The sequence below is a fragment of the Furipterus horrens genome, unplaced genomic scaffold (genome assembly GCF_987537825.1).
Source record: "Furipterus horrens unplaced genomic scaffold, mFurHor1.1.pri manual_scaffold_1, whole genome shotgun sequence".
Lineage (NCBI taxonomy): Eukaryota > Metazoa > Chordata > Mammalia > Chiroptera > Furipteridae > Furipterus > Furipterus horrens.
In genome coordinates this window covers 168,417,494-168,561,672 of record NW_028327171.1, presented here as the reverse complement: position 1 = coordinate 168,561,672, position 144,179 = coordinate 168,417,494, and the positions used below count along the sequence as shown (strand labels likewise).

Here is a 144,179-nt window from a genome sequence, read left to right as displayed (position 1 = left end):
CTGGTGGTGGTTTTGGGAGCCCCCCTCAAAACATGTACTTGGTGTAAAGACAGTCTTGGGAACGGTGACCTGAACCATTGCATTTGTCTGATTCCAGGCAAAAAGTATATACACATGCACTGTAGATAGATAGATAATGAAAATTTCTAAGTCAAGAAGGTATTAAGTAAAAAATGGAAATTTCTCCTTCCTTCTCTGGCTTCACCAGTCCCAATCATCTAGAGCAGCAGTTCTCAACCTGTGTGGGTCACGACCCCTTTGGGGGTCGAACGACCCTTTCACAGGGATTGCCTAAGACCATTGGAAAGCACATATATAATTACATATTGTTTTTGTGATTAATCACTATGTTTTAGTTATGATTGGGGGTCACCACAACATGAGGAACTGTATTAAAGGGTCGCAGCATTAGGAAGTTTGAGAACCACTGATCTAGAGCATCTCACTGTTAATTAACTATTTCTTTCTGGTTTGTCATCTAGACATTTTTTTTTTTTTTTAAGGTTTATTTTATTTTCATTCAAGAGGGAGAGGTAGGGGGAGAGAGAGAAACATTGATGTGAGAGAGAAATGCTGACGGCTGCTCCTATAGGGGATCGAGCCTGCAACCTGGGCGTGTGCCCTGACTGGGAATCAAACCGTGACCTTTTGGTTACTGGATGATGCTTCATGCAACTGAGCCATGACAGCCAGAGCTCATCTAGACATTTTCTGCACAAACATAAACATAGATAAACACATTTTTTAATCATAAATGAGATTGTCCTCTGTAGCCAGTTCTGAAACTTCCTTTGATCCCTTGTGGTTGATGAGCCGTCTGTGTCAGCACCGCGGGGCCAACCTCTGGGCTTTTAGATGGTCAGCTGTGCCATTGTAAGGAGAGAATCAAGTCTCAGGCTTCTTGTCGGATCACATAATCTCACATACACAGAGCTCTCAGGACAATGCTGACACAAAATAAACAAGCACTCTACAGTTACCATGTATTTGTTTGTTTATGTAGCCAGCCCTCTATTGTGTACATTGCTATTTCTAATTTTTCCATTATTTCTAGCAAGGTTAAAATAAATATCTAGGATAAATCCTGAGGAATGGAGCTGCTATGTCCAAGGGTCTGTGCATTTAGCATATTGCTAGGTGTCATTAAATTGCTTTGTAAAATTGCACCAATTTGCATTCCTTTGCCTAACCTGTGATATGCCTGACTCCCCTTACTCCCAGTTACTAAGCATTATCAACCTTCTTAGTCTTTGCCAATCTGATGGGGTTTTTTAAGTTACATCTCCTTGTAGTTCGGTTTGTATTTATTTAATTATTGTGCGGATGGGTATCTTTTTATATATTTACTCCCTGTCTTTACATTTATAGTACTTTTTATTTCCAGCTGCTTAATTCATATGCTTCTATTTTCTGTTGGATTTAAGCAAACTTTCTATGCCATTTGAAACTGAAATCTTGAATGTGAATCAGACAAAATGAAAAGATACCAGCATGCTTTTCCCAGCCAGCATTTTCACACCATCCTGCCTTCCACTATGGTTTCAAACTTCCTCTAAAATATTTTTTAAAAGGCAAAGCAAAATGAAAACAATAGGCTGGAAAGAGGTACTAATTTTCTCTGGTTGATTGAAGGGCTCTTGTATGTTTATTTCTTTCAACTAAATAGAAATCATTCCCTTTATTTTAGTTTATATGCATTTCTCCAGTATGGAAACCAGCCTGCCAAGAACTGATTCTTTTATATTTTAATTTAAGCCAATCTTGCTCTGGCTGATATGGCTCAATGGGTTGAGCACTCACCCACAACCCCAAAGGTCACCAGTTTGATTCCCAGTCAGGGCACATGCCTGGGTTGTGGGCCAGGTCACCAGTTGGGGATGTGTGAGAGGCAACCACACATCAATATTTCTCTCCATCTCTTTCTCCCTCCCTTACCCTCTCTCTCTAAAAATAAATAAAATCTTTAAAAAAAAATGCAGTTCCCTTAAAAAAATTTAAGCCAATCTAATAAGTAAATATTCTGTTATATCTCACCCAGAATAAGTGGTGGTTGATAGCAAACTGGTAACAACTTTTGTGTGTATTGGTAAGTTTTTGGATTACTTTACTGAAAGCAACTTGACTTAAATGTTGTTCCAAAGATATATTCTCACAGGCAATAGTGTGATTGCTAGAGGGAGAGGAGGTTCAGGAGGGCAAAGGGGGGATAAATGGTGACTGAAGGAGACTTGACATGGGGTGACGAGCACAATACAATACACAGTAGATGTATTATAGAATTGTATACCTGAAACCTGTCCACCACATCTGCTTGCTGTGGTCATGTCCTTTCACGACAACATGCACAGCACGGTGTCCTACAACGGCGCAACCTCTGAGGCCTTCCCAGTCAGCAGCGGAGTAAAGCAGGGCTGCGTCCTCGCGCCTACGCTGTTCGGAATCTTCTTCTCCATGCTCCTCCAATACGCCTTTAAGGACTGCAGCGAGGGTGTCTTCATTCACACCAGATCCGATGGCAAGCTCTACAACCTGGCCCGTCTACGAGCCAAGACCAAAGTCAAAGAGGTGCTCATCCGTGAGATGCTCTTCGCCGACGACGCAGCTTTGACATCACACTCCGAAGAGGGACTCCAGCAGCTAGTCACTTGCCTTTCCCACGCATGCAAGGAGTTCGGACTAGTCATCAGCCTGACGAAGACGAATGTTATGGCTCAAGGCACGGGGACTCCCCCATGCATCACCATCGACGGATACACCCTGGAGGTTGTCAACGACTTCACTTACCTCGGGTCCACCATCTCGAGCTCTCTGTCAGTCGACTTGGAGGTCAACCGGAGAATCGCCAGGGCAGCCACAGTTATGGCCAGACTGAACCGGCGAGCGTGGAACAATTCTAGCCTCACTGAGAAAACCAGACTGCGCATCTACCAAGCCTGCGTACTCAGCACTCTCCTCTATGGCAGCGAGACGTGGACCACCTACGCAAGGCACGAAAGGAAACTCAACAGCTTCCACATGAGGTGCCTGCGACGCGTCATGCATGTCGCCTGGCAGGATAAGGTCCCCAACACCGAGGTGCTGAAGCGAGCCAATATGAGCAGTTTGCATGCAGTTCTTAGCGAGAGACGCCTCAGGTGGCTCGGCCATGTCAAAAGAATGGATGCAGGCCGTATCCCCAAAGACCTCCTCTACGGCGAGCTAGCAGAAGGCAAGAGGATGACAGGGCGCCCAAAACTGCGGTTCAAAGACATCTGCAAAAAGGACATGACACAATGCTCCATCAATCTCAACACATGGGAAGTTCAAGCAGACGACCGCCTAGCCTGGAGGCTCGCGGTCAGGCAAGGTACGTCACGCGCGGAGGCTGCGCGCAACGAGGAGGCGGTCCAGAAAAGATCGAGGCGGAAGCAGCGTCAGCAGCAGCAACAACAGCCATCTGCCTTCACCTGTAACAAGTGCGGCAGGGATTGTCACTCCCGAATCGGACTGCACAGCCATTCTCGGCGGTGCAGATAGACTCTCAGGAAGCTACGCCATCGTCTCTCGAGACGGACGGCTGCCGACGACGACGATACCTGAAACCTATATAATTTTATTAACCAATGTCACCCCAATACATTCAATTTAAAAAAAAGATATATTCTTGATTTTCAAGTGAATTTTACATTTTGCAAAGAACACTTGGGTAAACTTCTCAGAAATTTGATTTCTCCAAAAAGGAGAGACTGTAAAACATGGTCTGCCTTTCTTTAAAACTCCTTTTCTTTCAAAATTGACCACTTGTAAGCATCCCAAATGGGGTTTCTTGTTTTCAGCTGTACAACCTCTTCCTTCCCTCCTTCCCATTTCTCAGACTTGCAACAGTCAGTATCTGATTATATGCGTAGTGACTTATTTCACATATTTGTATATATCTATAGCCATCTTTGTTCCCCTGCTAAGTCATAAAACTCCTAAAGATTAGGTGCTCTATTAGTTATGAATTTCTACATAACAAATTACCCCTGTATTTAGCAGCTTAAAACAACAACAAACATTTACTATCTAGTACAGTTTTTACAGATCAGAAATTTGGGGTCAGGTTCGCTGGGCTGCAGTCATGTAAATAAAGGATTAAGTGGAGCTGGAGGATGTGCCTCTAAAACAGGCTACTCTCATGGCTGGCAGGTCGATACCCTGTAGTTTCTCACCATTGGACTTCTCCATACACCTACTCAAGAATCTTCATGACAGGTCATCTGGCTTCCCCCAGGCTGAGCCATCCAAGAAAGGGCAAGGCGAAAGCCTAGATATTGCTTATGCACTAGCCTCGGAAGTCAGACATTTCCCCGTATATTTCCTATTGGTCAGCCCTCTGCAAGGGTGTCAACACCAGGAAGCAGGAATCGTGTGGCCATGCTGGAGGCTGCCTACCAAGGGAACCCTTGTCTTTCATTCATTCTTTACATTAATCATAGAGCGTAGCATGAGTATAACCACTTAAAAGATTCCAACTATGCAGAAATACTGCAATAAATCAGGAAACTGGTTGTTTTAATTATAATTGATGACATGTGTAAGCCGAAAAGAAGTTTCTTGTGGAGAGCCCTGTGAGTCACCCCGCTGTGGGTGTGAAGGCAGAAGGATGGGGTCAATGAGTTGGAGAGCTATGTACAGCAAAGGCCTCAGCTCAGGCCCAGAGGAGCTCTGGAGTCTGATGGCCCTTCACAGTGTTAACACCATGGAAATTAGTAAATGCAGCCAATCGTGGTTTTTTATTTTTATTTCTATTTTTTAAGCCTATTAGGATTTTCTTTTTAAAGATCTTATTTATTTATTTTTAGAGAGAGAGGAAGGGAGGAAGAGTCAGAGAGAAACATTGATGGGTTCCCTCTTGCATGCACCCCATCTGTGGACTGAACCACAACCCAGGCAGGTATGTGCCTGACTAGGAAACGAACCGGTGATCTTCCAGTTTACAGGACCAACCAACCAACCAACTGAGCCACACCAGCCAGGGCCCAATGACACTTTTGAAAATACTTCTGCCCTAGGTAGGTAGCTCAGTTGGTTAGAGCATTATCCCCATACTTCAAGGTTGTGAGTTCTATCCTTGGTCAGGGCACATACAAGACTCAACCAATGAAGGCATAAATAAGTGGAAAAACAAATCTATGTTTCTTTCTCTTTCTTTCCTGTCCTCTCTCTCTAAAATCAATAAGTAAAATTGAAAAGAATCCTTATCTCCATTGTGATAATGTTAGGCTCTGAAGCATGTTAAATCCCTTGGAAAATTAATATATTGATTTAGAAGTGACACCAGCCCTGGAATGCTGTGGCTCAGTGGATTGAGCGTCGGCCTGCGAGCCAAGTGTCGCTGGTTCGATTCCCAGGCAGGGCACATGACTAGGTTGCACGTCAAGTCCCCAGTTGGGGGCGCAAGTGAGAGGCAACCACACAGTGATGTTTCTCTCCCTCTCTTTCTCCTTTCCCCTCTCTCTAAAAAATAAAATAAATAAATTAACAAACAAAAAACAAAAAACAAAACAAAAAAAAAGAAGTGACACCAAAATGCAAAGACTCCACCAGACTAAAATAAATTCAAACCCAGTTAAATAAACATGATTTAAGAACAGGCCATTTCTAAATTGTTTATTTTACATAACCTTTATACTGGTGGCAACTAAGATAACTAATCCTAGGGCCTGATAAGATCAACAAATTATCAAGTGCTAATTGTTTCTGCCAGTTGTAAGGGAGGAGATAAATAGCTTATAAATTAAACAGCAGTGTCCGAGGGAGCCATTTCCAGATGCAAGACAGTTATTCACTCTCCCGCAAAATAATTTCTGCTTATCCCATAATTAGACACTTTTACCTTTAAAAAATGCACTCATTAATAAATGTCATTCTTCCATCGCCAAATTTAGAAGAGAAGAAAAAAGATAAGGGAGTTGGTGGTCTAATAAAGTAAGTGTTAATGACACTTCATCCTTTTGTCATCACTGGCATACAGACTATCTTGGAACATATTTGATCATCTATGTACTTTCCCAGAACTGCAGCATGTGATTGTCATACCTGGCCCTTCGTGGCCTGGTACCTTTTGATGACCGCTCACACACCCCAGCTGTTCATGTCATTTAGGAGCTTGCCTTGGATTCACTTATAGTGTTATAATATTATCAGATTTATTCAATGCCAGTTAATATGTCTTAACTTTATCATGAATGTTGGTTGTTTCCCTCTGAGCTCCCTGTCCCAAGTGAGAATTGGAGGGTCGAATATCAAGCACACTACTTGACTACAAATGCAGACATAGAGTGCAATGCAGGGTAAAGGGTTGTTTTCTTTCCTTTTTTCTTCAGCCTCTGAACATCTGGTTCGAAGAGTTATCTGGATAATGTTATTTTTCACTCTACTTGAGTCACAGTATGTCAAATGCATTTGAAATTTAAGGACATAAACATGTTCATTCCTTGTTATTCCATCCACCCATCCACTTATTGACCCATGCATATATTCACTTCATCATTGATACTTCTCATGTTTATCAAATGCTTGGTTCATACCCTGAGCTGGGTGGGAGCAGAAAGACAAATATGAGTCCAGCACATTTCTTTCTGTTTAGATCAGAGGGAGAGGCCAAAATTGTAAGTATGTACTGATTACAGTAAAAAGCTGTGGGTAAGCCTCACCCAGCTTCGGCTTGGAAAGGAAGAGTCCAGCAAAGAGGTGGTAAATCAAAGAGAAGCAGCAGAGAGCAGGGGCTTGCAGGTCCACATCTGAGCTCCCCTCAGAGGCAAATAAGTGCCCACCAGGTCCGGGGTGCTGAGTGCAGGCGTGGCCAGGAGTAGCCTGCAAAGATGAGGCGCAGCACTTGACTGAGGTTATCCCATTTTATTCTCCCAGTGACCCTGTAATGTGGGTACTTCCCTGGCTGCTCCATCTGGGGGAGCAGAGGGATAGAGGATAAACTCCTAGCTGCCCCTGTCCACTGTGACCTTTGGGAAGGAACTTAACCTCTCTGGGCCTCAGTTTTCCCCTATGTTAAATAAGGATCAAAACAGTTTTTATCTCTCAAGCTTGTGAGGATGAAATTAATTTATACATGTAAATATATACTTAGAATAATGCATGAATTCAATAAATAGTAGCTATTTCCCTGGCTGGGTGGTTCAGTTGTTTGAAGCATCATCCTTTCCACCAAAAGATTGCAGGTTCAGTTCCTGGTGGAGGTGTATACAGGAGGCGACCAATTGATGTTTCTCTTTCACATCAATATTTCTCTCTTTCTCTCTCTTCCCCTCTTCTCGTTCTCAAAAATAAATAAATATATCCTCATATGTAGATCTATCAAAAATAAAGAAAGAATGAAAGAAAGAAAAAAAGAAAGAAAAGAAAGAAAGAAGGAAAGAATAGCTATCATCATTAATCCCACTGATTAAACTTAGTGAGTATAATTACTGTATTTTTCCCTCCGTAAGATGCACTTTCTTTTCCCCAAAAGTGGGGGGAAAATGTCTATGGAGCGAATATTGCATCACAGACCATGATGTGTATTACCTGACCTGTCAGCGGTGGCGACAGCTGTTAGAAGAGGAAGCGGTGGGCCCATGTGAAACCCCCGGGAGGCTTAAATGTCCCACTTTACTGCTGAATCTCAGGGCGTCTGGTCAGTATGAAGATAGCGAAGAAAGTGATATCAGTGATTGTGAGCAACTGAGCTTCATAAATTCTGACATTAACGATGATGAGTTCTTGGGATTCCCAGAAAACTAGAAGAGTACTTGAAACTTAAAATCTCTCTTCATTTGTTAATGATAGTGATGATGGTTCTTAATACCGCTGTTGACTGCTGTTCACTTTACACGGTTGAAATATTATTCTGTTATATTTTATTAAATATTTTAGTACACCATTTGGTTCAGAGTTTTTTTCTTCTTCTTGTTTTCCTCCTCTAAACCTAGGTGTGTCTTAGGGTCAGGTGCATCTTATAGTGCGAAAAATACGGTAAGTGACATGAATCACCCAGCTAAAAGGAGCAGAGCAGGAATCAAAATGCTTCCTTCCCTGCAATAGTGTATATAGTGTGCCATTAGACCACACAGGATGACCACCTAATCGAGACTGGGAGCAACTGTTAGTGGCAAAATGACACCAGAATGTCACCAGTGATTGGACCGTGGTTCACAGCCAAGACTCAAATACAGGCAAAAGTTTATTTAGAAAGTCACAGAGGTAGAAGAAGTGAGCTGTGGAAGAAGTGAGCCAGCTGGGTACATGGGCTCAGGAAACAAGTTACAGAGGCAAAAGGAGGGTCCTTGGAACTGAGGCAAAAGAAAGCAAGGATAGACATGCCTGGAGGGAGGGGCATGTTCCAGGAGGAGCTTGCTAGGGACGGAGGAAGGTGGTGGGGAAAAGAACAGGTCGCTGGGAAATGTGAAGAGCCATGCATTTGGTTCTTCCTCTTGAAGGCTTTCATCTGCTTTCCAAAGGCAGGGATTTCAGGGGAGTTCCCAGGGGGGATCTCAATGGAATATTCATCAGCTTTTCAGCTCTGTCCCCTCAGGGTCAAGGTCTCCACTGATTGATCAGTGCCAGGACAGTGGGTCATTAGTCATTGAAGCTGGTCCTGACTTTAGTCATGGAGTCACCGGGCCTGACCTTGCTGGTCCTCTGGGCCTGGAGCTGAAACACAGCTGAGGCCTAGATGTTATCTTTAGTTTGATCAAAACGCCATCTCTGTGATCAACAGACCCCAGGCTTTGTTCCTAAGATTATTTGATGTGGGTCAGAACCTCATTGTCCCAAGGGCTTAATGTTTGAGGGAGTGGTTGTGCAAGGGCTTGTATGAAAGTCATATGAGACTTGTCTCCCACCCTCCTTGTTCCTCCTCTAAGGGGGCCTACCACATGGGGGAGAGGCTGAACCACATGACTAGCAACATACCGGGGAGAAGAGGCCAGGGGAGGGTCCAAACTACATCATGACCAGTGATATGCCAGAGGAGGAAAGGTCACCCTGGAGGTGAGGTCCCACCTTACAATTGTTCTTTCCTAGGAACTCAGTGGTTTCCTCCCTGGTGACCTTTAGTACCTGACCTATTATTCCTTGCTCTGCTCAAGCCAGTCTAACTGCTTACTATACAACTAGGAAAGCCTTCCTGGAGGAAGTGGCAGCTGAGCTGAATTTGGAAGAAGGGCCAGGGGAAAGAAGTGGGGAGAGGCATTTCAGGGAGATAGAGCAGACCCGATGAGGCGTGGCTTGGCAATGGAGAAGTGACTGGGCCAAAGACAGAGGAGTACCAGTTGAGGAATTTGGGCTGGATCCTGAAGGTCTTGTAGATTCTTCTTCTTCTTTTTAAAGATTTTATTTATTTAGTTTTAGAGAGAGGAGAAGGGAGGGAGAGAAACATGGATGCTAGATAGAAACACCAATCTGTTGCCTCTCATCTGTGCCCTGACTGGGGACTGAACGTGCAACCCAGCCACATGCCCTGACCGGGAATTGAACCCACAACCTTTTGGTGTACGGGATGACACTCCGGCCAACTGAGCCACACAGGTCAGGGCTCTTTGTTTTGTTTGTGGTGCTAGTTATGTGTTTATGTAAAGGGTGGGAAAAAGTGAAACAAAAAACTTAAAAATTAGGTCATCTTTACTTACAATTTACTTACTGTTTCTCTTTAAATGACTTGTTCTTCTTATGTAAATTTATTTTTAAAAGAAATTATATATCACCACCATAAATGGTAAGCTCACAGTATCAGATGTGTTTTGGAAATCAGTTTTTTTTCTTCTGATTTCGAAAGGTAATAAAACATATAACCAACATTAGTTAACACCTCTAGAGGGCAAAAGAATCAATGAATATTTCTGAAGAGAAATGTATGACCATTTACACAAAATAGGATAAAGACTATATATAGCTTGCCTCAAATCATCCTTGGCTCCAAACTTACAAAAAACTTCTTTTTTAGTGCTTTTTGGATTTTAGAATATGGATGAGTAGTACCACTTGCTTGAAATAGAAGGTAGTAGAAAACATATTCATTGCAAAAGAAGCAATGTGATTAAAGTGCTGCCCACCAACCTGCTGTGGCTACAGAAGGGCTCTTGCTGAAAAGGAGAGCCACCAGCTAGGTGGTCACAGCCTCATGGTGATGTTAAGGATGGGGAACTTGAGGCAAGGTATACAGAAACTCGATGGGATATTTTTGTACCCTTTCTATAAGTCTGAAACTATTCTAAAGTAAAAACTTCATTTAAAACAAAAAGTTGCCTAGCACCAAACTTTCTTCTCGACATTGAGAAGTCAAAGAGAGTAAAAAGCAGAATCATTTCCTCATTCCATTTTCTAATGCCTCTTCCTCATCTCACCTAAAATCATCACATGGACCCGCAACCCCTACCCCCAGGGCACGCTCGCAGGCTTCAGAAGCCCTGGCTGGAGCTGGGCTGAGCCATGCTTTCTCTGAATGTTAGGCCGAAGGCTTGGGCTTTTTCTGTGGACAATGAGGTTTCAGTAAAAGTGTTTAAGTGGGTTTGGGGACCACCTTTGAGAGTTTCATCTGGGGATAGGGGTGAGTAGTTTGATGGGGGTGGAAGAAGTTGGGTGGGGGTTGGGGGAGGGAAAGGTGGGTGGTCATAAAGGGACAGATGTGGGTGGACCAGAGGATTCAAAGCAGCAGGAATACAGGCCCACTGGAGGTGCTCAGGCAGGGCCGGGGGGTGTAGCAGTGTGTTAGGGGGCTGGCTGGGGCAGGATGCTGACTCTGAGGGGGTCAGGGCACCTTATGGAAAATGCCCCTCACAGAGGTGGAGCCCAGAACTCAGACCCACTGTTGCGGGTTTGAATGCCACCCTTTTGTAAATCACAGTGTTAGCGGCAGAAAAACAGCACCAGGTGTTAAAGACCTTGGTTCAGCAACCTCAGTTCTTGAGTTCTGGCTTAGAGACGAATTTAGAGCCAAGACTCAAATTATAAAGAAGAGTTTATTTAGAAAGTCATAGAGGTAGTAGGAGGGCCTTTGGAGCTTAGGGGAAAGAGGAGAGAGACATGTGCCTTGAGGCATGAAAGAGGGAGAGGCTCTGGAAAAATGGGAGCAGGCCCTGGGGAAGGAAGGGGCTGAGGAAAGGCTGGGGCAGGCTCCATAGAGAGCCTTACTGGGTCCTCCATCCAGAGAGCTTTCATGTGAGGTCCCAGGGAAGGATCTCAGTAGAATATTCATCAGCTTTCAAGGTGTGTCTTCTCAGGGTTCTGGTCTCCACTGATTGGTCAGCACCAAGGTAGGGGGTCATTAGTCATTGCAGCTGGTCCTGATGTCAGCCATGGACTTGGCTGTCTGATTTTCCTGCTTCTCTAGGCCTGGAGCTGAAACACAGCTGAGGCCTAGATGTCATCCCCAATGCTTTGGAGAGTGGTTGGGCAAAGGCTTGTAGTGTTGCCTGTTGCTGGGTGCCCAGGGCTCTCTGTCCTGCTGACCTCCTTCCTGTACCTGGCCCATCCTTCCTGCTCTGCTCTTGCCTGTCTGTCTGCTAAAATTGTGGGGCGCTGGAGCACACCTCCAGGTGAGAGAAAAATATTCCTCCTGTCCCCTAACCCCCTCCATCCCACACCCTTACCCCTTTTCGCTTTAAATTAAGGAGGAGGGAAGGAGACCCAGACTTGGTACAAACTGAGCAAGTGGAAAAGGAAGCTTAATTCCTCATAGTTAACCATGAAGCCCATGGAACTGGGATCTAATTGACAAAAGATGGAGACTGTCCCCGAGAGGACTCATGCCCAGGGCTTCTTAAGCAGGGATCTATTCTGACAAAAGCCGAACAACCAGTACAAAAAGAGAAAAATGAGAAAGGAAGAAAGAAAGAAAGGAAGGAAGGAAGGAAGGAAGGAAGGAAGGAAGGAAGGAAGGAAGGAAGGAAGGAAGATGCACATGGGGACATCCTGGCAAAAAGAAAGAAAGAAAGAAAGAAAGAAAGAAAGAAAGAAAGAAAGAAAGAAAGAAAGAAAGAAAGAAAGAAAGAAAGAAGAAGAAAGAAAGAAAGAAAGGAAGGAAGGAGGGAGGGAGGGAGGGAAGGAAGGAAGGAAGGAAGGAAGGAAGGAAGGAAGGAAGGAAGGAAGATGCACATGGGGACATCCTGGCAAAAGCAAAAAAGAGGATTTGCCCCTGGAGAGTCTGCAGGCCTCCTTGCGTGCAGAGGACATCATCCTGCCCACATACCTATTTTGCCCCCAAACTCTTTGCGGCCCAGCAGCCCCTCACCTGAGCCACAAACACCGGGGGTTCTGTGCCGTTCTGGGGTTTAACCCAGCTGCTGGGGACAGGAGAGAAACGGAGGTCCCTGGGCCCAGTGGCTCAACCTGGATCCCAGCAGAGGGGAGAGTAGCCTTGAACAGGGGCCGCCCTGGTCCTGGTCAGTGGGTAGGGCCCTGGCTCGCTAGGAGTCAGCCCCCTGCCCCCCAGGGCGGGAGGACTGGCAGCCGGCTGTGGGCCTGCCTGGGAAGCCCGTCGGCCTGACATCCCCAGCAGATGTCAGTCTGGGAACAGGAAGCAGCTTGTTTGGGGCTTCTAAAAATAAATAAATAAATAATAACCACAAGCACAAGAACAGTCTTTTATTCTAAAGTAAAAAATGCTTTAATAACTAGAGCGTTGAACACATTGGGGGTTGTCATTGTCTTCAATTATGTGCAATTCTGGAAGGAGAGCATACACTCTGAGCCTGAATGGAGAATTGTGGGGCTGCGGATTTGTGCTGTTTTAAACATTTGCTTTACTACTTTAAGAAGAGAACTGTAAAATAGAAATAATGATATATTATTACAAGTAAATTACACTGTGGAGTAGCATTAATATTGCAGTTGAAACCTAGAATTTGAAATAAAGATGGAAATATTCATTTGTACATAGTTTTTGTTCTTAGAAAAATGATTTGGAATTAGGCAAGAAGCTTCCTTCTGCGTGTGCACCCCGGCAGGGTGTTGAGTGCTCCTGGGTCTATTCTGCCGGGCAGAGGCAGGCTCCAGGCCCCCGCTGGGACGCAGGGGTTCTCCACCCCCAGGGGCAGGGGTGCTGGCAGGGGTGCTGGCAGGGGTGGAGCCCCCATGCTCCCCCAGCAAGAGGGGAAATGAATGCATTTACAGAAATGGGTAACTTAGAAATCGGAAGTCCCTGCAGTCTGGGGTGGTGGAAGGACCCAACAGTCTTCAGCGCTTGGGAACAAAGCCTGGATGAGGAGATGGTGGCCACAGGTGACAGACAAGCTTCACTCTCACTCTTCTCAGAAGCAAGCCCTATTGCCACGTCTGTTCCGCCATCTGCGCCTCTTCCTCCCTTCTGGGAAGAGTGCTGGGAGAAGGATGGAGGACAAAGTTTAAGGTCCATAACTTCCTTCTCTTTGCCAGTTCAAGGGTTTTTTAAACCAGTGTAATGTAGCCAAGCTCCACAAACTGTGTTCAAATCAAACACCAAGGTCTGGCCAGTAATAAGTGATCTTTGGAAATGCATCCTTTAGAGGCACCCCATCAGTCTAAACCAGAGCCCCCACCCATTTCCTGACCTGGCCCTGCCCGCTCTGCCAACTCCCTTCTCCCCTTCATGGCCTGTGCCCCTGGTGTCCCTCAGTGCAGCTCACTCCCCTTCGTCATTACCCGTGCAGGCCACCACGCTCACTGTTCCAGACTGCACGACTTGTGGCAGTCGTCTGGGGTGCCTGCTCACCCCACCCATGCCTGTGCTCCCAGGACACTCAGCACTGATCTTTTAGCACTTACCATAGTGTGTTCTCCCCATTGATCATGAGTTCCCTGGGTTCATATTGTATTTCTTCCCTTTTTGGAGGGAATAATAGGTGGTTATTGAGTGAATGATCTGGCAGTGGGAGGTAGGACTGGGAAGTATGACTTATCGAGCATATTTTGACAACCCTGCAGGATAGGCATGATCTCTCCTTACAAATGAGGAAATTGAGGGTCAGAGATATTTAGTAACTTACCCCAAGTCACACAGCCAGGAAGGGACAGAGCAAGGATTAGGATCCAAGTTTGTCTGATTTCCCCAAACACCTTTTTACCCTTCACAGTGGAGTGACCTGAAGCATCCCCAGCTTGTGCACTGGACACCAGCTTGTGCACAAGAACCCTTTATGTCATGCACTCATTCCTTGCAGCCTCAGGACAGCCTTACAATTACCAAGGGTCTTCCTCATGGAGGTTTGCATTGAGTTCCCAAGAACCACCGAGACTTCCCCTCTTCATAACCTTTTATTTGGAAAACCATACGCCTAGAGAAAAGTTGAAAGAGTGAAACAATGAACATGAGTATATCCTTCATATTTGCAAACATATATACCTACTTATGTATGTATTTATATGTTAAAGGTTTGCGGTTTTTTGTTTTTTAAATTTTTTGCTAAGCGATTTGAAAATAACTTGCAGATATCATGACAGTTGACTCCTTAATATTTCAGCATGTCTCTGTTAAGGAGAAAGATTCTCCTCTATAATCACGATACCATTTTCACACCCAAACAGTTAACATATACCTATTAGTTAATGTATAGTCTGTATTCAGATTTTCTAACTGATTCAGGAATGTTACTTTTGTTTTTTGATCCAGGATCCAATTAAGAATAACTAATTTCATTGAGTTATGTTTTCTCTTTAGTATCCTGTAGCTTCCAACACTTAGGCTCTTTTTTTTTTTTTTAAATAATATTGACATTTTTTAGTCCAGACTAGTTTTCCTGTAGAGTGTCCCACATTCTGGATGTCTCTGTTCCCTCATATTTTGCCCCCAAGAATACTACATAGGTGACATCGTGTATTTCCCGCTGCATTGTATCAGGAGGCACATAATGAAGGTTTGTCCCGTTATTGATGTTATAATGTTCAATTACTTGGCATGGTGGGCAACCCCTAAGACGGGACAGTTCGTACCTCCCAGTAGTCACATTCTGTGTGCTCCCTTCCCTTTGAGTGATGGCTGGACGTAGTGACTCACTTTGAAAGACCAAATATGACAGAAGATGTAATATGTCAATTCTGAAACTAGTTACAAAAAGACTGGTTCTCACCTGGGATCTCTCTCTCTCTCTTTCTCTCTCTCTCTCTCTCTATATATATATGTGTGTGTGTGTGTGTGTGTGTGTGTGTGTGTGTGTGTGTGTGTGTTTGCATCACCTGCCCTGTGGTGAGGCAGCCTTGCAGAGAGTGATCCTGGAAGAGAATATTCTGTGGCCGGCCAACAGCCACCTGAGTGATTGCATCCACTAGAATAGCTGATTTCTGATAGTTGAATTGTCCCAAACTTGGTTAGTAGAAGTTCCTTCAAGCTGAGATCTGTGTCCCTTTGTAACGTTTCCATCGGTTTTGTGTTCTTTCTTGCCTTCTGGCTCACCTTGCATGTTCCCTGCCCAGAGCTGGAATTGGCCACCTCTCCAAGCTCCAGTCACCAGGTTTGCTCATTGTTCCTGGGATAGCACCACTTATAGACCCTTCCAGTGGGCAGAGCTAGGAAATGCTTAAAAATTTTTTTCTTCAACTCGAAGTCGCCTCCATGGAGTTATCCCGCCCCTTCCCATTCCATATTTGTATCTATCTTCCTCTGCAGTGAGACCCGATTCTCAAAAACATCAATATATTTAATCATTTGCTTTATCCTACAACACATGCAAAATAGTTTCAGAATTACTACTCCCATACTATTTCAAACAAGAAGCCCTCAAAGAAAAATCCAAGACTTTATTATAGTTCTGTTTTTTTCAGTATGTATCCCACTAAATGTATACAGAGTACAATATTCACAAATCATGTAAATTAACTGTGTGTTTCCATTGTCAACTTGATATGCAGTTGGGTTTCTTTCTATTTGCTTTTAGTTTTAGGGTTTGCGTCTTTCAAATCTTTCAAAACTTAATTATTGTTTGTAATATATAACACTTTTACATGGTTCAGAAGTCAAAACTATATGTTAAAAAGTATACCTGGAAGTCTTACTCCCACCCTCATTCCTTCCACTCCACTCCCACCCATCCACTGTAGGCAAACATTTTTGTTGGTGTCTGATTTATTCTTCCTGTGTTTCTTTCTCTTACACAAAAAGTAGCATATTATATCTACTCTTTAGCACCTTGATTTTCTTCACGTAATACATCTTTGAAATCACCAAATGTTAATTCATAGGAATATTACTCCATCTTTTTGGCTTTATGTTACTTCATTGTGTGAACTCAGCATAGTTTAAATTAGTATCTTAATGGGTAAGCATATAAATTATTTATAATATTTTGTTATTGTAAATATCGTCTTAGAGAATAACCTTATAAATATGTTGTTTTATATTTGTGGAAGTGTACTTTCAGGGTGAATTTCTGGAATTAGAATAAATGCATATGTAGCCTTGCTAGATATTCCAAATTCCTCCCGTGGGAGTCCTACCATTTTGCACTCCCACCAATGAGATTATGGGGCTGCAATAAAGACCAGTATCCCAGTGTAATTCTTTTTTAAAACAACTTATTTATTTTAGAGAGAGGGAGAAAGAGAGGGAGAGAAACATCGCACCCTAATTGGAGACCAAACCTACAACCTAGGCATGTGCTCTGACCTGGAATCAAATTGGCAATATTTTGCTTTCTGGGACGATAGCCAACCAACTGGGCCACACAGTCAGGGCTCTCAGAGTAGTCCTACTATGCATCTCTATCATTCTGTGTGAAGCTGAACATCTTTTCATGTACTTAAGGTCTACCTACATATGTTGTGTGTGTGTGTGTGTGTGTGTGTGTGAACTGTTCATTCTTTTGTCCAACTTTGTATGAAATTTTGGCATTTTTCCTTAATATTTAAATGTCCCTTATAGTCCTAGTATTACAGATTAGCCTGTATCTGTGATATGACAAAAATTTTTCTCTGTTTAATTTTTAATGTTTTTGCCATGCAGCAGGACTTTTAAAAAATGTTGTTAAATTTATTAATATTCTCTTCTATTGCATCTGGATATTTTAGTTTTCATTAGAAAATATTTATTTGGGAGTTGGGCTGGGCTTGGACTGGATCTTTCTGCGTTTTGTGAGGCACAGTAGTGAGACCTCTTTTTTCCTTCTGCCAAGGAGGTGTTGGGGCACTGAACTGAGCCAGTCTGGTTTTCAATCTCTTTCTCTCTCAGGAGTTCTGCATCCCTGCCCTTGACCCAAGGAACCCTGGCTGGGGACAGTCACCTAGCTCTCATTAGGGAGAGTGGGTGCCGCATGGGGCGAGGAGCGGGGGAAGCTGCTCCACATCCTCTCTCTCAGCTGGAGTGGGAGGCAAGTACTGGCGCTGCCCTGGGCTGGCATGTGGTTTGAATCATAGAAAGACTTTTCCCACACCCAGGAAAACCTACCCATATTTTCATCTAATACTTGAGTGGTAGTTTCCTTTGTCACAGTTGGAGTTACCATCCATTTGGCATTTGTCCTGGTGAGTAAAATGTTTGGGTCTAATTTTCTGATAAGCAAGGTGGCCCCTTGGGGTGGAGTGGGTAGTGTGGGAAAATAACTACGATCCTTGTGGTTTGGACCACTAGGTGACACTCTGTTAGATTGATTTCTGCGGGACTGGCTGAGGAAATGCTATCAGTCCATCTTCAGAAGAAAAAGGAAATGACTTGTTAGATTTAATTGGCTAAGAGGAAACCCTAGTGGGAAGTGCCCTTCCTTCTGTACAACCTTGATGTCTATCTTGATGTCTATAGGCAGGCTTGGTGCCCCTCTCCCCATCTCAGAAACTATCACTTCCTCCATGTCTCCGTTTCCCACCAAAAGGGCATGTATGCCAAGAGCGTGTGTGCACAAGGATGGTGCTGTGGTGTCTCCAGGCCCTGAGGAAAGACAATGAACAGGGAGAGAAGTCAAAGAGAAGTCAAGATGGCCACTGCCCTGACATGTTTCTTGGAGAGTTTGGGCCTGGGAGAGACAAGACCTTTTCCCACACCCAGGAAAATCCACCCATGTTTTCTTCTAATACTGCCCCAGAGCTGCTGCTAAATGGCCATTATTGCAGACATGCCACTTAGCCTTCTATTCCTCTGTGTCCTCATCTGTAAAAGGCCAACAATGCCTTCCCAACCCACATACCAAGGATGTCAATGGGATAACATGATATAAGTGGAAATGTGTGTACAAGGTAAAAAACACTGTGCAAATGTGTTTTTACTATCATTATGGTTACATTTTGCCATATATGGATGTATCTCTCTAGAAATTTAATAATTATAAGAACTTGTATTTATAGGCTAATTTGCTACTTATAAAGTGATTTTCTCATGTATCCTCCTCCCTCTTGTGGAAGTGACATAGCCTTAGTGAGAAAATAGACTAGCTTCAAAAGGGCTGCCTAGCTAAAGACCCTAGAAGGGCGGTGATGATGGGCTTTCCTAAGAGTCGCCAAATGCTCTGAAATTGCGTGCAGAATTACATGGGTGTATTTGCCACAGCTCGTTACAGGGGCTTGTAGGTTAAGGGTGGTTAGCAACAGCAGTCCTACGAAAAGGAGCCATGCTGGCCCCCAGGGTTCTAGTTCCTCCCTGAGTCTCAGATTGAGTCTTATGGCTACTGATCTCACTTCTTAATCTAGCTGGTCTGGAGAGAGAAAAAAAGAGAAATGCAGGAAGGGTCTAAAAAGGGGTCTGTGGAGTCTAGAAACCAAAGATGAAACTCTAAGGCAGTATTTCTCCATCAGCAGCTCAGCAAATAGGTCTAAAAATAATTTCATCTTGCAAAACACTTTGCTATGCCACAGTGGTCTTCTTTCTGTTCCCCAAATTCTCCGGGAGGGTTCCTACCTCAGGGCCTTTTGCAGAGGTGTTTTTGATTTACGAAGAATATTCTTGCCCTGGCTCTTCCCCTGACTGGCTCCTTCTTATCATTGGGTCTCAGTTCAAATGTCACTTTTTCATATAATTCCCCAGGCCTGAATCATTTTCCAAGAGCACTTAGCACCATGGGAAATCATCTTTTTCATTTGCTTCCTAGTTTGTTTTCTGCACTGCCCTCCCCCTGCCCAGCAGAATGAAAGCTTCCATTGTACCATGTTATTCCCAGATTCTACGACAGTATCTAACACAAGGTAAGCATGCAGCACATACTTATTGAATGAATATGTGTGCACAAGAGAAACTGTTTTAATTCGAAAGTGCTGCATAAGCATCTTTGAATTTTCTCTCTCTCGGTGCAATGTCAAAGTCACCAGATGCCACCTGTGTGTGTGTTGTCAGCATAAGAAACGTCCAAACATATAGAGAGTTTTTATAAGAGTTTATTTGAACGAGAACTGATGACAAATGCCAGGAAGCAAGATCTCAAACACTCTGGAGAATGATAGTTTTGCAGTTTCTTTTATGCATTTGGAATTAAGGAGAAAACACCAGGTGGCAGAAAGCAAGGCGGGAACTGGATTGCAGGACAGTTAACATGACTACGTGCTCCCTTGAGGGTGGTTACTTATTTCAAAGGCGTGTTAAACAAGATGCTCAAGAACAATGGCCAGGGCTTATTTAAGGCAAAAATAAACCTTTTACTAAAGAAGTTACATGCTTGGGGCGTGACTATTGAGTGTGACCTGCTCAGTCAGGAATTTATGATCAGATCACCTGTGAGGTTGCTTTCCATCACAGACTTGTCGGTTCTATTACAGAATACCTTTTTTGTCTACAGTGTTCTACTTTTGAGAAATGTCTCATACCTGTGTATCTCTCCAGTCCTGCCCCCCTCCCCCACACAGTGGCCACTCAGTTGTCTGGGCACTATCAGCCCTGTGCCTGCCTTCCTGCTGCCAGACTTTCCTAAAACACAGGTCTCCCTGCACCAACTGTGTGTTCTCCACCTGTACTCCCATTCACTACCCCCCCCCCCATTTCTGGGACAGCTAAGCCCCTCAGGTGTCTTCTTGCCTTTCTTGGGGCTGAATTGAAGTATCTTCCTAATAACTTCAAGCCCAGCTGACAGACTTTGCCTCTCTTGTTAGTGGAGCCCAAGCACAGAGGGTAGGCAGCTCCTCAGGAATCCCTTGAGAAGACGTTAATGTCCACCCATGAAGTGCATAGGGTTTCTGAAGGCAGCAGGGTGGGTAGGACTATGAGGAGAGGCTGGGGTGATAACTAGGGAGCTTTCTGAGGATGACTCAGGAGCAGGCTGAAAAGGGCCCCCCACAGAGCAGACCTGAGGCCCCCAGACAGCTCATGGGGAACCTGTGGGCAAAGATGCTGTGACTGGCCTGCCACAAATCAGCCAAGCTTGGAAGGGCTGGAATGGAGCCATGCCCAGGTGGTGAGATAATCTTGCCCTGCCTGTTACACAGCTGGGAGTAGCCATCCACGGGTGAGCAGGTGGACTGTATAATCACTTAGGAGGGGAGAAAGCAAATGCAGCGGGATGGGAGATCTTGTCTTTGGTGAGGGCACAAATACTGACCACAGCTGATGATGTGGCCCTTCTCTTTCCATCAACAGCTGTTGCCAAGGGTTAGCAAGATACTGCTTGTACCTCAGAAAAACCTACATTAGAACTGAGTGGGAAAACTTTACATAGGCTCTTCAGGTAACACTGTTTAAAGACCTTTCTTACGAAAGATAGTATATTTCCTGTGAGTTATTACAATTAAGAATACTTATTTTTGATAACAAATGTCAATTCATCTGCCCTCTAGAGATCATGTCATCTTGTACTGTGTGCCATCTCAACATAAAAAATGTTTTCTCCAAATGTGTCAGTTCTATTTTTAAAAAGGTTTAGTGACCTATTTCTGTAATTCTCATAGACACTGAAAGAAGAGCAGAGTCTATTTAGGCTCAGTTCTGTCACCGAAAAGTTACCCCTGCTAGGTGTTGCCTAGAGAGGCGCCATCTTGCTTTGCAGTAAAGAAGCCTAAATAAGTTAGAGGGGAGCATTGTCAAACACACACACAGGCACAAACACACTTCTCCCTTTTTAAACCTTGTCGTGATGACTACAGTCCATCTTTAGCCAAACTCAACACTAGGAGACTGCTTACTAATTAACCATTTCCTGGACAAAGAACTTGAAAAGACACAGTTCACAAAGGAACTACAATTCATCACCTAATACGTGGAAAAATCATTAGCTCCTCTAGCAATCACGGTAATGAAAATTAACAACGCCACTTTCCAAAACTAACCTCTGGTGTAAAAAAATCAGGATAGTGATTATCCTTTGGTGGGGCGAAGGAGGGTGAAGGGGGGCATGTCAGGGACTTCTGGGGTTCTGGTAATATTCACTTTTGTGTTCTGGATGCTGGTTACTTACTTTGTGAAAACTCGCATATGATTTGCGTATTTCTCTAAATGTATGATAAACCTCACAATAAATGTTACATAAGAAAACAAATTTACTATCTACCTGTTAAGTTAGCAAGAAACTTTTTTTTTAGTAATAATACTCAGTGCAGTTGAAGCTGTGCTATCTAAATGGTTAGAGTACCTTTTGAGAAGAAATCAGTGGATAATGGCTGCACCCCATTAAAGAAGTTTTAAAGTCTGTACCAATCTTCTAAGTTTGAAAAGCAGCAGAAAAATAAGCCTCTATGAACATATAAGAAGTGTATTAAATTTTGAACTAGAATGTCTTCTTGCTATTGAAGAGAAAGTTTATCACAGGTTTTGTTTTTTTTTCCTGCTGACACACCAATGATGTAAAGGGGTATTTTCTTAGTTTTTCATTTCTTAAAGAAAATATACTCTATTTCTCCAACTATGATATTAAAGAAAGTAACTATTTTTTTACAACCCCCTTGAAAGTTTTTGGAAATGACACTTCTGATTTTCAGAAAATAATATAAAGTCAGAAAGCATAGGCTGAGGACTCTGGATGGCTGGTCAGTTTTACCTACAGTGTTTTGCCTTTAAGCAGAGTGTGGGACAGTACATTACCTCAGATACATACTTACGATTCTTTCTTGAACAATAAGATGTATGAAAGGAACAGAAATAAATAATTTTTCTAGTTAAGGAAAGGTTATCTTTGAACATAGCAATGAAAACCCAAGCACTGTTCCACTACTTGTCTAACTTTTTCTTTAGCGCAGAACTGGCTGTAACAAACGTGGGAGACCTTCCTGTTGGTTTTTCAACATTACTCTTGTTTTGTTTGTCCAGAGCTATGCTGTGTGCAGAGACCCTGGCAAAGGTGAGGAGGAAGGAGGGGTGCCCCATTCCTCCTGAAGACCAGGGCAGCTCTGTCTGGAGGCCTTTGTCCCAGACAGTCCCTTTGCCTAGAACGCTCTTCCCTCAGGTGTGTCCCCCTGACTAACTTCCTCAGCTCTGTCTGCTCTAGCAGAATCTCAATGAGACCTTCCGTGACTGTGTCTGTGATACCGCAGCCTGCCCCTGCCCCCAACTGCTGGAGCTCCGCTGTTTTTGTTGTTGTTGCTGTTACATAGCAATAGTCAGCTACTGAGTAATATTATTTATTCCTTATCTTTAGTGTTTACTGAACCCCTCCCCACCCCGCACTACTACAGTGTAAGCTCGTCTAGGCAGACATCTTTGTTTTGTTCTCTGACCTGTCGCAGGTTGCCTAGAGCTATTCTGGGCACTTAGTAGACTCTCCTTTCATATATTCTGATTTTAAAAAGTTATCCCAGAGGCCTGGGACTCCTTCAGCTATAGCCAACCCTTGCAAGATGGGTAGCCTTTCCATAAGAGAGAAGCTGGGAGGGCACTGGGACAGGGGAGCGACATGAGCAAATGCTGGGAGAGAAGAACAAGTCGGTCATTTGGGAGACATTGAGCAGACAAATTTCGCGGTGCCTAGAATGTGTGGCATCAATACCAGTATAGAGGGCGTGGATTTCTTTTCATAGACAGTGAGAGTGCAGGGCTAGGCTACGGAAGAGTTCTGAGTAGGAAAGAGCCTCTTAGGAAGGTTAACCTGGAGTTGGGGTGTGTCTGGGGTGAGAGTGGTCCCTTCCAGATGTTTTCCTTGATCCCCACCTGTCTTCCTTTTCCTCAGGAGCACTCCAGAGCGGCCTGGCTTTCCTGTGCCCTCTGCTCCTCCGTGCTTTCACGGTCAGGCTAAGCCAGAGTCAGAACGAAGGGGTGTCTCACATCTTAGGTTTGGAGGGAGGAGGCCTCACCTGTGCCTACTCTCCTTTCTCTAAGTGAAGTCAGGGGAGGCATTACCATGGCCTCTGGTTAGAAATGGCATGAATGCTTCCTACTGCTTCTTCAGTTTCAAATTCATGCCATGGTCCCCAAGAGAGACAAATGAATGCTTTGAGATTTCCCTAAGCAACCCTGAAATTCCAAAGAAAGAAAGGGCATGGAGAACTTTGCCCGCAGCATCAAGAACATGGACAAATTTAGAACTGGAGCCTTGTGTTGCAATTACTAGTCAAACTCCAAGAGGGGTAACCAGCCCATTAGTGCAGGCATCTGGAAACTGACTTTTCTGCCATCTCCCCAAACACATGCACACATACACATGTGCACACTCTCACATACAGATGTTCATTGGGCCCTGGGAAGATCAAGGCCAACTGCAAAGCACCCATTTCCCAAAACTCCTCATTTATAGTGGGAACTAGCTATAAAGCTCCCCCTGGCCCCCAATCTTCCCTTGCAATGATAAAGAGCATGTCACATCACACTAAATGTGACACTTAATCAAAACCCATCTTCTTTAATAAACCCTTAACCTCCAGCACATGAGCATCACCAGGGCCAAGGGACGAGACGGGGAGCCGACTCAGGTGGCACATGCTTTGATTAAGATGATACAGATTTCCTTTCATTTTACTTTCATCAGAGTGGTGAAATTCCAGATCTGTCCCCTTTTTGATTTGACAACAGCACATTTTAGTAAAGGTTGACACCAAAAAGAGACCGGGACTTGTTCTCTCCTCAACCAGGAGTAGGGGATAATTTCTCTGAATTCTCTTCTGTAAGGCTCATCAGAGCTTCTGATCTTCCCATAAACAAGTTTCACAGGGAACGTGGTTAAACTGAAGCACAAACCTGGCTGGCATCTGGTTCCTTTCCTAAGTGGTATCTAAATACCCTTAATCTATAGGCCCTGGAAGAGACCTCCCCTTCTCTGTCTCCTTCCTTGGGTCTTTTTTCCCTGAGACTTATATCTTCAAGTGAATTCTTTTACCAGATTTCTGGGGCAGGAAATTTACTTCCCTGCCACACAGTACTTCAGAAACTTCTGGAGGCTCCAGTGATTGTCCATTTCTACAGCACGGGCTATAGCTTTTCTCATGAGCTATGTAGGATTTTGTTTTAAAATTATTTAATCCCTAGCTAGTTCAATCTGTTCAATATGCACTTATTGAATCCCAATTACAGACAACAAAAATTTGCTTATGCTTTCAAGAAACTTTCAATCTCGAAATAAAATGCAATAATGGAAATACATGGTAGAATGTAACAAGAGGCTACAAGAATCCCAAGGCACAGGCAGTTCATGCACTCGGTGAGTATTAAGCCCCTACTCTGTGCTACACCCTGTTCTAGGCAGTGGGATGCAGCTGTGTACAAAATGGACAACATCCCTGCCTGCAAGGTGCTTTCATTCTAGTTGGGGCTGGGCAACATTTTTGACTTTTGGCTTTTAAACAACCCACACTTCCAAACTTTATACATCGACCTTCTTCAATCACTTTTGTAGACTGAATTAGGATTTCTCCATACCCGCTGATGCGTGAAACATCTGAGCCATCATATGAGGTCACAGCAGTGGAACTCCAGTTCACTCCTGCAGGGTTGGTGCCCTTCTCATTCACTAAAAAGGAGAAGAAATTACAAAAAAAAAAAAAAAAAAATGGTGTGTGCTATTGGTAAAATTTGTAGCTCTCATTAACTTATAATTGAGACGAAGGTGGAAACCATTTAGAAGGAAAAATATATAATTAGAGAATCTATTTAAAATACTGTAGAAATATCAAATATTGAGTCTGACAACATATAACTGGGCTTTTTGAAATTGATTTGTTTTTTCTGAGAGAGTGGTCTTTCTTACCACATGTGCTGGCAATGGCTCAGGCAGGCTTTTCAGCAGCAGCCTTTTTCCACCCCGGAGGGCTGGGGTCCATGGTGGGAATTTAAGGAAAAATCAGGCCTAGCCCAGCACAGTCAAAGACACTTACCTTTTACTCAAGGGCTTAAAGGAAAATAGAATAACTAGCATATCTCAAAGCAGAAGGAAAAGTACGGTTTTCTGGAAAGGCTTGTATTCCAGCCAGAAAGAGAAGATAAGAAAACAGCAAAGAATCTTCTCCTTCTCAAGACCAAGTTAAGGCTCAAGATTGTCGACTAACCTGGAATGAGAAGGTAGAGGGCCAGATCGAGGAGAGAGTCAGTGTCAGGCTTGCCTCACCTTTTCTAACGGGAGGCCTTCCCCATGTCCTCGAAGGCAGTCTGGATCCTGCCCTGTGCCTCACCAGGGGACTGGCCTGGGCTTATTCCTGAAGCCAAGCCTGTGGCTGAGTCAGTACAGCACGGCAGCTAGCACACTGATGGGACAGGGGGGTGAGGGCAGCAAGAGCAACCGAGGCTGTGATAACAGGAACTTTTACTTGGTGGTGACTCAGTGGCACATGGTCTGTGTCCTACTTTCCTCACACAGGCCCCTGACCTGCTCATGCAACGTGGCATGCACAGGAGAAAACCACAGCCCTAAAGCCAGGGAGAGCTGGGCCGAGGAAGGCTGCCTTTGCTCTGGGAGAGAAGCTACTTCCCCCTTCTTGCCATGAGAGGAGCTGAGGGTTGTACTGCCACCCCTGGTCAGAGCTTACAGGGGTCGTCTTCCACTGGCCGCCTCTGTTGTCACTTCCTTATTATACTGCAGAGCTGATCCCCGTGTCTAACCAGCAGGATTAAGAACCTCAGTACAGAATTCGGTCACCATCGAGGTGGGCCAACAGGTGGGTTTCGTCCCTCTCTATGAGTTTTTGTAATTAAAAAAGCCTCTATTTTTAACTTTCTATTGTACAAAGAAATTTCCACAGACATAAAAGTAGCAAGAATAGGATAAAGAATCCTGTGTTCTGTACTTAAATGTATACAATGTTATATGTCAATTATACCTCAATTTTAAAAATCAATTTTAAAAACTTTTGTTAAATCATATGATGAACTACAATGCAGTCATTAATAATTTTTAAGTCATCTTACTGAAAAAAAACCCCATATATGCATCATCTAGATGTAATCATTAACACTTTGCCATGGGCTGTAGATCGAACGTTTATGTTCCCCCAAATTCATATGTTGAAACCTAATCCCTACTGTGATGCTATTAGGGGGTGGGGCCTTTGGGATGTGATTAGGTCTTGAGGGTGGAGCCCTCATAAATAAGATTCATGCCCCAGAGAACTATTTCACCTCTTCTATCACACGAGGCCACAGTGAAAGGACAGTCATCTATGAACCAGGAAGATGGTTCTCATCGGACACTCAATTTGCCAGCACCTTTGATCTTGGACTTCCAGTTTCTAGAACTGCGAGAAATAAATGCTTGCTGTTTATAAGCCATCCCATCTGTAGCATTCTTTTATAGCCCCCAAGTGGACTAAGACGCCGTATTTACTTCAGCACCTTTCTACTTAAACATTTTAGAACAAATGCCAGTTGTTATATTTCACCCTTAAATATTTTAGTATACATTTTTTAAATTAAATAATTTTTTACTGTTATTCTATTACAGTTGTCCCGATTTTCCCCCCTTTGCCCTCCTCCACCCATCCCACCTCCCGCTCCCACAGTCAATTCCCACACTGTTGTCCGTGTCCGTAGGTCATTCACACATGTTCTTTGTCTAGTTCCTTCCCCTTATTTCCACCACTACCCCCCTCCCCCTTACCCCTTCCCCTCTGGTCACTTTCAGTCTGTTCCATGCCTGTGGTTCTATTTTGTTCATTAGTTTATTTTGTTCTTTAGATTCCTTCTAAATGCAAGATCATGTGGTATTTTTCTTTCACCTACTGGCTTATTTCACTTAGCATAATACTCTCCAGTTCCATCCATGTTGTCGCAAAAGGTAGGAGTTCCTTCTTTCTGCTGCATAGTACTCCATTGTGTAAACGTACCACAGTTTTTTAATCCACTCATTTACTGACAGATACTTAGGCTGTTTCCAGCACTTGGCTATTGTAAATAGCACCACTATGAACATTGGGGTGTATAAGTTCTTTTGAATTGGTAATTCAGGATTCTTAGTGTATATTCTGATCAGCAGAATCACTGGGTCATAACACAGTTCCATTTTTACTTTTCTGAGGAAATTCCTTATTGGGTTCACTGTGGTTGCACCAGTCTGCATTCCCACCAACAGTGCACTAGGGTTCCCTTTTCTCCACATCCTTGCCAGTGCTTGTTTGTTGATTTGCTAATAATGGCCATTCTGACCGGTATGAGGTGGTTCGTATCTCATTATAGTTTTAATTTGCATCTCTCTGATGGCTAGTGATGTTGAGTATCCTTTCATATGCCTATTGGACATCTGTATGTCCTCCTTGGAGAAGTGTCTATTCAGCTCCTTTGTCCATTTTTTGATTGGATTGTTTGTCTTCCTGGTGTTGAGTCATATGAGTTCTTTATATATTTTGGAGATCAACCCGTTGTCTGATGTATTATTGGCAAATATAATCTCCCATATAGTTGGTTCCCTTTTTGTTTTGATGATGGCTTCTTTAGCCACGCAGAAGCTTTTTAATTCGATGTAGTCCCATTTGTTTAATTTTTTCTTTATTTCCCTTGCCCTAGGAGATATATCAGCAAAAATATTGCTGCGTGGGATATCTGAAATTTTTCTGCCTATGTTTTCCTCTAGGACTTTTATGGTGTCATGGCTTACATTTAAGTCTTTGATCCATCTTGAGTTTGTTTTGATGCATGGTGTAAGTTGGTTGTCTAGTTTCATTTTTTTGCATGTACCATTCCAGTTCTCCCAACACCACTTATTAAAGCGGCTATCTTTACTCCATTGTATGTTTATGCCCTTTATGTTGAATATTAATTGACCGTAGAGACCTGGGTTTATTTCTGGGTTCTCTGTTCTATTTCATTGATCTAAGTGTCTGTCCTCATGCCAGTACCAGACTGTTTTGATTACAGTGGCCTTGTAGTACAGTTTGATACCAGGTATTGTGATCCCTTCTACTTTGTTCTTCTTTCTCCAGATTGCTGAGGCCATTCAGGGCCTTTTTTGGTTCCATATACATCTTTGAAATATTTATTCTAGGTCTGTGAAATATGCCATTGGTATTTTAATAGGAATTGCGTCAAACCCATAGATTGCTTTGGGTAGTATGGACATTTTAATGATGTTAATTCTTCTAACCCATGAACATGGTATATGCTTTCATTTATTTGTATCTTCCTTAATTTCTTTCTTTGGTGTTCTATAGTTTTCTGAGTATAGGTCTTTTACCTCCTTGGTTAAATTTATTCCTAGGTACTTTATATTTCTTGTTGCTATGGTAAATAGGATTTTTTTCCCTAGTTTCTCTTTCCAATATTTCACTCTTGGTGTACAAAATTGCCATTGATTTCTGAATATTGACTCTATTTTCAGTATACATGTTTTAAAACACAAGGGCAAACAGTGTGGTGATTGCCAGAGGGAAGGGCTTCAGGGACTACGTGGAGGTGGGCAAAGGCTGGAGGGAAATGGGAACATCTGTAATAGTGTCAACAATAAAAATAAAGGAAAAAACATAAGGACATTTTGTTATGCAACCACAATACTTTCATCACATATATCAAATTAACAATTCTTACATATTTTGTAATAGTCCAAATTCAAACTTTCTTGATTATCCCAAAATGTCTTCTTAAAATTAGTTTGTTTGAATCAGGATCCAAACAAGGTACACATACTGCATTTGGTTGTTATGTCTCTTCAGTTGCTTTAAACTAGAGGATCATTTTGCAGCACTAACCAATGTTCTCAGTTTCAGGGAGTCTCTAGGTGTACTCAGAGGCCGCCTCCTAGCAGTCCAGGTGACCAGACCAGAGTGACCAGGGTCTGAGGGATTCAGCCTTGATGTGAAACCAGAAAGACAGGTTTCCAAAATTCTGTATATGAGAAAGACCATAATACCTGGAAAAAAAGTATGATGCAGGTTCTGTCCCCTGACTCCAGACAAGATACAGTTTTCTCCTGGAGCAGTGTGAGGGAAGCCGGACCGCTATATAGAAGCAGAACCAAGAGGGAGAGCCCTCCACACAGCCTGGCCCAAGGAGAGAAGCTTGTGCTGCAGAGTGGGGCTGCCACCCTCCCCTGGTGAGCACAGGTCCCAGCAGTCTGCATTTGTCTGTGCAGTGGGAGGAACACCCATTTCTGCTGGGAGCACTTGGCAGTCAAAGGCTCACAATGCGGGGAAGCCCCTTCAGGAGGAGTGGGGCTTGGCTACCTGGAGAGTTGGTGATTCTTGGAAGGAAGTTCGTCCCACCCCGTCTTCCTCCCTGACCTGGCCAGTACCAAGTGTTGATGTCATCGACACAGCTGGGCTGGGTGACACATGCCTTTTCCTATATCTTCATAGGGCTGCCCGGTCACTGGCATGTTCTTGTGCTCCCTCTGAGGAGTCAACCATATAACCAGGCGTGTCTCCTCCAAATATGAAACTTGGACCAAAAAAATAACATTGCTTACGTGGGAGCAGGGAGTGCCTGAAGCCTGAGCTTTGTCCCCTAGTATCGTACTCCAGCTGAAACTGTGCCCTGGACCTCTTGGACCAGAGCCGACCATGTTGGTGATCAGAGTGCAGAGGGTGTGAGTCAACACCCAGAGACAGCTGTGCTCTCGGCCTCAGCCGTGCCAGAGCGCGGGCCGCTTTTTCCATGTGTGTCTGTGTGAAAACTTCCTGAGGAGCGTGTTTGGGGAACCTCCATTTTCTCTGATGACCCAATTAGTGCTCTTTGGGTTCTTGTTGTTTCTTTGTTGGCCATGTTGGCAGTGGCACAGGGCAGGCTTTGCTCTCGGAGAGGCTTCCCGTGGGCCCCCCTGAAGTCCTGCCTGTACCAGGATGGTGGGAACTCTGGGAAGATGCTGCTCTGCTGGCCTCCATATGTAGCACAGAGATCTGGGCAGCTGGCAATCTGCTCTGCATCTGGTCAATTTTATCTGCAAAGCATTCAGAAAATTTCTCCCCCAAAGAACATGTTGACCCTCGGAAGAAGGGATTGCAGTGTGGGTCGCTTGTTTAAAGACATTCTCAGTTTTGATGAGGCCTGTGCAGAGACCCAAGATAAGCCTCAGAACGTGAGCCAAGCGGGTGGGGGCGAGGCTCTCTGGTGACACTCTGCGTCTTCCCCTGCCTTCCATTTTACGTGTTTACCAATTGTGAAAGCAAATCCAGCTGTTGGAGGAATTGCTTCCAGATGACATTATGGGAAAGGAAAACACACTTTATTAAAAAGCTGCAGAATAAAAAGCAGAACATGTACGCTCCGTGGGCCAGAATTTCATATGGACTATTTCCTGATATTGTGCAATAAGCCAGCTCCTGGGGTAATAATAACAGAGCAAATGTTCGCTGTGCTAGAGTCAGGAGACCAGAGCTGGGACTGGACTTGGCAGAACTTGGGGAAAATCACTTGACCTTGCTGGCCACTGTATTTTCCTTCCTGTCAAGAATGGCTTTCACCTTTAAGGGGGATCCCTGTGAGAGCCTCAGAAAATACCTTCTATATGCTGAATTATGTGAAAGACACTGAAAAAGTGAGGACATTTTGCTTTTGAAAACGAGATATGTTACTTGGCCCCCTGGCACAGAAATTTGCTGTATGACTTTCTCAGAGATTCTAGAAGCTCTCTAGCAAGTGGGAATTAAAGTGTCCCTTTACTAATTTGGTTTTACAGGTCACCGGATAAAGCCTACTTAGAGAGGTTTGGAAAAGGATTAGGACATTTGCGTCTCTTCCAAGTTGACTTTCCAGGCAGGGTCAGTCAGCAGCTGGAGACTCCCCTGGCTCGGGACCAGAGCTCTTTTGTAAGCTGTGAGTTGGTTAGGGCCTAGTGAGCACACTGTAACTCCATCATCCAAGAAACAGAAAGTTTGCAGGGAAATGAACATGTAAACGTATAAAAGCAAGGCACACATTGCCAAGTTTGCCTGAAAAAGAGAATGACAGAGAGCAGCATTACAATCCCCCAGGGCAAGGAAAAGAACCAAGGCCCTGGCATTCCTCTCTTTAACCCCTGCTGGGGCCGAGTGGGCTTTGGGAGCTGGAGAATATGCCTTGCACTCAGGGAATCTCTTAGGTGGGCCCTGTAGCCTCTAGCCACATATACCGTGGGAGACAGTCCAGATAAACTGAGCATTCACTCATTTACTCAACAAATACTTACCAAGAGTCACCGCAGTGAAGGAAGCCTATGAGATCTCTGCTGCTTGGTGTTTATGTTCTAAAAGGAAAGGTAAACGATAGACAATAAACAGAATGAGTAACTTTTTCTATCAGTTGTGGCCCTGGCAGAAAACAGATGATACACTCCATTGGGCAATGGAGAGGAGTTTCATAATGAGGGGATTTACAGAGACCTAGGCAGACTTCAGGGAAGCCTACAAGGAATGGTGTAGCACCCAAGAATTACCCACTATGGGGAACCACTCCCCACACCTAGCCCTGCTGGGGCAAGAGGAGGGTGATCACCAGAACCCAGTGGGGGCACCTGTGGGGAGGGACCTGGCTAGCGGAGGCACACAGGTGGGGAAGGAGCTTAAGGGTTCCAACCCCACTCTCCTCTCTTCTCAGAGCTCCGCCCATGCCTCCCACTGACCAGCCCCAGGGAAGCCACTGGCAGGAGGTCCCCTGGGGCACACAGCAGGGTGGAAAAGAGAGGAGAGGGAATTCAGAGAGACAGACGGAATAGCTAGCATGATCTGCAGTCTGTTGGAAGGCAACTGGTGCAGGAGGAGGAGGAGAGGTGAGAAAGGTGGGGTCGTGGGGCAGAGCAGCCGAGGAAAACAGACTGCCTGAAGCGCAGGGTCTCCTTCATTTGCTCTGCCACCATCCTCCTTTTCTCTCATGACTAATTGTGTCCTCTCCTCCAGGTCCTTCTCTCATCTCCGTGCTTCTGCCACTCACTCACCCATCCTCTCTCAGGACACCCTCACAAGTCCCTTGGGGCCAAACCAGGGCAGCTCTGCTGACCCTTTGGTCAGTCTCTGTGCGCTGTTTACTTTAGGAGCCTAGGTAGAATGATATTTTAACTTTTATATAGACTTTATTTTTTAGAATAGTTCTAATTTTACAGAAGAATTGAGAAAGTAAGACAGAGTTTCCATATATTTCACACTCAACTTCCCTATTAGCATGGTACATTTGTTATAATTAATTAACAATGGCATACTATTAACTAAAGTCCATATTGTATTCTGATTTTCTCAGGTTGTCCATCACCTGGCGCTGTCTCCATGCCCAATCCGTGATCTGGTTACTTGTTTTCTCAAATCCCCTTCAAGACTTTCAAAGAAAAACCATAAGACTGAGGTGAGTTTGGATGAGAGAACACGGAAGCACCGGTCACAAAGCAATCTACACGTTGAAGGTATTAGCCATAGCCGCCATAGCCTCCTACCCAACGCCTCAGTTTTTTAGCACTCCTCTCTTCAAAGCCATCCCTTAGAGTTCCCTTAGACCCTTCACCCAGCTGCCCTTAATATTAATATCATACCATGGTACAGTTGTCCAAACTGAGACACCGACATTAATGTGATACTGTTAACTATGGACTTCATGCAGATGTCCCCACATTTCACCACGTTTCCCACTAATATCCTTTTTCTGTTCTAGAATCCAATCCAGAATTCCACATTGTAGTTACTTACTCATCATGTCTCCTTAGTGTTCTCCAGTCTCTGACAGTTTCTTGGGATTTCCTTGTTTTTCCTGACCTTGACACTTTTCAATAGTATTGGTCATGTGTTTTGTAGCATGTTCCTCAGTATGAGTTTGGGCCTGATATTTTTCTCAAGGTTAGACTGGTATTATGAATTTTAGGAAGAAGACCCCAGAGAGAAGTGTCTTTCTTTCTCAAAAACATCATATAAGGGGGTTCGTATATGAACATGGCATAACATTACGTTACAAATGAGGTTAATCTCTTTTTTTTTAATCCTCACCTGATCACATTTTTTCTTTCTTTCTTCCTTTCTTTTTTCTTTCTTTCTTTATTCTTTTTTTAAAGAGAGAGGAAGGGAGAAAGAGAAACATCAATGAGAGAGAGAAGCACCGGCCATTTGCCTCCCGCTACCTATGTATGTCCCCTGACCAGGAATTGAACCTGCAACCTTTTGGTTACTGGACAATGCTCCAACCAATGGAGCCACACCAGCCAGGGCAAATGCTGTTAATCTTATTCACTTAGTTCAGGTGCTTTCGGTCAGGTTTCACCACTGTAAAGTTGCTAATTTCTTCTTCCATACTCTATTTGTTACCAGTAAGTCACTACATCCAGCCCACACTCAGGGGATAAGGAAGGAGTATCAAAGAATTTGTGGACGTATGTTTAAAAACAAACAAACTCCAGAGTAATTAATTAATATTTTGTGGTAGGCGCTACAAAGCTCCTGTTTCTCCTCAATGCTTCACCCACTAACTCTCACAGACCTCGGGGAACTTGCCTGCAGCAGTTACTCCTGTGCTGCTTCCCTCGTTCCTTCTACTCTTATAATTTGGAATCCGTCTACTTATATATTTATGTATTCGATCATTTATTTGTATCACTATGGACTCATGGAGCTTTATTTTTTTCTTTGAGTTATAATCTAACACTATTGTTATTCATTTTGTTGCTCAGATTGTTCCAGTTTGGACATTTGGGAACTCTTTCAGGTTCTTCCTGTCCCTTTGACATGACCATCCTTTTCATGTTTTGCTTTGTTTGAGCACTATTTATTGTCACTATAAAATGCCCCTAGCTCATCTTGTATGATATTTTCAACCCAGCTGCCCCAGTCCTGGAGTCTGCCATTTCTCCAGAGGCCTCCCAGCGCATTTTACATTTCTCTGCTGATGACTTTATTTAGGGCCTGCTGCTCTGCAGGATCAGAATCCTTTCCTTATGGGCAACTTGCCCAGTGGTAGAGTCTGACAGATCCATGGCCCCTGTTCTGGCACTTAATGGTTATGTGACTCAGTGTTTTCTTCCATAAAATGGGACTAATCATACTTCCTTACGGGGTCCGTGTGAGAATTAAATGAGAGAACAACTGTGAAGCAGTTCACATGCCTGCTGTAAGTACTCAATAAATACTTTTTTATGATAATGAAATGCTGCTGCTTCAGGTGGGGGCAATTGGTTTTGAGGGCGTGGCCTCAAGGCAGACTGCCTGGCTATGTAACCTTAATAAACCTCTGTGCTTCAATTTCTCATCTATAAAATGGAAAAAATAACAGTAACCATCTCATAGTTTTTGTTAGATTACGTGAGTCAATACACACAAAGCACTATGAACAGGGCCTAGCATATAGTAGCATTTGTTAACTGTTAGATATTATTGTTTTTGTAATTATTATTGTGGACTGAATCTCGGACTCCTTTGTTGTTAACATAGGCCAAGAATTATGGTAGAAATATTAAACTATCTAGTTTTTTTTTTAATATGAAATTTCAAGGTAATAGATTGTTAACATCATATATAGTTAAAATCCTTAAAAGAGTACAGCCAGATTCAAATTCATAATGAATTTGATCACTGTCATGTGCTCCTGATGTTTTCTCCTCTAAGATGTCGACAAATGGCCGAGACAGAATTAGTTCACATTCGTCTCTCACTGATGCATGTGGCCCAAATGCCCAGCAGCTTTGGGGACATTCTTTGTAAAGCCATCACATTTGGTCATTAAAAAATGATAACTATGATCAGCAAATGCTGAGGGACCCATTTTGTAGAAAAAAGAAGTGGAACCAACACAGTGACATAATAATTAGGGTGCAGAGGAGATGGCTGGCAATTTGGAGATGTTTTCTTGGAGAAAATATCAAATAACTTACAGTTTGCAGGACATTAATAGATAATTAAATTGGCAATTTATTGCTGCAGAGGGACAGTTGTACCCTTCTCTGAGTACACAGAGTCAAGCATCCAAAGCAATTCCTGCCCTGTGTTAATTGTAGGACACAGTGTCATGAAAACGCCTTCCGTCTCGCTGAAAACCTCGGTGAGTTTTCTTGTCAAGAATGTTAGGGTTTTCTTACTATTATGTTAAAGTGCAGCCAAAGTTATACTCAAGAAAGATGGGGGGGGGTGATGTGAGGGAAGGCCCACCTGGCTCAGGCCAGTCCTTACAGTGTTCCCTTCCCCTTTCTCTCACTGACCTCAGACCCCAGCCTCCCTCAGCCCCTCAGCGCACTCCTGGACACAGGCCTAAGTTACTCACTGCATGGATGTTTCCCCAATACAAATTGGTTTTGCCTAATCCACAAACCATATGGGATATCATTTTAAAAAATAGTTTTTATTTTAATGAATTCACTTTTGAAAAAACATGGATGCTCAAGTTAGCCTCATTCTAACTGACAACATCCACACAAGGCTCTGGTGATGATGAGGTCAGCTGACCTCAGCTGTTGGCTAGGAAGGGTCTTCTTTTCTATGAGGAAAAGTCTGCTGTAACCTGTCTGGAAACAGGAGCAAAATGGACAAGAGCCTATAGGAAAGACCAGACTCTCTTCATGGAGGCACTTTTCTCCAAAATAAGGTGATAGTGGCTATAAGCCCTTTTAATACAAAGGCACACATATATTTTCACTAGTGGCAAGGTAGCCGGGAAAAATGAGGGTGAAGATTGTTAAATAATAAGGAGTCTGCAGGGTGGAGGCAGACAGTGGGGCCTACAAAGCCATCTGCAGGATACCGTGCTAAGTGGCTTACTGTATTAGGAGGCATCCCCCAGAGTAAGGAAGATAGGAGTCTTTCTAGGTAAAGGCTTAATGCTGACAAAGATGCTGAGTTGCAAACATGTGGATCCCACCAACATTTGTGCAACAGTAATAGTTTTTACTGGAGCATAACATGCAGAGGGAAGCAGTGAGAAGTAAGGCTGGAGAGGACTTTGCTTGCAACGCAAAGTATAATAGTTTTGACTTGATCCTAATGATGGTGGAAGCCCTGACAGATTTTAAGCAGGGAGTGACGTGAATAGTTGTGCCTTTAGTCATTCTGGTGGTACTGTTTTAGTTGTTAGAAGACTGGAGGTAGGAGCTAAATGATGGTAGGATGGTAAATGACGCTACTACTGAATGCATGGTCCAGATCAGAGATGAGCTAAATAAGCCAAGGCTGTCTATTGGAGGTGAAGAGGAGAGAAACCACCGAGAACAAGCTTGATGGCTGACCCAATGTGGGGGACGTAGGGAGAAGAGGAGCTCATGATGATGACTCCTGGGTTTCTAGCACAGGTAACAGACATCATACCCAAGGACAGGACTAGGTGAGGACATGCAGGATTTGGAGTAAAGGCGATTCATGCAGTTATTCACATGATGAGTTTGAGTACTCTGTGGAGTCCCTTTTGGAGATGTCTTGTCTTTGGATATATTGTGGATACACTGACCAAGATTTTAGGACAGAGGGATGGGCTTGAGAAGCAGATCTGAGAGTTCTAGTGTCCATGTGATGATAGAAACTGTGGGCATGGATAACTTGATCCAGGAAGAGTAGAGGAAAAGTAGGGGTGAGCTTTTAATAATACAAGGAAGGAAAGAGAGGACTCCAGAGGAGACTGAGAAAGGGCAGTCAGAAATAGGAGAGACACACAGAATCGAAGACAGGACAGCTGCAGAAAAGAAGGGATGCATATTTTTTATCTTAGGTCTGCGATAGCACTTTCTCACAGGTTGCTCATAGTAGGGGCTGTTAGTTCCCACTCTCCCTCCTTTTCTTACTTTCTCTTTTTGTTCCTCACAAATCCAGTACTCCTACCAATAATTTGAAAATGAAAATAATTTAATTTTGCTCTTGATGAAATTAATCAATTGCCTGTTTGTTTCTCATGGCTGGACAGTATTCGGGCCCCTCTTCAGTAACTCTTCAGCATCTTTGCTCAGAACTCTATTCCTTAAAAACAAAAAACCTATGGTTGGGTGGCATGTTTGGCAAAGCAAATGGAAACTGCATTGGGCAGCAGTGCTCAAAGAGAATGGGCAATTACATAAATATAGTATGTGTGCACAGCAGGATTCCTCCCCAAACTCAAGTATTCAGAGAACCTAAAGGGATGGAATCACACAAAAATATTTTGACTTCAGCAACCTTGTGAGTTCCCCTCATCGCTTCTATTCATTTTCTTTGCTTGGGAAAATTTGGCATTTTTTTGTTACTCAGGTGGAGCCAAGTTTTTTGTTTTCGTTTTTTGATGGATAAACTGAAGTACAGTATCCCAATGACTTATTCACATAGGTTTTTACAATCAAAACAATAAGGCCAGCACATGCTATGCCCATAATAAGTATTTATGGATAGTTATGAAGATTAAATAATCTTTACCTGGCACTTATGCTTGGTAGTAGCTATAAAGCAGTGTTTCTCACCCTTATTGTGTTATTGTCACACTTTTGAATAGTTTTTGTGACATGGTTAGTTAGTTGCAGGCCCATGGAATGAATTTTGATGGTCCCGTGTTTTTCTAAAAGTTTGAATTAGCTGACAATATTTAGAAATCGGGTGATTTCACATAAAATTCAGATTTCTGGCTTCTCTTGAAAGACTAGTAGTAACCTGTCCCTGCATATCCGTGACATGCTTCACAGTGGCTCCCCCTTCAGATCAGGCCTATCTTCCATGGTTCTGCAGGTCCTGCCTCTCACCTTTATACTACCTGTCTCTTCCCTGGTAGACATTTGAGTTGAAGATCCAACCGTGGTCTAAGCCAACTGACACATACTCAAAGTGACTAGCTGATCTCAGTGACATTGTCAATATTTGTGCTTGTCTTTTTCTGGGATTGGAAACTCCTTGAGAACTGAAGTATTACTTGTTTTATGTGCTTGTGTACCTGTAGCTTTGTGCTATGCCTGGCACATAGGCATGCGATAAGTTTGGTTAAGAATCTATGAGGTTTGCCCTGGCCAGTGTGGCTCAGTTGATTGGGCTTCATCCTGCAAAGTGAAAGGTTGCAGGTTCCATTCCCATGTTGCAGGCCCTTGGGGCATGTAGGTCAGGGTGAGATTAGGGCATAGAAGAGGCTGCAGATTGATGTTTCTCTTTCACATAGATGTTTCTCTCCCCCTCTCTCTCCCTCCCTTCCCTGCTCTCTTAAAAAAAATTTTTAATTGCAAACATTTGGCTACAGATGAGGAAGCTGAAATGCCCATGGCTTGCCTCAAGTTCAAAAGCTTAGAAATCTGAGGATGAGATTAGTCCAACAGGCCTGTGAAGATGTGAGTAAAGGATAAGCTTAGTGTTAAAAGTACATTTCTCAACAGATCCATCAGTCCTGAAATGCTGATTCCTGGGAATCTCTTTTGAGTCACAATACACATATCAAAGACTGAGGAATTCTGTAGTAAAGCAACAACCTGTTTTATCTGGTTTAACTGAATGCTTTCTAATCTTTATCTATCTTTTCACTATTTCAGCACAATCTTTAATTCATAACATTCCCTCTTCTCAGAGGTACTAAAATGGCAAGCTATTTTTTTTTTAATGATGGTGAAATACAAATACCCTGGTTAAGACAGTTTTGCAAGAATTTTGTGACAGTCACTCAAGTCCCTGGGGTCTCCTTCAGGGTATTGCTTAAACAGTGTTGGGAAATATGACTTTCACTGTGGTCTCCTTAGAAGTCAGGGTTAAGCTATTCTGTTTCTTTCCTTAGATGAGGCCATAAATCTGTGAAGATATAATAGTTTACATTTGTATGGCATTTTACAGTTTACATTTATCACATGCATCATTACAGTTTCTCCTCACAACAACCATTAGGGAATGGATTATTCTATTATATATTACAGATGAAGAAACGGTCTCAAAGAGCTTCAGTGACTTATTCCAGGCCTAAAAGTAGCTGGGGAGGTCCACGCCAAGATTTAAGACAATCAAGCTTTTTATTCTAGATCCCACCATTGTCCTGTGCTCCCAACTGATTTTTTCTGGAGCACAACATTTTGCTTTTTGGTCAAATCATAATGTTGACTCTACATTCCTAAGAGTCAGGGTTGTAATCCCCTCTCCCCAAACTAAAATACTGGCTCTAATCTAGTGAAGGCTTGAGAACACTAGGGGAAGGCACTAAAGATGTTTCTAGCCCCTCAAGGGCCTGGGGAACACATGCAGAGACTTCAAGGGGGCTCCAATCCCCTTGGAGAGGCCCAGCGCATAGGCAATCTGAGTCTGACCTGGGACTTTGCTACTTGACCTAAACTCTTGCCCACTTTCCACCGTGCCTCAGGGCCCCATCTGCGTCCAGACATTATCTCCATGGAGTTGCAGTCTTGCCTCTTAGTTTTCCCCGTCCAAAGGAAAGAGCCACTCGTGGGAAAAGCTTAATTTGCCCTAAGATCCTACTGGGTAACTTCAGTGCGCGCCCTTAACCCGCTTGGTGTCATTGGCTCAGTGGTTGCAGATTCTGGGTCCGGAGGTGCTGGCACACAGGCGGGCAGCGCTGGGGGGACCTAAGTTCCGTAGGTTCCAGCCCCCTGGGGAAGAAAGGGGTCTTCACCTCTGCCCGCTGCCCTCTTCCCTGTCGAGTGCACACAGGGGGAGGGAAGCAGGGAGGAAGAGGGGGAAGGGGAGGCGACCGGGACCCGGGCAAGGTAGAGAGAGGGTAGGAGGAGAAAGGAGAGGGGAAGGAAGAAGAGTGGGAAGAGGGTGGGAGGGCAGAGTGGGGAAAGAGAGAGGAAAATCGGGGAGAGGAGGGGGGTGGAGAGGAGGGTGGTGGAGGGGGGCGGAGGGGGGTGGAGGGGGACAGAGGAGGGCGGGGAAGAGGAAGAGGCGGGTGGAGAAGCCCGAGGAGATTGCGACCCCGAGGCCGCAGGAAGGGGTTAAGGGCCGGGGAGGGAGGGGCGCAGGGCAGCGAGTTCGGGTCCTGGCCCTGCCAGGGGCGCTGCCCAAAGCCTGGCCTGGCCCTCGGAAGCCCCAGGGGCGCGGCAGGGGAGCGAGCCTAACGTCGAAGGAGCGTCACCTTCCGTTTCCCCGCCCTGACTCTGCTCCTGCTCCTGAAGCCCGGGCTCCAGGCCGGTGTCCCCGGGGACGCACGGGGGCGTTGGCGGCGGGGGAAGTGAGCGGAAGTCGGGACAAACCGCGGAAGGAGGGGTGGCTGGCGGAGGGCGCTGCAGCCTCCCAGGCCAGTTCCCGTTTGCTCTTGCCTCGTGAACGTGGGTGGAAGACTGGCGTGTGGCCACGCTGTGCTTTCTGTAGAGAGGACTGACCATGCGTGCATCTTGCTTCTGGGACTCAGGCCTGAAGCGCGCGAGCTCGATGGTCAGGGCTGCAGTGCGACTCACATCCCAGCCCTCCACCAACCCCTCCGTGGGGCCCCTGGTTCTGAAAATGTGGTCTTCGTTTCCGTGTGCCCGTGTTAGAAACTTGAGGAGGGAGGCGGGGAGGGGTGTCACTCTTCCAGGCTGAAGGTGTTTGTCAGTGGGAGGTATGTGAGCAGGAAGGAGTGAGCCTCCGTGAAGGATGAAGGCCTTTGTTCCGGGAACCCCCACTTCGCTCCCCACCCCCCAATTCTAGTAAGTGGGGTGAAAAGGTTAGGGTTATCTGAAGGCCACGACACTTGTCCCAATTCAAAAGGGCAGTTGGTCCCCAGGGAAGCCAGGGCTTCCAATATGACCCCAGGGCTATGAATCTCAAATATGGTCCTGGAACTTCGCCTGCAGTCCTGTTCTGCTCGAGGTGATCTCCTGGGAAGCCTATGATTAAGAAGTGCCGTTTACTGCGTTTGTTCCCCGTTCTCGCCTGTCATTCTCTGCTTCCACTCCCAGAGTACATGGGAACATGCCAAGTGTTAGAGTTCATGCCCTGGTACAGTAGGATTATGGGTGTTTTTTTGTTTGTTTGTTTTGTTTTTGCTGCTGCTTTATAATTTTTAGTCTTTTCAACTTTTTCACAGTCAGTATGTATTACTCTGTAGGTCGGGAAAAGTAATTTAATTATGTATATAATATAGCTAATAAAAATGATCATATTTTGGGTACTTATAGATAGAAAAAAATCCTGAGAATAAAGCAATAGTTTTTCTCTATGTTTGTTTCCCCAGACCAGCCAATCTTTTCTCACTTGTGCTAGAAAATCAACTTATCAGTTTGAAGTGTATAGACATTTTCTTTAGTCTTATCTATTTAGGGGACTGCCTTTGAAGTGTCAAGATCCCAGGCAGGGAACCAAAATCATAGAAGGGTTCATCTTTAATCCAGAAAGGCAAATGAGTGGAATGGTCTTAATGGTTATATCAACCAAGCTGTAACAGTCTAGTGAACTTTGACCTTTCCAGTGCCCTCCCACCTCTATTACTAAACACCTTAAAATATTTTCCAAATTACTTCAAATAGTTACCATCCATTTTTTATTGAAAATTAGAACACCACTTTAATTTACCTGTGCACAGAGTTATTCATTTAAAAAATATTTAGTAAGTACTTACCTACCAAGTGCCAGACCCTGGGCTGAGGCTGAGAATACCAGGCAAGACCTGGTTCTTACCTTTTATGGGTTTTTGGGACATGTATATATAAACAGTGATGTATAGAGAATTATTTCTGGGGCTTTGGTAGGTCCCTCAGTAGATGGACTAACAGCAGCCAGTGGGATATGATGGAGTAGCCAGTTCTAGTGGGTCAACAAGACAGTGCGAAGGAGGAAAAACTTTGTAGAAAATTAGTTATCTGGGATGGTCACAAATCTTTAGCTTATTAAGTGGATAGTCCTTCCTGGTGTGAAACTTAAAAAAAAAAAAAAGATTGTATTTATTTATTTTTAGATAGAGCAGAGGGAGGGAGAAAGAAAGGGAGAGAAACATCAGTTGGTTGCCTCTCACATGCCCCCAACCAGAGACCTGGCCCAAAACCCAGGCATGTGCCCTGACTGGGAATTGAACCAGAGACCTTACTGTTTGGGGATGATGCCCAGTCCACTGAGCCACACCAGTCAGGACCTGGTATGAAACTTATTTTTTTCTGCCCTTTGCTCTAATCATGTCATTCTCTGACACATTAAGGGATTGCTTTGTGATTTTTATCTTCATTGATAAATGTAATGAGTTTATAACATTCAAATACTATTTCATCATATTTCAAGGACTAGCTAAAACTTAAAAATATGTCTTTTTATTAGATATCATTGAAATTATAAAACATATTAAACTTTAAACTTTTTATTTTTATTTAAAGCATATAATTGTATATTAATTCCCCAGTCTTTAGGTTGGACTCACTGTGTGGATGCTCTGATTGAAATCACTCATAGTTTTTCTTGCATTAGCCTGACTCTTGATATGTTGGGTTTAGGGTTTCCAGCCTTTGTTTTTCTACAGCGAGGAGGCAGTTAAAGACACATGTAGAACAGTATCAGTGTGGCGTTCTTTTAGGCCTTAAAATTTCTTCCTTTTCTTCTATAGTTTTCTAGCTTGCACTAATTTAACATCAGTTTTTATTATTTATTTTTAAGTAAGTGACTTGCCTTTATAGAGTCTTTTCAAAGCATTCAACTTCATTTGCATATTATGTTTCATGTCTTATTTGTTCAGGTTTTTCCCACTCGTATTTCATTGTTTAATGAGGCAATAAACACATTTTAGAAGAAATAATTCTAAACATACAATTCAACGATTTTGTACTGTTTTGTTTTAAAAATGGTAGTCATGACCCAGTGAATTTATTTTAACACAGTAAATTGATATGAAGGCTGACAGTTTGAAAAATACCATGTTAAAGAGTAGCCTCCTAGAATTCAGTACACAGGGCATTGGTGGGGGTTAGGAATAGAGAGTGGAGGTTAAACCAGTGAGTTGGCTAAGCAGTGTTCTGGTAAGAGGGCTTCTAACTGTATCAAAATTTTGTTGAATTAAATTCTGAGTCAACCACTAGGGTTTGGAAATCTCATTGTACTCAAGTTTTGGCTGTCATGGGTTGAGCTTTAAAGATACCTGTCCTGGATCTAAAACTCTCAAGCTTAGAATTATTTCTGAGGGCCCACAGAGTTCATGATACATATTTAACCAACCATAACTGAGCTGTTATAAGGCCATTTGAGTATATCCTTTTCTATGGGTAGAACAAGGAGATTAATTGACAAAAATGTTTAAGCTAATCTAAGACAACATTTTTCCTAGTTTACGACAATGTCTGGGGCTTCTAAGAACCTCCACTAAGTCTTAGTCCTGTATTCTTTTTAGGGGCACAAGACCTGAAGAACATCTGATGAAGCCAGAAAAGGATAGTGAAAAGCAGGAATATTTGTTTAAGTTGAAATCAAGAGCTTCCTTCTCGGTGGAGGCTCCCAGATACAAAAGGTATGTGGCTGTCTTGTTGGAGAGCTTAGTAAAGGCAGATGGATACTTTCCTGGGTTGACAGCTTTATTTACTCTGGTCTGTAGGATAAGCTCTCCAAAGTTTATCACTTTTCAAAATGCCTGTTGTCCAGGGAAGATGGACCAGTGAAAGGATGGACTGTCTGTGGCAAAATGTCTGAGAATCCCCACCTGCAACTCTGGTATCTCTGCCCGCTTTGTATGAGGGCGCACAGTATGACATCCATCATTTTTGAGGCTGTCAGACCTGGAGCCTGAGATGTAGGTTTTGTGTGGAGATTGTTGGGACACAGGGCTGGTGAAGGATGTGCGCTAGGTGCACCTGCTGGCTAAGCTAGCTGTTTTTATGAATCTTCTAAGATGGAGCTCCCTCTGTAGTTGTAGAGAGGACACAATAATGTCAGAGAGAGAAGCCAACCATTTCTGCAAACAGGCCTAATAAGAAGTCATCACAGTTGTGTAGTCCCTAAAACTCACATTGTCAATGCAGGTACAGCTACCAGGCTCTCAGGAACTGATTCATGCTAGCCACACTCCCTGAAAACTCTTACGTGAGCGAAATGCCCGTTCACAATGCGAACTGTCATCTCCAGTGTCCAAGACATACAAATATGTTCTCCAGGCCCTTTAGCAAAATCCTGTTGCAGGCAGAGGGGACAGCCGATGTAGAGTCCACAGTCATAAGCTGAGCATGCTTGGCATGTTAACAGAAACAGGAAGCCAGTGTGGCTGGAGTGGAGTGAGAGAGGGAGGGGGTGTCAGGAGCTGAGGTCAGAAAGGTTACAGGGGAACCAGATTGTGCCCTTATAGGTAGTTGGCTTTTACTCGGGGAGATGGGGAGCCACTGGGATTCTGAGCAGAGACATGACCTGGCCTTTATTTGTAAAATATCACTCAGGCTGCTGTATTGGGGACAGGAGACCCATTAGGAGATGACTCCAGTAATCCAAGTGAAATGCTAATAGGGGGCAGTAGGGTGGTAGCCACAGAGTGGTGAGAGGTAGTTGGGTGCAGAATTTATTTTGAAGGTAGACCCAATGATTCTCTGATAGATTGGACATGGAATGTTGGAGAAGAGAATGTCAAGGAGGACTCTGATCAGGGTAAATCTTGGAATTCTTGCTTGAAAACTGGAGCAGAAACATCCCTAGATGAGGAAGCACATAACCCACACATTGCCAGCAGCCATCCTATGCCCATGAGAGTGGGCCTGAGGGTGGAGTCAATGCTGTGCTTGGCAGGCAGAAGGGCAGGAAGAAATTGTCTTGAGGGCAGTGCAGAGCCACTGGGTCCACATCAAAGCCTGATCCGCTTCTGTACATCTAATTGCAACAGCCAGTGAGTCCTCTTGGTTACTTGGATCCAAAATATGCTTACTGCTACTCTGATCTAGACTCTAAGATGTCTGTCAGATGCACAGTTTGCTTAAAGAAACTTCTCACAGTTCCAGCAGAGCTAGTCTCCAGACTTCCCAAAATGTTGTTCTTTCTCATGCTCCTCTCACATCATTGGTATCTTGGCAAATTGTAAGCCCCTAGAATACTGTGTCAGGAGCGGGGCCAGACAGACTCAGCATGACCAAAAGCCAGACATCATTAGCACACAACATCCCTGCCGGTGGTGGCAGTGGTATTATTAGTAGTAGTAGTATCACCTATAGTTTACAAACTTGGGAGCAGAGATTAAAGGACTTAGGACCGAAAGTCTTTTCTTTCAAATCTAAGATTGGTTTGTCTAATTAACCAATCATAATCCATCTGTCACAAAAAAGAGAGCAGAACTTTTCAGGACATCTGGCTGGCTGCTTTACTGATGGACAATATATTGGTACAAACAGCACAGATCTGATCCTCAGCCTTACAGATTCAATAACTTCTGGGCCTCTTCACTCAGTGATTAAGCTGGAAAGGATCAATTCATCATAGCCAAACTTATAAGAAACAGATGTATAAACCAGCATGCTAGATTATTTATAATAGGAACTCTTTCTCAAAATGGAAAACTTGTAGACTCTGGACTATACCTCAGTTTGAAAATCATTAAATTCACACTTATACTACGAGACTAAAAACAGTAATAAGTTCAAATCCAGTCTGGGCATCGATATTATATGGCATTACTCTGTAAACAAAGGTGCTGATCCAAGTAGTGCTTGTGTTAAAATGTTTATAAATCTTTAAAGTGAAAACACTAAATTTAAAATGATTCTAAAGAATTCATGATCTCTGCAAATATGATTAAAGACTCCAAGCTGAAAAACAATGTAATAGGAGAAAGGCTTTGTTTGAAAACCGTGGCCAGTTATGTATCCAGGATGCCCTAAGCTAGTCCACTCAGGAAACTGGATTGCAGATCAGAAGGCAGATTAGAGCAGAGGGAGTGGGCTGTTCTCAGGGAACGCAGCCCTCAGACAAGGGTAGCTAGTTCTCCTATGTGCATTTTTTCTGCTTAGGACTCTACCGGTCATGCAGAACAGAGCATCATCTTTCTTGCATTATGGTAGAGAGGCACTGACAAGCTACTAGTCACTGATTTCCCTTTTCCTAGATGTCATCTTGACTCAATGCATTGTTTCTAGGGAAACAGGGATTGTGCACTCCTCCTGACAAGAAATGGACTTGGACCAGATTGGTGGATCTCCAGAGCCCATGCGCTTTCATTTAGCACATTGCTAGTGTCTGTCATTAAACTAAAATTATGAGGGACTCATATACTATAGAGGATGGTAAAACAACTTTTTAATCTCTCCCAATTTTGTCTACATCAGACTCTGAGAATCAATCATTCTTCCCAAAATGACTTCTCCCAGTGTTCTCTGCCTGCTCCTAGTTTCCATCTTTTACCAACCCTCCCCTTTCCCACCTCCAGCCTAAACTGAGTTTGTGCCAGGAACTAGGGAGCACCCACTGCCCATGGCCAGTACTCCCTTCTGGCTCCGGAACCAGATTGGATTAGAGCCAGGCTCAGCGCTGGGCTGCCTCCAAGCTGCTGAGAGAGTGCATCCTGTTCCCAGGCAGTGATTCCATTGCCAACACTCCCCTGGCTTTGTCAGAGCCAGGCAAGGGTATGTAGTCCCTTAGGCCAGTTGCCAAATGCCTACTTGTTCATTAGTATGGTCAGAACGGAGGGAGTGGGGTGTCTGGCCAATTTAGAAATGAGAGGACTCCCAGGGAGCCTGCCTTGAACTCCAGGGATCATTAGTCACCAGCAGGTGAGGGTTGCATGCCCCTCCCTTACCTGTCTGCCACCTTCACTGGGTGCTGATGCCTTCGCGTGTGCCCCTAGCCAGGCTGGACCACAGCTGCTGCCTTTACTTACATGACCATTTCTTACCCACATGCGCTGGTTCTCTTCTTTCTGCATCCTGGAATGCTAGCCCCTTTAGCTCTTCCTCATGAAATCTCCCCCACCCTTAAAAGCCACAGCTGAAATGAACCCTCCAGAAAGCCTCCTCTGAGCTACAACCAGAAAGGATTCCTCCTTTTTTTTGTCTGCCATGCCCATTTTCCTGGGCCTATCTTAAAACACAGACAACTTTTTGGTATTGAATGCAGCTACTGAGGTACATTTCCTATCTATCTTATCAGGAGATAAGGTAAGACTTGAGGGCATGTCTGACTGCCTTTGTTTTTCCATAAGGTTCTGTACATTGTAGGTGTCTAACATTTGTTGAGTGAATAATAAATTGAAAGCACTCTACTTGTGGTACAGAAATTACAGAAGACTGGATCCTTGACAAGTTTCCCTTTCCCCTAAGCAGAGCCCTCCTGGGATCCCTCTGAGTGCCCCCTCCCCCCAGCTAAAGTGGCCTACTGCAGGGGGATGGGAGCCCCCAGGTCCTTGACCCAGCAGTAGGTCATGTTTCTTCTGATTGTTCAGTGCCTAGATCATACCAGTTGTCAAATATTTTGATATCAGCCCTGCATCTAAGACAGACAGCACTCAATCAAAAGGCTCTTCTGACACTGGATACAAATGCATGTTTACAGAAGTAAGATGTTCCCATTGTGTGTGAGGCATAGACTAGGTGTGTTGAGGGTGTTGAGAGAGGATTGGAAGTGGGTGTTGCTGGAAGCTAGAAAGCAGGGACTCATTCCAACTTCCGTTAATGACATGTGTAACCTTGAGCCAAAGGGAACTGGCCTGGCAGTCAGGAGCCCTGGATTCTAGTGCTGGTGTTGTCACTGTGCTTGGATCTTGGGAGTGTTGCTTCACATTGTCACCGTTCATTCCTTGACACAATAGGGAGGTGGATGAGGTTACAGTGAGAGATACAAGTTTGCTCTGTGGATGTGGAAGGTCTTGAGTGGAGCCTCAAGAATGGATAGGTGGAAGGCAAGATGTTCATATGTTGAGCCATCCTGTGGAAGAAAACATCCATTTTATTCCTGTGCTCTAACAGGATATATTTATAGGTTGTACACCAAGCCTTGGAACTGAGTATTTGGCAAAAGATGGAGAAAATAAACAGGTGTATTCAACATCAGCCTGACAATGTGCCCAATCATCTGAAGTATTTTTTCTTGAAGCAGAAAGTGTTCCTTGTCAGGTCAAATCACCATTAAGCCGTGCTTTTTTCTTTTTGGTAAAAACAAAATGAACAAACAAACAAACAAAACCAACTTTCTCATTTAAGTTCTTTGTTATTTGCCCCTGAAAGGGCTCACAACACATTGCCAGATGTGCCCAGTGAGCATGGTAGGCTAGATAAATGTCTGGCATAGTTTAATTTCTTATCATTACTTTTAGTACTTGTTAAAAAAATCACTTGTTGGTTATATTTTTCTGTGCAAATAGAATTGCTTAATAGAAGAAAAAGAAATAGAGCAACTGTTACTAAATGACCCCAAAGCAGAAGTTGAGTTCCTTTCACATGAATATTCAACAGGGTTTCACTGTGTCTTGATAGCTCAGACGCAGCTGGGGAAGGCCTGAGCTATGTTGAGCAAAGTCAGAAGTGAAGGTATGTGAGTTGCCAGAGGAAGGCAGGTAGGAGGTAGACATGTGGAGGTGATGGTATGTGGGTTGAATCTATGAGCAGAGCCACTTAGTAGCCATGAACACCACTCATGAACCCAGTTATAATCATGTAACACACACGCATATTACAGACTTCCTAATTTCTCAGACATGCATCGTGTTTCAGCAATTGCGAAAGCCCCCCACAGGAACTTTCTCCGAATGGGTTCTCTTCAAGACCAAACCCCTGAGCAATAAGATAATTTTCTACATTTGGGAGCCATTTGGAATCTGAAAATCTTGAAAATAAGGATATTACAGTAGCTTACAATCTGGAACAGAAGTTTCAGTTTTAATAACATGCACTTTAACGTGAATTGTTATTTGTTAGGCAGATATCAGGTTTATCCAACACATAATTCCCAGCATCTTTTTTCCCCATGAAAGCCAGAAGTATAGTATAGTACCAAGTGGGAAATAAAGACAGTTTGGTGAGCAGTAAGACAGCTGATTGTTTCTTTGGCAAAAAGGACTTCCAAAACTTTTTCTTATACCACGGAATTAATGCTAAGACTTGCTGTTGGCTATTGATGATCTCCTACAAATTTTAGTTTCTGTTTTTAATGTTGATAAGAGGGTAGTCATTATTGTAGCCTTCAGAGAAAGAATAGACCCCCAGAGAGTAGCACTGACAGAGAGAACCAAGATTTTAACAAGGGGAGCTTTCTTACACAAAAGGGTTATGGAGAGGGCATTTTAACACATCATGCCTCTGAAAATTATGTTTTCTGATGATTTTGTTGTTAAAATAGAAGTGTATAAGATGTGTTTGCTAAATTTCAGAAAAAGAGAGCCAGTCCCCAATTTGGCATGCACTAGATATAGGCTGATGCTGTTATTTTTACCTTAAGTTTGATGTTTTAAGAAAGACTTTACATTGAAGTATTATAATTAAGGGACAATACAGTTATCTCCTTCTGGTCTCTGATCAATGTCACAGTCTCAATGAGTCCTACTCCATCTTAATTGAAATTGGGATAGTGCCCTCAGTCCTCACATGTTTTTTCTCTCCGTAATCACTTTCCAACCTACAAATTACTTATTTATTATATTTGTTGTTTATTATCTGTCTTCTTCCACTAGAAGGTAACCTTCACGAAGGCAGGATTGCCTGTGCTGTTCACTGATGCATTTTTAGTGCCATAAACAGTGCTTGTGTATAGTAGACACAGCAAATTTTTGTTGAAGGATTGGATGGGCATCTATGTATCTGCACTTTCAATCCTCTTCTGTTCATAGAATATGACCAACATCTAAGGGCCCTGAGTCGCATTTCTTAAAGGCAAAACCTCTGTAGGTGTATGTGATCAAAGTGTAGTCAGAGAACTGATGCTTGGAACTCCAGTAGCTCTCTGGGCATTTTCTAGAATCAGCTAAGTGCCAACTCTGTATAGAACTTAGAGGAAGCACCTCTGTTACTGGGAAGTCAAGGCAGCATATATTTGTGAAGCAAGTATTTTATATGTATCCTGTGCTGAAGCCACTGTGAGATTCCCTCAAAAGGAGTAAACCTGGCCTTGTTCTCCCACCTTGGCCCTCTGGCAGGGCAAGTTTCTATAATAATGGATACCTATGGTTCATAATTCTTATAAGCAAGAGTGTCGTCCTGAATTTGACCAAGTTAAAAAAAAGTAGATGAAGAAAAAGAAGAAGAAGAATCTATGCCCTGCCCAGGTAGCTCATTTGGTTAGAGCATCATCCTGATATGCCAACGTTGTGGGTTTGATCTCTAGTCAGGGCACATATAAGAATCAACCAAAGAATGCATAAATAAGGGGAATAACAAATCGATGTCTCTCTCTTTCTCTCACTAAAATTAATTTAAAAAAAGAATCTCAAGTTGCCCTGGCTGGTGTGGCTCAGTGGATTGAGTGCTGGCCTGAAAACCAAAGGATCGCTGATTTGATTCCCAGTCAGGGCACATGCCTGGGTTGCGGGCTAGATCCCTGGTTGGGGTCATGCAAGACGCAACCACACATTTTTTCTCTCCCTCTCTTAACAAATAAAATAGCAAAGTATGAAAAAAAAAAAAACCCAAAAAACTCAAGTCAGTGAAGATCATTAAAAGCACTTAAAACCATTTGCTCATACCAGTAGTCAATTCCTTTGACCTGGTGACCAAAGATTTTACAAAGTAATTCTTTGTGCAGTGAGGCTGTGCTGGATAGCTTCAAAATGTCTCCATATGTAAGGGTGCTATGGATGAAGAGAGTTTGTATGTTTCCTGACTGTCTTCTACTTGCTGTAAAGAATTTAGGTATGATAAGATGCCTAACTCTGTCTATTTAACTAAGACAAAGGTCTGTTCCTGTATCTTACCCTACCTCACTAGTCAGCGTCCCTGCCCTGCAGCTCCTCCACAGCTAGTTTCCTGGTGTGCTCACATGATTGATTGAAGTAGTCATTTGCTGGTTTCCCTATCTCTGGTCTCTCCACCTCCAGCCCCTTTTTCTCACTAGTTCAGATTTATCCTTCTAAATCATAGCATTCATCTTTTTGGGCCCTTCTTTATGAATTTATTTTACCACAAAGCATAGAACTAAAATAAAATTCAAATTCCTCACCCTAGGATATTAAGCCCTCCATCAAGTTGTTTCACATGGTTGAGATGAACTCAGGTCCAACCCTTTGTCAAAATGAACACTGTGTTCCAATCTGATCTCTTTGCTCTTTCCTCTTCCACTTTCTCATTTTTCCTTTCCCAGCTGTTGTTTTCCATCCTTATACCCATTTTCTTGCTTTTGTTTGTATGGTTTCTCATTCATTCATTTATTCATTCATTAAATAGGTATTGAGCTTAATTATACACAGTTGACCCTTGAACAATGCACTGATCCTCCATGCAGTCAAAAATCCATGTTTAACTTTTGACTCCCCCCAAACTTAACTACTAATAGCCTACTGTTGACCAGAAGACTTACTGATAACATAAACAGTTTATGAACACTTATTTTGTATGTTATATGTATTATTGTATTCTTACAATAAAGCTAGAGAAAAGAAAGTGTAATTTAAAAAATCAAGACTTCTGGCCAAGATGGAGGCGTAGACAGACACACTGCATGTCCCTCCACAACTAAGAAATAATACAACTACCTCAAAACTAGAGACAACCAGAAGTTCCAGAAAATCGAGCTGCATGGAAGTCCAACAAACAAAGATACAAAGAAGAAATACTCATCCAGACAGGTAGGAGGGGTGGAGCTGGGGTGGCAAGAAAGCAGTGCGATGGTGGCTGTGGCTGTGGTGGCAGCAGTGGCAGGCTGGCAGAAAGTAAAGTCACATGTTTTAAAAGGTAGGGAAGGACACCTGGGGAGTACTCCCAGCACCAGACCAGACTGTGCGGATCGCGGTCCCAGTGCTGGGGAAAATAAAGCCTGGTTGCTTCTGACTGTGCAAACCAGTGGGGGTTGGGGCGGAGGAAGAAACTGCTGGTCTCTCAGCAGAGTCCCCTTGTTTAAAGGACCCTCACGGTCCTAGAACATCTGCAGACCCACCCACTCTGGGAATGATGGCCAGGGCAACAGCTAGAGGGACTCCAGTCCCATATAGAAGTGGGAAAAGTGCCTGGAAAAGGGGTGAATGCTGAGCAAGTGGCATTGTTCCCTCTCAGACTCCTCCCACACACACAACGCCACAACGTGGTGAAACAGGTCGCTCTGTACTAACGAATAACTAAGGTTCCGCCCCTTATAATGTAACAGGTGCTACAGCTCTACCTAAGACACAGAAGCAAATAAACACAGGAACCTGTCAAGATGAGAAAGAGAAGTATGGTCCAAAAGAGGGTTGGATCAAGGTTCCAGTGGGAGAACTAAGTGACGAGGAGATAGCCAACCTAACAGATGAAGAGTTCAAAACACTCATTAAAGATGCTCACAGGCTTGACAGATATGCTTAAGTATGGCAAACACATAAGGGAAGAAGTGAAGGCTATGCTAAGTGAAATGAAGGAAAATCCACACAAAACCAATGGTGAAGGGAAAGAAACCAGGGTTCAAATCAACGATTTGTAATATAAGGAAGAAAAAAACAGTCAACCAGTACAAAATGAGGAAACAAGAATTGAAAAAAACGAGAGGCTTAGGAACCTCTGGGACAACTTTAAACACAGCAACATCCAAATCATAGGGGTGCCAAAAGAAGAAGTGGAAGAGCAAGAAATTGAAAGCTTATGTGAAAAAATAATGAAGGAAAAGTTCTCAAATTTGGTGAAGGAAATAGTCATACAAGTCCAGGGAGCACAGAGAGTCCCAAGCAAGCTAGACCCAGAGAGGACTATAGCAAGACATATCATAATTAAAATGCCGAAGGTTCAAGATAAAGAGAGAATCTGAAAAGCAGCAAGAGAAAAGCAGAGTTACCTACAAAGGGGTGCCTATAAGACTATCAGCTGAGTTCTCAAAAGAAGCTTTGCAGGCAAGAAGGGGCTGGCAAGAAGTATTCAATGTGATGAAAAGTGAGGACCTACAACCAAGATTACTCTATCCAGCAAAGCTATCATTTAGAATAGAAGGGCAGATAAAGTGCTTCCCAGACAAGGTAAAACTAAAGGAGTTCATATCACCAAGCCCTTATTGTATGAACTGTTAGAGGTACTTATTTAAGAAAAAGAAGATCAAAACTATGAACATTAAAATGACAACAAACTGAAAACTATTGACAACTGAATCTAAAAAATAAAAACAAAAACAAACTAAGCAAAGAACCAGAACAGGAATAGAATCATAAGTATGGGGATCATTTGGAGGATTATCAGCTGGGATGGGGGAGGGGGAGAAATGGGGAAATGGTGCAGGGACTAAGAAGCGTTATTGGTTGGTACAAAATAGACAGGGGGAAGTTAAGAATAATATAGGAAAGGGTGAAGCCACAGAACTTATATACACAACCGATGAACATGAATTAGGGGGGCGGGATTGTTGGAGGGAAGGGGGGTACTTGGCAGAGGGGAGCAAAGGGAAAATAAATTGGGACACCTGTAACAACATAAAATATGCTTTAAAAAAATCATATGGAAGAGAAAATACATTAACAGTATTGTACGTATTTATTGAAAAAATCCACATAGAAGTGGATCTGCGCAGTTCAAGCATGTGTTGTTTAAGGGCCAGCCGACTGTACTAGGCAATATTTTAAGCCCCAGGGATATAAACTCAGCAGTTTGGAACCTGCCCTAACACCTTCTCCTTCAACTCAAGTCAATCCAAACCATACATTGTCCACAAGACTAAGTCAAGCCTCATTTTCCCAAAGGTTTTCCAACTGATCTCTCCAGGACAATGGAAGGCAGCTGAGTGCAATGGTAAAAAGCAAAGGCTTGGGAATCTGATAAATCTGGGTTGAAATTTTTGCTATAAAGTATCTATGGACTATTAATCAAGTTACTCTAACTTTCTAAACCCCTTAATACCTCATCTATAAAATGAGGATCATAGTACCTCATGAGTTTACCGTGAGAATAAAGAAAGATAATAGTCAGTGGTGATGTTGCTATTATTATCTTTTTCTACTCTGAAACCATATAGCAGACAAATGATGCCTGGTCACTTAAGAATTTCAATGTTGCTTGCAATGATTAATGTGTTTCACGAAACTCCTTCATCAGTCAGCATGACTTAACAAATGTGTAGTGAGTGGGTGTGCAGTAAGAGGATATGTGGCTGTCTCATCACCTCTCTCCTACTGGATCCCCAGTTCCTCTGGGAGGTCGGCTTCTGGCCATTCTTCCTATCCCAAGTCCCTGTCAGAGTGAACCCTTTCTGTGGACTGAAAACCATCAAGATAGAAAGGGAGCTCCTGCTACCTGACCCGGGGGTTATGAATGAGGGAAACATCCACAAACTGGAGGATGCCTGAATTACCAACTAGTGTTAAGTGGCCATAGCAAAGTATAACCCATGGCTTCAATTTGGTCTGTCAAAGATGAAATTAAAAGTAAATTTGAAGTTTCACAACATAGTTCTCTCTATTACGGGTGCTGCTGTGCATTAAGACAGTCTCTGTGAGGCTCATTGGGATGGGCAGAGATTCAATCACTGCTAATGGCTTAAGGAAATGGGGTGGTGAGAATTAGGGTCATCCATCCCAATTGGGGCAAGAAAGAGAACCAGGAAATGTGTTTTTCAATCTTGACATCTTGCCAGCTGGACCTAGAAGGGAACTCATTGAGCAGCCTATTCACAAATCATAGAGATAGCTGCATTCAATGAGAATAGATATAATTTTTATGTAGTCTAGTTAAAGACTTGCACCACCCACTCAGAGTTGTGCAGAGTGTCCCTTTGGGACCCTTGACTCTATACCACATCACCAGGTAGAAGTGACTTTAGCAGATGCCATGAAATCTGGTTTTACACAATGAGGCTATTTATATGGCCCTGGTAACAACTGGGAATATTCTATGAAAAGTACAGTACAGCAGATATGCCCATCAAATCCTGCATATTTAGCCACCAATAGATAACTGAGATATTATTTGCTAGATATAATACTTAGGTGTGGTACCTGGTTTTGAATATCTTTTGACATTAAATAGCCTTAAAAAGAATGAACAATCTAAATAGGTTAAAAATCAACTTTATTGTTTTCAAAAAAACTTACACATAATCTCTTCAGGTTCTAATGACAACCCTGTGACCAGGGCAGGGTAGATAAATTAGCAACATTTTTCAAGTGAAGAAGGAGAGAGAATAAATGATTTGCCCAAGGTCACAAAACCTCTAGGCAGAACTAGATAAGAATAGTAGTAGCTATTAATATTTTTATCCTTATCATGATGATAAAAATCTCTGATTTCTGCTCTTCTGTCCTGTACACAAACATTTCTAGAATACATGTGTCCCTGAGTTGCTCCCCTGAGCTGGGGAGTCGGGTGTCCCTGACTTTCACAGGAGCAGAGCAGGGCTGGAAGCCTGGCCTGGCTTTCCTGGCCCATTTTCTGGTTTTGCCTGGAGCTGGTTAGAGTGGGATGGTTAGAACTGGAGCTGTTTTTACATTTCATGTTTTTCTGGTTTCTAAAAATGAAACAGGGCAAGAAACCCCTGCAAGCAGGAGTGTTTGCCTGAGGCAGGGCGTTCCCTGCCAGCCTCCTCTGGTTGGAGGATCTGCCTTCTGGGCGATCCTATTTCCCTGTGTTAGTATGTGACCACTCTGACAGGTTTTAAAGATAAATCACATTTGGTGTCCAGATATGACTACTGGATTAGAATGCAAGTATCGTAGGTTACCAGGTTTCATTTCATTCAGAAAACTGTGCTTGAAATTGGGAGGTGCACATACTTACTAATATTATGCTGACTCTTTAAGAAGGGACTTCCCCAGCCCCTTAGAAGTTGGTGTCAAGCTGGACGGCTTGAGTCTGGCTGACACATACTATTTGGTGGCGGGGCACAGCTCAAGCCAGGGCTCTAGTGGTTTACTATCTGAGAGACAGATCATTTACTCTCATTTGGTCTTTGCTTGAACTTCTTTTGAAAAAGAAAAAAAAGAAAAAGAAAAAAAGAAACACACCCCAAATTCCAAGTACTGAAACTTTCTAAGTTGGAAGCACCAACGTTGTGTGACTAGAGAGGGTTTTTGTTGAACCAGAAAATGTACACCCCTTGCTCCTTCATAGTTGGAGTTCATCCACATGGCACAAATGCGTGAGTCCTGCTGCCCGTGCTTCTCACGGATGTTTCTGAGGGCAAGGACCCGAGTTTTGGTTGCTCAAAACTCAGAACCGTGCCAGGGGAAACCCAGTTTAGCAACTCTGCCCAGAGAATGCAAAATAGTCACACGCTCTCATTGAGTCCCTTCACACACCGCCCAGAGACAGGGGACTTCGATGGCTGCAGGGGAAGGCATGACTTTGAGAGGCTCTTTAACAGGCTGTAAGGACATGCTTTCTCACATGAACTCTGAGACATCTGGGGAAAGAGAGATTGGTAGAAAGATGGGTGGAGGCAAGGAGACCTTCTCTGAATAAAATAAGCCAAGAGCGCAACAGCAGCCATGAACGTGCCAGAGGAAGGCAGGCAGATAGCCAAGAATCTCTAAGTGAGAACTAAGCAGCAGTGCAGGCCCCTCTCCCTGCAGAATCACTGGCCAAAAAGAGTTAGATGGTGACCACAAGTTGCCTAAACAACCAGAGAGTGTTTGAAACCGCTCTGGGTTGATTAGAACTCAAGGCTCCAAGGAGGGGCCTCCTCTTTCTTTCCAGTCTGTGGGTGAATAGCTGGAGGGTTTGAAGGGACCTTGGTGGGTTAGGGCTTCAGGAGCCACTTTCCCCTGGCCCAGCTGAGTCCCTGGCCTTCGTGGCACTAGGAGTGGGCTATGTCATGGCAGCTGCTATGAGTCTCTCCACTATGAGCTGCATGGGCAGTCATACTTGTTATTGTACCCTAACCCTTTCAGCCCAGATGTCACTTAATTTTTAAATTGTCCTTTGCTGGCTGACAATTGTCTTCATCTCCCCAGAGTCTCTATATCCCAGTTCCCAAGTCTCTAGTGTCCTCCACGACTTAGTTTTCCCCTCTCCCATCCCAGCAAGAAAAAAACTCAGCATCATGATGCTTCAAGTATCTCATCTGCCACGTCCTAGGAGGGTCAAGTCCTTAGGAGTGGAGGTGGCCTCGTGTGCACAAGCTGTATGCTGTCACCAGGGCAGGGTAGGGCTGACCAGCAAGACCAGCCTCCTCCATGCCTCAGTACCACCTCTCTTTTCTACCCTCTTCCCTTCGAAAACTAAACTGCATTCTCTAGGCTGCTGTACTCAGCTTTCTGGCTCCCAGAAATCTTTGGTGTGAGAACAGGCAGAGGAATCTCCTGGGGTGTATTTGGAAGGAAGGGAGTAAACTTGGGGTTGGAAAACATCCATGAGTGGAATCTAAATAAGTGGTTCTTAACCCTGCTGCACAATAGAATCATCTGGAAGCTATTAAAAAATAAAAAATTGTGACGCCCAGGCCCTGACGTTTGGTTTGATGGGCCTGGACAAGAGGTTTTTTTGTTTTCGTTTTTGACAAAGGTATAGTGTTTGGGAACCATTCCCAGGTGATCCTGAGATGCAACCAGGGTGGACAACAACTGCTGTAGAGGTGAGTTGCGGGGGACACAGACAAGGTCCCTGTGATATAGAGACACACAGGGACCTTGTCTGTGTCCCCCGCCCTATTTGTCTGTAGGAAGCCCCTCAATTTGGGTCTGTGGTGCAGCTGTGCTGGGTGCTGGAGACCTCTTTTCTCCTCTCTTTACCCACCAGATATGCCCTTTAACTCGTTCTAAACTTGAGAGAGGTGCCTTGGGTAAACAGAACCCAGTTCTGCGGCACCATTATAGTCAACAGAAGAGAAATACAACCTCAGAGCACTGGGAGAGAGGGAGCAGTTGGTTGGTTTTTTCTTTACATCTAAAATAAAACCCAGAAGAGGGGTGGAGCTGGCACAAAAGGAGGGAAGAAACAGAAGTGAAACAGCAGATCAAGTCATGAATGAAAATGAGAGAATCTGGGAACAAGGAAACCCTCTCGCACACCTGTTCTCTGAGACTCTCCGAAGGTGGGGCTTTTGAGTCAAATAATTCAGACTGCAAGTGGCCTTTCTTGGAAATCTGTCCCAAACCTGTGAATAGCTATAGGTCTAGCAGCTGCTTCGGGACAGTTATTTCAGTGTCCCAGAGGAAAGATATTTTGGGGTTTAGTCCTTGCCAGAAATAAGAAGCTAAGAGAAAAGCAGAAACATTACAGAATATCCAAAAATATTTTGATAGCAATGCAAAACTTTGTGGAGGCTTAGAGGAAAATTAGACTACACTCTTGTTTTAAGGATGCCTAGTGGTCTGGCTTTGTATTTGGTTAGTTGATTAATTATGTTATTCTGTGTTGTCACCTGTGGAAGGGCCTGTAAAGGTGACAGACATGCATGTGGAAGTGTATATGTGTGTATGTGCCTGCATGTGTACAAGTATTTATAAATTTTTACTTGGCATTATGATTTGTATATATGGAATATATAAGCATTCTTTAAGTTTAAAAATAACATAGAACTTTGCTTATTTGGGAAAATAAGGAAGATGACATCAAGTCTAAGTCTGATAGGAAAGTGAAGCAGGGAAGGCTTCAGTTTGTGGCTTAAAGTTGGACTGTACATCTCAAGAAAATGACCCTGCTTATGTGTGGTCATCAGCACAATACTGGCCCATTCCCATAACTCAGGGACCTTGTGTGGGCCTGCTGTGAACTAGTGCATTCCTAATCAATGAATAAAGCTTGTTTTCCTCCTTCAATTCTTCCTCTACCAACTCCTGCTTCCACTGCATTGCTGAGGAAAAGTCCCTTCTTTCTAAGTGTCCCAGTCTTAGTGGTTAAAGGACTTTGCTCCTCCCCAGTGGCCCAGCAAGAAGACTATTTTCTGAGGTCTTATTTTTAATTACTTAAAGCTATTAGTTGTTGTTCTGTAATATTTTATTTGTTATAATGTGCTTATTTTCTCTACAAGCACGCCAAGGGCTGTGCTGAACTGGGTGTGATTTTTAAAATAAAATAAGATGATTATGTCCTAGAGGTCAACAGATGTGGACTTAAGAATTATTACATTGTAAGAGTATCCTTTAGTTCTTTCTGCCTGTATTTTGTTAAGTGCCTGCCCATCAGCCAACTTGTCTAGGAGACCGAACCTGTAGAATTGGATTTGGACCAAAGGAGTGAAAGTGGCAAAGCTTTCCTTATCTCAGCAGAGTAGGTCTTCATGCAACTTGGGACCAAGTAACAAGCAATTCCATGGTGGAAAATGAAAGCAGAGGACTGAAAGAACAGATTTTCCCACCAGCCCGTGTAGAGGATGGGCAGCTGATACTGATTCTTGTTGTGTGCTCCGGCACTCAGCAGTTGAGGAAACAATGTCCATTTGCTCCATAAAGTGTGTATTAAAAAACTCAGCCTGGTGGCTCTTTCTTTGTAAACTTTTCCTTGATAAAGGAAAAGAATTTATTTATTTTTTAAAGGAAGCAGTATTTTTATTCATATGATTATACATGTAGGAATTTGTTTCTTTGAATTTTAAAAGATTGATGCTTAACGTGTAACCCCCCTAAAAACAGTTTCAAGTTTATATTGTTACTAAATTTAAAATTGAGTTTAATAAGAAAGTCTTCAGGTTGAATGTAATTGACAACAATAATTAAAATTTTACAGTTCCTTATAGTTTATAAAAAGTATTTACATGCTTACTCATTTAATTTTCACAATGCAGAGAGGCAGATGAGGCAGATTTTATCTTCATTTTATGGGTGGAGGGGTCATGGCTCAAAAAGTTAAGGATTTCACTCCAGTTCTTGAAACTGGTACATGAAGAATCTAAGTCTTCTGATCCCAAACCTATGTTCTTACTTGACTGCTAACTGATGAGATGGTAAGGATTGTTGAAAACTAATGAACTATGGATATGTGCCTGGGATCATAGGGTTTCTTATTAAAGCTTAAAATTTTGTGGGAGTTCTTTAAGATGCTAAGCAAGCTTAAGCTTCCTGTGGTTTCACTTTCTCTGTCGCATATCCATCAGCCTTGTTGGCTCAGGCAGCTGTGTTCCTAATCCCATTATTGAATAAGATCTAGAAGAATTCTGTTTCCTCTTCGCCTAGTCCAGCCCAGCTGTGACAACAGTGGACCCATTCAAAATTGGCTCATCTTAGTAAACAGAAAATAACTACTAAAAAACCATACAAATGGATTAGTTTACGAATCACAGATTTTTAAAATTCTAACTTTAGCCTGGCCTACAGCCACAATAGCTTTCAGGACAACCAACTCCAGTTCCTATGCCTTGCTTTAATCCTCTTTGGGGTGACAGAGAGGATGTGACCCCAAGGTAGTCAAACACCTGGCCCAGAGTGGATTTGAGGTCCAACAGGACATTCAGTACCCCCTAGTACTGTTCTCAAGTGGGAGGTCTCTCTGGCTGTGCGTCCTGCTGCACCGCTCCTCGTTGGCCACCCATAGCTCTTTTATCCTCTTGGATCCCGCAGGATGTGTCAGTCATATGAGGGAACAGCACTAGCCTGGGAGGACAAGCCCAGGCCCCCTGTGTGACACTGGCAAAGCACTGTGCTTTTCTGGGTCTCAGTCTCCACATCTGGGAAGTAAATGGGTTAAACCAGATAATCTCATGTGTTTTTTCCAACCTGTGTCCTAGAAGTCTCTCTCTCTAGTCACAGATTCCCAGTGGCCAGAACCTGAGAAGATATAGGCTGAAGGGCTGAGGAAAATGCTCTGTTTAACCAGTGCATATGCATATGGGAGCAGTTCAGATTTGACCTAGGACCCGGAAATGCAGAGACCCTGCTTCTCCAAAGATGTAGGCAGATGAAAATAAACTTATCTGGGCCCAGAGCTGCAAATAACTGAAACAAGCAGGATAATGACCCCCAGGAGTTCAGACCAAGAAAAGGTGCAAAAGGCCACAAGGACTGACAGATGATGCCTAGGTGGGACTCTTTCTTGCTAGAGTGTAAACTCTACCAGGGTAGGGATTTTTGTTCTGTTTTGTGAAGGGTCCTACACACTGGCACTCAATACATACTGTGGAATAGCCAATACTTTAAACTTGTGATATGCTAAATGAGCAATGTGAGATTACCTAATTTATCTAACTGCATTTACCTTCAAATTACCCCTGTGTCCTAGGGCTGGTCTCTAGATAGTAAGGGTTCATTTAGAGTCACTAGCCAAGCTACTAGCCACGTAGCCACTCATTGGCTTGGTCTTTCCTTCTACTACCTGCACTTTCCCTAGTTTGACCCTTGCCCATGAACTGTTTGGTCTGACATTTGTGATTCTGCACATTATTAGTTAATAAACATTCCTAGGATGTCATACAATAACCATTCAGTCATTAAGCTGAAATGGTCAGCAAGATAATGCAATCCTCTAGATGCTTTGATTGTGGAGAACTAAGGGTGTGTTAATGTGTAGGTGAGTATGTAAGTAAATATTAAACTGAGAAGAAAAAGAGGAGAAAGCTGCCAGATCTTTGTGCACAGCTCTCTCTGATAATCAGGGATATGCTCAAATTTGTTTAAAAATACTCTGCTTTGGCCTGTATGGCTCAGTTGGTTGGAGCATCGTCCAATAACCGAAGGGTTGCAGGTTCAATTCCCAGTCAGGGCACATACCTAGGTTGTGGGTACATTCCCTGGTCTGGGCGCATGCTGGAGGCAACCAATCAATGCTTCTCTTTCACACTAATGTTTTTCTCTGTCTCTAAAAGCAATAAAAAAAATGTCCTCCGGTGAGGATAAAAAGAAAATACTCTGCTTTGCCTGTGTTTTAATTCTGAAGAACAGACTTACTTTGTAAAATGATTCCATTAACATCATCTTACCTATAATAGTGCAGTCAGGGTTTTTTGAACACAAGAAAAGCCTGACACAAATAGGAAGCAAACCAAATATGGTACTAGATCTGGAAAAACCTGGCAGCTTGTGCAAAAGCTGCATGGGGCCAACGCCAAAGTTCCTTGCGGCTGTCCACCACACCCTCCTGCGGCTGCGCGCTTTCCTGTTGGACTGCTCCTTCTTTAGGCAGGTTCAGGCTGCTGTTTCTCTGCGTTACCTCCTCTTCAGAATTCTGTTCCAGAATCTGTTGATTTTGCTCTTCTACTTAGTTTCTAGTAACAGTTTTTTGTTTTTTTTTTTCTTTTCTACCAACCTCTGTTCATCCAGGTCTGTGTCTCCTTAAGGAAGATTTCCTCATGGGGGGGCCGGTCAGGGCACTGAACACATTGGTTAGAGCTGTGTGTTCCTCCCAAGAGGTATGTAGGCTTGCATGGATTGGATTACATGTGACCCTTGCCCTCTAAGTGGTTTATAGCCAAGTACACAGATAAGGCAGGTGAATACTGGATGATGAATAAAGAAGTAACTCAATCGACTACAACAGTACAAATGATAAGGAATACATTTAAAATGCATACTTTTTGAGGAAATAGGGCTAGTTCCTTTCAGTAGAGAGATAAAAAGCTCTGGCAGATAGTATGGAATTATGTTTTGTTCATACCCTCATCCAATGATAACTAAGTAAATATACTGTGCTGGACACGGCAACAGAGAACATGGGCAAGGCACGGTTCCTACTCTCAAAGCTTGTATTTCGTAGAAGAGATATGATGTATTTGCGTACATATCTAAAATACAAGGTATAAAGTGTGGTGTTATGAGAGGCACACAGACAAGGCTTAGGCAAGGGAGCAATAATTTTTGGCTGGGAAGGAGGTGGAAGCATTTGAGGTGGGCTTGAAGCATGGGTGGGATTTCATATTTTCACATAACCAGTGTTTTAACAGATCACAGATGCTGTGAGGTAAATATGTCACATTAACTGGAAAAACAGTAGTATTTTTCTGGCTTTGGCCCAAATCGACCATAGTGGCATTCTCAGAATTTTACAAAATGGACTTGCCCCAATATTTTTTTGGCAGTTGCCAGTTCTTAACCTTTGAGGATCACATCCTCTTTTCAGAATCTGACATATAGAACCTATTTCCAGAAATATAAACACATACAAAGTAAATTGCATGCAGTTTTTAGAAGTAGCTTATTCTTGGACTCCCAGGGGTCCATGGTACCTAGTTTAAGAATTCCTGATGCAGGCAGTCCCTGAAAGCGGAAGCCACTGGTGTTCAGAGCTACTTAGCAGGGCCACACTGCCAGAGAGAGGCTTGGGGACTCTCACATGCAGAAGCCGCCCTGTGTTCTCTGGAGTCTGCTGTATCCCTGGTGCAGGCTGAGTTGCATAACTCTGAGGGCCAGTTTTGATGCCAAAGCAGTGATCCTTGCTAGTGTGCACCCACGTACACACACATGCAATCAAAAAAGGGGATGCGTTTGTACAGCATATACATATTTTTAAAGTTTCACTGATGATTCTGATACCTGTGATGTGTCCCCTTCCACCCACTGCCTTAGGAGGTTATTTTCTATGTGCCTCCTAAATCCTTCATGCTGAGAGACTCCTGGCAAGCCCACCAGACTTGCCCAGACAAATCTGAAACCTGGCTCTGAGCCCAGCTTAGGCTCAAGCTGAGACATCTCTCCACTCCACTTCTGTGCTAAATTAATATTGAAACAGGATGGCAAAATAAGGTCACCAACAAGGAAACTTTACAAATCAGGTACTTTACAAGTATTTAAGAAAATATTTCTATACACGGCTTTATCAAGCAGTTTCTAGGCTGGAGCCTTTTAGAATCAGGGATGTGCCCTGGGGTTGCTGCCTGAAAGTTGAGTTGTTTTGATCTGCAGCTTCAGAATGGGACCAGCTTCTGGGAATAGTGACTGGGGGTGATACCCCACCCCTTTTCTCATTTTTTATACCATTTAACAGCAGTATGGTACTCCCTCAGACCAAGGTTGGATTAGCCGCTGGGCAGTGTAAGGACTTGCTTAAGACACCAATACACCCCCTCCCACTTCCTGCTCCCACCTTATCAAGGGCCTATGGGCTCTTGTCTCCATCTATCCCCCATCCTCAACAGAAAAAGGCAAATCAACCAAACTACAGGTACCTTTTTATTTCAAGGGGGCAATCTGCATCTTTGAAGACTTGAGGACACCTAGTTAATAGATCCCAGGACTTGCCAATAACTATTACATTTCTAACAGTTACTCACAAATTCCCACTGTATCTGGGGGTTGGGTCGGGCACTTCAGAAAGGAACCGTTTATGGTGAGGTTGTGGCAGGGAGTATTCTGGGGAATGTGTGCGGAGCAGCCTTCTGGAGGCCACTTGGTTCGCGACACAAAGCACCTGTGTTTGCTGTCTGTGAACGGGGCCTTCTGCTTGCCTTCAGTTTTCATTATTTTTCCCTGAACTGAAATTTAATGTAAAACTTTTGCTGTCTTAAATGTTTTCATTTAAAAAAGAGGGGGCGGGGAGAAGAAGGCTTTTAAATTTTTGTGGTTCTAGTGATATTCAGTTTTGGCCTTTGGCCTGAAATTGTCATGGCTTTAGAGTCATCAAATGGAGGAGAGGGGAAGGGGAAAGAGGCTTCACTGAGCCTGACTTTGAAACCCAGGCTCTCGTCTCTCTTCGGAGGGAGCCAGGAGCCCCGGGGGAGGACTTGGGCACAAGGGTGCTCACAAACAGTGGGCTGGGGATCCCTAATCTCTACAGTAGGAAAGCTATTAAAACAGATGAATTTGGGGTTTGGGAGCTGAATTGTCTTGAAGGATAGGCTTTTTTCTTTCTTTTTCTCCCTGAGAGTTATTACTATCTTCTGAATTTATTTCCTTGGAGGTCAGGTGGCAGCCTGAATTTGGCAGCTTTGAGGGCAGTGTGCTTTTCAATTTGCTTTCTTTTCTTTTTTCTCTCCTAAAGCTTGGGACTGCGAGGACTTGGGGCATTGCCTCATTAGGAAGGGAACAGTGAACCTGTGCTGAAACTGCTGGGCAACAGGATTGCTAGACTCAACTAGGAGCTGCCCCAAATAGAAACAATCAGGGTTCAGGACTTAGTTCAATATTCAAAGTAAATAAAAACCAAACAGAAAACCAAAAACAGCCATCAAAGACAGAAAACACATGAGAACAATTCATACCTCTGATTATCAAAATATCATTAAAAGGCAAATTAAAAACTGGGGAAAATATTTGAAGGATATATGAGAGAAAAAGTTGTTGTTAACGTGTACTTTCAAATCAACAAGAAAATGAAGAATGCCTTGATAGAAAACTAGATAAAAGGTATAAACAAGTAATGCACAATGTAAGAGAGACAAATGACACTAATCCACAAAAATGTTCACCCTCACTAGTAATAAAAATGCAACTTAAAACAAAAATGCTATATTTTTATTATCAAATTGGCAAATTAAAAAAAAGATAAGTGGGTGAATATGTGGAGAAATGCATACTTCTACAAATTGTTAGTGAGTGTATACATTGGTAGAACCCCTCTGGAGGGCGATTTCCATATCGAAGCCTTAAAATTGTGTATATATATTCTTTGATACAGCAAGTCCACTTAAAGAAATTTAAACTTGGGCATGTATTTGTGTGAACATTTAGCTACAGGATATTAAATAATACATCTACACTATGAAATATTAGGCAAGGTTTAAAATGATGACATAGATGTTTATCTAAAAGGGTATTCATGATATACCAAATTTTAAAAGTTAGTTAAAATTAGCATGTAACAGTATAATCCAATTTTCACATGAGAAAATGTGATGGACAAAAAAAAAAGAAAGAGTAAAAAGATGTAAAAAAAGGTTAATAGTTACGACCAGTGGGTTTTTTAGGGTGAAGGAATTACAAGTAATTTCATTTTCTCCCCTTTTATTATCTCTATTTTCTAAATTTTCTACAAAGAATATATTTTCTTTTCAAAACCAGAAAAATGAACCTTCAATAGCTTTATTTAGCCAAATGGTGGTATATGTTCACCCTTCGAGGATACCAGTGGACAAGACTTATGGCTTCAAAGGTAACCTGGGCAATGAACTCTATCATTTTTAATGTTTAAATAAGGAGGTTTTGAATTGGAAGCAATTTGATTTTGCCCTTTGTGGACTCTAATGTAAGAACTGTATCTAGAATCAAAAATCTACTGTGACTCTTGGACAAGTGATTTAATCTCCTTTAAAAATTAAAATGATATTCTGAGGAATTTAAAGTGTACAATGGCTAATGTAAATATGAAAATGAGCACTGACATTTGCAGTTTAAAAATAACTTAGGGCCCCCACACCCACAACACCAGTCAAAACATGAGAAAATCACCAAACACAAATTGAGGGACATTCTACAAAATACTTTATAATTACTCTTTAAAAAAATAATTTTATCCTCACCCAAGGACATTTTTTTTTTATTGCTTTTAGAGAGAGAGGATGGGAGAGAGAGAAACATTGAGTGTTTGCTTCCCGTATGCAACTTAGGGATTGGCCCCACAACTTAGGTATGTGCCCTGACCGGGAATCAAACTCTCAACCTTTCGGTTACAGGACAACGCTTGCTCCAACTGAGCCACACCAGCCAGAGCTGTAATTACTCTGTATAAGAGTCAAGGCCATGAGATGCAAGGAAAGACTATTCACGTAAGTCAGAGGACACTGAAACCTCACGACTCTGCACAACGTGGTGTCCTGAATTAGATCCTGGAACAAATGGACGCTAGTGAAAAAAGTGGTGAAATCCAAGTAAAGCCTGCAGTTTAGTTGGTAGTAATGCACCAATGTTGGTTGATTTCTTAGTTTTGATTAATGTACCATGGTAATGTAAGAAAGTTTGCCTGGGAGAGGGATTTCTTGGGATGTGGGACTAAAACCATGACAGTCCCTGGGAAACTGGAATGATTGGCTAACCCACCTTAGGGGAAACTAGGTTAGAGGTATATGGGAACCGTATCATCTTTGTAATATATTTTTCTAAGCCTAAAAGTATTCTAAAATAAAAAGTATATTACAAAATAACAAAATAAATTTAAAATAAAACACAAAATAAATTAGGGACAGCTGACTAATAATGGGTAATAGGCTAAATAAGTTAAATAGCCATTTATTCAATAAACTTATTGAAGTCCTACTATGTGGCCAGTTTTCTTCTGGTTCCCGCTTTCAAGTAGACAAAGCAGATACATCCAAATATACACTTCTCTTGCCCTGACCAGTGTGGCTTGGTTGGGTGTCATCCTGCAAAGCTAAAGTCCCCGCTTCGATTCCTGGTCAGGGCACATGTCTGGGTTGCAGCATCAGGGCTTATGGGAGAGGCAACTAATCAATATTTTTTTCTCACATCAATGTTTTTCTCCCTCTCTTTCTCCCTCCCTTCCCCTGTCTAAAAATAAATAAATAAAATCTTTTAAAAATATACACACTGCTCTTCTTTCTAGTATCTTGCTGTTATGTTTTAAGAGATATGTGTTTGTGGAGAACTCTGTGGGTTTATTAATTTGTCATCTTTATGTATTCACTTTTAACATACATTAAATACATTTTATAAAGTTTGTACTTCTCTCCATTCCATTGTTTTACCATGGATTTTACCTACTTTCAAAATATTCTTTTCTAAGCCTTCCTTTATATGCTCTGATATCCTTCCTCAAAAATTTCCATGGTCAAACTCTATTTAACCCTACTTTGTACAGACCTTACGTTATTCTCATAGTCTTTCACTATCTTATTCCACAATTTCACCTGTTTAAAAAGTGAATTATAATTTTCACATGGGAAAACTCACCCTTTTTAGTTTACATTCTATGAATTTTTGACTAGTCGTCGGCAGCCGTCCGTCTTGAGAGACGATGGTGTAGCTTCTTAAGAGTCTATCTGCACCGCCGAGAATGGTTGTGCAGTCCGACTCGGGAGTGACACGGTATCTGTCTCCTCCCGTGTTGAATCGACATCTTGCGATGACGCTGGAGTGTCCTCTCCAGTGAAGCTGAAGCTACAGAGTCTGGGCAGGGTGATATGGAGGGTCTGCTGTTGCCCATGCAGCAGACCCCCCCTCTCTTCGCAGCTGAAGGGTCCAAGGGAAAGACGGAGTCAATACAGCTTGGCTTCAGGTGCGCCGCAGGAGTTGCCGGTGTTGACTACGTCAAACCGCCTTAGGGACTCCGGCTCCGGATTTTCTGTCGGGGTTTACTCCCTTAGCCTTTCCCCTGAAGAGGTATGCCGCAAGGCAGCGGAGGTTTTTTGGAGTCAGAGTTTTCCTTCTCTGATGTGCCCTGACTGGAAGATCGAACCAGCGACACTTAGCTCGCAGGTCGACGCTCAATCCACTGAGCCAAACCAGCCAGGGCTAATTTTTTTTTTTTTGACTACTCTACTAGATTTTTACTATGTAATTCAAATATTTATTGTTCATTCTTAGTAGATGTTTGAATTCATCAATAAAGATAAAGGTGACTTGAAATACTTTATCTTTGACTATGTCTGTATCAGTTATAGTAAATAAAATCCATATTAAATTATTGTTAATTCCCTAAATATCCCTTTTGCCTGAGTACATGATTCAGGATTATCAAGTTTAACTTCAATGGATGACAGAACACTGATAAATTTTGTAGAAAATTAATTATTGGAAGTACCAGAAAGTTATGATTTAATGTAAAGAGCTGGCAAGGGCTGTGCACAAATTTTTTCTGCCTCAGTGATGTGAGATAACCTCTAGGTCTAATGACAAATATCAGTTGAGGAGAACCCTGAGCCAATTTCTTGGGATAAAGCACCATGAAAGGCATACTATACAGACAACTAATCTAGAAGTTAGAGAAGTATGGTATAGGGATGAATCACTTAAGTAGATTAAACATTGACTTTTATATCAAAGTATGGCATTATTTGAAATGGATGGCTTACAAAGCTCCAGGGATCAATATTAGGACCGATTTTATTCCATTTATATGTCAAGACTTAGACAAAAGAACATTCAGTTAGCTTGTTATACAAAACCAGAGGGAGGGACAGTCAATACAAGGAATGAAATGACTCAAGTAGAATTGGGAACAGGAGCACATAAGTGGTTTATTCAATTAAACGTGGAGGAAGTATGGAGTAGAAAGATTATCCCACAGTGATGTGAGATCAGAATGTTCAAAAGAGAGTAAAAACATAAAAACGCTGAGAATGAGTAAATAAACATGCTAAAAGTAAATTAAAATCAATGCTATGAGTAAGATAGGGATATTGAACTATAGAAGTTAAATATGAACTTAAATATTAATATTTTAAATTTAAAAATTAAGTATATTTTTAATACACTGGACTAAGAAAATAACTCACTGGAGTATATATATTTAGGGCAAAAATAATGACATACTGTCAAGGATGATAGAACCCTTAAATTATGGGTAGTTAAAAATTTAAAATAAATTATGGCTAGTTATCAGTGCCAGAAATATTTTAAATTAGGTAATAGGGTCACCTAATTTATTATTTATTAGGCTTTATAATTCACATACACTTTACATATATTTTATATGTATCAACTGGCTTATAATAAAAACATTTAAAGATTTCCTTATAAGTTTTTGATAATTTGTTCAGCTGGTGAATACTAGTTTTCTGGTCCCCTTACAATTAACAGGTCATATTACTAGCGGTTTCTCCGTTAAAATAAAAAGTCTGAAATGTCAATCATTAACAGAACCCAAATTTGTGGATTATTGAAATCAATGAGTCAGTCAATAGATATTTGTTGATTATCTTCTATTTGCTAGCCCTGGCTGGTTTGGCTCAGTGGATTGAGCGTCGGCCTGCGAGCTAAGTGTCGCTGGTTCGATCTTCCAGTCAGGGCACATCAGAGAAGGAAAACTCTGACCCCCAAAAACCTCCGCTGCCTTGCGGCATACCTCTTCAGGGGAAAGGCTAAGGGAGTAAACCCCGACAGAAAATCCGGAGCCGGAGTCCCTAAGGCGGTTTGACGTTGCAGTCAACACCGGCAACTCCTGCGGCGCACCTGAAGCCAAGCTGTATTGACTCCGTCTTTCCCTTGGATCCTTCAGCTGCGAAGAGAGGGGGGGTCTGCTGCATGGGCAACAGCAGACCCTCCATATCACCCTGCCCAGGCTCTGTAGCTTCAGCTTCACTGGAGAGGACACTCCAGCGTCATCATAAGATGTCGATTCAACACGGGAGGGGACAGATACCGTGTCACTCCCGAGTCGGACTGCACAGCCATTCCCAGCGGTGCAGATAGACTCTTAAGAAGCTACACCATCGTCTCTCGAGACGGACGGCTGCCGACGACGGATCTTCTATTTGCTCAACACTGTAGATACCATGTTTAATCTATTTAAGTGGTTCATCCCTATACCATACTTCTCTAACTTCTTGAACTCTTGATAAACAATACGTCTCCTTTGATAAAGCATAGAAATCTAACATTTTCCTTTAATATTTGAAATTTAAATAAGTTAATGTCATAACTTAAAAAAAAGAAAAAAGTCCCAGTGGGACAAATGAAGAGCTGTTTTGTTTGCAAGCCATACCACTCTCCTTCTTTTACAGTCATTGCTTGTGAGCCACAGACGGTGAGACTTGCCATGAACAAAATGCTAATGATGGAAACAGTGGTGACAACGTGGTCACTAATTAAGTGTAATATTAAGGGTACATACTCTAAGTGTAACGGAAAGTTAAAGGCAAGGGAGTTATTCATTGCTGGAAGCAATGGCTTTATGTAAAGAAGTTAAGACTTGAATTGAAGCTTAAAGGCTTAGAATTTGCATTAGCTCGGCAGTGTGGAGGGTGGGGCTCGGGAGAGGAAAGCACAATTCTGGTAGCCTAGTGAGTTAACTGCTCAAAGGTAAGAGTAATTAAATGCAGGGCAGTGAGGAGTTTGCCAGAGAGTCCCTTGCATGTGGTAGATCATGGGAATCACTAGCGGTTTTTGAGCAAGGTAGAGGAAGATTAATTTGGTGGCAGATGAAGAACAGAAAGGAACATGAAAGTCTGGGGTACCAAGTAGAGCTGCATAAGTCCAGCCAGGGCAAAGCAGGCTCTGATCTCTTTCAGAAGGAGCTGACTGATGCCCAGTGGTTCCTGAATTCCAGGGCACTTCTGAATGCATCTAGTGTAATTTAGACTTTATTATTTCTTTTTTGTATTATCCGAATTTGTGTATGTTTCCATTTTATCTCTTAAGTGGATTATTGGCTTCTTGTGGGTAGGGGCCATATAGTATCTTTCAGAGTAGGGTTCAATAAATTTTGTGATTTCAATGAATGGGTTGCTGAGAGAGATTCTGCAGGAAAACTTGTTAGCACCTGGTAACCCGCTGCCAATGGGAGAAGAAAAAGAGGAATGTGTGAAAAGTAATTTCAGGTCTGGGAGTCTGAGAAAACAATGAGGACATTGCTGTTAGAGACAAGAATGTCATAAGGTAGAGGGGAACTAGTTCTGTAGAAAAAGTCAGGGGTTCAACTTCGAACATTCTGAATTTGAAGTAAAAGTGAGACATTCAAGAAGCATTTACAGTGCTGGAGGATATGGAACTGGAACTCAGGTGACAACTAAAGATAAGATTTGGGATTAAATTTAGAGATAGGGCTGAAGTTGCAGGGCTGGTTGAGCTTTTAGGGGATGAACTTGTAAAGAAAACCTCAGGGGATCAAAAACTGAGTCTGGAGCAATGTTCATATTTAGGGGCTGGGAAGAGGAAAAGAATCCTTAAAGCTGCACTGTCCAATAAGGTAGTCACTAGTTATACGTGGCCCTTTACATTTAAATTAATTAAAATTAAGTAATTGAAAACTCATGGAGAAGGGGGGTATAAGGGGACTAAATGGTAATGGAAAAAATACAGTAAAGATTAAATTTTTAAAAGTTCAGTTCTTTGGTCACACTAGCCACATTTCAAGAGCTCAAGAGCCACTTTAACGGACAATGCAAACAAAATGTTCCCATCATCACAGATAATTTTATTGGAGAGCATTGCAAAGATACAGAGAAATACTCATTTGAGAAAAAAACAAAAAGCAAATGACCTTTCAAGGGAGGACAGAGTTTTAAAGAGGAAATGTTTAGTGACAAATGCTGAGAAAAGCTGAAAAGGAATGAAAATTAGGGTGGTGGATCTATGGATTTGGCAATAAGAAGTCATTGTGAAACTGAAAACTGTTGTCTGTGCTGCCTGTCACCTGCCAGACCCAAGAAGCAGAGACAGGGATCGAATCTTCATGGGAGCTTTATTCAGATGGTTGGCGATCTCAGAAGATGGCAGGTTTGTACCTTAACAGACTGTCTTAAATTCCATTATAAATGGACCCTTTTTATAAGGAGAAAAAAAAAAAAAAAGTGTAGGTAAGGGGTTTGGAATTCAGAAAAAAGTTAATCAGATAAAAACTGCAGCATTCTTTCATCTGTGTCCTGGGCAGTAGTCCTTGTGTTCTGGGCAGAGTCATCTCACCTTGGAGCACAGTGGCTCAGATACCATCTAGATTGTTTGCAGTCCTCTTGAGGCACACAGGTGGAACTACTTATGGTCTCCTGGAGTCAAGGTGGGTCATACCTCCAGTTCTTGAAACAATAGCTTTTTACATACATTTATTACTAAGCTTATTAGCTGTTACCTGAAACTAAAATTTTCCAACATTTGAGTCCCCCATCAATTGGAAACCATTAAGAGCAATTTTGAGTAGCTTGGTAGGGCAGAAGCTGGGTGTAGCATTAAATTAGGAAGGCACTAGGTAGCAAGTTATTGAAATCTTGGACAAGGAAAGGAAAGGAAGAAGACTGTAGAGAAAACTTCAGTCACATGAAGGGTTTTTAAAGATGGAAAGATTTTGCTGTTTGAAGAGAAATGGACAGAGGCCTGTGAAGATGGTAAAGGCTATGTCTAGGAAAAACTCCGTGTTTCTCTCTGTATTTGCACACTCACAATAATCAAAACACTTCACTTCTGATCAACAATTGTGTGCCCTTATTCCTACACCAAACAATTCTTTGACCCCAGCTGGGTGTCCTATAATTCAATTCCATTCTGATACTGTCTACCTGGAATTAGCATTAGCTCTCATAGGTAAGGGCTCAGTGCTAGAAGATGGTCTCCACTCCAGACACCAATCGCAAGTCCTAGGTTGTTGCCAGTACTTTTGATCTACCAGCTATAAATTGGGGTTCCCACAACCTGCTCCTTGGCTTGGATAATTTGCTAGAGTGGTTCACAGAACTCAGGGAAGCACATTTACCAGTTTACCATAAAGGATATAGATGAACAACCAGATGAAGAGATATATAGGGTGAGGTCTCAGGAAGGGGTGCAGAGTTTCCATGAGCTTCCTGGGTATGCCACCTTCCCAGCACCTTCATGTGTTCAATAACCTGGAAGCTTTCCAAACTCCATACTTTAGGGCTTTTTATTGGGACTCCATCATGTAGGTATGACTGATTATTAACTCACTTTCCAGCCCTCTCCATAGGATGTGGGGCGGGACTGAAAGTTCCAACTTTCTAATCCTGATTTGGTCTTTCTAGTGACCAGCACCCATTCAGGAACTCACTCAAAGTCATCTCATTGGAACAAAAGAAGCTCCTATCATCCAGGAAACTCCAGGGGAGTTAGGAGCTCTGTGTCAAGATCCAGGGTCAGAGACCAAACATTTGAACAAAAGCTGCACTAGTGCTCTTATCACTTAGGCAATCGCAAGAGTTTTAGGAGCTTTGTGCTAGACACCAGGGGCAGAGACGAATATATACTGTATTTCCTATGATTTCACAGGCTTCCAAATCCATGCTCTGCACTTGCTTTTCTTTGGAGATCTGGATTCAAATTTATAGTAGTGTGTTGGATATATCATGGATATCCTGCTAGTACCTCCAACTCACCACATCTAAAACCAAACTCATGATCGTCCATCCCATACCCATTCCCATTTTTCACAGTCTTTATTCCAATTCATCTTTCCAGTTACTAAAACTAGAAAACTTAGTCATGTGTGAATCATTCTTTTCTTCCCCTATACTCCATAGATCAATCAGTTTTCTGAGCATGCTTATTTTACTACTTCTGCCATGGACTCATTTATTAATTTATTCATTTTGTTCTTTAAAAGTGATGATTATGAAGTATTTCAGGTAAACAGAGTAGTAATATAGAACAATATCATAATAATATACTTAACCTAGGTTAGGGAAACCTTTCAAATACAAACAAAACCCTATGGGATACTCATTCAAATCTTATTCTCCTGTCCACACCAAGAGTAATCACCATTAAAAATTTAGCATTTATTATTTCCATTCAAGATTTTATAGTTTTAAAGGGGAAGGGCCTAGTCAAGGAACAAGTATAAAGGACCCATGGACATGAATAACAGCGTGGGGATTGACTGTGGGAGCAGGGAGGATGGCAGGGGCACAGAAGAGCAATGGGGGAAAAACTAGGACAACTGTAATTGAACAACAAAATAAAATAAATTTAAAGATTTTATAGTTTTACTCCACATATATATCCACATATAGTATAGGTTATAAATTTATATGTTTTAAAACTTTATATAAATTGCATTATATTGTTTATCCTGCTATAATAGCCTTTTAAACTCATTATTTATTTTAATTTTTCTATTAGTTGTCCCATTTTTTCCCCCATTGCTCTCCCCTAACCCCCCCCCCCCCACAGTCAATCCCCACCCTTTTGTCCATGTCCATGGGTCATTTATACTGTTCTTTGAGTAGAACTTTCCCCTTCTTTCCCTCATTTCTCCCTTCCCCTTCCCCCTGGTCACTGTCAGTCTGTTTCTTATTTATGTGCTTCTGGTTCTATCTTGAGTTTATTCTGGTGTATGGTATGAGTTGGTGGTCAAGTTTCACATTTTTATTTTTTTAAGTACATTTTATTGATTATGCTATTACAGTTGTCCCAGTTTTTCTCCCTTTGCCCCCCCCCCCAACTGCCTGATACCCCCCTTCGCTCCAGAAATTCCCCCACTTAGTTCATGTCCATGGGTCATGGCTGTAAATTCTTCAGCTTCTCCATTTTGTATACTATTCTAAACATCCCCCTGTCTATTTTGTTCCTACCAATTACGTTTCTTAATCCCTGCACCATTTCCCTCATTCTCTCCCTTCCTCCTCCCAGCTGATAACCCTCCAAATGATCTCCATACCTATGAATCTGTTTCTGTTCTTGTTGTTTGCTTAGTTTGTTGCTGTTTTTGTTCTTTTTTTAAGATTCAATTGTTGACAGTTCCGAATTTGTTGCCTTTTTAATGCTCATGGTTTTGATCTTCTTTTTCTTAAGTAAGTCCCTTTAACATTTCATGTAATAATGGCTTGGTGATGATGAACTCCTTTAGTTTTGCCTTGTTTGGGAAGCACTTTATCTGCCCTTCCATTCTAAATTATAGCTTTGCTGGATAGAGTAATCTTAGTTGTTAGTCCTTGCTTTTCATCACTTTGAGTACTTCTTGCCAATCCCTTCTTGCTTGCAAAGTTTCTTTTGAGAAATCTGCTAAATAGTCTTATGGGAACTCCTTTATAGGTAACTCTCTGATTTTTCTCCTGCTGCTTTTAAGATTCTCTCTTTATCTTTAACCTTTGGCATTTTAATTATGATGTGTGTTGGTGTGGTGCTCTTTGTGTCCAACTTGTTTGGGACTCTGTGCTTCCTGGACTTGTATGTCTATCTCCTTTGCCAAAAGGGATTTTTTTTTCATTATTTTTTCAAATAAGTTTTCAATATCTTGCTCTTCCTCTTCTCCTTCTGGCATTCCTATGATTTGGATGCTGGCACATTTGGAGATGTCCGAGAGGTTCCTAATCCTCTCCTACTTTTTTGGAATTCTTGTTTCTCCTTTTTGGTCAGATTGACTGTTTATTTCTTCCTTGTGTTCCAAATCATTGGTTTGAATCCCAACTTCCCCCCATTTTCTGTTGGTTTCCTGTGGATTATTCTTTATTTCACTTAGTGTAACCTTCATTTCTTCCTTTATTTTTTTCCCACAGTCAAGGAATTCTCTGAGCATCCTGATAACCAGTGTTTTGAACTCTGCATCTGATAGGCTAGCTCTCTCTGTTTTGTTTAGTTCTTTTTCTGGGCTTTTGTTCTGTTCTTTCATTTGGCCATATTTCTTTGTCTCCTCAATTTGGCACCCTCCCTGTGTTTGTTTCTGTGTATTAGGTAGAGCTACTTTTACTCCCTGTTTTAATAGCATGGCCTATGTATAAAAGGCACTTGTCTGGATGAATGTGTCTTCTTTAAGTTCTTGGTTGTCAGACTTCCATACAGCTTGATTTTCTGATGGTTCTGGGTGTTATAAGTTTTGAGATCTGGCTGTACTTCTTTTATGGTTATGCAAGGAGGCAAGGTGTGTCTACCTATACCTTCATCTTGACCAGAAGCCACATTCATTATTTTTGAGATTTATCCATGATGAATCATCTCTCTTTTCATTTATTTTAAATGTTATTTAATAAAGATAGTGTATGAAACATATATGATACATATAATATACATATATATCTATGCCTGTATGTATAATTGCATTTATTTTTTACTCTACCTCTTGGGTTGAAATGGAATGATGACATGGTACAGCATTTCAGCCATTTTAGGGGTAATTGGAAAAATTCTGTTCCTTCAAGGCAGATAAAAACAGTTTTCAATATTTTCTACAGTTCTATCCAAATTTTTCCCTGCCACCTTTTAATTTTTTTCCCCTTCCTCATACCTTCTCTAACTAGACCTTGGGTATGGTTGGCTTTTTGGAACTAGTTGATGGATATGTCTGATTTATAGGATTAAACGATAGAAAAAAATTCTATTATAAGATATTGACTCATGAAGTATAAATACACTTCATTCTGATAGTTATTTCTCATCATTTAAAGACACCACACCTTCATGGCATCTAAGTTTGCTTATTAAATAACCTTATGTCATTTATTAGTATTGTTAAGTAAAGCTCCTTGGTAAGTTTGCTAATTTACAATCAAGATGATTTCTAGCATTTTATATTATTCTAAGAAAGGTAGTTAACAAGACGTTTTCTAGCGTTCTATATCCTTCTAAGACAGATTATTAACAAGGTAGAGATAGGTAACCCATCTTTTCTCAGAAAATGGCACCAACTCTGAAATCTGTCAGTGGACTAAGCTTCATGGACTGACATGAAGATGACTTCATAAGTGTTATGGATAATTAGAAAATTTGGAATATCTAGGGATGGCAGTAGCCTGGAGAAAGAGAATGGGGTTTCTTGAACTATAGAAACATTAGCTCCTTTATACTATGATGTTATTGTTGGTGTTGAGTTTGAATGAAAATGAGGGTCTAACTCACTTGGGAAATGTGATCTTGAAAGAGGTGAACTATAATAAGGTTGAAGAAATTTTGTCATACAGTATTTATTGGTTAATTGTAATTTTTTAGTCATCCTTTATTTTCCCACAAGATAACTGTGTTGATAATCTTTCTGTTTAAATTAAACATCCTCAACATGTTAGGTATTGGTCAGAGTATTCAAAATATATGATCCCTAACACAAGGAGCTCAGATTCTAAAAGGCTTGCTTTAAAAATGACCTTCCTATGGTCAATTAGTATTTGACTAAGCGGGCAGGAGCATAAAATGGAGCAAAAATAGCCTCTTCAATAAATGGTGTTGGGAGATCTGGACAGGTACATGCAAAAAAAAAAAAAAAAAAAAGAAAGTAAGCCACCAACTTACACCATACACCAAAATAAACTCAAGGTGGATACAAGACATAAACATAAGTCGTGACACCATAAAAGTCCTAGAGGAAAACATAGGCAGAAAAATTTCAGATATCTGATGTAGCAATATTTTTGCCAAAGTATCTTCTAACCCAAGGAAATAAAGGAAAGAATAAATAAATGGGACTACATCAAATTAAAAAGCTTCTGCATGGCTAAAGAAAACATCAGCAAAATGAAAAGGGAACCAACTATATGACAAAACATATTAGCCAATGATACCTCAGACAAGGGTTTGATCTCTAAAATATATAAAGAACTTATATGACTCAACACCAAGAAGACAGACAACCCAATTAAAACATGGGCAAAGACCTGAACAGCCACTTCTCTAAGGAGGACATACAGAGGGTCCATAGGCATATGAAAGGATGCTCAACATCACTAGCCATCAGAGAGATGCAAATAAAACCCACAATGAAATACCACCTCACACGGGTCAGAATGGCCATCATCAACAAATCAACAAGTGCTGGTGAGGATGTGGAGAAATGGGAACCCTAGTGCACTGTTGGTGAGAATGCAGACTGGTGCAGCCACTATGGAAAACAGTATGAAATTTCCTCAAAAAAGTGAAAAATGTAACTGCTTTTTGACCCAGTGATTCCACTGCTGGCATTGTACCCTAAGAATCCTGAGACACTAATTCAAAAGAACGTATGCACCCCTATGTTCATAGCAGCACTATTTACAATAGCTAAGTGCTGAATACAGCCTAAGTGCCCATCTGTAGATGAGTGGATTTAAAGACTGGAACACTTACACAATGGAGTACCACGCAGCAGAAAGAAAGAAGGAACTCCTACCATTTGTGACAACATGGATGGAACTGGAGAGTATTATGCTTAGTGAAATAAGCCAGGCAGCAAAAGACAAATACCACATGATCTCACCTAATACTGGAAACTAATGAACAAAACAAATGAGCAAAATAGAACCAGAAGCCTGGAAATAAGGAACAAACTGACAGCAACAAGAGGGGACAGGGGAGGGGGACAGGGGAGGGGGATAACAGGGTAGAGAAGGAGAAGGGACTAGTCAAGGAATAAGTATAAAGGACCCATGGATATGGACAACAGGATGAGGATTGACTGTGGGAGCAGGGGTGGGGCGGAGCAGGGGTGGGGCGGGCAGGGAGAGCAATGGGATATAAATTGGGACTACTGTAATTGAACAACAATGAAATTAAATAAATGCAAAAAAATGACCTTCCTTATAAATATGTACCAACTTTATCTACTTTATGTTTTTCTTTATCTTTTCTTTATTTTTTACATGGTGGGTAGGTGACTTTCTTAAGCAGATCATTTAAGAACACCTGATTCATTGACTGGTGAGACTGACACCTGTTGGTTTGAATCTGCCACATATTTGAAAATGACACCAAGCCAGTCCTATAATCTTCTGAGCCTCAGTTTCCTCACCTATATAATGATAAACCTATGACACTTAACTCCTAGGAATCTATAAAGATGTGAAAGAGCTCGCACATAGTAAAAGCTCAAAAATTTTACCTCTCTCTTTTGGTAGCGAAGAAAAAGTAAGAGATATGGCTTTTGAGGTATATTTTTGAGAAAGTCGGGAAAAATTGAAATATGAACGTGATTAAATATACCTAATCAATGTCAGCTAGAATGCTTCTGAAATACAGTAGTGATTATGAAGAAACTTGAAGATTCCTGAAATCCAATGTGGATAGGTTAGAGACCCAGGGCGGGGGGGGGGGGGCAAGTCAAAGGAGAGTCACAATCACAGAAACAAAGGTTATCTTAAAGAGATTGATTTAGATAGACTCTACAAACCTGCCACCTTTTTAGGTAAAAAAAAGGTTGAATATTGGCAATTTCATGTGGTCCACTTACTAAATGCTCAGGCATGAAGAACAGTAGGGACTGGGAAAGGAAGGGCAGTTCTTCAGGTGTGGTGCAGATAACTAGGGTTTTGGATATTTTTCATACAGAATGGGTAGGCTCTTGCGGATGTGAACAAAGCATTATTTAGTGGTCTCTTCTCTTAGTAGAAAAAAAGGGGGTTGAAGATAGGTGAGAGTTCACATAGGTCTACAGAAGTCTTTAAGGCCCTTCGATGTTTATCAGTTTCCAAATGATTTAAGAAAATTTACAAAAACACATACAAGATAAAAAAAAGAAAAAAGAAAAAGGAGGAAATTGAGGATAAGAGAAAATAAAGTGACACGCAGATCTCCTACTCTGTTTAAACAGTGGCCAGCACAGAGCTTCCTCAAATTACCTTTGGAAAGGAGAAAATATAATTTCCAGCACAGTGCTTTTCTGATAAGCAACTGCAATTCTAGATTCCTATGAAATGTCCCAGTAGGTGCCATTAAGAGGCTGACTTCTGCTGAGAACACAGGTAGCTTTTAATTAACATAAACAGTATTTCAAAATTTGACTACAGCCCTGGCTGGTGTGGCTCAGTGGATTAAGGGCCTGCCTGCGAACTAAAAGGTTGCCAGTTTGATTACCAGTCAGGGCAGAAGCCTGGGCTGCGGGCCAGGTCCCCAGTTGGGGGCACGTGACAGGCAACCACACATTGATGTTTCTCTCCCTCTCTTTCTCCCTCCTTTCCCCTCTCACTAAAATTAAAAAAAAAAAAATTTTTATTTATTTATTTATTTATTTTAGTGAGAGGGGAAAGGAGGGAGAAAGAGAGGGAGAGAAACATCAGTGTTAGGGAGAAACTTCAATTGGCTGCTTCTATGCCCCCAACCAGGGACCTGGCCCACAACCCAGGCTTGTGCCAACTGGGAATCGAACTTGCAACGCCTCGGTTCACAGACCAGTGCTCAATCTCCTGAGCCACACCAGCCAGGGCAAAAAAAAAAAAAAAAAAAAAAAAAAAAAAAAAGTTTTGACTGAAGTATTGTAATAGCTAAGAAAAGGTGTTTTTTTCCAGAAATTATTTCCAGCCTTCTTAACATTCCATGGCGATCACTCTTAAGTGTGGTCTAAGAGGATCTTCTAAACCTGATTGTGATACTTTTGGCACATGTATTTCTTAAAACCACTACATTAATTAAAAGCAGAATTGTTAGCTTTGGTAGGTTATTTTCTCTTTTCAGAAAGATTAGATGTTTTTACATTTTGTCATAATGGTCTTATGGACCAAAAAAATTTGAAAATGATTTCATTTGTCAAGTGGTATCAATGAGGAAATGAATTGAATTCTTGTGGCCAGGTACTTAGCTCTCTATGGGTGGCTTGACCAAGACTTCTTAAAAGGGGAATGGAAGTACCATGCTTAGACCCATAAAACACATCCTCATTCCTGGAAAAATACCTGAAAAAAACCTCTCCTAGGGAGAGCTATACTCTATGGAACATATCCATATAAGAAAAGTGACAATACTGTGACTTCCCTCCCTTGCTCCAACTAATTTTCACTAGTCCTCCTGTTCCATCTCCTCTCTTTTTCTATCCCCCCCACCCAAATCAGCTTATTCTTTAAAAATTTCCTTTAATTTTTAAGTATAAAGTAGTACAGAGTTTCTACTACTTACCTTTTAAAGTGATTTGTCTACTTAAATATGACATTGAAAGGCCTTACTTAGAGAGATCGACCCAATTCTTGGAGTCATAATTTCAAGTCTTGTTTTTGCCTTTTTGTGATATTTAGGTCATGTCCTTGAAGTTCTATCTTTTGTACAATTAATTGCCAAGTAACTAAATGACTTTTCTGATCCTATGAGTACAGGTTGAAAGTTTAAGCGCTTTAGAACTGATGCACAAACTCACAAATGGGTTAGGATTTCTTTTTAGTTGGTACACACAAATGTAGTTCAAGTATTGGACTTTACAACTTCATGCCCCGGCACGACTTTGTCCACAAAAATAATAATCACAATAATTGGAACACTAATTCATAAGTCAGATTTCTATAAAAAGGCTATTGTGGACAGCGTTTCCACCTCTGGAATTTAACCTTTCTTGACAATTAGATATAAAGGTAATAGGCAAAGATATGTCTCCTAGTTAGCAAAAAATACATATAAAACATGAACATTTTCCTCCCCAGGATGACAGCAAGCTATCAAGGATGCCAAAGACAAAAGGGGTGGTAACATAACCAAATTAAGTGAAACAAGGTTTTAAAGTATAACTAAAATATCCTAAGTAAAACAATACTCGCTGAGATTTACTATTTTAAAAATGTTGGCAAGTGTTGGGTTTTTTCATGTTTGACTTGTTACCAAGACGATTAAGAAGCAGGGAATATGATTGTGACTGGATTTTGTATGAAAAGGATTCTGCACCTTTGACTATATATAGACGCCACATATTAAATGAAATATACTTCAAGTGCCTGTTTTGGTACCACTGGCAAGAAGGAAAGCTCTGCTCTATCTGAGGTGAATTATCTTTGTTTTTCCCTTCAAATGCTTGCCTTCAGGGTACGTAGAAGCGGGAGATGAAATGGAAACCTGGGGCTAAAAGGGATGAGACCGAGATAGCTGGGACTGTGAATCTATGAGCTGAATGCGTGTGAGAGAAAATCCTCCTCCAGCCTCGGAGGGGGTGTCTCCCCCAATACCAGCTCCCTCCCCCCGGACTCGCGGGGCGGGTCTGGTTTGCTCAGTAGCAGCAGCGGCCGCCGCAGCATCCCCGGGGCTGAGCGGCGGCGGCCTCCTGGCAATGCAAGGAAGCGACGGTTCCGAGAGCCCAAGGCCCTGGGGAGACCCGGCCGAGGCTGCCACCGGGATGGAAGAAGCGTCGAGTGCAGCTGAGCCACCGGGGACGGATTTCCTCCCCAGCTTAGCGAGGCCTGGTTCGGAGTTCTGCGAGGTGGAAGAGGCCTGCGGTTCGGGCCTGGCAGCGGCGCCGGCGAGCAAGTCGGGCACAGCGGGGTAACAGGCGAGCCGTAGCCGCTGTCGGAAGCCTACGCCTCCAAGGCCGCTCATTGTCTATCCCCTTCCACCCGGGGGGCAAACAGGAAGCGCGCCGCCAGGCCGAGCGACGGACGGGCACCCAGACCAATGAGCACTGCCGACAAAGAGCGTGGCGGCGAATGAACGCGGAGAAGAGGGGCGGGACTTCCGGGCGGGCTGTCACCCTCTTCCCCCCTTTTGGGCTGGAGGCTCCACCTTTTGTGTTTCCCGCACAGTCAATCAAAATAGGAAAAAAAATCCCCGGACCGCTCCGGCCGTGTCCGCCGCCGCTTCCCGCATCCTCTCCCGCCGCCGCCGCCTTCGCTCCTCACCATGTGTAAGGCGGCGGGGAGCCCCGCCTGAGGTGCCCTAAACACACTATGACCGGTACGTAAAGCCGAGAGCAACCCTTGCTGCTACCGCCGCCGCCGCCAACTACAGCCAGCCGCGGGCCGCCGCCGTCGGCTTCGGCCCCGTGTGTGCGACCGAGTGTCTGTGAGAGGCAGAAAGCCGCACTCCCCTTCGCCTCCCTCCCCTCCCCGCCAGCCACTGTCCGCCCCTCAAGCCCCAGCAACGCCGTGTCCGTGCCGGGCCCCGGGACAGGCGGCTGCGTCCGCCGGGAGCGCATCCCCCTGTGTGCGGGCGCAGGGCGGCGGGCGAGCGTGTGAGTGACTGACGGTGCGAGAGGAGCGAGCGCGAGTGAGAGCGAGCGGCGCGAAGGGAAAGGGGAGGAGAGGAGAGGAGAGGGGGCAGGGGCAGCGCGGGGAGGAGGAGGAGGGAAAGAGGAGGAGGAGGAGGGTTACAGGCAGCGGCGGGCGGGGGCAGCAGCAGGAGGGGAGGAGGGAGCCGCCGCCGCCGCCGCCGCCATGGGGCGGGTGGGGGAGGGGAAGGGGAGTCGGTCCGGGCTTTCGGAATAATTTCGACTCGGCCCGCGGGCCCCCTCCCTCTCCTTCACCCGCCTTCCTCCCCACCCCCCCGCGCTGTGCCTACAGCTCCCGAAAAGCCCGTGAAACAAGAGGAAATGGCTGCCTTGGACGTGGACAGCGGCGGCGGCGGCGGTAGCGGCGGCGGCCACGGCGAGTATCTGCAGCAACAGCAGCAGCACGGAAACGGCGCGGTGGCGGCGGCGGCGGCGGCCCAGGTGAGGAGCGACTGAGCCCCGGCCCGGCTCCCCCCTCGCGCCGTTTTCTCCACCCCTCGCTCTCCCCTCCCTCCGCGCCTCTCTCCTCCCCTCCCCCCGCCCCGGGAGCTGCCCGCCCGAGGCGCCAACGCTCCGACCCCGCCCGCTCTCCCCCTCCCGCCGCCTTTTGTGTGTGTGTGTGTGTGTGTGTGTGTGTGTGTGTGTGTGTCCCCGTGTGTCCGTGTGTATGCTCTCCCCGGAGGTGGGTTCCGGGCGGAAGGTGCAGGCCCGGCACGCAGCCCGACGCCGGCCTTGGAGCGGACGGTGGAGCGGGTGTGCGTGCTAGCGGGAGGACGCGAGCAGGAGTGGAGGAGGAGGAGGAGAGCGCGGGCTGGCGCTGGTCCTGGTGCTGCCTGCGAGGACCGAGGGGCACTTCCTGTGTGAGCGGCGGCCCGGCCCTAACCGCCACCCCCTCCCCTTGTCTCTTTCTCTGAACCCGCCCATCGGGGGTAGGACACTCAGCCGTCACCGCTTGCTCTGCTGGCCGCTACCTGCAGCAAGATTGGGCCGCCATCGCCGGGCGACGACGAGGAGGAGGCGGCCGCCGCAGCCGGGGTCCCCACCGCAGTGGCTGGAGCGGTAAGTCGCGCGCGCGCGCGCGCCGTCCGCCCCCGCCGAGGCCCAGAGCCATCCCGGGCCTGCGGCGCTCCTGCCCCCCCACAAGGCCTCCGGGTACGGACGGATCGGGCAGCTAGGGCGCCCTTTCCTGCTTACTCCTGGCGTGTTTGGATCAGAAGCCAGCCCAGGCTTTCTCTAAATTGTCACTGCGGAACCTTGTTCCAAAATCACTACAAAATGAAGTCTGAGATCTGAGAGGGCGGGGGTGAAGGACTCCAAAATGGATGTTTGAACAATTCATATCACTGCTAAAAACTCCTTCGCTGAACACAACATTTTCAAGCACAGCCTATCGGCCATAGATAGTATCAACTACAGAGGCAGCAGTGTCTTTAGCTTTTAGTATTTTTGAACCTGGAGCTTTTTCTGCTGGAAGTTACTAGATATTACTAATTTAAACCGTAAATCATTAAAAAATAAAGGAATGAATGTTTACTCTCTGAATTATCGTTTTGTATGCAGGAGTGGACACTTCAAATGCTTTTTCTGTGGTCATTCTAAATTGTTGAATTTTAGTTTTTTCAGACTAATTTTGCAGTAATTTTTCGTAAGTGGAATAAGTGAAACATGTAATTAGCGACTTAAAATCGGTGAAGTTGACTTAGGTAATACTTTGGTTTTTAAAATTGAAGATGAAATACTAGTGTTAAGAACAAAAGTACATGTAAGGAGTTGTACTTACATGCATGGTAATGCACACCGTACTTAAACAGTTGAATTAAGTTGGTAAAGGCATTATTTTCATTTTATTATGATTGCTAGCCTGATAGGACGTGGTGGGATCCTTTTTGTAGTGTTTTTAGTGTGTCTGGGGCAGGGGGAGGAGCTGACCAGGGTTTTATGAGGGGTTAATTCAAATGATCTAGGAAACAGTTTTTAAGACTGTTATTTGTGAATTTTATATTTGTTTGAATCATTGCATTAGTGTAACACGTAGATGTGTTTCCTTATTAAAATAATTGAAATCTTTTTGAAGCGGATTATAGAAATTGATTTTGAATTAGTCACTGTAGACAGTAAAGTTTGGTATTTGATATAGCCTGCAGGTAATTCTGTCTTTTTTTAAAGTATGTATTTTTGGTTATGCTGTTATAGTTGTCCCAGTTTTTTTCCCCTTTGCTCCCCTCTGCCCAGTACCCCCCTGCAGGTAATTCTTAATATTTCTAGGCTTTAAAAGCAAAGCTAAAGCTTACTGTTAAGTGTATTTGTAACTTTTTTACTTCACGTTATATTCTAGAGGAATGTGAATGGTTTTAGTGTCTTAAAAGTATGACTTGGTTTTGTGCTTTAGTAAGCAGATTAAAATATAAAAGCATAAAATTATATTTGTATTAGGCATTGTTACTTTAAAACGGTTAGAATTGGTAAACCTTTATTATGAACTGTATGTCTCTAGTCTTACAGTGCCAAGACAAATGAAACCACTGCATAAATAAAATTGAAGATCAGATTGCTTCTACTTACCTTTTAATATTTTCAATTAGAACAGAAAACTTCTTGTAACTGCAACTTAACCAAGTTTGGGTATTAGCTCACTGATGGCGGAGGGGAGAAGTGAAGAGGAAGTTATGGGTGAAAAATATGTATATGTATGTGTGTGTGTGAATCTCAGCCCTGGGAATGGAATATTATTTCCAGTGTAGCCTACTGTGGCCATATATCACTTGCAGGAAAATTGTTTCCATGCCTCTTCAGCAGCTCTTTCTCTGAACCACCAATAACACATTACATTTCCCTCCAGATGAACATGAACTAGAATCAGTTGGAGCATTTTTTTTCTTTCACTGAGTAAAATTGGTAAGACTGGCCTGAATGTTTGCCTTTGAAATTGGGAAAATTATTTTTTCTGTTCAAATGAATTTTAGACATGTACATCAGAAAATGACAATTGAAATGATTTCATGGGCATATTTTTCAACTTAAAAATGTGCTTAGATAATCTTACTTTACTCAAATTACTGGGAATCTTGAGAGGTCTATAGAGAGCTTTTCTTGTAGCTGTGTTTTTAGATTTTTTATTTTGGAAGAATTTTAGATTTACAGAAAAGTTGCAAAGGTAAAACTGAGGGTTATCTTACCCTTCATCATCTTCCCCTAACGTTAATATAACTGTAATATGTTTGTCAAAACTAGGAAATTAACAACAGTATTAACTACAGACTTTATTCTTATTTCACTAGTTTTCCCACTAATGCCCATTTTCTGTTCCAGGATCCAACCCAGGATACCACATTACATATAGCATTGTTGTGTTTAAAATCTAGTGAAATATATACATACATTTTAATTGTATGTCAGTTTTGTTTGATATTTTAAAAGGTCATTGAAAAGCCAATCACCTGCACTGGAAATTTGCTTTTAAATATTTTGAATTTAAAATTTGTTACAATATGATACAGGTTCTTCCTGGATCCTGGCCAAGAATTGATAGCTCTCAATACAGTACTGAATAGGTCTAATCACAACTTGGACTCCCAGTGTTGGTTTGATGGCAAGGCTCAGCTGTGTAGTTAATTTTTGTAATAAATCAGGAATTGGAATAAAGCAGGCTTTTATGCAATATTAACTTGTCCATTTTGCATTTGTGTGTACTTGTGGATAATTAATTTATTGCATTTGTACTGTAGTGTAATAAACTGCACAAGTAAACATTATGAAAGTTGTTGCCCGATCTTCAGTTTAGGTCATAAATTTAGTGTTTATTAATTTAGTATATAAATGTTGATGAGCGAAAAAAAATGAATAATAGCTTATTTTTTAAAAAGTTTGTTTTTATTCGTTAAAATAAGACCTACATTGTCATTGTAATGAATTAATTGGGTAATTGTTTTTATTTGAAGTCTGTTGAGTTCTTTAGTGTTCCTTGAAGATTTTAAGAAACTTGAGTACTTGCTTAAGAATGGTTTTTCCATTTGTTTCCACTTTAGCTTTGCACTTGTTCTTGTTTCTGGTTACACTCCTTCTTTGCCTGTTTGTCTTTCATAAAGCCATTTGTGGGAACTGAAGAGTTAATCCTTTCCAAATGCTATGTAATAAATGGTATGAAATTTTTATTTTTCTATATCTACAGGTCTTATCTGAGAAGGTCACCTTTTTTCCTTTTCTCTGACCCTAGCTTGCCCTGACCCTCCATTTTTATGCTTGGCTGTACTGGAGAATGCCCTTACAATGAATTGCTGTAGCAATGTCTGCAGGGCTACTTCTGGTTGTGGTCCTTTTCGCTGTGTGATTATGTATTTATATGCAGAGAGAGCCTTAGAGTGTACCTTTATTTACAACTTTTTACAATAATGCCAGCTTACATGCTAGACTGTATTTTGTTAGTTGTCCAGTGGGAAAAATATTAGAATTACCGAGAGAAACACTGGTGGATTTTTCTTTAGTATGAGGCTCATGTAGAGGATTGTCTTGAACCTAAACCAAGTACTAGTTCTTGCCTGAGTTATATGATTTTTGTGTGTCTCTTCCTTTAGTGTTTCTAAATAGCCTAACAGCATACGTTTTTACAGTTCTCTTTGGTCTTGGATGATTTTATAATTTATCCCTTCCCTTCTGGTATTTAATGTAATCTTTTTAGTGGTGTGCTGCTGATGAAATTTCTTACAAATGAATAGTCTTAGTAGGCTTTGTAGTATAAAATATTTGGGGCTTATTCATTGTGGAATTATGGACATAAATAGATTTAAAATTGATGTAGAGTTTTTTATAGAAGACTCATATCTCAAAGTCAGTTTTATTGACCATTCTTTCTATCATTTTCTTTGCAGTGATTTTAAAGTAAGATACCTTTATTCATTCAACAAATACTTACTAATCTTTGTGCCAGGAATTGTGTTAGACATCTAATGGATGTTTTTCAAATCTATCCTTAAAATCTTAGTAATCATAATGATACTTTAGGGTGGTTTAGTGCTACATACACAATGTAGTACTTTATAGTTTATAAAGCACTATAGTTTATAACCCTACAAGGTAATATTTATCCCATTTTTAACATAAGAAAATTGAGTCCTGCTATAAATCACACACAGTTCTACAGTTCTAGCTTGGACTAGAACTCAGTTCTCAGTTTTTTCCTCTGGTGTAACATATTCTCTTCCCCAAGCATAGGCTTAGCTTAAATCATGAAAGCCTTGTTTTCTGATCCAGTGTTTTCCCCCATTCCATTAAAAAAAAAAGAACACTTAGTACATATTTTAAAACTATAAATTATTTCATTAAAGAAAAATCTTTTTTATTGTTTTCTGTCTTTTTTTCCTTAAATTATCTCTTGCTGTTCCCAGCTCCTTCCCCTAAGGCTTGTGCTTCATATATATATATTTTCCCCCAATTAAAAAAAAAAATTTATTTTTTAGAGAGAGGGGAAGGGAGGGAGAAAGAGATATCGATCAATTGGTTACCTCTCACATGCCCCAAACTGGGGATTTGGCCTGCAACCCAGGCATGTTCCCTAACCAGGAATTGAACTGGCAACCTTTCAGTTCACAGGCCTGTGCTCACCCACTGAGCCACACCAGCCAGGGAAAATATTTTTTATATATGCTCCTTACTGTAGGCTTATTTAAAAATTTTTAAATATATCATTTTGTCCTAAGGTTGGGAATTTCCCCCCTTTTTTTAGTCTTTTTTTGGGGGGGTTTCCTTTAATTTAATGACCTGAATTGTTGGAAAAAGTGCTACTACAGTTTGTTTTTATATAGCTTCTGAAGGAGGGGTTGTTTTGGTATTATTTATTCAGACTTGTCATGTGAGTAGTTGTATTCATTTTCAAAGAATTTCTTAACTAGAAAACTTTACTAATGTTTGACTATCTGCCGTTTTACTACATTGTAAAAAGAATACTTTAGCTCTCGTAAAATAACTTTTTTAAGATGAAAAGGGTCTAAATGCCAGTATTAATAAAATTAATTTGTGTATGAGACACTATATTTTTTGATATAATTGTAAAATTAATGCTGAACAAAATCAACAATTGATTCCTTTTTTTAAAGTATAGTTTATTGATTATGCTGTTACAGATGTCCCAATATTTCCCCATTTGCCCCCCTCTGCCCAATACACCCCCCTTCCCTCCAGCGATCCCCCTCCTGTAGTTCATGTCCATGGTTCGTGCGTATAAGTTCTTTGGCCTCTCTGTTTCCCAAGCTGTTTTTAACATCTTCTTGTCTATTATGTTCCTACCAATTATGCTTCTTAATTCCTGCACCCTTTCCCCTTTTCTTCCCCTTCCCCCTCCCAGCTGATAACCCTCCAGATGATTCCCATACCTATGATTCTGTTCCTGTTCTGGTTGTTTGCTTAGTTTTTCTTTTTTTTGTTTTTTGGATTCAGTTGTTGATAGTTGTGATTTTGTTGTCATTTTAACATTCATAGTTTTGATAGTCTTCTTTTTCTTAAATAAGTCCCTTTAACATTTTGTGTAATAATGGCTTGGTGATGAATTCCTTTAGCTTTACAATGTCTGGAAAGCATTTTATCTGCCCTTCCATTCTAAATGATAGCTTTGCTGGATATAGTAATCTTGGTTGTAGGTCCTTGCTTTTAATCACTTTGAGTACTTCTTGCCTGCGAAGTTTCTTTTGAGAAATCAGCCGATAGTCTTATGGGAACTGCTTTGTAGGTAACTCTGCTTTTCTCTTGCTGCTTTTAGGATTCTCTCTTTATCTTTCACCTTTGGCATTTAAATTATGGTGTGTCTTGGTGTGGTCCTCTTTGGGTCTAGCTTGTTTGGGACTCTGCTTCCTGGTCTTGTGTCTGTTTTCTTTGTCAAATTAGAGAAGTTTTCTTTAACTATTTTTTCAAGTAACTTTTCCGTTTCTTGCTCTTCCTCTTCTCCTTCTGATATCTCTATGATTTGGTTGTTGGTATGTTTAAAGTTATCCCAGAGGTTCCTAATCCTTGCCTTAATTTTTCAATTGTTTCTTCTTTCTGTTCTGGGTGAATGTTTATTTCTTCCTTTTGTTCCAAATCTTTGATATGAACTCCAGCCTCCTTCCCTTCACTGTTGGTTCCTGTATATTTTTCTTTATTTCACTTTGTGTGACCTTCATTTCTTCCTTTATTTCTTTATTTTTTTGCTGTACTCAGCACCCTTATCACCAGTGTTTTGAACTCTGCATCTGATAGGTTGGCTATCTCCCTTTTGTTTAGTCTTTTTCTGGGGTTTTGTTCTGTTTTTTCATTTAGGCCATATTTCTTTGCCTCCTCAATTTGGCAACCTTGTTGTGTTTGTTCCTGTGTGTTAGGTAGAGCTGCTTTGATTCCCTGTCTTAGTAGCGCGACCGTTGTAGCAAAGGCACCTGTAAATTGTGTGGGGTGCAGCCTTAGGTAATTGCCAGGGCGGGGGGCCATCTCCACTTTGTGACTCTTTGGTGAGGGGCTTGGAGAGAGGACAGGGCCTCTGCCTGGCTTCTGGTGATTTGCCCGGCACTCGCCCTGTTTCATTTTCTTCACCCACTTCCCATATGTGATTAGAGCCCTTCCAGTTGCTGTCCTTGGGTTTGCCTACCTTCTAAGGCCTTGTGGGCCCTTTAAGTGGCGAAAATCTGGCAGTTTCTTCCACCATCCCAGCACTCACTGGATTTTGCAGCTAGAGGTAATGGGGGTTTATCTTTCTGGTCCTGGAACCCTGGGCTGTGCACTCTGGCCTGGGGCTAGGATTGCTTGCTCCCAGAGTGTCCAGATTTTTATCCACCATACGGGAATGTGGAACTGTTTGTGCCGCCTCCTCCACCGCTTGTTCAGGCCACACTGCCTCTACCCTGTTTCTGTGACTCCTCCCCTCCTACCAGTCTAGATAAATGTGGCCTCTTTAAATCCTTGGTTGTTGGACTTGCATATAGTTCGATTTTCTGACAGTTCCGGTTGTTACTTGATTTTGAAATCTGGTTGTAATCCTTTCTGTGGTTGTAAGAGGAAGTGAAGCATGTCTACCTACGTCTCCATCTTGACTGGAAGTTTCAAAGGTTGATTCTTTAAAAAGATCAATAACCTTAAGATACGGATTGAATTTTAGACATACTTCATTGCAAATTTCAGTATGAAATATAGTTTAAATATCTGTACTTTATTTAAAATGTCAAGAGATTGAAATGAAATGTGAATTGTTCCTCTAATATAGGGAAAGATGACTTAAGCTTGTAATTTCTGTACCAGATAGAAGTTCAGTGACGTTTGTCTTTAATGTGTGGTGATTCATTTTAATAATTTAAGTTTGGTAAGTTTATAAGATGGTATTTAAATATTTTATTTTCAGACTGATCCCACAGTTTCTCTGCCTTCTCTTATTCTATTCCACCTTTCTTTTAGTGTCCTCGGTGGGCCTTAGTTTATCTTTATAAGACAGATCTGATTCCATTGCTTACTTGCTTAAAAACATTTTATAGTTTTGATGCACTATCTGTAGGATAAAGTCCAAATTCTTTAGCAGGATCTACAAAGACATTTACTACAGGCCTTGATAAAAATGTCTAGTTCTGTTCTCCATTACTTTTCTCTGATTATGAGCCTTTTCTGGATTGTCTCTTGAACACCAAACTATATTTCTTTTTGTGAATTTGTTTCTATACCTTTATTAATGCTTCTATCTTATTTCCTAATTGTCCAGAATGAATTCTTAATTTTATTCTAAGATTACTTTAAATATTTCATATGAAACCTTCGCTTCAATATTCTATGTTCCCAAATAACATTTTGATTGTATGGCTAGAGTATACCACTCTTAACATATAGTAGCCTGTATGTGTATGGCTGCTCGGCTAGATTATGAACCGTTTGACAAGCAAGATTGTGTATCTTTTGATTACTCATTATGCTTATTTCATCTTGACAGATATGAACAAATATCTTGAATTGAGTCATTAATACTGTGGTTTATCCATTGAAATACATACTTTTAACTATACATCTGTATGAAAATAAGGTTGTGAGTTTCTTTAATAAACTTTTTTTTTTTTATAGCCACAGACCTCTTTTGAGAATATGATGAAACTAGATTATCTCCCCACCGCCCCCCAGCCCAGTTGCACTTTGCACTTTCTCGAAAAGTTGCTGTTTTAGAGGATTCAAAGATCCTTTGAAAATCAGGCATGGATCCTAGATTGAGAATGCTGGGCTAGCTAGATATGCTTATGCTTTCATTGCCTAGTGGTATGTGGCATTTTAGGACATCATGTATAGATCTAGAAGGAAGTGGGATAGGGATGGTTTTATTTTGTTGGTGAATAATTAATACAGGGTCTCATACTCCAAGTCTTTACCCCTGGTTTTAGTGGGAGACAGTATGGTATAGTATTTAAGAGCCTGGGTTCTGGAGATAGACTTGGCCTAGTTTTATGTCTTGTCTTGGCATTGGATAGTTATGTGATTTTGCCCCTCAACTTCTTCATCTGTGACATGGGAATAATGGTAACACCTACCTTAAAGGATTCTTGTAAAGAATAAATGACAATAATTTTATAAGTCCCAATTACAGTACTTGACATATAAATGGACAGTTGAAATGTTAGACATTACTGTTTCTGTGCTCTAAAAATAAAATCTGTCCTTTCACATTGAGATGTAGGATTTTATTGCTTTTTGCTACATTGGTATTTTTCCAGTATTGGCGTAACCTGTAAAGTAAGGGGATGATACCTGAGATTCCAACAGGTCACAGAATGCAAAATGTATATTCCTGGCATTTTACTACAAACTTAAATAGAATTGTAGGTAATGCCACAGTTGATATCCTTCAGCTCTTAGATTCTAGAAAAAACTTTTCAGATGGAGTGACTTTGCCATGTGGTCACAGGGCAATAACGTTTCCTTATTAAATTTTTAAAGGGGTCATATATTTTTTAAGTAGTTCATGGGAAAAGTAAAGGATTGCTAATAGAATATCCCTAACCATGAGTTTGCTCTGGAGTACGTTAATATATGCCATAAAGAAGTCAATTTAATTGTTTGATTTAAGGCTTATACCAAGAATGCACAAATCTCAACTTTTCTAATTCATATGATTTGATAACACTGCACTGATGTTTCTCTTTTTTCTTGGATGTGCACCTGATTTAATGATTTTTAGTGCACTGTATATTTTTTTGAACTCTTCAGTGTATGAGGTGTGTCTGGTTTGAAGTGTTCATAATCTTTTCTAGCCAATTCCGTTTATTTCTAACAATAGCATTAGAGATCATAGATGAGGGCTTAAAAGATCAGTTTGTGGCCCTGGCTGGTGTGGCTCAGTTGGTTAGGCATCATCCTGAAAAGCAAAAGATTGCCAGTTCAATTTCTGGTCAGGGCACATGGCCTGGGTTCTGGGTTTGGTACCCTGTCAGGGGTCAGGGTATTGGGCATGTGTGAGAGGTGGTTGATTGATGTTTTTTTCTCACATTGTTGTTTCTCTGCCTGTCTCCAAAAACAAACAAACAAAAAAACATTATTTTGTGGTCATAAAGCAAAGGCTATTCCACAAATATATATTACAAAGCATTTTTTGTTTTCTTCATCCAGACAGGTGATTTGGCTGCTGCACAGTTAGGAGGAGCTCCAAACCGATGGGAGGTTTTGTCAGCCACACCTACAACTATAAAAGATGAAGCGGGTAATCTAGTGCAGATTCCAAGTGCTGCTACTTCGAGTGGGCAGTATGTTCTTCCCCTTCAGAATTTGCAGAATCAACAAATATTTTCAGTTGCACCAGGATCAGAGTCATCGAATGGTACAGTGTCCAATGTTCAGTATCAAGTAATACCACAGATTCAGTCAACAGATGGTCAGCAGGTTCAGATTGGTTTCACAGGCACTTCAGATAATGGAGGTATAAATCAAGAAAGTGGTCAAATTCAGATCATTCCTGGCTCTAATCAAACCTTGCTTGCCTCTGGAACACCTCCTGCTAATATCCAGAATCTCATACCACAGACTGGTCAAGTCCAGGTTCAGGGAGTTGCAATTGGTGGTTCATCGTTTCCTGGCCAAACCCAAGTAGTTGCTAATGTGCCTCTTGGTCTGCCAGGAAATATTACCTTTGTACCAATCAATAGTGTCGATCTAGATTCTTTGGGACTCTCGAGCAGTTCTCAGACAATGACTGCAGGCATTAATGCCGATGGACATTTGATAAACACAGGACAAGCTATGGATAGTTCAGACAATTCAGAAAGGACTGGTGAGCGAGTTTCTCCTGATATTAATGAAACTAATACTGATACAGATTTATTTGTGCCAACATCCTCTTCATCACAGTTGCCTGTCACTATAGATAGTACAGGTATATTGCAACAAAATACAAATAGCTTGACTACTTCTAGTGGGCAAGTTCATTCTTCAGATCTTCAGGGAAATTACATCCAGTCGCCTGTTTCTGAAGAGGCACAGGCTCAGAATATTCAGGTCTCGACGGCACAGCCTGTTGTACAACATCTACAACTTCAAGAGTCTCAGCAGCCAACCAGTCAAGCCCAAATTGTGCAAGGTATTACACCACAGACAATCCATGGTGTGCAAGCCAGTGGTCAAAATATATCACAACAGGCTTTACAAAATCTTCAGTTGCAGCTGAATCCTGGAACCTTTTTAATTCAGGCACAGACAGTGACCCCTTCTGGACAGATAACTTGGCAAACATTTCAAGTACAAGGGGTCCAGAACTTGCAGAATTTGCAAATACAGAATACTGCTGCCCAACAAATAACTTTGACGCCTGTTCAGACACTCACGCTTGGTCAAGTTGCAGCAGGTGGAGCCTTGACTTCAACTCCAGTTAGTCTAAGCACTGGTCAGTTGCCAAATCTACAGACAGTTACAGTAAATTCTATAGATTCTACTGGTATACAGCTACACCCAGGAGAGAATGCTGACAGTCCTGCAGGTAAGTCTTAAGTCATGCCGTACCATGGGTAGGTTCAGTGATCTGTTAATATGTTGGGAATTTTTTTGCTTTATCTTTAAAGGTGATGGTAAATTGCCGTAAGTTTTTATGAAATGTAGCCATCAAAATGTCTTCCAGATTGTTCTTCTTTGAAAGTTTGTGGTTTTTGAAGTCAAGGATTCATTTCTCCATTATGTCAGTATATTTGTAGTTTTTCCTTACTCAGTTTTGTATTTGTTTTCTCATCTGATTGATATTGTCAGACATTACAGAATTTTTATTTGGCAGGTAAAGTGTCTTGGTCATCCTTCGTGTGACGTAAGTTAAAGTGTTTTCTGCACTATACTCTGGCTGGGGAATCTGGTTTGCATAGTAAAAACATGGTATTGGGAGTAAAGACTATTCATGCTGTCTCAGCCAGTAGCTAGCCATGTGATTTTGGCCAAGTTACTTTTCCTTTTGCAAACTCAGTTCTTCATCATGTAAAACTGGGTTGTTGAACTAGGTAACCGTATCAAAGGTAGCTTCCAGATCTCTAATTCTTTGATTCTGTGATAGTTTATTACATGTGTGTAATGGGCATTAAACTTAGATGTGCTAGATATGTTATTGAAAGTGTGGGTAGAAATTTGAGAAGTCTACTCTTTGAATGTTGTACAAGAATTAATTAGTATATATTTAAAAGAAATAGTATTGTTACCTTATTGTTACTTACTTAGGTAACATTTTATTGAATGTTTTGTTGTGTACTAAATCCTTACTTTCACTCTTCTACTTTTATTTGGGTTTTTGTGGAGATTTTAACCTTCTAATATAAGTCAGTGATTCTAACTTATATTGGGACACTTGAAGAAAAAAGAATTTATTGAAATAACTTTCATTACAATAAAGACTACCTTTTTTATTTTGAGAAATTTGTGATATATGCTTAGAAAGCTAGAATTGTCTTTGAAGCCTTAGGTCTGTCCTTGGAAAGACTTTAATTGCATTTGAGTCTTCTAAAGCTGTGGTTTAGAGCAGCAGTTCTCAAAGTGTGGTCTTTGGACCCCCTGGGGGATCTCTGAGACTCTTAGAGGTCCTTGATGTCAAACTGCTTTTCATAATAATACTTCGTTACAGTTATTTGCCTTTTTCATTGTATTGACATTTTCATTGATGGTGGCTGTAACTGCTTGTATGGTAGCAAAACTCAAAGCAGTGGCATAAAACAATAGTAATTGTCTTCTTTATGACATTGCACTTACAGTTAAAGAAAAATGCATTTGGCCCTCGCTCTGGTGACTCAACTGGTTGGAGTGTTATCCCATGCACCAAAGGGTTGTGGGTTCAATCTTGGCTGCAGTACATACCTAGGTTGCGGGGTTCAGTCCCCAGTTGGCAAGCGATTGATGTTTCTCACATTGCTTTTTCTCTCTCTCTTCCTCTCTCTCAAATCAATGAACATTTCTTCTGGTGAGGATTTAAGAAAACAAAAAGAAAGAAAGAAAAATACATTCCACTGAAGAATGACCTTGTTAACCCGTCAAATAGTTATTTTTACTAAATTTTGACCCTTGAGTGCTGTATGTTTTTTAAAAAATCACTTTAAGTCTCTTACCATAAAATTTACTTTTTAAAGTGTACAACTCAGTTATTTTTTTAATATATTTTTTTGATTTTGCTGTATAGTTCTCCCAGTTTTTCCCCCTTTGCTCCCCTCTGCCTGGTACCCATTCTTCACTCCAGCAGTCCCCTCCCTTAGTTCATGTGCATGGGTCATGCATATAAGTTCTTTGGCTACTTTATTTCTTATATTGTTCTTAACATTCCCTTGTCTGTTTTGTACCTACCAATTTGTACTTCTTAATCACTGCACCTTTTCCCCCCTTCCTCTCCTTTCCCCCAAATGATATCCCTCCAAATGATCTCCATATCTGTGATTGTGTTCCTGTTGTGCTTGTTGGCTTAGTTTGTTTTTTGGATTCAGTTGTTGATAGTGGTGCATTTGTTGCCATTTTAATGTTTATAGTTTTGATCTTCTTTTTCTTATATAGTTCCCTTTAACGTTTCATATAATAAGGGCTTGGTGATGATGAACTCTTTTTCTTTTAGCTTTACCTTGTCTGGGAAGCACTTTATCTGCCCTTCCATTCTATATGATAGCTTTGCTGGATAGAGTAATCTAGGTTGTAGGTCTTTGCTTTTCATCACTTTGAGTACTTCTTGCCAGTTCCTTCTTGCCTGCAAAGTATCTTTTGAGGAATCAGCTGATAGTCTTATGGGAACCACTTTGTAGGTAACTCTTGATTTTCTCTTCCTGTTTTTAAGATTCTCTCTTCATCTTTAACCTTTGACATTTTAATTATGGTGAGTCTTAGTGTGGTCATCTTTGGGTCCATCTTGTTTGGGAACTGGACTTGTATGTCTATTTCCTTCACCAAATTAGGAAAGTTTTCTTTCATTGTTTTTTCAAATAAGTTTTCCATTTCTTGCTCTTTTCTCCTTCTGGCACCCCTATGATTTGGATGTTGGTATGTTTGGAGATGTCCCCAAGCTCCTTATTCTGTTCTTGTTTTTTTGAATTCTTTTTTCTTCTTGCTGTTCTGATTGAATGCTTTTGTTCCCCCTTATGTTTCAAATCGTTCATTTGAATCTCGGCTTCATCCCCTCTGCTGTTGGTTCCCTGTGGATTTTTTTTTTTTTTTATTTCACTTAATGTAAACTTCATTTTTGCCTGGGTCTTTTTTATGCTATTGCAGTACCCAGTGATTTCTCTGACCATCCTCATAACCATTGTTTTGAACTCTACATCTGATAGGTTGCTTATTATCATTTTGTTTAATTCTTTTTCTGGAGTTTGTTCTTTTCTTTCATTGGGCCATCTTTCTTTGTCTCCTCAATTTGGCAGCCTCCTGTGTTTCTGTGTATTGGGTAGAGCTGCTTTGACTCCCTGTGTTAGTAGCATGGCCTACTGTAGGAAAGGTACCTGTCTGGATGAATGTGTCTTCTTTAAATCGTTGGTTGTTGGACTTTCATACAGCTTGATTTTCTGATGAATCTGGGTGATATTTGTTTTGTAGTTTAGTTGTAGTTTTTGCTGTACTTGTGTGAGGAGGTGAAGTATGTTTACCTATGCCTCCATCTTGGCTGGAAGTCTCTTAATCTCCCTGTTGCCAGTTGGGTGGTCCAGGTGGTGGCCCCTCATATGGTTAGTGCCATCTCTGTTATTTTTTAATACAGTCACAGACTTCGCACCTATCACCACTATCTAATTTTAGAGTATTTTCATCCCCTACTTCCAACCCTATACCTATTAGCATTGACTCCTCATTCCCCCGTCCACTGTAGCCCTTGGCAACCACTAATCTATTTTCTCTCTGGATTTGCCTTTCATCTTAATGGAAGTCCATTTCATATTAATGGAATTCCATTTTGTATTAATTAAATCATATAAATGGTTTTTGTGTCTGACTTCCATCATTTAGCATAATATTTTCAACATTCTTTTTGTGGTTGAATAATATACCATTGTATGAATATACCACATTTTATTTATCTGTTGAGGGACAAAGTTTCTATGTTTTGGCTATTTTGAATAATGCTTCTGTGAATCGTATTTTTTTTTTGTGTGTGTGTGTGTGTGGACTGTTTTCATTTCTTCTGGGTATATGCTTAGCAGTGGAATTGCTATATTATATGGTAACTCTGTTTAACATTTTGAGGAACTTCCAAAATGGTTTTCCAAAGTGACTGTACTTAGTACATTTTCACCAGCAATATATGAGGGTTTCTCTACATTCTTACCAACACTTATCATTGTCCTTTTTGATTATAGCCATCCTAATGAGTATGAAGTGGTATCCTGTGATTTTGATTTGCAGTTCCTGCTGCATGTCTTTGGGTTTTTTGTTGTTGTTGTTTTTGATAAAGAGTATGCTTTAGTAAAGTACTTTAAGATGATTGTATTAGGGAAGAAATACTTTATTCAATTGTGTAGCTGTGTGAGTTGCAAGCTGAACTAGATGCTATTTTCATGAAACACTTTACTTTAAAGAAGAACTCACAAATTATGGTTATCAGGAGATTCATGTATTTTAAGTGAGAGATATTTGCTTTAAAAAATGAATTGAATGAGAGTTACTTAAAGGAAAAATACCTGACAGTATTTGTAGTCAATGGTAGTCAATTTTGGAAAACTTAAATCTACTACTATGAACTTTATAGCTTGTTAATAAATATGGTACTTATCTGGTGAGATAGCAATATTAAGTAGATAGGGTGTTTTTGGAGACTATACGATAATGAAATTCGCTAACATTCGGATGGCCTATATGATTTACTTAGTGAACCAGTAGTTTTCAAATGACCAGCTCATGCTACAAAATCATTCATGGGTAAAAGAGACCCATTTAAAATTAGAGGTAGACCAGTAATAAACATATGGAACGTTTACCAATATGGTTTCAGATTCTGTTTATAACAGACCTTTAAGAAACTGCTACTTGTCAAGTCTGATGTAGTATAAAAGAATACCTAAAATTGGCTGAAAGGCAATCAGATTACTCCTTCCTTTTCTTGCCGCATATCTTTGTGAGCCTAGATATTCATATTCTTCAGCCCAAACCACGTATTGCAACAGATTGAATGTAGAAGCAAATATCAGATACCAGGGGTGCTGCTACACATCTTCCAATGCATACGACAGCCCTACAGCAAAGAATTATTTGGCCAGAATGTCAGTAGCGCCAAGAAACTCTGCAAACCACTTTTGACTCATTTGATCAGTCACAGCACCTTCTCCATTTACTACACAAACCTTCTTTTGCGTTTCAGTTGGGTTTTTACCTTTCTTGAAATAATAAAGCATAATATGCCAAAAATGTTGCATATTTTCTTTCATCTTCAGTATTAAAATGGCTACACAAAAATTCACCAGTTTTGATGTTTTTTTAAAAAAATGCATGCTGATATGACAGTTGTCACAATACAATCACACACACACAACTGAGCACTACTAGAGCCATTGTACGGAATACTAAGCGTACTTTTCGGCCAACCCAGTATGTTAGGAAAATCTTTCTAGAGAATTTATTTGTGATTGTGGATTTATGTTGGTCATGAAACTAGAGTGGTATAATGCATCAAGTGTTTCAGTACAGTGATTTATTTCTAAAGTACTATTAAAATAGCAATACTGTATGAATTAAATACAAAAGAATTTAAAAAGTGGTAATTTAGTTTATTGAATGTTGCAAGGAAGGGTAATATGAAGAAGCATTCTAGAAGGCCATTAAGTTTGAATTTTGTCCCAATTTTAAGGAATCAGGAAAATTTTGAGAAAAGTTAAAATGCTGCAGTATATACAGCAACATATTTAGTAATAAAGACAAATTTTAATTTTGGGAATATTTGGTAGTAAAACCATCCCTTGATATACTGTTATTCTTTTGTTTGTTTGTTTTGTTTTTTTAATAATGTTCTAAAGAAGCTATCTTTTTTTTTTTTTTAAAGAGTTTACTTATTTATTTTTAGAGTGAGGGGAAGGGAGGGAGAAAGAGAGGGAAATATCAATGTGTGGTTGCGTCTCACATGCCCCCAACTGGGGACCTGGCCTGCAACCCAGGTATGTGCCCTGACAGGGAATCGAACCAGCGACCCTTTGGCTCACAGGTCGGTTGGTGCTCATTTCACTGAGCCACACCAGCCAGGGCTATCCTGTCTTTTTGATTGACGAGAAGGAAGATAAATTATTTTAGGATTTTTTTTTTTCCACCTAAAAAATTAGAGTAAAAATTTAATCTACTAGGGCAGAGTTAGCCCAGATGAAATGCTTAAAACTTTGACATCATTGGTTTGCATTTTTATTTTTTATTAAGTGTGGAATGAATAGAACAGTTTTCCAAGATACATAAGAATGCGTATTTTTGGGCTCTGTAATCTCTTTGACTTCTAAGCTCTCTTTTAACAAAAATGACCATTCCTCTAGCCTGTTTTAAGCAATGAATCTTACTCTTGGCCCCTAATGAGAAGGGTATACCGAGAGCCTTTTATCCTTTAGAAATCAAACCCTCATCTTTCTTGAAATGTAGAGCTCATCAAGTCCCAAACTGCAACCTTACTTGTTGCTTGCATTTCTCTTCATTTCTTGCCCATTGAGAATGCTTGTTGTTTTAGAGAACTTTTTTTTTTTTTTTTTTACTTTATCTGCCATTGTTGTATATTTGAAACCGGGTAGGAGGAGACAAAGTGTGAATTTACATATCTTTCCAATGTCTTTTCTAGTTAGAAAACTTACCCCAAATTCAAACCAAGACTTAGTCTTAAAAGTTAGTCCTCTATCAGATTTTGTTTTATCTAAATGCAGAGTTATTTTTTAAGACTGGCCATATTGAAAATGCAGTTAGGTATTTGAGGTAGGAAAAGAGGTTTATAGAAATCAATACTTATTTAAAGCAAAACCCTAATGTTTAGAATTCCCATTTTCTTTTTTTTAGAAAAGTTTTAAGTATATTTTATTGAATATGTTGTTACAGTAGTCCCAATTTTTTTACCCTCTGCCTAGTACCCCTCTTCCCTCCAACAATCCCACCCCCCTTAGTTCATGTCCATGGGTTGAGCATATAAGTTCTTCTGCTTCACCCTTTCCCATATTATTCTTAACTTCCTTCCCCCTGTCTACTTTGTACCAACCAATTATGCTTCTTAATCCCTGCACCATATCCTCATTTCCTGCCCCCCCTTCCCCTTCCAGCTAATAACCCTCCAAATGAACCCCATACCTATGATTCTGTTCCTATTCTGGTTTGCTTAGTTGGATTTTGTTATTATTTTTTAGATTCAGTTGTTGATAGTTGTGAGTTTGTTGTCATTTTAATGTTAATAATTTTGATCTTTTTCTTAAGTACAGTATTCCCTCACTTATCGTATTACGTTCTAGACCCTCACCCCCCACGAAGTAGGAATCTTACATTTATTCTACACTCTTAAACCTATGTAACTTTAACAACGTATGTATACAGTACTACAAAATCCTGCGATGTAGCGGAAAATCCGTGATAAATAATTAAATATAATATTTTTAAAAATTCCGCAATACAGTGAGGCCATGATAAGTGAACCGTGATATAGCGAGGGACTACTAAAAGTCCCTTTTACATTTCATATAATAATAGCTTGGTGATGATGAGCTCCTTTAGCTTTACCTTGTCTGGGAAGCACTTTATCTGCTCTTCCATTCTAAATGATAGCTTTGCTGGATAGAATAATCTTGGTTTTAAGTCTTTGATTTTCATTACTTTGAATAGTTCGTGCCAGTCCCTTCTTGCCTGCAAAGTTTCTTTTGAGAAATCAGCTGATGGTCTTACAGGCATCCCTTTGTAGCTGACTCTCCGCTTTTCTCTTCTGCTTTTAAGATTCTCTCTTTATCTTTCACCTTTGGCATTTTAATTATGATGTGTCTTTGTGTGATCCTCTTTGGGTCTAACATGTATGGGACTCTGTGCTTCTTGGACTTGTAGGTCTAGTTCCTTCACCAAATATGGGGAATTTTTCTTCATTGTGCTCTCATATAAGTTTTCAATTTATTGCTCTTCCTTTTCTCCTTCCGGTACCCTTATGATTTGGATGTTGGCACATTTAAAGTTGTCCCAGAGGTTCCTAAGCTCCTTCTCATTTTTTTCTTGTTTCCTCATTCTGTACTGGCTGACAGTTTATTTCTTATGTTACAAATTATTGATTTGAACCCTGGTCTCCTTCCCTTCACCACTGGTTTTGCGTAGATTGTCCTTCGTTTCACTTAGCATGGCCTTTGCTTCTTCCCTTATGCGTTTGCCATACTTAAGCATATCTGTCAAGCTTGTGAGCATCTTTATCACCAGTGTTTTGAGCTCTGCGTCTGTTAGGTGGCTGTCTCCGTGTCGCTTAATTCTCCCACTGGAACCTTGATCCGTTCCCTCTTTTGAGCCATACTTCTCTGTCTCCTCATCTTGACAGGTTCCTGTGTTTGGCTCTGTGTCTTAGGTAGAGCTGTTGCTCCTGTTACATTGTAAGGGGTGGAGCCTTAGGTATTTGTAAGGGGTGGAGCCTTAGGTATTCGTCAGTACAGGGCATCCCCTTTCACCATGTTGTGGCACTGTATGTGAGGGAGGGGCTCAGTACTTACCCCTTTTCTAGGCACTTCTCCCACTTTGTGTGGGACTGGCGCCTCTAGCTGCTGCCCTGGTTGTTGTTCCCAGAGTGGGTGGGTCTACAGACGTTCTAGGACTGGGGGTGTCCTTTAAACAAATGGACTCTACTGAGAGACCGGCATTTTCTTTGTCTGCCCAATCCCCACTGGTTTGCACTGTCAGAAGCAATGAGGCTTTATTTTTCCTAGTGCTGGAATTGTAGTTGGACAGCCTGGTCTGGTGCTGGAAATGCTCCCCAGGTGTTGCTCCCGAATTTTTAAAACATGTGATTGCACTTTCCACTGGTCTGCTGCTGCTCCCGCCACCTCACCTCATACTCGGGCCCTGGCTCTGCCCCTCCTACCTGTCTGGATGAGTATTTCTTTTTTATATCTTTGTTTGCTGGACTTCCATGTAGTTTGATTTTCTGGAACTTCTGATTGTTTCTAGTTTTGATGTAGTTGTATTCCTTCTTAGTTGTGGAAGGAGACACAGCGTATCTGTCTAGGCTTCTATCTTGGCCAGAAGTCTCTAGAATTCCCATTTTCTGTGGAAAACTACATAGTTGTGGACTGAGTGGTAGCTGTGTTTTTTAAAATTAGAGAGAGTGTGGAAGCACTAAAAAAAATTGGATTCTTAATAGTATACTTAATTTAAGTGTTGAAGGGCAAAAGGGAGAGATCTCTTAAGTACTCCTATTATTTAGGTATTTTTAGAAATATTATTTTACATAATTTTTTCTTGCAATAATCCTGTTACTATTTTCACATTTGGGTAGGGGAGGAAACTGTTCCAAGGCTTTGCAACTAGTCGTCCTTCCCTAGCCCCCTCCCAGGCTGCCCCTCATACTACAGTGACTTGGTGTTCTGTTTAATTTACATCAGTAGTGTGTTTTTCTTCTTTTCTTTTTTTTTTTCAGTTTATATTTTTGCTTCAGTTTTCTTTTTTTATTTTTTCATTTTGGTGGGATGGTGGGGTAGATAGCAGCCTTAACTTTTTGTTTTATGGTAAGCAGAGGAAATGTCATCTAAAATGTGGTTATTGGCAATTCTAACAAAATACATAATTTTATTGGTTTTACCTTTAGGCCAGTACAAGTAATACTAAAAGGCCAAACCTATTGCATGAAAACAAGGAACAGAATACAGTTATTAGGGGGGAGGGGACGGGGAGGGAGAGAAGGGGGATAAGTAATGGAAGGGTTTAATGAAAGAACATGTATAAATGACTTATGGACATGGACAGTGGGGATGGATGTGATTGTGGGAGAAGGGGTGGGCTGGGTGGGGAAAAAATGGGACAACTGTAATTGAAAAACCAAAAAATAAAATTAAAAAATAAAATTAAATTCTAATTGAAAAAAACAAACAAACAAACATATCTGCAGAGCAAAGCCATACCTAATAACATCAAATTAGAGTGGAACCTCAGTTCTTGAACTTCATTGTAGAAAATTGTTCGAGAAGCAATTTGTTTGAAAACCGAAACTCCTTTGTCTGTCACCTGAGACACACGTGACTGATCATACATGTATCAACATGAAAGGGTTATCTGATCAAGAATCAAGAACTGCTGTTTAAGTTAGACAGTTGATACATTTTTTTTCATGAACAACTTTGTCAAGAATAGAATAATTTCAGAACCAAGATGTTTGAGAATGAAAGTTCCATTATATTTTCTTCTGGAAATTATTTCTGCATTTCTTGTTAGTGTTTGTAAAGAATTGATATATAATTCCTTGATTTTGACAAACATATCTTGTATATTTAACCTTCGGGTGTTTCTTCTAATTTGTAAACCACACAATTCATTAAGTCAAAATATCTGTCAATTCCACATCTGCACTGGGCACTGTCTTGTATTATTTCTCATCATAAAAATATTTTGCAAGTATAGTACTATTTCTCTACTTTATAGAAAAACTTTTTGAAATAGTTCTCAGTGCCTATTCTCTCCAATTCTTTTATTTTTTTATTTTTTTTAATTTTTTTAAAGTATATTTTATTGATTATATTGTTACAATAGTTCCAATTTTTTCCCCTTTGCTCCCCTCCGCCCAGCACACCCCTTCCCCGACATTCCCCCCACCCCAAGTCCATGCCCATGGCTCACGCTTTCATATATTCTTCTTCTTTTTTTAAAAAATAATTAATTAATTAGTTAAATATTTGAACAATAAAAAATAACAATCCCTCCCTCTCAGACTTAAGACCCTTTACAATCTTATAAAGGACAATGGACGAAGGTCTCGAGCTCCTCTAGCTGCTTCAAGCTGGGCATGGTCGTCGTCCTACCTACCCTTGGGTCAAGAAATCCCTAATAAGAGTGGGGGTGTGGAGGGGAGGGTGGCCTTCCCACAAGGGGAAGGATCGTGCAGACTCCAGGTTGGTTGGCTGTCTCTGGACAACGGCATGCTTGGTTTAACAGGCTGGCATCCTTGTTGTATTCTGGGGGCAACAGGGTTAAAGGACATCATTCAATCCGTAACCACTAGATGACAAAAGACAGGTATTAATTTTTCAATGTCCCACATTAGGGAAAAGAAGGGCTTCTTTAGAGGAAGGTATTCCAGGTACATCTCACCTGTCCAAAACCCTTTTGCCCATTATACTTAGTTTGGACTGAGGGAAATATTTTAGGTTTCCCCCCTCTCAGGCCTCTGGGCTCTTTCTATCCAAGCCATTAGGATAGAAAAGAGAAACCAGTTTTAAAGTGAAGCCCACAGACCACCCCATTCTTCACCAACCCAGCCACTTAGTTCGGCCAAACCATTGAGTCTCTGGAGGCAGCAATGCAGACAGGATTAAGTGAGGCCTATACGTACAGACAATCACTCAGGTAATGAGATCGTAGGCTTATGCCCTTTGAAAACAGAAAACACATGTTAATTTATGTAACATAACCCACACACAAGTTTATAGATCTGTAGGACTGTCTTATCGGAAAGACATCCAGTTGCAAGGCATTTGACATTCTTCTTGCCTGTAAATTAAACATCTTTGATAATGCCACAGACATAGTTTAACTTTCAAATGAAAACAAATTTTAAATGAAAAGAAACTTTAAAGACGGTTAGCTGCACTACTTTATAGTCTGCCACTGGGCATTGTGATCTTCCTTGAATCTTGATTTTTCTCCCTAGGATTACCCTCCTTGTCATTAAAGGGACTGCATTAAGTCCATTTTTAATTTATCCTGTTCATTTGCATAAACACAACAAGAGCAGCAAATGATCACTTATGATCTTTAGTTTTGCTTTGCTGGAACTTACGCAAGGAACATTTAGGGTGACCTTCAGTCTGCCCTTCAGGGCACAGAAGCTGAGCCACATACCTGGCATTCAGCCTTGCTTGTAAACACCTGTCTTTTCCAGGTCCTCCTGGATTTCCATTGTGCCTTAAGGTCCCTTCCAGCAATCTTTCAGGAAAACAACCTTCGTTCCTTCCCTGGAAAGATTGCTATGGACCGCTTATCCATCCAAGGTACCAGGCCTTTTATCTCGTGGACTTTTATTACCTTTGAAAGTCAGTCCCAGTTGCTCAGGGCTTTTTGGTAACAACCAAAGCCCAAGCATGTCTCCTTTAGGCATGACATTCCAGTCAAAGTCTTAGTCAAAAAATCGCTATTGACAACTGGTCTTATTAGTTTTATGCAAAGAAACTTAGGTCATTACTTACTTCTTTAGAATGCCAAATTCTGGAGGGATCAGATAGGGAGAAAGTATATACAGTGTGAAGGAAAATCCTTGTCCTTCTAATATTCACTGAACTTGCATTTCTATTCTTTATATTTTTATTTTTTCCCCACACTAAAAATTTTTCTGTTTGTTTGTTTTTCCATTACAGTTGTCTCACTTTTTTCCCCCTCTTGCTTCTCTGCACCCTTTCCCTCCCTTCTCCCACATTCAGTCCCCACCCAGCTGTCCATGTCGATGGATCATTTATACATGTTCCTTGACTAGACCCTTCCCCTTTTTACCACTTCTCTCCCTCCCATCTCCCCCTTTGTTACTGTTAGTTTATTCCTCGTTTACATACCTCTGGTTCAATTTTGCTCATTTGTTTGTGTTGTTCATTAGTTTCCTTTAACAGGTGATAGCATAAGGTAATTTTCTTTTGTTGCCTGGCTTATTTTGCTAAGCATAATTCTCTCTAGTTCCAATCATGTTGTTGCAAATGGTAGAAGTTCCTTCTTTCTTTCAGTATTTATTCATTGTCATTTTCCCCCTTTGTACTCGTGTTCCTCTGTCTCTCTCTGTTTCTTCATCTTCTTAAAGCAGACCCTTTAGCATCTCTTGCAATACTGGTTTGGTGGAGATGTATTCTTTTAACCTTCTTTTGTCTTGGAAACTCCTTATTTCACCTTCCATTTTGAATGAGAGCCTTGCTGGGTAGAGTATTCTTGGTTGTACGCCTTTGTTTTTCATTACTTGGAATATATTTTGCCATTCCCTTCTGGCTTGTAGTGTTTCTGCTGAGAAATCTGATGATAGCCTTATTGGAGCTCCCTTGTATGTTATTAGTTGTTTCTCTCTTGCTGCTTTTAGGATTCTCTCTTTGTCTTTGAATGTTGGCATTTTAATTATGATGTGTCTTGAAGTGGGCCTGTTGGGGTTCATCTTCATTGGGACCCTCTGTGCTTCCTGGACTTGCATGATTCTTTCTCTCTTCATGTTAGGGAAGTTTTCTGTCATTAGTTTTTCAAAGAGGTTTTCTATCCCTTGCTCTTCTTCTTCTCCTTCTGGAATTCCTATGATACGGATATTATTACGTTTCATGTTGTCCTGCAGCTGTCTTAGAGCCTCTTCAGTCTTGTTCAGCCTTTTTTCATTTTGTTGCACTGTCTGTGAGTTTTTGTCTACATTGTCCTCCAGCTCGCTGATCCGATTTTCTGCTTCCTCTAGCCTGTTTTTAATTCCTTCTACTGTGTTCTTCAATTCAGAGATCATATTCTTCATTTCCTCCTGGCTCTTATTGATAGCTTCCATGTCCTTTTTGATGCTGGTATAATTCTCAGTAAGTTCCTTATAGTTCTTCTGGAGTTCACTATAGTTTTTCTGGAGTTCTTTGTAGTTTCCGCTGAGCTCATTGAGCTTCTCCATAATACATGCTTTCAATTCTGTATCTGATAGTTGGCTCCCCTCTCTTTCATTTAGCACTCTTTCTGGGGACTCTGCCTTTCCTTTCGATGGGGGGTTGTTTCTCTGTCTCCCCATTTTTGTGACTCCTATTGTTTGTTGGTGCTTCTTAGAATGATCTGCACTTCCTGGATCTGCCCCTGGTGGCGTCAGATCTTGTACCAGTCTGGGCCTAGGCAGCCTGTTGGAGACTTCCAGGGATCTACTGCCTTTGTCTGTCTCCTTTAGTTGATAATCTATTCAATCTGTGATTAGCCGTCAGGCTTAAGGACTGTGGGTGTGGCAGCTTAATTCCTGTAGGCAGGGCCTTTGCTTCCCCTCAGGCTGATGCCACTTGGCCGGGAATGGTCTGCCGGTCACGTTGTGATGTAGCGGCCTTTTCTGTCTCTCCGTGGTTATAAGACTTCTCTCCAGCTGGTGTTCGGTTGGTTATTCCAGATGATTTCTCCAAAATTGCGTTGTAAATCCAGACTAGTTCTGGGAGGAAGTTAGTGTAGCTTCCACTTACTCTTCCGCCATCTTGTTTCTCTTCTCTCCAATTCTTTTCCTCCTGTTTTCTTTTGAACCTAATCTTAACAGGATTTCAACCCTACCTCTATACTAAAATCACATATATGAATACTTCCTCTTAGTATACTCAGTGCTAAGTTTTTAGTCCTCTTTCCTTCTAACCCATGAACAGCATTTTTCACTCTGTGATGGTTGTGAAATTAGCACCTCAGAGAAATCAATACTGGAGATATAAATGTACAAATATTTATTATCCAATTAGTGGTTTAAGTAATGGCTCTGAAAGAGATAACCAAATGAGTGACTATGGGTAAAAAAGAAAATCTTTGAGGACTGTGGCCTGGAGAATTTCAAATTTAAGGTGATAAACTGGGAGGAAACCAAGAGTAAAAATATGTTCTGTTGTAGAAAACAAAAATACATTTCTAACAAAGAAAGCAAAATGCTGCTGATAGTTCACTAATAAAAGTACTGATATTTGCCCATTAGATTTAGTATTGTGAAGACCACCACCAAGGGGGTCAAGAAAAGGTAAGATGAAATATAGAATGTGAGTAGAAAATAATACTCTTGTGGACTGTTGCTTTGACTTAAAATAGGGAGATAAGACCGAAGTTGAAAAGGGTAACTATCTAGAGAAGTCTCTGGTTTGTTGTTTGTCTACTGGCTCTTTAAAATCATAGACAGTACTGTGTTTTCACAGTTACCCTGGCTGGTTTGGCTCAGTGGATTGAGCGTCGGCCTGCGAGCTAAGTGTCGCTGGTTCGATCTTCCAGTCAGGGCACATCAGAGAAGGAAAACTCTGACTCCAAAAAACCTCCGCTGCCTTGCGGCATACCTCTTCAGGGGAAAGGCTAAGGGAGTAAACCCCGACAGAAAATCCGGAGCCGGAGTCCCTAAGGCGGTTTGACGTTGTAGTCAACACCGGCAACTCCTGCGGCGCACCTGAAGCCAAGCTGTATTGACTCCGTCTTTCCCTTGGACCCTTCAGCTGCGAAGAGAGGGGGGGTCTGCTGCATGGGCAACAGCAGACCCTCCATATCACCCTGCCCAGGCTCTGTAGCTTCAGCTTCACTGGAGAGGACACTCCAGCGTCATCGCAAGATGTCGATTCAACACGGGAGGAGACAGATACCGTGTCACTCCCGAGTTGGACTGCACAACCATTCTCGGCGGTGCAGATAGACTCTTAAGAAGCTACACCATCGTCTCTCGAGACGGACGGCTGCCGCCGCCGCCGCCGCCGCCGATTGCATGAAAAGCAGAAGTGTGTCATGGAAAAGGCCTTCTTTTTAGAGCAAAAGAGTGGGGGTGGGCAATGTGTGAATGATCTATGCTGATTTAAAATAATTGATAGGTCTTTTAGCCCTCTCATACAAATGGAAGACCAACCTAGCTATTGTTTTATGTAAACTTAAAGTTTTAGCATTAAACATAACCTGAGGGCATTTTAGTTAGCGTATAGTGTACTTATCTTTGTTTCTGAATCTGAACTCTTCATTTGGGAATCCATATGTGGGCATGCCACTACATAGGAATTTCAGAAAGAGTGAAGCGAATGGCAAAAGAAAAAGAAAAGCAGTATTTGCTGAGCTAATGGCTGAGAATTTTCTTGTGTTGAAGAAATAAGAGGTCACAGGTGAAAATTGTATTTCAAGTATTAATATAAATAAAAACAAGTCCACCGCTGACTTAAACTAAAATTACAGTGATAATAAACTTAAATTTTAATACACAGAGAAGACAAATTACTATGGATTTCTCTCAGCCACACAGATGCCAGAAGATGTGTACTGAGAGAAAATAACGAGCAGCAAAACATTCTGTATGCTGGTAAAACCCTCCTCAAGAATTATGGTACAATGAAGATATTTAAAATACTCACGGACTGAGAGTTTATTATACAAAGACCCTTACTAAACTAAACTACTAAGGATTAATTAGTAAAATGGATCCAGAGGAAATGAGTGGGAAATGAGGATATAATAGTGATCCTAGAAATTGATAAAAAATTAATGATTTAACTGACTGTGAAATACCAGTAACTTCAAAAGTTACAGAAGATTTCAAAAATCAAAACAGAAAATGTGTAATGAACCTTAATGTAACTACCTCTTAGCTTCAACAGTTATATTCTGCCATTCTTGTTTCCTCTGTTCCCACCATTTAAAATGGTATATATATATATTTTAAAGATACATATTTAAAAGGTTTTATTTATTTTATTTTTAGAGAGAGGGGAAGGGAGGGAGAAAGAGAGGGAGAGAAACATTAATGTGTGGCTGCCTCTCGCAGACCCTCAACTGGGGACCTGGCCCGCAACCCAGGCATGTAACCTGGCTGGGAATCGAACCAGCGACCCTTTAATTTGCAGGCCGGTGTTCAACCCACTGAGCCACACCAGCAAGAGCTAAAATGTTATTTTTGCTGTAATATTTTAAAGCAGATTCCAGACATTGTATAATTTTACTGCAAAATTCTAATGGATTGGTTTTCAGTGTGTGGGCTGGGAGTCCCTGTAACCCTTTTATGGGGAGGTCATTGAGGTCAAGGAAATTTTCATAATAATACTAAGATGTTATTTGTTCCAGTCTTACCTCGCAAGTAGTGTACAGTGGAATTTTCCAGAGGCTGTATGATGTGTGATAACACAACAGATTGAACAATGACAAAGCCAGATACTAGATTTGCAAAAATGTCAAAAACATTCTAAGTTTTTTAAAATACATTTTTCATAAAAAATGCTACTTTATTAACAATAAGTTTACTTTAAAATTAACTGTTTTGATTTCTAATACTGTAAATATTAATAGATATATGTGCTTATGTACACAAAGGCCCTTTGAGGTTCTCAAATTAAAATTTTTCATTTTTTTTCTAAAGACATAATTGATGTATAGTAAAATTCACCCTTTTTAGTGCACAATTTTGCAGGTTTTGACAGCTGCACACTGTTGTGTAATCACCATAATCAAGATACAGTATCATTTCATCACCCCTCTCCGTTACTATTTGTCAATTCAGTCATTCTCTCTCGTGCTGGTTCTCTACCAGGTAGAACTCCCATAAACAAATGCTCCTTGAAGTTTTCAGTAATTTTTCTTTTTACTCCTCCCCTGAGGATATGTTTATTGATTATATATAGAGAAATGGAGCTGGGGGGGAGAGTGAGACACACACACACATTGATGTGAGAGAGAAACATCAATTGATTGATGAGTTGCCTTCCCTGTATGCGCCCGACTGGGGATCACATCTGCAGGTATGTGCCCTGACTGGGGATTGAACCTGCAATCCTTTGGTGTATGGGATGATACTCCAACCAACAGAGGCATCTGGCCAAGGCCTCAGTTACTTTTAAGAGAGAAACTGATCCTGGTATCAGATTAAGTTTTAGAACTGCTGCACTAATAAACAAGGGGTTTTTAAAAGCATACGTATAGTACCATTATTTACAATATTCTAAATTTATAGTAATCTCTTAATATTACCTAAAATCCTCACAATGTGTTCAATTTCCCTCAATTGATTAAAAAATGTCTTCAGAATTGGTTTGTTGAAACTAAGATTCAAGCAAGGACTGTGTAAATTTTATTGGTTGATGTGTGTCCAGGTCTCAGATTTTCAACTAATGATTTTAGCAACTTTTCATTGTTGTCATTTGGATTCATTTACTTCATTGAGGTTTGAAAAATGGTGTTTTTTCCCTAATTTTTCTCAGTCCTTTTGTATTTATAGCTGTGATTCCTCCATAGAGAACCTTCTCTCATTAACTATTTGTATTTAGTATTCTGAAGTACAGTTTGTACAAGAAAGGCAGAATAAACTATTAAGTTCATCCTTTTATTTTCTGAATGAGTTAGCGTCTGAGCTGTCATCAGAGACTCTTCCGCCCCCCCCCCCCCCCCTTTTTAAGAATATCATCATGAACCCATTGTGTTTTAATTCATCGCAGTCATTCTTGGTAGTTAATGTTTTTATTGGTAGAGAAGAAAGAAATGCTAAGCATGAAAACAAAGAAATAGGTGTGTGGGACTGGATGGGCGTTGGTCTGTGGATGAAGGTTCTTGTCATTTTTAAGAACATAATCTTTATAGAGAATAGTTTTAGCCTTTTTACAGAAATTTATAATGTGGCTATAAGGAACTATCGAGAATAAAAGTGTAATTTTTAATTTCTAAATTGGGGCAGGACATAGAAAATTATCAATCCAACCAAAAAAATAGGGAAGGAGAAAATGCACCAAAGAAAAAGAGTAAAAGCTGGTGTAGAAATGCAGGACAGTTCTAAAAAGGAAATGGGAAAAAAAAAAAATTAGTAATCTCAAAGCCAGTAAAGTTGGTAACTTATTCTGCCATATAATCATCCATCTTTTTTCTGAGCATATATATGTGTCTTTATGGAATTGGGGTCATATACACAACAACTTTATAACTTTTTTTCCAACTAGTATATTGTATGATGGGGACTATCAATAGTTTTCTACAGTATGATTATTTGGCTTTATTACTAAGTATTTTTGTATGGCTATTTTATGGTTTAACTGATCCTCTATTGTTATCTTTTTAGGTTATTTCTTGTTTTTCCTGTTATATGGAAATCTTTGCTCACATTTCTAATTATTTCCTTAGGCAGACGTACTAAAAGTGGACTTGTTGAATAAAGAATGGTACTGTTTAAGGTTTATATATATATATTGCAAAATGCTCTTTAACCAGTATTTTATGACAGTATAGGGCATCAAATAGGCAAATTTTGGGGGGGTTAAAAGAAGAATCTAATGCATTCACTTATTATTAAGGAACTTGAACATTTTTTTTTGTTTATTGGCTGTTACTGTTTCTTTGGTCAATTGCCTTTTATGTTTTTTTGTCCCCCACCCCCCAACTAATTTGTAAGACATTGAAAAAAATGAAATCTTTATATGTTAAAGGCATTAATTCATGTGTCACACATCATAAATATATTCTTCATTGGTATGCCTTTACATTTGGTCCTGGTAGTTTTAGTACATGTAAGTTCTTACTAGCCTTTTTTGTTTGTTTGTTTTTTAGCAAACCTGAATTTAGACTTCCAAGCATAGCTTTTGAGTTTAGTTTGTATGATTTACAAGTCACCTGATGCAGTTCAACACTTTGTGGAAGAAACTGGAATTTAAAATGATTTCTGTGACTGAAAAAATACCTAGAATACCTATGTACCTTAAAATCATTTTAATTGTATGCTATTTGCCACACTTGTTATTTTCTTAGTATTCTGTGGAATAGTGCTCACAGATCCCTGAGTAACTTCTTGAAGATAATAACTTGCAGCAGTCTGAAATATCTATTTAATTTACATTGGTAAATATAATATTACTATTATTCTGATGTAGCAATATGATTTAAACCATGGCATGTTAGCGAAGTTAACTGATTAAACTCATCATATGCATTTTTAACAAATGACTGTTCAATGTCTGTTTTTAGGTACTTTTTGTTATTTTTTTATTCCCCCTCATCCTTTGTTGAATTTTAATTTTATGAATTAGTACATTTAATTTGTAATTAAACAAACTTACATAATATAGTCAGTAATAATGGAAATTAGAATTCAGGATGGACACAACAGAAGGAAATCACCTAATGTATGGTTTTCATTAGAATCCTCTTTGATATCTTGTTTTATCATGCCATATTACTTTTAATCTAAAATTATAACCTTACTAAAGCTAGTCTAAATTACTTGGTCATTTTAGTGGTTTGTGAGGGCAGTTTTTGCATCCAACTTTATTTTATGCAAGTACTTGACATGTGACACTTTTTATAAATCTCACTAAGTTTTCCTCTAATGAGTAAGTGCCATTCTCCCTGCAACCTGAATTAGAGAAGTCATTCATTCAAGTCAAGACATGTTTGGGGGAATAGTATAGTATTCCAGGTAATGTTTTTTTCAATCTCAGCAACAGTGAAAGAGACACAAAGTCCACATACTCATGAATTTTGTTTGTGAATGAAGAGAAATAAACAAACAGTAATTTTTGGGTGTTGTGAAGAAAATTAAGTTGTGGTATGGAATACTAGGTAATATGGCAGAACCATAGAGGATGGTGGTTATTTTAGGTAGAATGATTAACAAGTATACCTCCTTATAAAGAGATGAAATTGAAGTACATATCTGAACATTGAGAAAGGAGCCTGTCATGTTGAGATATGGAGGAAAAGAGTATTCCAAGAAGAAAATGAGCCAAGATGGATGGAGCTTAGTGGTGGTAGAGGTTGAGATTGGAAGTACGCAGAGGCCATATAAAATAGGCCATGGTAAGGAATTTGGATTTAATTTATTTTTAAAAAGATTTTATTTAGTTACTATTTTCAGAAAGAGGGTGAGGGAGGGAGAAAGAGAAACATCAATGTGTGAGAGAAGCATTCATCGTCTGCCTCTCGCATGCCCCCTAGTGGGGACCTGGCCAGCAACCCAGGCATGTGCCTTTGGGGAATCCAACTGGTTGGTGACCTTTTGGTTGGCAGTCCGGTGCTCAAACCACTGAGCCACATCAGTCAGGGCTGGATTTTATTTTTCAATAGGAAAACACTGGAGGGGTTTGAGGAGGGAAATTACATAATTTTATTTATGTTTTGAAGAGAACCCTGGAGCAGCAGGTAGGGATGAAGGGATGGGGGTTGCAGTGGGGCGAGTTGGAAACACTGGCAGAAGAGGATAGTGAGGTCGGCTAGGCTGGTAGAAGGGTGGGGTAAAGGGAGAATTAAGGCTTCTGTTTTGACTTTGTTAAATTTGAAGTGCCTATTAGAAATCCAAGTGGATGGTTCATGAAAATAGTTGGATATCAGAGTCTGGAGCTTGGGTTGGGCTAGAGATAAAATTTTTGGAGTCATTAATGTGGATGGATGTGACCAGATGAAATCATTTGGGTAGTAGCTTTGCAACATTTGGCTACACGGTAGAATCTCACAGGGAACTATTTTTTTATAACGCGCGCGCGCGCGCGCGTGTGTGTGTGTGTGTGTGTGTATTTTGCTTTTAGCGAGAAAAAGTAACATTGATTGGTTGCCTCCTGTTTGTGCTTGGACTGGGGATGGGACCCGCAACCTAGGTATGTGCCCTGATTGGAAATGAACTTGAAACTTTTTGGTGTATGGGATGATGGTCCAGCCAACTGAGCCACCTGGGTGAGGCAGAATCTCACAGGAAACTTCTCAAAAATGTCAGCAGCACCTGATCTGGTAGCTCAGTTGGTTCAAGCATTGTCCTAATACGCCAAGTTTGCGGGTTTGATTTCTGATCAGGGCACATATGAGAATCAACCAATGAATACATAAATAAGTGAAACAACACATCAGTGTTTCTTTAATGGCTCTGCATGAGGCTTAGGAAAGGTATATTTTAAAAGTTCCCAAGAAATTTTGAAGTGGAAATTAGTAGTTTAGTAAGGAGAGAAATATAGAGAAGAGATTAGAAAGTAGTATTATTCTGCACCTCAAATTATTTTTCTAGGTTTTCCAAATGCATTGTCCAGCACAGAATCAAAGGTGACCAGGCATTTGAGGCAGTGAGACACCATGAGTGAGAACTAGGAGAATCAACAGACAGTAGATGTAAGACTTACTTACTGTAACTCCAGATACTAGATTATTTACTATGGTCTAGGTCGGTGATTTTCAACCAGTGTGCCATAAGAATTTTAAAAAAATACAATACCTGACTAGTTAGGTGCACTGTTCTCTTTTCCTTTAGATTGTCAAATAAAAAACAAACACAACAATAGCCATCTGGTGTGAATGAATCAAAATTATACCTATTTTTTTCTCAGGTTGGCAAAAATAGATTTTTTGGTGTGCCAGAGAATTTTAATAATTAGTTTATGTGTACCATGTGATGAAAAAGGTTGAAAATCACCAGTCTAGGTGATAAAAATCAAGCTTGAAAAAGTTTTAAGCAGGAATTGGAGACTGTAATAAAAATTACATAGCAGATTTGTAGAAGGACCAAATAGAATTCAGGAACTGAAACTTAACCAAATTGAGAGGAATCCTTAGGGCTGAATCCTAGAATAATTTTAAGATTTAGAAGGGGAGAAGTAGAGAAGAAGCCAGCAAAGCAAACAAGAAGGAACTCCCAGGAGAGAGTGGTATCCTGGAAGCCAAGTGAATAAACTACTTAAGTAGGCGAGAGTTCTTAACTTTTCAGGTATTGAGGAGGGTGTGTAAGAAGAGAATGGGATTCTGGTTGTTGGTGCCAAGTGGCTTCAGTGGAGTGCTGGGGAGTAAAACCCAACCAGAAAAGGAGATTAAGGGAAGAAAGGAAGTATCAATATCAACAATAATTATAGACAAATATTTTAAGTTTCTTTTTTCCCTATTAAGAAGAGGAACATTGAAATAGGCGATGGTGGCTGGAGGTGGATTTGAGGTTGCGGGAGGGTTTTTCTCTGAAAGTCTCAATACAGAGTGAGAGATTGATGAGGCAGGAAGAAGGTATAATAGAGGAAGTTTTTAAGGAGGCAAGCAAGGTGAAATAATAGGACACTGGTATAGGGACTGGCCAGGTAAGATTGTGGATAATCATGTTTTAATGGGAAAGGCATAGATTAAGTTAGAGCTTTGCAGATCCAGGCATACCTTCATAGGAAGATAAGGTAATTCTTGTCAGATTGCTTCTAATTTCCTTTTGTAATAAGAAACAAGCTGAGATGGGTGAGGAGAGCAAGTGTTAGAAATTTTAGAAGGAAGAATGTATGAAGTGGTCATCTGAGAGAATTGGAAAGTGAAATTACTGATGAGATATAGAATTGCAGGGGTTCCTGGGTGCCCACCAGAGTAATTAGCACAATTGTGTTTTTTTCTCCAGTTACTTTTAGCAGCTCAGATGGAGGTGCAGGATTAACCTCTCTGTTTTCTGTTAGGAAGTTCCAAGTCCTTTATATTTTTATTTAAAAATACATATATTTATTGATTTTAGAGGGGGAGGAAGGGAGAAAAGAGAGAGGAAAAACATCAGTGTGAGAGAGAAACATCGATCCGTAGTCTCTTCCTGTACGACCTTTCCATGTACAAGATGATGCTCTAACCAGCTAGAGCACCAAGTTTTTTTTTCATTCTATTTTTGCAATATGTTCTTTCTCTTCATTCTTATTTTGTTAGTCTAGGCCATTGTAATAACTTTGAATTTGTTTTTCATGCTTCTCTTTCTGATGCATTTAAAATTCTTTTAAAATATTCCTCCTATCCCTGGGGCATGTATTTCAAGATCCCTGGGATGCCCGAAACCACAGATAATACTAAACCCTCTATGTACTATGTTTTTTCCTGTACTGATAAAGTTTACTTTATAAAGTAGGTGCTGTAAGAGATTAACAACAATAAAATAGAACATGATAACAAAGTACTCTAATTAAAGTTATATCAGTGTGGTCTCAAAATATCTTACAGTACTCACCTTCTTGTGAGGATGTGAGATGATAAAATGCCTATGTACGTCCCATGGGCATGGACTTGGAGAGGGGATTGTTGGGGAAGGGGGGTGCAGGGCGGAGGGGAGCAAAGGGGAAAAAAAATTGGAACTATTGTAACAATATAATCAATAAAATATACTTAAAAAAAAAAAAAAATGCCTATGTGATGAGATGAAGTGAGGTGAATGACATAGGCATTATGACTAATGTTAGGCTACTATTGATAACCAACAGTGAATGAGAACCAGCAGAAACAACTGATGATATGTCAAATAGGTGGATCATCTACTTCGGGTGATCCTAGACCATCGAGCCATGACCATGTTGATGGTTGGAGAAATTTAATATTTTCAGACTGCAGTTGACCTCAGGGTAACTGGAACCGGAGAAAGTGAAACCTCAGATAAGGAGGGACTACTGTATTTCTTGAACAAGCAATACCTGCACAAGGCACAAATTCAGAAATTTTAAAAAGGCTGGTCATTAAAAAGCCTGTTCCTTGTCTTAATCCCTAGTTCCCCACCTTGGAGGGAGCTATTGTTACCAGTTTTTCTTTTAATGTATGGAATATCTGGTGGACATTACCATACCTATATATTCTCTGCCATTCCCTGAAATTGTGCCATACCATACCCGTTCTTCTGGTTTGATTTTTTGTTCTTTTTTGGATCTCTTACTATTACAAGTATGTATAGAGCTATCTTATTTTTCGCAATGGCAATAGCAGTATTCTTGAACAAATATCTTGTCCTTTATTTAATAAGATCCTTATTGATGGGTATTTATTTGCAATCCTACATCAAATAATACTACAGTGAGTTTCCTTATGCGCATTTTTTTTTCTTAGAGAAAGTATGTGTTTCTAAAGGACATATATGTACAAGCAAAATTCCTGGGTTAGAGATTATATACATTTTTAATTTTGGAAGACATTGGAAGTTGTTCATATGTTATTAACCTTCTTTCAAATTTTCATTGGCTCTTATAATTGCCTTTATTAATTTTATTAAAGCTTTACTGAAGTTAAATTGAAATATGAAATTGTATTCCATTGCTTTTAAATTGTGGTTTAGTGAGTCCACAAATCTGTGTAGAGCGCTTGCTGTGCCAGACATAGGGGATACAAAGATAAATATGATACTTGCACTAAAGTTAGTTTTTCATAATCTAACGGGATGTTTAGCAGCATCTCTCACTTTTGTCTATTAGATGGAAGTAGTATTTACTTTTAGAAAGAGGGGAAGAGAGGGAGAGAAGCATCAATGTGTAAGAGATACATCCATCTGTTGCCTCTTACACACCCCCAGCTAGGGACCTGGCCCACAGCCCAGGCATGTGCCCTGACTGGGATTCAAACCGGCAACCTTTCAGCTTGCAGGTTGGTGCTCAGTCCACTGAACCACACCAGCCAGGGCCCTACCCTCCAGTCTTGACAATAAAAAATGGCTTCAGATATTGCCAAATGTCCCCTGGACGGCAAAATCCTCTCTTCCCTTTGAGAACCATTGGGTTAGACAGACTTGTAGAGATTCTAATTTACATAATGTGATAAATGGTATGCTAATATCGAACTTTAGGAACAGAGAGTAGCAGTTTAGTCTTCCAGTTAACATCTTTGAAGACTTAGCTCAGATACTATCTTGTACCATAGTTTTTCCTGACTCCTGTCTGCCTTTAAATTACTACTTCTTTAATATCACATATATTCTTTGTTTTGTGTTTTACTTAAGATGTTTGTCTCCTTTTAGTATTCAATTATTTCTTATTTATATTTCTGCTTTTATTTTTTAAAAGAATGATGAAGTATCAGTAATACAGAATAAACAGACTTGTGTGGAACAATGTAAATTTTGCCTGTTTGCTTCTGAAATAATTAATTGTTCAGATGTGTGAGATGCATGGTACCTATTTATTTCATATCACTACCAGTCGTGTAATTGAATTAAATTCGTAGCTTTTTATAGATTCCTAGCATTTAGAATTGTTTCAGAAACCATCCCATAAATATGTGGGTGGGGAGAAACCAAGAGAAATAAAAGGGATTTTAGAATAGTTTTGCCTGCATATGAGGGTATTCAGGTCTTCTAAAGTCTTTTAACACTGTAAGTTTTGTGTATTCTAAGAATAACATGATGAGAGATTTTAAAAATGTAGGTTCTTTGAGTAGTACATGTAGAAATATCTGTGGTTGAAAAGTTATGTCTGCTATTTGTTTCAAAATAACAAAAGCAGTGTGGGATATAGCTGAGGCAATTGTCAAGAGTTGATTGTTGAAGCTGGGTGATGGATACAGTGGGGTTTGTTATATTCTACTCTTGTATGTATTGGGTTGGCCAAAAAAGTTTGTTTGTTTTCTGTAAGATGGTCCTAGTAGCACTTAGTTGTCCTTAACATCATTCAGAACAATTTTGTTAGATTATATTGTGACAGCTGATGTATCAGCATGCATTTAAAAAAATCAAAACTGGTGAATTTTTGTGTGGCCATTTTAATAATGAAAATGGAAAAAAATGTGACTTTTTGGCATATTATGCATTATTATTTCAGAAAAGGTAAAAATGCAGTTGAAACACAACAAAAGATTTGTGCAGTGTATGGAGGAGGTGCTATGAGTTGTCAAATATGTCAAAAGTGGTTTGTGAAGTTTAGAGCTGGAGATTTCTGGCTGGATGATGCTTTATGGTTGGGTAGACCAGTTGTGGTTGATAGCAATCAAATAGAGACTTGAGAACAATCATTGTAATACTGTGCAAGAGATAGCTGACATACTCAAAATATCCAGATCAGTAGTTATTGGTGAAAATGAAAAATGTGTCTTATTTTACAGAAAAAACTAAATGGACTTTTTCGCCAACTCAATATTTGAGGCTTTTCTATAATAAAAAGATTTTATCCTCTCCTTTTTTTGATTGATAGACATTTTAGAATGTAATTTTTAGAAAAATGTAATATACTAGTAAGATTGGACTTGAATTTTGGTGTCAGAATCCCCTGTGATTGGGTTAGTGAGCTTGTTCATAGTAACAGTTTGGTTAGGTGTGAATACTTAGTTGTTTTACAAGTGTCAAGAGCATTTTACGATTCTATGAAAGCTTTGAAGATGGATTTTGACTGTTTAGACTATTTCCCTGCTTTATCGCCTATAATATGAAGAAGGTAGTTGATAAATTTCAGAGAACAGCCAGTCACATTAGACTACAGTGAAGTATTTTTCTTCTTGCACATTAAGGGGAAAGCCAAAAACATTTTTTAATAAATGCCCTTGGTGCTTAAATTTAGGCATTTTACTTGAGAGAAAGGGACAGTGAAAGATCAAGAACTTGAGAAGGGAGGAGTTGAACAAGTTTCTTAGAGTGGAACTGTATTTAGTCAAATCAGATAGTGCTTTTGTTTTGATATTGTGTGGTGTGTAAGAAAAGTATATACATGTTCATATTTCCTAGAGACTTACAGATTTGTTGGAGTTATTTAAAGCAGACACAGAGATCAGTAATCAACAATATAAGCCAATGTGTAATTGACAATGTAAATCAATGTAATTTTACTAATTGTATGATACAGATAATTGTGTAAGAGTTCAGAGAAGTGGAAAAATCAAAGACAGCTTCAGTTATCAGGGAAGATTACAGAGAAGGGAGAGCTTCAGTGGAGGAATTTAGATGTGTATAGATAGATAGAGAGATAAGCGGAAGATGTTACTAACAAGACAAAAAGCAATATAAGCGAGACTAGAGGTAGTCTATCTAGGAGACAGTTTAATAGCCTAGTATTTCCCCCCAAAATGGTTAAGATACTAATAGGCATTATTAAATAAGTTATAAAAATTCTCTGAGAAACCGCTGTTTAAGGAAAAGAAGCAGCATCATTTTTCTTTTTCAGATTGTACATCTCTAGAGATTGGTATTTATTTTATTGGCTTAATTATGAGGAACACTTTGGGAAATGCTGTAATAGGATGCGTGGAGAGCTGGGATGTTGTTTGGGGACTAGTGGCTGATAGGACGTATTTTGTAAGAGAGTGGAGAGTACTGCATACTACTAGTTTAGGTTTTAATATTTTTAACTTAAGGAGCTCTTAAAGGTTTTTGAGTAGACGAATTACATGAATAAATCAGTGTTTGGAAGGTGTGTTCCAGGAATAGATTGGGAATTGGAAGAAACTAGCACTAAAGAAGATAGGAGGCTATTTCAGTTAAATAGTGATAAAGGAAGTAAGAAAGAATGCTAGACATTTCAAACGATGAATCTTTAGGAACTGGTGATTAGCTATTGGAAATAAAAGATGAGTCCTTTGTTTTAAAAAGGCCATATCATTGGCAGAGTTGGGAAGGGAAACTGATTGGGAGGTGGAAAAGAGGTACTTTTAGTGGATTGAATTTTTGGAGCTAGGTTGAAATGACTGTTGGTAGTAGAGATAGCAGACTAATCTCAAGACAAAGGACTAAAGTTCTGTAGAGTGGAGGTGATAACATAATTGAACTCATGAGAGTAGATAATCTGAACAAGAAAGTTGTAAAAAGAGTTTTGAGAATGGGGACTAACTAGCCTGTTAGCATCAATAAAACACGCAAGAGAGCGTAAATGTGTAGTAAATATGAGAGATATCTAGGAAAAAAGCTGTGGTTCTAGATAGTGGCACTTGGAACTGGCTAGAATCAAACAGACAAGAAACCTAAGTTTTTTAGAGATTCAGAGATTTAATGTTTTTGGTCTTTACTTCCCCACAGTATAGAGCCAAGAGGCACAGAGAACACCAGACTGAGAAACTCCTCCAAGTAAGCAGAGCACTGCCCACCCCTCAGAGCAGAGAGCTCTTACATTATCTGTTCAGCTGGGTTTATGAATTCTATGAACCCCTGACCCAGTGGTGTCTCCTGTTTCTCCTCTTTTGAAAGGGAGTGTTTTGTTCTGTTTTTTTAAGTATATTTTATTCATTATGTTGTTACAGTAGTTGCAGTTATTTTCCCCTTTGCTCCCCTCTGCCCAGTACCCCCCTTCCCTCCAGCAATCCCACCCCCATTAGTTCATGTCCATGGGTCGTGTATATAAGTTCTTTGGCTTCACCCTTTCCTATATTCTTAACTTCCCCCTGTCTATTTGTACCAACTGATTATGCTTCTTAATCCCTGCACAATATCCCCATTTCTCCCCCTCCCAGCTGATAACCCTCCAAATGATCCCCATACCTATAATTCTGTTCCTATTCTGGTTTGCTTAGTTGGATTTTGTTCTTATTTTTTAGATTCAGTTGTTGATAGTTGTGAGTTTGTTGTCATTTTAGTGGTCATAGTTTTGATCTTCTTTTTCTTAAGTAAGTTCCTTTGACATTTCATATAATAATTGCTTGGTGTTGATGAACTTCTTTAGCTTTACCTTGTCTGAGAAGCACTTCATCTGCCCTTCCATTCCAAATGATAGCCTTGCTGGATAGAGTAATCCTGGTTCAGGTTGCCTTTCATCACATTGACTACTGCTTGCCAGTCCTTTCCTGCCTGCAAAGTGTCCTCTGAGAAATCAGCTGATAGTCCTATAGGCACCCCTCTGTAGGCAACTCTCCGCCTCTCTCTTGCTGCCCCCAGGACTCTTTATCTTTCACCTTTGGCATCTCAATCATGATGCATCCTGGTGTGGTCCCCTCTGGGTCCAGCTCATCCGGGACCCTCTGTGCTTCTTGGACCTGTATGTCCATCTCCTTCACAAAATTTGGAAAGTTTCCCTCATTTTAAAAAATTCTTTCTTCCTCATTCTGCACTGGTTGACTGTTTTTTTCTTCCTTATGTTCCAAATCATTGACTTGAACCCTGGTTTCTTTCCCTTCACCATTGGTTTTGTGTGGATTTTCCTTCGTTTCACTTAACATAACCTTCACTTCTTCTCTTATGCGCTTGCTGTACTCATTCATATCTGTCAAACCTGTGAGCATCTTTATCACCAGTATTTTGAATTCTGCGTCTGTTAGGTTGTCTTTCTCCTCATTTGTGAGGTTGACTAACTCCTTGTTGCTTAGTTCTCCCACTGGAATCTTGATCCGTCCCCCCTTTTGGGCCACACTTCTCTGTCTCCTCATTCTGACAGGCTCCTGTGTTTGTTTGCCTCTGCATCCCAGGTAGAGCTGTCACTCCTGTTACGTTGTAAGGGGCAGAGCCTTAGGCATTCATTAGTGCAGGGCGAGCTGTTTCACCACGTTGTGGCGCTCTATGTCGGGGGAGGGGTCCGAAAGGGAACAATGCCCCTTGCCCATTACTCGCCCCTTTTCCAGGCACTTCTCCCACTTCTGTATGGAACTGGCGCCCCTCAAGCTGTTGCCCTGGCTGTTGTTCCCAGAGTGGATGGGTCTGCTGATGTTCTAGGACTGTGGGGGCCCTTTAAACAAGCAGACTCTGCTGAGAGACCAGCAGTTTCTGCCTCCACCCCAACCCCCACTGGTCTGCACAGTCAGAAGCAATGAGACTTGATTTTCCCTGGTGCTGGGACCGTGAGCTGCAAGGTCGAGTGAGGAGCTGGGGACGCTCCCCAGGTGTGCCTCCCGACTTTCTAAAACGTGTGACTTCGCTTTCTGCTGGCCTACCACTGCTGTTGCCACCACCACACCACATCCTCTCTGCCCTGGCTCCGCCCCTCCTACCTGTCTGGATGAGTATTTCTTCTTTATATCTTTGTTTGCTGGACTTCCATGCAGTTTGATTTTCTGGAACTTCTGGTGGTTTCCAGTTTTGAGGTAGTTGTATTCCTTCTTAGTTGTGGAGAGAGACGCAGTGTGTCTGTCTATGCCTCCATCTTGGCCAGAGTGTTTTTGATGGTTATACTTACTGTGTTCACCATTGTGTATTGTGTGTGTAAGGAGTAGTATGTAACTTGTTGTTCTAGTATTGGATTTGCCTAAAAGTCCCATTTAGTTTTTCCATAAAATAGAAGACACATTTTTCATTTTCACCAATAACTTTGTTGATTTAGATGTTTTGAGTATGTCAGTGATCTCTCCCACTTATTGGCTTCTAGTGGGTAGAGGCCAGGAGTGCTGCTAAACATCTTACAATGCCTAAGACAGCCCCACAGCAAAGAATCATTTGGCCACAATGTCAAATAGCACCAAAAAACTTGGCAAACCACTTTTAACACATTCGATCAGTCACAGCACTTCCATACACTGCACAAATCTTATGTTGTGTCTCAGTTGTGTTTTTACCTTTCTTGAGATAATAAAGCAAAATGCACCAAAAATGTTCCATATTTTCTTCCATCTTCAATATTAAAATGGCTGCACAAAAATTCACCTATTTTGATGTTTTTTAAAAAATGCATGCTTGATATGACAGCTGTCACAATACAATTTAACAAAATTGTTTCAAATGAGGTTCAAGACAACTAAGCACTACTAGAGCCATTGTATGGGAAAAAACAAATGAACTTTTGGCCAACTCAGTAAATAGCTCTCTGAAGAGAGGCCACATCTAGACCTGGTAAGACAGATTCCTTGCCTTTGAGTTTGATGCTGTAACTAGATGGGATTTTCTGGTTATCTTCTGCTGGGAGGGGACAGGTATATTCTAGGAAAAAGAGTAAACTCAGTATTTCACCAGCAGAGCAATTTGGGAGTCATGAGACTTCATAAATAGTCTGCTCTTCTAAGCATGTGATAGCATTGTTCTTCCAGTCATTTTTGAAGTCAGAAATGCCATGTGACTTAGATGGCCAACAGAATGTGAATGGAGGTTTAAGAGCAGGATGTGATTTACCACATTTCCTTTTACTGTTCTTGGCAAGTCAGTCTTTGAAGCATGTGCCAAGTGGAACCTATGTTCCTGAGGGATTGATGAACAGATCTTTCTTGCCAATCCAAATTGGACATACAAAATTAGAAAAAGCTTTGTGTCAAGCCATTGAGATTTTGAGGTTGTTTACTGTAGCACAGCCTCACTAGTCCTGATTGACATGTTATAGGCTATTGTTTTAGTCACTGTAGGTGCTCAGTAAATGTTTGAATTGAATACATTGAATTTTGAGGGCAAAAGAATGTACAAATTCTAAAACTACCAAGATACAACTTTTTGGTTTATATTCCTTAATATAATAGCCAGCCCATAAAATGACTAATTAAGTGCCCTTTTATATAAACAATATAGCAAAATGATTATGTAGGTAGAGGACACAGGAAAAATTAGAACACAATGAAACTTGTAATATTATAACCAAAAATAACTGTTCAAACCTATACATAGGTGTGGTTTACTGGATCTTGTAAAGCATTGTTTCCTGTTTCTGGTGTTAGCAACTCAAATTCGGTTAGTTGAGAATTAGCAGAAAGTGTTGTGAATAATCCTTAGAAAAAGTAATAGGCATTTTTAACACAGCATGAGGAAAGGGAATCTTGTTTAAAGGGATTATTTATTTTAAAATAGGGAGTAGGGGAAAAACCCCAAATCGTTATTTTTTCTAGCCATAGCAACAGTGTCAGCGACATCAGTTTTATTTTAGTCCAGTGCTAGAGTAGAACCCATTTCTTAATGAAGTCTTAAGTAGAACCCCAGTGTATGAAACTGATCTTATGGGGCTGCTCTGATTTTTGTTGTGGACCTATGACCCCATATATTTATTGTTTCTGCTGGCACTTTTCAGTGTCCTTAAGGAAACAATTCGAAAATCTCTGTGCTGGAAACACAGTGGCCATCTTCACTTTTTGAGGTTTGGATTTCTTAGAAGCCTTGGATTCTTTCTTTAGGCCTAATTTATCTACTATTTATATTCAATTTTAACAATCCTGTCTGTTAAACACTTACACAGACAGGATAGAAGGCATGAGGGCATGAAAACTGATAATGGGATTTTGAGAGGTGAGGTTAAAAACTACATATAACTTATTGCTGTTTTTGTGTACTTCTCCCCTTTGGTCTTGCTAGACTAAATAAGACTATAAGAAACAACAGTGTATTTTGTCCTCAAGTGCTTGGACTAGGGTGTTTGTTTATTCCTGTGATAGAATGCTTAGAAGATTTGGTGATGGGGAGGTAAACGATTGCAGGATCCAACTTATATTATGATCACAGTTTGTTTTGAATCAAGAGAAAGCAGTATTTCCCAGTTTAAATACTTAACATTATGTGACTTCAGATTGTCTTTAGTTGTCTCTAAAAATTAAATCTAAGGATGAATGTTTGGTACTGTGAGGATTTGAACAGTGACATTTATGATAGCTGTTGGTAACAAATAGTTTTTTTTGTTGTTTCTTAGCTAGCAGCCAGGGATTATTGGGTACTATCATTCTTTTTGGCATTTTAGTCTGGGTGAGTGGTAGAGGAAAACATTTATTTCTTTTAAAAAAAAATTATAGTAGCTTTAAGGAAGTCTTTTTATTCTGAAGGAGAGGGGAAAACTAGTTTCTAAAACTTAGGGGGGAAGGGAGGAGCTTTCAGAAAGAATAATGTCTGCAATAATATCTTGATGTGTATTCTTCATAGTTATTTTGAACTTCTTACCTGTGACGTTGAAGATTTTATATGTGAGGTTCCTAAAATAAGTCATCTGTGGGAGCGGGAAGCAACAATGGAGAGTTTCCCAGATTTATTTTTATTATAGCAAAACACAACACATTAAATTTGCCATCTTAACCATTTTTAAGTGTGCAGTTCAGTAGTGTTAAGTGTAGTCACACTGTTGTGCAACAGATCTCTAAAACTTTGCATCTTGCAAAACAAACTCTATACCCATCCCCCCTTTTTCTCTACTTAGCCCCTAACAACTACTTTTCTTTCTTTTAAAGTATATTTTATTGATTATGCTGTTAGAGTTGTCCCAGTTTTTTACCCTTTGCTCCCCTCCACCCAATACCCTCCTTCCCTCCAGCAGTGCCCCCCCCACACACACTTAGTTCATGTCCATGGGTCGTACATGTAAATTCTTTGGCTTTACCCATTCCTATACTAGTCTTAACTCCCCCTTGTCCATTTTGTTCCTACTAATTATGCTTCTTAATCCCTGTACCTTTTCCCTCATTCTCCCCCTTCCCCCTCCCAGCTGATGACCCTCCAAATGATCTCCATGTCTATGATTTTGTTCCTGTTCTGGTTGTTGTCTTAGTTTTTGTGTTTTAGATTTAGCTGTGATAGTTGTAAGTTTGTTGTCAGTTTAATGTTCATAGTTTTGATCTTCTTTTTCTTAAATAAGTCCCTTTACGTATAATAAGGGCTTGGTGATGATGAACCCCTTTAGCTTTACCTTGTCTGGGAAGCACTTTATCCACCCTTCCATTCTATATGATAGCTTTGCTGGATAGAGTAATCTTGGTTGTAAGTCCTTGCTTTTCATCACTTTGAGTACTTCTTGCCAGTCCCTTGTTACCTGCAAAATGTCTTTGGAGAAATCAGCTGATAGTCTTATGGAAACTCCGTAACTCTTCTTTTCTCTTGCTGCTTTTAAGATTCTCTCTTTATCTTTCACCGTTGGCATTTTAATTATGATGTGTCTTGGTGTGGTCCTCTTTGGGTCCAACTTGTTTGGTACTCTGTGCTCCCTGGACTTGTATGTCTATTTCCTTTGCCAAATTAGAGAAGTTTACTTTCATTATTTTTTCAAGTAAGTTTTCAATTTCTTGCTTTTCCTCTTCTGGCACCCCTGTGATTTGGATATTGGCACTTTTCGAGATGTCCCAGAGTCTTCTTATTTTCTCCTTATTTTTTTGAATCCTTGTCTCTTCATTCTGTGTTGGTTGATTGTTTATTTCTGCCTTAAGTCCCAAATTGTTGATTTGAAACCCAGCTTCCTTTCCTTCACTGTTCCCTGTGGATTTTTCTTCATTTCACTTGGTGTAGCTTTCTTTTCTTCTCTTCTGCTTTTGTCATACTCAGTGAGATCTCTGGGCATCTTTATCACCAGTGTTGTGAACTCTGCATCTTATAGGTTGACAGTCTCTGTTTTATTTAGTTCTTTTCCTGGGGTTTTGTTTTGTTCTTTTATTTGGGTCATATTTCTTTGTTTCCTCAATTTGGCAGCCTCCCTGTGTTTGTCTCTGTGTGTTAGGTAGAGCTACTTTGACTCCCTGCCTTAGTGCACCTGTTCAGTTGTATGGGGTGGAGCCTTAGGTATTCGCCAGAGCGGGGCAGCCTACTTCACCACTTTGTGGCTGTGTGTGGTGAGATGAGAGGGTTTGGAGAGGGGACAGTTCTGCTGCCTGGCTGCTGGAGGCTTGGCTGGCACTCATCCTATTTCTAGTCACTTCACCCCCTTCCTGTATGTGACTGATATTCTTCTAGCTGTTGTCCTGGTGATGGTTCTCAGTGGATGGGTTTGTATATGTTCTAGCACTATGCGGACCCTTTAAATGGACTCTCCTGAGTGACCAGCAGTTTCTTCTGCCACCAATCCCCACTGATTTTTATAGCCAGAAGTTATGAAACTTTATTTCCTTGGTGCTGGAACCCTGGGCTGCACTGTTTGGCCTGGGGCTGGGATTGCTCACTCCCAAGGTGTCCCTCCCAGTTTTTATCCACCACATGTAAATGTGGGATTGATCCCATTCACCACTGCCTCACCTCTTTGCTCTGGCTCCCTGTTTCCACCCTTCTTACCTGTCTGGATGAATATGACTTCTTTAAATCCTTGGTGGTTCGACTTCCATATGGTTTGATTTCCTGGCAGTTCGGTGTTTTTTGTTTTGAGGTTAGTTGTGATCCTTCTTATGGTTGCCCAGGGAGGTGAAGCATGTGTACCTACGCCTCCATTTTGACCAGAATTCCAGCACCATTTGCTGAAAAGAAAGACTATCCTACTGAATTCCGTTTGTACATTTTTTGGAAAATCAATTGACCAATATGTGTGATTTGATCTCTACATAACATTTTGTTCTGTTGATCTATATATCTGTCCTTTCACCAGTAATACACTGTCTTGATCACCATAGCTTCCCAGTAAGTCTTGAAATCAGGTAGCGTAAATCCTTTAACTTTGATCTTCCTATTCAAAGTTTTGACTATTCTAGTTACTTTGTAGTTTCAGGTGAATTTTGGAATCAGCCTGTCAGTTTTATTTATTTATTTTTTTGTTAAGCCTTCTTGGAATTTAATTGGGCTTACAATGAACCTATGATGAATTTGAAGAGAACTAACAAGTTATCATTTGCAATGGTTAATTTTCTGTGTTAGCTTGTCTAGGCTGTAGTGCCCAGCTGTTTGGTAAAGCATCAGTCTGGATGTTGCTGTAAAGGCATTTTTATATGTGATTAACATTTAAAACACTTGACTGAGTAAAACATCACCCTCAGTAACATGGGTGGATCTCATTGAATTAGTCGAAAAGACTGAGGTTCCATGAGGAGAATGGAATTCTGCCTCAGATTGTCTTCTGACTGCAATATTAACTTGCTGGATTTGTTGGCTTCCCTCATAGATTTCAGACTTGCCAGTCCCCACAGCATCTCTCTATAAATACATGTGCTATTGGTTCTAGTTCTTGGGAGAACCCTAACACACCAATATTGAGTCCCGAAATGCATGTTCATGGCTAGGGAGGGAGGCCAAGGTGAGGGGAAGAGGTAGCACCTTTTTATACAGGAGCCTCTAGCCCATAGTGAGTCACGTGTGCGGCATGCCGGAGCTTCACTTGGCAGCCTGGCTCTACTGCTAGGGGCCACCCAGTGCGTCCTCCCAGTGGTCTGGCAGCCGCGGAAGACACAGGGCAGCCACACTTTTTGCAGCATTTACATGTGGTGTGTGCTTGATCGTGGGTGCTTGTATATAATTCTTAAAGCATTATTTCAATGAGGAAGTAGAAACCAATTTCTCCTTTAATTTCCAGCCACCACATTCTCTGCATCCGAGGTCTAGCAGAGTTTGTGGTACATAGTAGCTAACTATTTATTGGATGAATGAATGTGCCTGTATCCTTTCTTCCTTTGTGTAATAGAGGAAGAGGTGATTGTGCTCCACCAGCTTGAACCTCTGGCTCATCATTCTCTCCTGACTTCTTAGGGACTTCACTCCAGTGTTTCCAACTTCTCTGTGTGTACTGGGTCTTTCTCATAAGCATTTATATATGTCTAAGTGTTTTCTATCTTTAAAAGCAAAACTAAACAAATCCCTCCCTCTTAACCTGCTGCTTCTGTCCCCTCTGGTTTCTACTGCTATGTTTGTCTCTCCAGCCAGACTTCTTGAAAAACTTAACTAGTTACTGAAGACTTTCTTGCTTCTTGTCCACTTTAAGTTCATTTCTTTCTTGATTTATATGCCGTATTTGATATTGACCATTTCCTGTCTTTTCTGAAACACGTTTTTTTCCCTTTGTTTAGTGTAGCACATTTTCCTGGCTGCTGCTTTCCTTTTCAGGTTCCCCGTCTTCTACCTGTTCTTCAGTGTTTGTATTCCTCATAAGCCACTTTATCTTCTCATGCTACTCACAGTCCTTGAGTGATTTAACCTACTTGGATGAACTCCATCAATGGGTATGCTTGTATACTTAGTAACCTCTACATTTTTGAGAGCAGTCACCTCTGTGAGTTCCAGGCCTGTAGGTCCAGCTTCTTTTTTTGTGTCATAAACAGTTTAGACTCCATGACCTTCAACCTTGAGCTCATTAACTGTCCTTCTACATCTCCACCTGGACCTTCTCCATTGTTTCCTATGTCAGTAATCCACACTAGAGTCTGTCTGCTTTGTTGCCCAGGCCCGAGTCCCTTCTCTTTCCATATTTCCCCATGTTCTTAGTTGTGGTTATTCTGATAAACTAGTTTTAAACTATTTGAGTCATTTTTGATTGTTGGTTACACATTTTAGTTTTCATTGATAAAAATTTAGGAGTTTGGGGTACATTTGGTATTTTTCAGCTGTTTTGCCAAATTATTAGTGACTAGCATATCTAAAATAAATTTTTATTAAAATTCTTTAATTTTTATAAATCAAAATTAAAATTTGCAAGAATTTGTTATACTAAGTGGTTATATTCAGTGTTTGTTATAAATTATATGTTGTTTCTTTAAAAAAGAATCAGTTTTCTAAGATAATAAATAACTCTCTTAGTCTCTAGTAGAAAATGATGTTGTATCATTATTGATATAAATAAAGATGTTTAGCTCTGCTGAGATGACATAACTTCTTGCCATATTCACTCTTTCTTACCATTACTCATTTTGTTTCTGAGTCTGGTTTATAATAAAACTCACTGAAAATAGAAACCATCTCATACATTTTTTGTCATACGTAGTGTTTTATTTTTAATTGTCCAATTACAGTTGTCATTCAGTATTATATTATTTTCAGGTGTACAGCATAATGGTTAAAAATATGGAACGCTTCACTAATTTGCGTGTCATTCTTGCACAGGCGCCATGCTAATCTTCTCCATATCGTTCCAATTTTAGTATATGTGCTGCCGAAGTGAGCACTCCCATACTTTTATGCCTCCTTTCACAGTGATCTTGCCATTCTAGATATTTTAGTAAATGATTCACTTTTAAAGCTTAAGTATGTGAGGACCAGTTTCAAGTGAATGCCACCTTCTTTTTGCATTCACATAGTATCTATAGACTAGGCATAATTGATGCAGCTTGTGAAAGAGAGGGTTAAGATATTAGAATGTGACAATTTGAATTGGCCATTGGATTTATTGCCTAATTGAACAATTATAATTGAAGTTTCAAATTGTTTATGACCGAGTTTGCTGTTTCTTAATCTTAAAACAGCAAGCTCATGCTGACTTCATTCCTTTTTTGGCTTAATCTTTGGAATAAAAGATTGTTTTGAAAGAATAAGCCACAATAAGGAGCAATGATTAATCTCCATAAACAGATGCTTTTTTACTTTTACATAGTATTCACTTTACCTTAGTGTGGCTCAGAATTCATGCTATTTTGGGGGGTGGGGGGGCCAGTGGGCTGCTTCTCATCTGTATTTCTTTTCTTCTTTAGATATTAGGATCAAGGAAGAAGAACCTGATCCTGAAGAGTGGCAGCTCAGTGGTGATTCTACATTGAATACCAATGATCTAACACACTTAAGAGTACAGGTGGTAGATGAAGAAGGGGACCAACAACATCAAGAAGGAAAAAGACTTCGGAGGGTAGCTTGCACCTGTCCAAACTGTAAAGAAGGTGGTGGGAGGTATGCACACATGAAACATATTCTTTTTTTTCTTTTTTAGACTGCTAATATCACACCCTAATTTTTGAAATATTGCATGCCATATCACTTAATTACAGGATATTATTCATTACATAATCATTGTGTGTGTATGTATGTATGAGTGTGGCAGAAAAAATTAAGAGAACAAAATATATGAAATCAAACCTTTCAGATCTAAACATTCTTTGAAACTAAAATTACTTGGTTGGCTATTTAAAAACAAAACAAAACTAGTGTAACAGATGCTATTTAACAAGCCTGTGTCAGAAATCAGCCTATTTGCAAATCGGCCATGGCATTTGCGTAAATACAGATAAAAAATTGATTCTTAACTTGAGCATAGCAGTTGTATTAACATAAGAGGTTCAGAAATGGTTGATAACTGTAAGCATTTCCATTTTCAATAGAAATAATAAGTGTTGATGAAATTTTTTAAGAAGTAGAACTGTAATATTTCAATTCAGTATTTTAAAAAATAAACATTAAGACAGAAAAACGTGACAGGAATCAACTCAAAACACATCAGTAATTAAAGGTGGAAGGATTAAGCTTAATTAAGGTATGGAAACTCAGATAATATTTAATAAATATAAAATCTAGCTTTATTTTGATTATAAGGAACACCTCAGATAAATTGGTATAGGAATGTTGAAGCTGAAAGGATGGAAAATGATTTATTAGGCAAATGTTAAAAAGAACTTGGATAGCAATATTAATATTAAGCTAGGTAGGATTAAGGTGTAAATCATTAAATGGATAGATAGGGGTATATTAATAATATGAAGTTTTCACCAAAGATATTTAGCAGTCATGGTATCTTTTACCCACATCTTTGAAATATACAAAGGAAAAACTGAGAACCGTAAAGACATCTCCTGTCACAGTGAAAGGCCTTAACGTACCTCTCTCAGAAATGCACTGTTTATACACCCCCCAAAATACTATTGATACAGTTAATGAGTTTGATATAATAGAGACTTTATCTGCCTTTGAGTTGTCTTATTAGTTGATTTGCACATTGGTTAGCCAATTAACAATAATATTGATAGTAACTTCTAACATTGAGAGCTTACTGTGTTCTAGATAGTCTTATAAGTGAGGCATAGAGAGGTGACTGACTTGTATGAGCACATACAACAGGTATCTGGTCCCAGTGTCTTACTCGAGAACTTTACCACTGTATTGTTCTGCCTCCTAAGTGTATTTTCTTCTACCGATGATGCTTAGTTTATTTGTATTTACTGGTAATTATTCAGTTGTTTGAAATTTTATTTATTCGAAATAGTTTGGTAAATTTAAATAAGTAAATGGCATTCTAGTTAGGCAATAACTTTTGAAATTGACTAATTTTTTAAGAGGAATTTTCAAGAAAATTGTTCATGAAAGTCAAATCTAATTAACATCAAGACCTGACTTGTCTTACTCTTTAAAATGAAAATCTTTAAAATATATGTTTATTAAACTAATGCATGCTCATAAAAATTCAGAAGTATAGAAGAGTATTAAAAGAATATCAAAACCCTACCTTACTTTAGGATAACCATTATGTTTTTTATATATATCCTTCCAGACTTTATATATGTTTTAAAGCACAATCATTTTATTCTTACTGCTTTATGTATCTGTTCTTATTTTGTAAATTTTTGTGACCACATTTCCAAGTCTTTACATCAATTTTTTTAATGGTTGTATAGTAAGTAGTCAATTGTATGGGTGCATAAGAATTTAACATCTTTTTTTGGAGTTTATTGTCATTCTAAGCCTCACATCTCCATCTTTGCACATTTGTCTGATTATTTCATCAGTGTAAGTTGGTAGAAGTGGAATTTTGGATCAAAGGGAATTGTGTGCTAGAAAGGCTGTATCAGTTTATACTTCCACCAGTGGTGTCTGAGAGCATCTGCTTTTCCACATGTTTGCCAGTAATGGATTTTATAATTCTATTCAAATCTTTTAAAGTCTGAAAGATGAAAAGTAATACCTCAGTATTGTTTTATTTAGTATATTTTTATTTCTTTTTGAGATTAAACATTTTTTGGTATGCTTATTTTACCATTTTAAAACATTGAATTGTTTTTCTGTGTCTTGTGAATCTATTAATTTGTATGTTTAATTCTGTCATATGCAGATATTTTTAAGCACAAAATTTTTAGTTGGTCAGTCTATGAGAATGACTTCTTATTACGATTTTTAAAATCTTTTCAATCCTGAGGATTATGAAAGTGCTTATATTGTTTCCTAGAACTTTTGTGAGTTCACTTTAACTTACTCGAAGCAATCATAATTGACATTTTTAGAGCTCATTTGAATGAAATTCAGCAAAAGTATAGTGGGCACAATTGTATCATTGACAATTGCTGCAACTAATTAATAAAAGCATAAGACATACAAGCAAGTCCAAAATATGTCATAATGTTTTGCAAAGGTGAGTAGGTGGTACTTAAAAAACATTTAGAACATTAGCCTTTTTCTCAATCATATTTTTTGGGAAAAGAAAAGAGTATTAGGTGGCACTAATTTAGAGAACTAAATTTCTTTTGTGTACCCTTTTGAGCAAGGTGTAAAGTATGATTAAGTATAAAAAATAGTATTTGTTTGGCTATTCAACCAATATTTGTTAAACAAAACCACCCTTCAGGAATTTTTTACTCTAGTGGAAAAGACAAATAATTTTAATAAAGTGAAATACATTCTAAAGACATTATTATTATGTAAGTTTTGTGTAGATTAAACATCAATCCATATTTTAAAAATTGAGTTGTTTTGCAAAATTGTTTGAGGGGGGGGCAGCATTTCAGTTTGTGTCCCCCTTCTCCTATTCCAAGCAAAAGAAAGACTTGAATTTTTTAGCTTTTATTAACCTCTCTACCTTTATCTATTTATTTATTTGGAACATGTTTAGGCGCTCAAGAATAATATAAACTTAAAATGGTCTTTTCGGGTTATATAAAGGTATTAGGAGAATGATTATGAAAATCAAGAAAACTTATGGCTAAATCTTTTGTTACCTGAAGTTTGTTGAGAAATTTACTTCAGTTCTTTTCCTTCCTTTACGTCACATGCCATAAATCCATATCTAGGATATTTAGATCTTATCTGGAATAAAATTTCCTTTTTGGAGAGAAGCTTGGGCTGGTTTTTGAGCTTTTCCCTTAAATTCTGTATTTGTGTGCACCCATCTCCATTTTTATTTTCTTTCTTAGATGCCTGTTCCATTTCCAAACAGTGAATGTTTTTATTTCCTTATAATGAGGAATACCTTTATATCTTTAATAATAAGGAATATCTTTATCTTTCCCTGGCTTCTTGGTTCTTTGAGAACCCAGATTTGTTGCTGTAATATGTTACAATCTTGTGCTTCCTCAGTGTTCTCAAGCTAAATTTTGCTAAGTTAGTAAAATAGTACTTTTGAGTTTATAAAAGCACAATGATTTACCTGAGTTGTAGGCTTAGAGGGGGCAAGAAATAGTGAGTACAGCAGTGAACTGAATTGGGTTCTCTGTGAAATTGCTATGGTGAACACATTATATAAAATTGGTTTACACCAGTAGCCACAAGCTTTGCTCTTTTTCTTAGGGCTATTTAAGAAAAAATAAATTTAAAAAGCTAAATTAAATGGAAACCATATTGGCTTTGGTTAAGACTTTGGCATTACAGATGAGCCAGAAAAACCTGTTGCACTCAACTCAGCTCTTTTAAGAGAGTTGTAGAAATTGGGGGTGGACTGGAGCAGAAACTAGAATTGTGTTAGATTATGACATCCTTGCCCTTGAGACAACAGCATGACTCCTCCTTGTCTTTACTTATGCTATTCCTCTGCCTGGAATGCCTTCCCTCCTTTCTATCTAAATCCTACCCACCTCCTCCACGAAGCCTTCTCTAACTACTGGAGCCCACATTGATGTCTCCCTGTTCAGAACACCTATGGCATCTAACAGCCAGCACTGCACCGTTTAGCACTGTTTGTCCTATGGCAATTTCACATGCTACTGAGTGTGAGTACATTAAAATATAAATGTGGGGAAATACGCATTTTTCCAGTAAAATTTGAAAAATGATAGGTGTTTTATATACAGGTGGATTTTCAGGCTTATGGAAGTTTTACAGGCTGCAGCTTTGACTGAGATTGGGGGAGGACGGGAAGTTGGGGGGTTCTAAAATGTACCTTTGTTAATCTCAGAGAACCAATGCAAATTTTATGTAATATGATTATGACAATTGTGATTTTAAAATGTCATGTTTTTTATTCAGTAACAAGATTAATTTTTTTAAAGCTTGAGTAATACATTTTCAGTAGTATTTAAGATTAGTTGAATATCAGTTATGGAATAAAAAATTTTTCTTCTTAGGCTAAAATACTTCTGTTCACCCATTAAGCATATATCTCCTAAATTGTGTTCTTGATATCAATATTAAAATACAACAAATGTTAAATTTTGTGATGTAGATAAACTATTTTATTATATCTCTGATGTATAATTTTCAGTATCTTTACATGGTTAATATGAAGGGAATTTTAACTGTAATGATAATTTTTATTTATATTTATTTCTCATATAGGACTAAGGGAGATAAGACAGAGCTTTGTCCAGATTTAAAAAAAAATTTTTCTCCAGTGTATATTCAGGGTGTGTCCATACAAATATATGAATAAATATGCTTAAATCATGTTAAAGTCTGCATAAGGTGCCTGTCTACCTTTTAATTGTACCTGATAATTAGTTACGCATTCATGCTTGGTTTATTTCCTTTTTAAATTAGCTGACAGCATGGCTTTGAGTATACTGCTTAGTTTCCCTTACAACTAAATTGGCATTGGGCCTATGCATAGAATTTGTGAATGGTTCTGACAGAGTAATAAATAGCTTTATTATACATTTTTTTATATATGAAATGTCTAAATTATATAATACTTGAGCATATTTACATTTGGACAACAGTTGCATTAATTTTGGAGTAAAATTAATATGTAAAACTTACATGTTGGAGATATATTAGTTTTTATTTAAATTTAAATAATTGGTCTTGGTTGCTGATTGCCCTCATGGTGATAATGTCTTCTTTTTGAAATGTAACATGGGGATATATGATATAAGTGGTGATGTCCATTTGAATATTTTCATATAAGTATATATTATTCTGTGTGTGTTTTTTAGAGGTACCAATCTTGGGAAAAAGAAGCAACACATTTGTCATATACCAGGATGTGGTAAAGTCTATGGGAAGACCTCACATCTGAGAGCTCATCTGCGTTGGCATTCTGGGGAGCGCCCTTTTGTTTGTAACTGGATGTTCTGTGGTAAAAGATTTACTCGAAGTGATGAATTACAGAGGCACAGAAGAACACATACAGGTTACTAATATTTACTTTTAACAGACAAAAATAAATTATAGGGCTACATACTACCTTTAAATTTTTTTTCTTAGCATACCTCACTGAGCTGAATTTTAAAAATGTAAATAATAACATCAGATTTTTACCTTCAGTAATGTCAATTTAAAAACAGGAATTCCAAATAAGCCAGTATGACTTACTATATAAAATAACATTTTATTTTATGCAGCCTTTGGTTAATCTTTTTTTTTTTTTTTTAGGGTTTTTTGTTATTTTCTTTTGACAGCTTTATGCCACTTTTATGTTGTTATTGTTTATGTCAACATTTTAAATTAGTTGTCTACTTCTATTATTTGTTTTATTCTTTCATCCTCCTCCTCAACACTTTAGTAAAGAGTAATTCCTTTTTCTCTGATGAATTTAGGCATTCACCTTTTCTCTTGTTTTAGTATCTGTGAAGTGAGGAAAAAACATTTCATTGAGAACTAACCAAGGCATTGTTGATGTCAAAATTCTTTCATTTAATTGTTTTTATATAGTGTGTAGTTGTTAATATGAAATGGACTTAGGAATGGCCCAATCTGAATCCTAGTGTATTATAACTTAGAGGTAGTTTTCTCCTGCTACCATGTAATGATCAAGCTATTCAACAGCCTGTGCTCAATACTGAAGAATTGAAAAATATATAATGTATGTACAGTCCCTAGAGAGCTTAGAAGAAAGAAGCATGGTGACATGGAGGACATTATGGATTCTGAAATCCATGTACTCTTTAGAGTAAGCAAACAAGCTGCCTCTGACTCTGCTTTCACATCTCTTGCATTGCTTTAAATATTTCATAATCTGTGAAGTATATTGTAGTACATGTATTAGATGCTCTTCTTGATTAAGTTTCTGTTTCACGCATCAGGTAGGTAGACATATGAGCTGTTTGTAACTGCAACAAACAAAATAAGAAAGTAGATAAAGTATACTCAGAGGCAGAGATCATCATTGCTTAGGATAGTAAAGCATTCATTGTTGGACAGTTGACTGGGATAGTAGACCTTAAGATGGCCCTATAACAGACTTTTCCTCACTGGAATTTGATCAGCAGGATATAAAAAGCAATGTAAAAAGGGGGGAAAGGTCTACGATCAAATGTTGGGAAACCCTGGGTTAAAGAGGGTTATTTACATGTACCTTCAAGGCAGCCCCTCTTAGGATCTTTAATTGAATGTTAATGAATACCATGCATCTCGAGGGGGTGGTGTATAGTGTGTGTAACATTTCCCAACTGTCTTTGATCATTGTGCCATTTGCCATGGAACATCTCTCAGGACTAATGTTCAAAGAGAAAGTTTGGGAAAAACCTCTCAGAAGAATAGTATGTGATTAAAAGAGGTGAGGGACCATTTGACGTTGAGTGAAGATGAGATTTTATTTAACACATTTCTGTTAAGTATGGTTGCGCCATAATCCTAGCTATGTGCATGTTAGTTTTGCATTATTATACCATTTATTACAGTGCTGAGGTTTTGTACTGTAATAAAATTTGGTATTTAAAGAAGATTTGTCTGGCATTGATTTGTTGGATTAGAGAGGGAAAGACAAGTGTGTTGTTGCAATATAATTTAGACATGGGGTCTGATGAGGACCTACCTAGAATAGAGGTGCTGGAACAGGAGATAGGTAAGGAATGTTGAAGAAATAAATTAAGAAAATACTAGATTTATTGATGGGTTTTTCTCTAGATTCCTTTTAGGTTGGCCTTTGCCTTATCTTCTAATCATTTTACATAGTAGGTCTTCAACATAATAGAATTAAGTCTGTCTTTTATATTAAAAATATTTTATTCATGTTGGGAGATAAATTTAGGTATCAGGGTCTTATTAACTTTAACATTATGATATATTAGGCTTGCTCTTAATTATTCCAGCTGAAATCAAGTCAGCTAACCATCTCTTGGAGTTAATCTCAATGGACCTCAAGCTTGTATCTTTGCTTTAATCTAGCAGTACTCTGTATTACTTGAATTCAGGTTTAATAGTTGGAGGTTTAATATCATGAGTATGACATGTTAACAGTACCTTAAATACAGCTTTAAAATGTATACTTTTCTTTAAAGAAATACAGTGAGTCTTCACTTAAATGTTCTTGGTAGGTTCTTGGAAACTGAGACTTTAAGTGAAATGATATAGAACAAAACAATTTACCATAGGCTAATTGGTAAAAACAAGAGTTAAGTTCCTATGGCATATCTTTGGTCATAAAAACATCACTATACTTTAGATAAAGACCCCAAACACTTCTAATATTAAACGTTGAAATACGTGATAGATATATGTGTGTTTTTCCTTTATTTTATTTTTATTTTTTTTTAAGAAAGTGAATAAAAACAGGATTTTCCAACCTGCTTGTCCTAGGTTAAGGGTTGCAGGGTGGCTGGAGCCTTAGTGGCTCTGGGCAGAAGGAGGCAACCCATCCTGGAAAAAACACCCTTCCAAGACAGGGTGCACTCACATCCACACTGCCACTCACTCAGGCTGGGGCAATGCAGACACACCATTGAGTACTTGGAGAAAACCCATGCAGACATGGGGAAAATGTACAAACTTGACACATACAGTGGCCCTTGTTCAGAGTCAATTTCTTTTCTTTCTCATTGTTATACAATTATACAAAAGTGAACAAAATACTTTTATTTTAGGACCTCTTGTATGTTACAGATAACCACTTTTTAGCTGTTATCTTGTAACATGTTTCAAAACAAACTGTTAGCATAGTTGAGGTGTTAAGATTTTATCTGAAGGACAGTCTGTAATAACTTTGAAGATTGCTTTTCATGAAAAAGTGAAGGTGACATTTATTTTGAGGAGAAATATTTTATGAGAAATTTGCAGAGGCAGCTCATGAAATTTAATAGTTTTAAGTTAACTCTGTTCCCTGTCCTTAGCTGTCAGTGTTGGCTTATTTTCTTTCTGAGGGAATTATCAGACTATTAATGTTGAATTTTGAAACCTAAGTAACTTAATTTTATTTCTAACAGGTGAGAAGAAATTTGTTTGTCCAGAATGTTCAAAACGCTTTATGAGAAGTGATCACCTTGCCAAACATATTAAAACACATCAGAATAAAAAAGGTATTCACTCTAGCAGTACAGTGCTGGCATCTGTGGAAGCTACACGAGATGATACTTTGATTACTGCAGGAGGAACAACACTTATCCTTGCAAATATTCAACAAGGTTCTGTTTCAGGGATAGGAACTGTTAATACTTCCACCACCAGCAATCAAGATATCCTTACCAACACTGAAATACCTTTGCAGCTTGTCACAGTTTCTGGAAATGAGACAATGGAGTAAATATTACACAAATACTTATTCATTGTGGTTATTTTTATACAGTAGTGAGAAGAATATTGTTCCTAAGTTCTTAGATATCTTTTTATTGATGTGCAAAAATTTTTGGATTGACAGTAACTTGGTTATACATGACACTGAAATGCCTTACTTTGTATGATATTCCATAGTATATTAAAAATGGTAAAATTGCATGGGTTTTGTAGGTACTTTTGGAATCTAGAAGAAATGAAATTTTACCAAGTTATATAAAGAGAAAATTGAATTTAACAATGAGAATGGTAGTCTAACCAAATGCATCAATCCTGTGTGGTTTAGTGTAAAAATGAGAACATGTTGGTATTTATCTATTGTAAGATAAAAAAAGTTGGTGGGTGAAAGAAATCATGTTATGATAAAAAAATTTTTTTGTAATTTTCTTGATGACTGGAATTTTTATTATGCATAACTGACAAATCAAGTTTCCAAGCAAATGTTACATAGTGTAGGCTTTACTTAGCTTATCAATTTGTCATTTTGAAGCTAATTATTTTAATTAGGTTAACTATGTACAATATTTTAAGCATTACTCTTGTAAGATTTTGAAAACTACATTTTAACATGGAACTCTAGGGATAGTCACCTTTTAAATCCTGTTGAAAAGCCATGTTTAAAATTTAATTTGCCAAAATAATGTCTTGTTAATATTCTTTCAGTAATGAAGTTGGTCAATATAACCAATGTTTAAGAAAGTTTAAAATGTATAGGTTGAGGCATTTGGGTGGTAAGAAAATGTTATAGTGAAATACCCCTTTTCTTGCATATTGGAGGACCAAAAAATAAGGTGTATTGCGTCTTAGCAGTGACTTTTTTATCCAATCTTGTTTCCAAAAACCATATGTCTGCCAGGGCCTTAAAAGCCATCATGTAAATTACCAGTAAAGTATAACATATGCAAACATAACAAAATCACTTCCATAGTGACAATACTCCAACCATACGGATATTAGTCATAGAAAACTAGTGGTTTTATGATATTTTTTTAATTTTTTTTTTTTTTTTTGTCTAGGTAGTCATTCTGCACTTAAATATCAACCATTTTCCTTTTTTGCTTCTTCCCTTAAAATTTATATGTATCAGTACATTTAATTGAGAAACATGTTTTTTATTATGCTGTATTTTCTTTTAATTTTTTAATTATTGTTTATATTTTCAATTATTAAAAAAATGTACAAAATAAAGTTTCATTGCTGGTCTTGTAAGAGCTATACAATTTTCCTAAATGTATACTTATAACTGCAGCAGTTCACCTATTTCAGAAATTTGGAATTCTGTTCATTTGTTATTCTTAAGACCACCTCAAATTTAAAGGCTACCTTATTGTACGTTTAAAGTGTATTATAACAGTGTGGTAGTTAATAAAACACTATTTTTTTTTCTTTTGAGTTTGTTGTATTCCTATGCATTTAAAATACTGCAGTGGTATGGGGGCAAGAAAATCTGTGTGGTTTTTCTTCAACTTAGCCTTTTATTTGCCTATTGTTGATTTCAGACACCAAAATTATCTTAGGTATATTAAATTTAAAGGGAAGAACAGAGGCACCAGCAGAGTACTAATTTTTCACATAAGAATAAGCTTATTAAGGAAAACCTTTGGAAAAAAGTCTTAACTCTTTGCCCACATTTAGTAATATATCAATGCCATTTTTGCAAACCTTGTTTTTTATTTGCTTGTTCTCCCTGTTAAAGCAATGCAAAATATTTGATTTATCAAAAACTTGGGTTTACGTGAAGATTCTTGAAAATGAAAACATAAGCCAAGCTTTGGTAACAATTGCAAGAGTTCTTTGAAAAGGTTATCTTTTGAATTTGTATGTCTAATTATGATAAAAGGGTAAGAGGAAAGGAATATTTAACAGTATTAATGACTGTATTTTAGATATTTTTAACTAAAAAATCCAGT

General features: G+C 40.3%; 1 protein-coding gene and 1 non-coding gene across 2 annotated transcripts; one reads left to right on the top strand and one right to left on the bottom strand.

Annotated features, from left to right (window-relative positions):
- Positions 1–82,885: 82,885 nt before the first annotated feature.
- Positions 82,886–143,661, top strand: SP3 (Sp3 transcription factor). Its single transcript, XM_090280805.1, has 7 exons — positions 82,886–82,951; positions 83,557–83,705; positions 84,198–84,323; positions 93,855–95,214; positions 133,347–133,539; positions 138,717–138,913; positions 141,924–143,661. The coding sequence occupies exons 1-7, from the start codon at positions 82,945–82,947 to the stop codon at positions 142,238–142,240; spliced, it is 2,349 nt and encodes a 782-aa protein (XP_090136931.1). The 5' UTR covers positions 82,886–82,944; the 3' UTR covers positions 142,241–143,661.
- Positions 132,718–132,824, bottom strand: LOC150022244 (U6 spliceosomal RNA). The gene has a single exon (XR_016513405.1). It is a non-coding gene; the product is annotated as a U6 spliceosomal RNA (small nuclear RNA).
- Positions 143,662–144,179: the final 518 nt, after the last annotated feature.

Bases quoted from the DNA above. Each gene is read 5' to 3' on its own strand.
- SP3 (XM_090280805.1), top strand. The intron at 84,324-93,854 runs GTAAGTCGCGCG...TTCTTCATCCAG, and splicing joins CCACCGCAGTGGCTGGAGCG to ACAGGTGATTTGGCTGCTGC. The intron at 95,215-133,346 runs GTAAGTCTTAAG...TTTCTTCTTTAG, and splicing joins GAATGCTGACAGTCCTGCAG to ATATTAGGATCAAGGAAGAA.